This window comes from Canis lupus, chromosome 9 (assembly GCF_048164855.1).
Source record: "Canis lupus baileyi chromosome 9, mCanLup2.hap1, whole genome shotgun sequence".
Classification (NCBI taxonomy): domain Eukaryota; kingdom Metazoa; phylum Chordata; class Mammalia; order Carnivora; family Canidae; genus Canis; species Canis lupus.
In genome coordinates this window covers 20,150,844-20,295,022 of record NC_132846.1, presented here as the reverse complement: position 1 = coordinate 20,295,022, position 144,179 = coordinate 20,150,844, and the positions used below count along the sequence as shown (strand labels likewise).

General features: G+C 35.1%; 1 long non-coding RNA gene and 2 pseudogenes across 5 annotated transcripts; 1 reads left to right on the top strand and 2 right to left on the bottom strand.

Annotated features, from left to right (window-relative positions):
* Nucleotides 1-48,203: 48,203 nt before the first annotated feature.
* On the bottom strand, nucleotides 48,204-65,646 carry LOC140639879 (uncharacterized). Of its 5 annotated transcripts, none has more exons than XR_012036526.1 (5): nucleotides 65,520-65,646; nucleotides 53,941-54,844; nucleotides 53,382-53,471; nucleotides 51,823-51,871; nucleotides 48,204-49,233 (listed from the first exon to the last, which is right to left on the bottom strand). It is a non-coding gene; the product is annotated as an uncharacterized lncRNA (long non-coding RNA). The 5 variants fall into 5 exon arrangements; XR_012036525.1 differs by lacking the exon at nucleotides 65,520-65,646 and adding an exon at nucleotides 65,244-65,433; XR_012036527.1 differs by lacking the exon at nucleotides 65,520-65,646 and adding an exon at nucleotides 58,491-58,857.
* Nucleotides 59,731-71,521, top strand: LOC140640608 (elongin BC and Polycomb repressive complex 2-associated protein-like; annotated as a pseudogene).
* A 29,595-nt stretch (nucleotides 71,522-101,116) lies between these two features.
* On the bottom strand, nucleotides 101,117-102,039 carry LOC140639377 (large ribosomal subunit protein mL48 pseudogene; annotated as a pseudogene).
* Nucleotides 102,040-144,179: the final 42,140 nt, after the last annotated feature.

Below are 144,179 nucleotides of genomic sequence, written 5' to 3'. Positions count from 1 at the left end.
AAAAACAACAAAAATTTTTCTATAAGTATGAAGGAGAGAAATATTGAGTAAGAAAATAGTTATAATTACTACACACAGCAGCAAAGTCTAAGTGAAATAACTAAGAACTTTTCTTTTTCCCCATTTTTCACATTTCCATCAAGTCCTATATGACAAAAAACAAATTTTATGGTCACCTGCAGAGGCAGTTGATGTCCCATCCAAAGTTTGGTTCAGATATCAATGCTGATGACACTACATACTTGATGTGTACCCAGAACATATGAAAAGCTTGATTACTTAAGTAATTCAGCAGGTGTGAAATAGTTTGAGAGAGCAACAAAAAGGAGACTCACTTGGGTTGTTATTGTGGTTAGGGAATAAGGCCAAGTGGAGGGTTCCCACTGAGAGAGAAGGAGCTTATGTAGTTTGAATCATCCACTTCTACCAAAGGAGGGAGCACAGGCTTTCTCATCTGCTGGTAGAGATGTGAAGCACAAGGGGAAAGAGGGAAGGTTGAGGTTTAAGAGATGTCAGGGGTTCATAATAAAAAAAATGGAATCAGACTCCTTATGACAATAATAAAACCAACTTTAAGTATCTCCAAGCCTTCTCTTGAAAGGGTCTTTCTTACTTGCAATCTCTTCCAATGATATTGAGATACCTATCCTACCATTTCTATGAAGATTCAAAAGGTTCATCAATATATTTACTACCCTTCAGGGTAGAAGTGCTTTCGTAAATACATCGTTCTGTCTTTGTAACCCCATCGATAGCATTCACTGCTCAGCTAGGAAGCTTGGTGGGATTTTTATAATTAATCAGGAAAACAAAGTCAGGTTAGCACATTTAAGTTGGAAAAGACAAGTGAGTATGATGAAGTTCTGGAATATAGGTGAGGTCTGGAGCTGATGAACAAGAAAAAATTCTTGAGACATCTTGAGGAAGAGCCCCTGCCCCGGGCCTGTGAAGGGTGGCTGATTATATACCTGGGAGTTGGGAGGGGTTTGAGGATAGTGTACTCTCTAAGGAATTTTGGAAGCCAGGTTTCCAGGATCCTGAGGGGGCTAGCTATTGTTGGGGAAAGGACACTTATTACCATCTAATACAACCTGAGACCCTTCAGATGTATATCGGTGGGCCATGTGCTTGGGGATGATTGCCAACATGTATCTTGGGGGTTAGAGATAAAGAAAATTTCTAAAGGAATTTTTTATATGTTAAAGTAGATTTACAGGATCCTGGGGGTCAGGCTAAGATTGCCTTTTGCCCTTAGCAAAGTATGAACATTGAGGCAGTTGAATCCACAGAGGAATGTCCCTTTGCCTGTTTCAAGGACTTGTCAGTGTGCTGCCCCCGGGCTCATGCTTTCTCCTCAGCTAGTCCTCTGTTCCTCCATCAAGTACATGATCTATGCCACGTGGTTTGATTTCTGAGTAGGTTTATTTATTTATTTATTTATTTATTTATTTATTTATTTTATTTCTGAGTAGTTTGTTAGTTTTGTCTCTTGTCCCTCTGTCTGTGCTTCCTCATTTCTTGTTTGGATATGCTGAAAATGTTCTCATATTTATTTCCAACAGCATTTTTGAGATGTAATTTATGTACCACAAAACTCAACCTATTTTACCTTGTGTGTAAAACTCAATGCTTTTTATTAAATATATAGAGTTCTGCAAACATCACCACAAACCTATTTTGGTACATTTCTCTTACTGCATAGATAACTCTTGCTCATTAATAGTCAATCTCTGTCTACCCCTGCTCTAGGCATCCTTAATTTCCTTTCTGTCTTTACAGATTGGTCTTTTCTGGATATTTCACATAAAATGACCATAATATATGTAGTCTTTTGCCTTTGATTTCTTTTACTTAACCCATGCTGTAGCATGCAGTAGTATCTCATTCCTTTTGTATTTCTGAATCGTGTTCCATTGTATGGGTATGTTACAGTTAATTATCCGTTAACCAGTTGATGAACTTTTGCATTTGTGTCACTTTGGGGATGTTATAAAGAATTCTGCTATGAATACTCACATTTGTCTTTTGTGGACATGTATTTTCCTGGATAGTTACCTAGAAGTGGAATTACTAGTTCACAAGGTAAATTCTTGTTTAATTTTTTTAAACAGTGTGAAACCATTTTCCAAAATGGCTGCCATTTTACATTCCAATGATAAACGTAAACTAGTTTCAGTTTTTCTATGTCTTCCTCAGCTGTTGTTTGTCTTTTTGTTTATGGCTATTCTAGTGGAGACATAGAAGTATGTCATCGTGATTTTAATTTGCATTTCTATATTTGTCACATATGATGTTGAATTTCATTTCCCTTTGTTCTATTTAATTGGACACTTGAAATGTCATCTGGATTATGTCTTTGGCTAATACTTGTTTGTTTACTGTCACACAGACACACAAAGACACACACACACTGCTTGAAATGTAGTCCATTATTGATAAATTATTATGCCCAGTGGGTGTTTTGCTTCTCTAGTTCTATTACCTTCTTGTAACAACAGCCCCTGCTCTTTTCCTACAGTTTTATATTGCAAATTCTTCAGATCCATTAGTCTCCTATGGGGATATTTTGATACCAACTACAAAGCTATAGGATTTATTACTCATGGAAGTCAGATTGTTTTAATAAGCATTTCATTTTCTATTTAGATGTTGCTATGCTTTTAAAATATATCTTTTTTAATATTTGTAACATACATATTTATTTAGCATACAGGTGTTGTCGATTTAATAGCTGTTCTCAAGAGGAAAAATAATCTTCAGGGAATTTTACTTTTGATTAGAGTGACTTCAACAAGAAATTGTCTCCTGATAAGATTATAATTGCTTAAAATCAAGTAGAGAGACTCTAAAAATCTACTCTAGGAAACCACTTTGCAAGTTTTGGAATTATCTTAATCATATATATATATATATATATATATATATATATATATATACCTGGTACTGAATGCATCTATCACTCTTAAATGGACATTTTGTGAACTATTTCTTAACATACTGTATTGATCACCTGGGAACTCTGAAAAGGGACCATGATCAATGGGAAGAACAGTAATGGGTCTGACAGCTAATTGTGTGTGCCTGTGCCTGGGGGCATGCTCTTCTCTACTGGCAGATGATGATAGCCTGCTCATTATTTTTCCAAATTACAAATGAACTCCCTACTTTTTTCCTATTGTCTCTGAAACACCAAATAAAATGTCAATTGGACCCAATATTATCAAGTAATGAAATCCCTAGAGCAAAAGAACCCTAGTAAAGGAAGAAAACACCTAATTAAAATGAAAGAATGAAGCAAAATGCTTTTATTAGCCTCAGTAAGACAGAATATGTTGAATCCCCAATGCAGGTCTTGGATTTAAAATGTCTTTATGCCTAATATAAACAAAGGAGTCCATTTCTGAGGACTCCCAAATGTACCATTATGTTGCTAAATCAGAACATTTTTCAATGGCATTCCATTAACTTGCTTTGTTGAAAAAAGATTCTCACCAAAACCTCCTTTGCCAAATAAATATAGTAATGTTTTCTCTAAAATAAAGAAAACCTGGTAGGATTATATTTAAACTCTCCAATGGAGACAGAATCTCTATATGAAGCTCTATTACACAAAATAAAATGAAATACATACTTCCTTTGACACAATCTAAAAAAAAAATAAGTAATATTAATTTTGATGACATTTTGAGACTAGAAATTGAGTTTCTATAGAACTGAAATGCCCTGCTCATTATCACACTATAGTATATTATGCTAAGATTCTTTTCAATAATTTTTAAATTCAAATACCAGTCTCCTTCCATCTTGTTTGTTTTCCCCTTTGTACCAGTGACAATATCTCCCTTGGATTCATGTATGGAAGGAGAGGGGCATTGCCACCATCATAACTAGCTAGCTCTGCAGCCTAATAAGTGACTTCATGAATCCAAAAAGTCATCTCACTCTTCAGGAGCATTAAAGAGAAAAAGCCAAACTTATGTTATGACTGAACTTTTTAGAAGAGATTTCATATTTCTTAAGAAAATTATCACCTTTCACCAGGACAGTATCATAGAGGATCCTCAATTAAATCAAATTTCTTAGTGTTAAAAAAATGTTTAAAAACTTTATTCATCAGGTACATAAAATATAGGCAATTAAAAAAACACGACTTGGCAACATTATATGGAAAAGGTATTTTAATGCACCGTCTTTGGGAATATGAACATATACATTAATGTAGTACATAGCTAAAGAGGAAAAAGATTTTACTCAGAGGAAAAATGTTTTTTCTTCTACTCTCTGAATACTCCAAATGTACGGGGTTTTCACACCAAGCAATTCTGGGACACCAGTTGGGTATCCTACAATTTAACTCAATTCTGATATGCTATCTGCCTAGAGAGAAAGTTTGATATCCTAAGTTAAGGGCTTTGTCTCACAAGACTTCCCCCACTTCCAATGTCAGTTGCAAGTCCAGGTTATCATATAGACTTTTGACTGACCAACCATAAATCAGGGTTTCCCATGACTCCACTTGGGAGTTCAATCATTTGTTGGAATGGCTCACAGAACCCAGGAAAACAGTTTACTTAACAGATCACTGGTTTATTACAAAAGTTGTAACTCAGGAACAGACAGATAAAAGAGATGCTCAAGGCATAGTTTGGGGGGAGGGAAACAGTTTCCACGTCCTCCCTGAGTGTACCACTCCTCGAGCACCTCCATGTGTTCACCAACCTAGAAGCTCTCCAAATCTATTCAATTAGAATTTTCTATGGAGGTTTGGTTAACTAGGCATGATTAATTAAATTACTGGTCATTGGTGATTACTCAACCTCTAGCTGTATCCTCTCTCCAGGGATAGGGAGGTGAGGCTGAAAGTTCTAACCCTGAATCTTGCGGGTGGTTCCCCTGGCAACTGGGCCCCATCCTTAGGGATTTTCTAAAATCATGTTATTCACATAAACCCAAGTGTGGTTAAAAGAAGCTTGCTTGCTATGAATAAAAAAAAGACACTTTCACTTTTGTCACTGGAAAGAATTCAGGAACTATAGTGATTTGAAGACAAAAAAACCTCAAATATTATAACAGAAGATACTCCCATTACTCTTACTGCTTGGGAAATTACAAGGGTTTTTGGAGCTGCATAATAGGAAAAGGTAAAAAGACCAATTAAATATTTTTTATTATAAATCACAACATCACAGGACAACTGGGTGGCTCAGTGGTTGAGCATCTGCCTTTGGCTCAGGGCGTGACCCTGGAGTCCCCAAATCAAGTCCCATATCAGGCTCCTTGCGTGGAGCCTGCTTCTCCCTCTGGCTGTGTCTCTGCCTTTCTCTCTGTGTGTCTCTCATGAATAAATAAATAAATAAAATCTTTAAAAAAATTTTTAAAAATAAATCACAACATCACAGCAGCTTAGTACTGATGGGGGAACAGAAGACTAACTGAGGACAAAGCACGAGCCAGGGGTAACACTTTGACAAGTCCTTAAAACAGGCAAAGGGACATTCCTCTATGGACTCAACTGCCTTGATGTTCATACTTTGCTAAGGGCAAAAGGCAATCTTAGTCTGACTCCCAGGATCCTGTAAATCTACTTTAACATATAAAAAATTCCTTTAGAAATTTTCTTTATCTCTAACCTCCAAGATACATGTTGGCAATCATCCCGCAAGCACATGGCCCACCGATATACATCTGAAGGGTCTCAGGTTGTATTAGATGGTAATAAGTGTCCTTTCCCCAACAATAGCTAACCCTCTCAAGGTCCTGGAAACCTGGCCTCCAAAATTCCTTAGAGAGTACACTATCCTCAAACCCCTCCCAACTCCCAGGTATGTAATCAGCCACCCATCTCAGGCCCAGGGCAGCAGCTTTTCCTGCCCATGGGTCCTGACCCCATGCTTTAATAAAACCACCATTTTGCACCACAGATGTCTCAAGAATTCTTTCTTGTTCGTCAGCTGTGGACCTCACCCCACCAAACCTCACCTATATTCCAAAACTTCATCAGTACCATCACTTAAAATTAAGAATATTTCTATGTCCCAGAACTTCTCCTCAACTGTCTAACTTTGAGAAACTTCCAACTACACACAAGACATCCCAGATATTAATTGCATCATTTAGTATATAAAACAATTGGAATCTAAATGTCCACCAAAAATCAATGTCTAAATTAAGTATGGTGCATTTCTACAATTCAGTACAAAGGATGTATAAAGGAATGTTCAATCTGCATGTTTTAATGGATATTTTCTAGGAAAAAACAGTTGGTTAAAAACAGGTGAGCTCCTGAGCAGTATTAAAGATGCCATTTACCTGAAAAAATACAGAAAATCATACAAAATGTTGTCTATTAATTTTCACAATATTTTCAACTATTCATAAAAGTTCAAAAATTAGTCAAGAATGATACAAGAAAATAATTACCATCTCTGGTGAGAAAGAGAGGTGACTAGAGTCCAGAATGATGATTAGGGAGCAATTTTAATTTTATTAATAATATGCATATGTTATAAGGGAGAACATATTCATCTATTAGTTATATAATTAAAATTTAATAAAACTGGGTAGTTATTAAAATTTATTACTCATTAAAATTTATGAATAATTTCATTGGAAACTGTTAAGTAAATACCATGTCCTCCTATATTCATAGACTCATATTAAAGATTAGGGTCTATTTCCTGCAGTGAAAATAGTTTCAACAACAGATCCATTTTTGTCAAGTTTGCATACCACAGATTAATGCATAAGTTGTCACTAATTTACCTTGTGAGTTAACTTACCACCACTATAAAACATCTGTGTAGTACATCTGTGAAGAAACTGCATACTCAAATTGAACTCAATCACCAAAATGTTAGCATTAATATTTTTATAATAATATTAACAGCAATGTTGCACATACAATGTGGCCTCCTTTTATCAGCCCATAAGCTTACTTTATAATGAACTGTATTCCATTTTCTGTGGTTCACAGGGTTATTATGACTACAAAGAGTTCATGCTGCCATATCACTGTATTGAGAGGCCCTCCAAAAGTCACATGAACACCCCCACAGTTTTGATCCCAGATAGTCTCACACTTACATAAATTATTTTGATTAAGCTGCTATATAGGTTATCTTATCAACATTCAATTTTAATAGCCATTTTTAAATACACAGGGATGCTTTAAATGTGTCCTGGTCCATGACCAACAGATGAGTAGTAGCATTAAGATGTTTGAAAATGGACCCCAACTATAGTGAGGATCCAAAAAACAGAAGGTTGTGGTGGACGTGGAGGAAGGAAGGTGAAAGTAAGTAGGTGTGGGTCTGGAGATGGTGATAAACTTCATACATGTTCTGCTGCCAAGCTATTCTCTGAGCCTACAGCCATGAATATGCACATTAAAATCAGCATATGCATATTAAAAATGAATTTAATTTTTCTAAGAAAATAGGTGAATTTCTCTTTAAAGAAAAAATAGAATATTAAAACTTCTGTTTGATTCATTTTCTGTGTGCTTTAACAAGTTTGCAATATTCCACAGTCGAACGAAGTAGAAATATATTGATAAAAAGCCACTTTAAAATCAATCTTGTCACTTCAATGTGTAATATCTTGACATATCTATAAATATCATTGAAATATTACAGTAGCGGAGTAGCTCTTAGTCCTAAAAACACAAATCTGTAAAATAGCATACAAAAGTTTTAATTTTCTAGCCAGTATGATTATCTTTATGCTTGATTTTATTCATAATATAAGAAAATAAAATATGGGCTTGCGATTCTAGAAGATGTTTTGGTCCTTCAGAAACATAAAGTAGCCTGAGGAAGGAGAGAGCCAGATGCCATAACTATGAGATAAGGTAAGAAAGAGCTTTTGAGTTGTGCCCTTTCTTTTCTCTACATTGCCTGCATGGATCAGCGTTTTCTTCTTTGCTTTTCAAAAAGCAATGATATCGGCTAAAGGCAGTGAGGCAGTATTATGACTATAAAGAATCTGAGTGGTATGGGGAGGATCTGAAAGCGATCAGTATAGACAGGCTACCTGGCATCATTTTGCTGATTCTTCACTTCACCTTTTAAGCAATATAATTATATCAGAATGAGATAATATTTTGCAAAGAACAGTTTTAGGGTATGCATAAAGTGAGGTGCCCCCCGCAGGCACCTGAGTGGCTGAGTTAAGTGTCTGCCTTAGGTTCAGGTCAAGATCTCAGGGTTCTGGAATGGGCTCCACATCCGGCTCCCTTCTCAGCGGGGAGTCTGCTTCTCCCTCTCCCTCTGTGTGCTCTCCCTCACCACCACCACTTTTCTTATAAATAAATAAATAAATAAATAAATAAATAAATAAATAAATAAATAAAAAACAAATAAGAAAAAAAGTTAAATGCCCTACAGAGAGCCCGCAGTTAACATTGTAAGGTTGAGTCCTTATCTGACAAAACAGAAACTCCCTAACCTCAAGAAGGGCTCTTTTCAGTGAAGCATGCTCTTCTTAAAGATGCAACTGCTTGCATTCATTACAATGACTGTTACATAAAATCTTGAGATTCTTCGATAAAACAAAACCCGGAAACACATTGCTATGATAAATGCATTTAAGACAACCACAAAGAGAATATTAGGGTTTTGTTTTTGTTTGTTTCTTTCTGTTTTTTTTTTTTTCATTTCCTGAGTTGATGATACAGGAACAGAATATGACATCCTAGGCAAACATCAAGATACCTACAGTGCTAATATTTATAGCTGACAAATCTGAACATGATGTGAAAAACACTAGGGGGATGTTCTAATTGACAAAAATAACATATTTGTACTTAAATTAATGCTCAAAATAAATTAGTAGCTATCAGCTTTTTGCATAAATACAAAGAGATGAAATAAAATTTGCAGCCAAATAACATAGAATGCACATTTTTTTAGTATATGAATATGGTCATTTTGTGTGTTTGTTATTTTGAAATAAACACACAGTCTCCAGTTATTAAGTCAAATACTATTCTTAGTGTTGCTGAGGAAATATTTTGTAGGTGTAATTAAAATTTGTATCAGTTAACCTTAAGGGACATTTTCTAGATAATCTGGGTGGGTCTAATACAATTAGTTAAGGCGAGGGTTCCCTGAAGAAATTCTGCTTATGGACAACAGCTTCACTTTTGCTTTAGAGTTCTAGACTGCCTTTCCTGACAGCCTGCCCTATGGATTTTGAACTTGCTTAGCAGGACCCCATGATCATGTATTCTTACATTAACTCTCTCTTTCTCTCTCTCTCTCTCTCTCTCTCTCTCGAGGTTCTTTTTCTCTGGCTGAACACTGACCTGGTATACATAGATCATTCATAAAGATGAACTATTAAACTAGGCCACAATTCAAAGAATCTAGAGAAATGCTATTCTCTGACCCCAACACAGTAAAATTAGAAATATATAATAAAAGGTAGTTAAAAAAATCCTGTATAATTGTGAACTAAAATCTAAACTATGGGCAAAGACTAATAATGTGGTTAAACATATGAAAAAAAATGGATGAGGAAAACTAAAGCTAATAAAAATAAAATAAATAATAGATTTTAAAAATTAAGATATTTTTAAAGAATTAAATTCAACAACCTTAGAAGACTAGATTCATATCTAGATGTATGAGTAATTCTAGATGATAATAGCAGTCAAATTGTTTTAAAAGCCATTTCTACTAAACTTGCATGGAAAAAATATTACCTAACTTTGTAAGTTTTTCTAGATAATGTAAAAAAAAGAAAAATGGTTTTTTTAATCTAAAGAATTTTTAATGGCATATGTAATATTATTAGCAAAATCAGATAAGGACTTTTTTAGAAAAAAAATAGACTTTATTCTTCAGAGCAGTTTTAGGTTCACAGTAAAATTAAGTGGCAAGTACAGAGAGTTCCCATGTACTTCCTGCTGCCTTTAAACCCAATGCCCCCATTAACATTTGTTATAATTGATGAACATGCATTGACACATCATTATCACCCAAAGTCCATATGGACTTTAAAAAAACCACCGTATGGGTTTTGATAAATATATAATGACATGAATCCACTTTTCATACAGAAAAGTTTCACTGCATAATATCTAGGCAGGAAAGCAGAAAATACTAAGGAAGCATCAAACAGAGAGTATTAATGAGAGAAACAAGAAGAGAATAATAATTTTTACCCTACAAATTAAGAATAGCTGGAAGCTGCTACCATTTCTAGGGTTGGTGGAGTGAAAGTACGAAACATGTTGTGAAGTGATCATTGTGCTTCCAAGACTACTGTGGTTATATTTACAAGACACAGGTGTTAAGAAAGGACAAATACAAGCTACAAATATAGATGCTGTGGGAATTTGACCTGTCTACTTGTGACACTTAAATATTCCACTACCACTTGATAATAATATAGTTCTGCTCTATACAACATCCTGGCTAAGCAAATCAGAAAAAGCCCAATTTATGATGGGAAGCTCAGGTTACAATATTATTTGGTGTGGCAAGGAGAAGCCATCAGTTTTCCATTAAGGCCCACTAGCAAAGCAGAAGAGTTATTTGTAGATATTTATATGAATTTTCTCCCAAGCTCTAAATGTCATTGACCAGAGATAAACACACATTTTATGTAAAAAGTCAAATAGTAAAAATTTTAGACTTTAAGGGCCATGTGGTTTCTGTCACAACTACTCAACTCTACTGTTGTAATGCAAAACAAGACCTAGAAAATATGGAATCAAGTGTCTTCAAGGAAACTATGTACACACACAAGTGATGAGCTAGTTTTAGCCATCAGGTTGCAATTTTCCAAACACTACCATAGACACTTAAAGCACACTTAGATCTACTTTGGACATACAAACAGAAGGAAGCTTGCAGAGGGCTAAACTTGGCCTCTTAAAACTAAATTTTATTGGCTACTTGGTAAGGGACTCAGAAAAGCACATTCAAATATGTACATGTTTCTTTAAAAAAATACAAAGTTCCACCAGATATTGGAATTTTTCTTGATGATAGGCAGTACAGGGTTCATCTTGCAGACTACTTTATCTATGATAACTTCACCAAAGAGGATGGCCCTTGAATTTCTATTGAGATTTTTCACTCAAGATCTGTCATTCATATGACTTTATTAAGTTGTGTAGGATAGCTTCTACTTTCTGCTTACCAGGTCTAGTTAGTACTATGTTTTCTGAGAAACATCTGATTCTGTGGGATCTATCATCTATCTAATATTCTGTAGGATATTGACATAATAAGTGTCTTTGTTGACTAAATCTGGCAAAAACCAAGACAGATGAAATATCTTCAAGGTAACCCAGGAAGATACACTGCTGTGTATCTATTTCACATGAGAGTGAAATAAAATCCAGTCTAGCTTTTCTTGTCTATGATATGATGATTATCTTTAATGTGTCTACCTGACTGAGCCATAAGGTGCCCAGATACTTCGTTAAATATATCCCTGTGTTATCTATGAAGATGTATCTTGATGAGATTAACATTTGAGAATGAAACAGACTGCCTTCACCAATGTGGGTCCTGTTGGAAACCTACAATTTAGCCTGCCAGTTTCACTGAAGTTGATGGAAGAAATGGAATTCTTAGATCCAAGACAAAGGACTGTGTTAGTCACAGTACAGCAAGCACCATGAGTATCAGCATATTGTCAGTCTCTCTTACTTCAAAGTTCCACAAAGGCAGCTAAATGGTACCAGCTGGAGTCTTCCACATACAGTGGACTATGTTATAGGACAAGAACCCTGAACTTAGCAACTCAAGTCTTTTAGAATTAGAAAGCATTCTTGTCCTTTGCTTCAGCATGAGACAAGATCTTTATTATACTAGATGAAAAGAATGCATGCCCTTTGCTTTGGAGAAAGACACTATCTCTACATCCCAAAGCTCTTTGTAAGCAGTCACCCTTTTCTTCCTAGAGAATCACCACTCCACTAAAGGCAGTCGTGATTCTTTTCATAAGACACACAGAAACATGAGAAATCCATGAAGAATTGTCTTTCAGCAATATGTACCCCTCAGTCATAAACCATCTTGGCCTCAGGTTAATTTTTCTATATGTACTCCACCCTGGTGGCTACTCTGATTAATCTAACTAACAGAGACTGGCACCAGTTTGTTTCATTTAGCATTTAATTAAGGCTACTATTAACAGGACTCTAAGCAGCAAGAAGATACTAACCTGCAGTACTGAACTCAAACACATCCCCAGGTTCTGTCCCCAAAGCAACTGAAGAAAACCATATCGGGGTATTCCTCCTTTTACCATTTTAAATTGGTCTTTCCACTTGGTCCAATGCATTGGTTACATTAGCTATTGCACAAACAGTGCTTTTCCTGAAAGTTGGAAGTCTAGGTTAATTTTATCATCCATAGCAACCCTAGTGAGTAAAGCAGAGACTGATCTAAATGCTCTCTATAACTGAAATGGTTTCATTGATCATTTCAGCTTTTCTCACTGGATCATTTCCACTGTAAGATAATGAGTCTTTAAAGACAATTATCTTTATTATTATCTATTATTTATTATTTATACTTTTTACTTTTTATTATTTTTAAATTTTAATTCCAGTATAATTGACATACAGTTATATATTATTTTGAAGTGTATAATGATTCAATAATTCTACATGTTAGTGCTTATCATGATAAGTGTACTCTTTTTAAAATATTTTATTTATTTATTCATGAGAGACACAGAAAGAGGCAGAGACATAGGCAGAAGAAGAAGCAGGCTCCATGCAGGGAACCTGATGTGGGACTCGATCCCAGGACTCTGGGATCACTCCTTGAGCCAAAGGCAGATGCTCAACTGCTGAGCCACCAAGGCATCCCATGATAAGTGTACTCTTAATCCACTTCACCTATTTTACCCATTCTTCCATCACCTCCCCTCTGGTAGCCATCTGTTTGTCCTCTATATTTAAGAGTCTGTTTTTTTGTTGGTATCTTTTTCTTTATTTTTTCTGTCATAAATTCCACATATGATTCAATTCAATCATTGAAATCATATGGTACTTTCTTGACTGGCTTATTTCATTTAAGCATTATGCCATCTGGATCCATCCATTATGTTACAAATGGCAAGATTTCATTCTTCTTTATGGCTAATACTCCATTGTTCTAGTAAGCTCCCCTGAGTCAACAAGGGTATCTTCATTTTCAAGATATCTCTGAGGACATCTGAGGAATACATGATCTTTAGTGGAGTTTCCTTGTACACTTGAGTATCTTTTGTGATACTTTCATGGTAGAAGTCATGTTTTTGGCAGAGTAGCACATTAAAAATTAACACTTGGCTTTCACACAAGAGGCACAATTTCTAACATGCATATAGTACCCCTGGAAAAAATACTGTGTACAATTTTTGTCCTTCCCAAGTGATTTACATCAATTCAGGCTCACAGGTTGACAGTGCCGCCAGCATGGCACACCATCATCTAGGTGGCATTCATCTGCCTTATAAAATTACTGTACAATGGCTATGGGATTAAGTATGGGGAAAAAATCCAAAGGTGTTGAGAGATATTTGTCTCATTGGCTCCACATACACAGACAAATTTCATCTCCAGTGGAGATGGAAAGTGTATTTTCCCATTGTTATGACAATAGCTCTTCCTTGTCTGTAAAGTAGAGTAAGCAACAACCACAGAACTATTAGAGCAGCGTGTGTCAATTCTTCTCCAGTTGCTCAGCCTTTAAATATTCATTTATAAGTAGTATAATGAGGAGCCCTTGTTACCCCCACCACCAATATGACCGCTTGGTTGAGAATATACACTACTGGATCTCTCAGAATCTTTTCATATCACTGAATCTAGCACACAGGAACCTTCTCCTTTGTCTTCCATAAGGTCACGTCTCTCAAAGAATTCCATTCTGACTGACAAAATTGTCAGTAAGTATGAATGGTCTGAGAGTTTGCTCTAAGGGAGAGCTTACAAATTTATCTGCAGATAGAGCACATAATTTCTGAATCCAAAAGAACAGTCTTTATTTTTTTTCACTGTACAGTAAGTCATATAAGCATCAGCTTATTTGTGTCTGTTCAACTCGTCCCAATACCAGGGGATACTTAGACATATGACTGATTACATTCAGAACCCTGAGCTTAGGAAACTAGCATCCATTATAATTAGTAAGCATATCTGCATTTTGTTCCACATTGAAACATTATTTTATTACACTGGGCAATAAGAATGACTGCTCTTTGCTCCAGTTGAAGACACTGTCTTTATCTTTCAGAGCTATTTGGTATATAGACATGCTTGAAATTAGAGTACAGAACAAAGGAAGTTAGTGTCTCATTTTGTATGACATGCAGAAATGAGAGAGATCTATGAAGAATTTTCTCAGTAACAGGAATAAGACAACCATGCCTGATATCATCATACATATTTTAATGATTATAGTGAATTTAATTTAAAAAATACTGCTCAATGTTTAGATATTATTTGAAAATGAAATTATTATTTAAGTATAGAATCCAATATAATCACCCACAGCTTAAGGCTATAATGAGAGTCAGCTAAAATACTGGATCTAAAGTAAACACATGTTTTCCTCAATTCTGTGCAACTGAGATTAAAAGAAAAATATTACCAGACAAACAAAAACAAATTGCTAAGTGAAGCAGTCCATCCGGGGCCCTCAAAATTCCTATGCATATCTGATAAATGTGGCAAACTGCAAGCCTTTTCTCTATCCTGATACTGACTAGTTCCTGTAACTGTTCATATAGCTAAATAAATAAGTCAAGGTGAATACAGCATGAATATCACGTGACAGCTTGTTTCCAGTAAACGTTGACTGACTTGTTTGGTGGATTGCTATAAAAAATGCTAAGACCCCGGAATTGTTTTCCTTCTTTTTCAGATAGTTAAATGTTAGTGTATAAAAATGCAAACAATTTTTGTGTTGATTTTGTATCCTGCAACTTCACTGAATTTATTTATTAGATATAACAGGTTTTTTTTTTTTTTTTGTCAGTCTTCAGGATTTTCTTTATATGTCATGTCATATGCAAACAGAAACAATTTTACTTCTTCTTTTCTGATTTGTATCCTTTCTTTATCTTTCCTAATTTCTCTGGCTTAAACTGCCAGTATTACATCGAATAGGAATAGCACAAGTGTGTACCCTTGCCTTGTTCCTGATCTTTAAAAAAAAAAACATTCAATCTTTCACTGTTAAATATGATGTAAGCTATGGGCTTTTCATCTATTTTTTTTTTTTAAGATTTTATTTACTTATTCATGAGAGACAGAGAGAGAAAGAGAGAGAGAGAGAGAGAGAGACAGGTAGCAGGAAAAGCAGGCGCCATGCAGGGAGCCCGACGTGGGACTCAATCCCGAGTCTCCAGGATCACGCCCTGGGCTGAAGGTGGCGCTAAACCGCTGAGCCACCCAGGCTGCCCTTGTCTATGGTTTTTATTATGTCAAGGTACATCATGTCTATGCCTAATTTGTTGATGTTTTTTATCAGGAAAGGATTTAATTTTGTCAAATGCTTTTTCTGCATTTATCGAGTTCATCACATCATTTTTATTTTTCATTCTATTAAGGTAGAGTATTACATGCATTGATTTATTTGCGTATGTTAAATCATCTTTGCATGACAATGTAGGATCATGGTGTAGGATCTTTTTAATGAGCTTTTGGATTTGGTTTGCTAGAATCTTGAGGATTCTTGCATCATATTCATCAGGGTAATTTCCTTTAGCGCCCTTATCTTGCTTTGGTATAGGATTATTTCCTTTAGTGTCCTTATCTTGCTTTGGTATAAGATTATTCTGGCCTCATAAAATACTTTTGGAAGTATTCTCTTTCCTTTAGTTTTTTGGATGAATTTGAGAAAGACTGGTATGAGTTCTTTTTTATTTTTATTTTTTTAAAGATCTTATTTATTCATTCAGGAGAAACACAGAGAAAGAGGCAGAGACACAGGCAGGGGGAGAAGCAGGCTCCCTGGTGGGAGCACGATGCAGGACTCGATCTCAGGACCCCAGGATCATGACCTGAGCCAAAGGCAGATGCTCAACTACTGAGCCATTCAGGTGTCCCAGCATGAGTTCTTTTTTAAACATTTGGTAGAATTCACCAATGACACCATCTGGTCCTGGGCTTTTCTGTGTTGGGAGATTTTTGATTACTCATGCAATCTCCTTGCAGGCTATTGGTCTGTTCATGTTTTTATTTCTTCATGACTCAGTCTAAGTAAGTTGTATATTTCTAGGAACTTATCCATTTTTTCTAGGTTATAAGCTGTTGCAATTATACAGAGACTTAAAAAAAAAAATTATACAGAGACTTTGGCCCTGCTATGGTCAGGAGGTCAACAGGCTGTGCCCAAAAGTAGGTCAGAGCTATAGGTTATGGTTTGCTATTGGACAGACTGCTAGCTGTGCTCCTCCATTGGGCAAGACTGCAGGCCTGGCACCCTGGTGCTGTGAGGCTACCAGCTGTACCCCACATTTGGGCAGGGTCAGAAGCTATGCTTCATGGTCATTTGAGGTCACAGGCTTTCTGCCAGGCAAGGCTGCAGGCTGTGCTCAGCAAGTGGGTGGGTTGGGCTCAATTACTAGTTTGGGCTGTAGGCTGTGCTTTGTGGCCCTGCAGTACCATAGATTGGACTTTATGGTAGCCTGGGATCATTATCGAAGTTTCCAGGTTAGATGAGGCTGCATGCTATGCTCAACAGTTGGGTGAGGCAGCTGCCTTGGCTCTTTATCCAGACAAGACCAAGAAATCATCTAATCAGTCAAGATGGCCCATGGTTGAGGACCCAAACTGGACAGAACTGCCAACAGAGCTCCCAAGCCAGATGGGGCCCCAGTTTTGCTCTGCAGATGGGCAGAACCACTGGCTAGGATCTCCACTCAGGTTTCATCAGCAAAAGGAATGCAGTCTGCATAGATCCACATGCTCTTTATTGTGAGCCCTCCACTCTTCTCAGTCTCTAGCTGATTCCCCAGGTAAATTCCATGAGGCAATACCCAAGTGAGCCTCCCAAAAAAACATCCCTGAATGTTGGGCAATTTGCATGTCCACTTTAGGTTCTCATGTTCCCACTGGGGAAACTATAGGCCTGGGTACTCCCTTAGTGCAGTGCTTAACCAGCTTGGGGGAGGGACAAATGAAGTCAAAGTGAAACAATTCCTTTTACTATTTCAATGTTGGTGTTCTCCGTTTTTGTGCTCCAATGCGGCTCATCAGCTTCACCCCTAGGTTCTAAGATCTTCACAAAATTGTTTGGTCTCCAAATAATTGCAAGTTTCTTTTTCTCTGACAGGCACTGAAGTCAGGGGACACTTAATTTGCCATCTTGCTGATGTCTCTCCAACATTCTCTTGTCCTATTTATAATGTTTTACTTCATCTACTCTTGGTTATTCAGGTCTGCATTTTTCCCTTACACAGTAAGAAAGGAGGACAAAGAGTGAGATTGAGAGAGAGATTAAGAGTAAGAAGAAAAGAGAAAAAAAACAAAAACAAAAATTGTAGCAACTAAATAGTTTTGTATAAAATATAATTCTGTGTGATAAAGTGAACAGTGAACACCATCCTACAAATGTCATAATGGATATTGAAAAACTTTCATTTGAGATTCAAATCCAGGTATGTTTTAAAATTGCTGTACTAATTCAGGCAATTGGGTGCTCAACAATTAAGCATCAGACTTGATTTTGGCTCAGGTCATAATCTCAGGGTTATAAGATCAAGCCCTGAGTGGGGCTTTGCATTGAGCATGGAGCCTGCTTAAGATTCTCTCTCCCTCTCCCTCTGTTCCTCTCCCCACCCCCTGCCCTGCTCACACATGTGCACGAACGTCCTCTCTCTCTCTCTAAAAGTAAATAAATGCACAAAATTGCTTTACCAGTGGGCAAAAACAAAAGTGTGGTGATATGGTGTATTGGAAGAGCCACAGCAAAGCCTTCTAAGTTAAATATGCTGTGTTTTATAACATTGAGAGAACCTCAAGCTGACACAGAAGGCAACAATTAGTCTTTTGTGTTTTGCTGAAGTATTTCCTTATTTGATCTTGTATTGAAAAGTATAAATATTTCCCCTGGTAATAAAAATAAAGCAGACATGTAAAGAAGTCCTACAGAGGACAAGGCTGGAAGTTAGACATAAATGTGCCCTCTAAAATATAAACCTTACAAAAATAAAGTCTACTTCCAAATGTTTGAAGGAAACATTCTCAGCAAAGGACATCTAATATAACTTGCTAAAAGCTTTACAGATCTCAGTAGGTTTTCATGGGAAAAACACTTGAGTTGGTGGCAATAGTGTAAGATTTTGGAAGGTTCCAAGTTTGGGATTATCAAAAATCTCATATTCCCCAAAGACTTAAATACCAGTGAAAGTATGGCCTCTCATGGTTACAAGCACTGTTTCTGTAGGTGACAGTTTGTAGCATGCAGAGTCAGTTTTCCAGGTGATATGCTAAAACACACCATCCTACTGATTTGAAGGGCTGGTATCAATAATTTAAATAATCCTGAAGCTAGACAACAACAACAGAAATATTAGATATGATGTGAGGCATTTTCAAGAATTCATTATGCTTTTCTGTAACTCAATTAACATAGGAAATTGAAAATAATTACATTTTTCTTCATCAAGGATTTTAGGGATTTAGTTTCATTATCTAACAAGAGAAGAATGAAATATCTTTCCTTATTATTAAATCTAAAGATATGTATGACTCAGGTGACTCAATATTATTATGATTTTTTTTACTGTCTGACAATGTAATTATGCCTTTAGAGGTACTCGAGATGTATAAAACCATTTTACCAATTTTTAGTTAATGTTTGCTGAGTTCTTACCATGTACCATTTTCTAGCTAGGCACATTCTATTTATTACTTTATTGAATACTCATGAAAACATTCCCATTCTCATTTTATAGATTAGGGACCTAAAGCTATTTGCTATTGCACTGTCAATGTGCTGGACCTGAGCCATTGTTTGATTCCTAAACTATTGCTTATTAACTAGTGCACATATGGTTCAAGCAAATGGTCTCTGTTATCCTTTTAAAATAATTTAATCTATTTTATAATTTTCTATTTTTTTCTAACCTATTATAATGAAGAGTAATACCTGCATGTCTTTATGTACATATACATATATACACAAAGTCACATACGTATGTATGCATATATGTATGTGTGTATGTATACACATATATGCATATTCCTCTACAGTATAACAGGTTAGAAAAAAATAGAAAATTATAAAGGCAGATTAAATTACTTTATGAGAACAACAGAGTCCCTTTAGCATGAAACTGTGAATATATATGTGTGTGTTACTGCATGCACACATCACACAGAAACATACATATGCACAGTTGTATATAAAATCATTCATTCTGTTTAATGTTAGAAATATAAATAACAAAGCTTGTTGGTGAGACTCTTGGACTAAAGAAAGTTTATTTTTAGATTCTAAAATGTATAATTATAGGATGCACTTGAACAAGCAGAACAAAGGGCAACTGAGAAGTCTTTTTCATTTAGACCTTCACAACTGTGACTCCAGTGTGTTTTAGAAATCTATCCTTCTTAAAATAAGTAGGATGCAATTGACCAGAGTCTATGGATAATCTTCTAAAGTGAACTTTAGAAAAACATTGGGTCGTTGTACAAAGAAATGTTTCTTTTGGAAAAGATGTTCACCTTAATACTTTAATCTCAAAATATTATGGGTTAGATTATAGATTATAGTGGAATATTAGACATTTTCATTGTCATTTCCTAAATAAAGGTGTCAGCTATTTCCTAAATATAGGTTTTTAAAAATTATGATGAGGTTTTTTAATATACTTCAAAACTGTATATAAATAAATGAATAAATTTGAAAACATATTATAGATCGATTGACATTGCTGAAAAAGCATATTCTACTCTATAGAAGTTTCTTTAAAGAGATAAATTTCACTTTCTCACCTAGTTAGAAAGGGCATTCATCACTACTTGACACACAGATGCTGTGAAATAAATGTACTTCCAAAGAACTCAATACCTAGTTCAATTTCCTCTTGACAGTAGCTTTCAAGTTATTTTCCTGGTAACTTTTGTGGGTCGACAGATAGTGTTGTAGAACTGCTAATTGACAGACACATTCCCCGAGTGACAGATGGTAACACAGATCCAATTGTCAGAGTGCAATAATGCTAACTGTCGAAATGAAAAACAAACACATCAAGGATTCCTGTTTTATACACACATACACACGCATACACAGAACTACATATAAAGAGTTCATGTGATTGAAGCCAAATACCATCCTTAAGACTAAAAACTAAAGGACTTTGTAATAGGGGCTCCTAGGTGGTCTGACTCTTGATTTTTGGCTCAGGTCATGATCTCAGGGTCATGAGACAGAGCCCCACAATAGACTCCCTGAGTTGTGCTCATGGTGGCTCTCTCTCTCTTTCAAAATAAATAAATAAATAAATAAATAAATAAATAAATAAATAAATAAATAAAATTTTAAAAGAGGACCTTTGGAATATAAACAATATTCCAGAGAGTTCCCTAAAGGAAATGGCAACTTCTCATAACAGTATCCAAGTTGATTTTAGGGTAATAGAAACGGTTCTGACAACAATTTACAACAATAAAACTGATGCATGCTCTTCATATGTTTTGCTTTCCTCATTCATCATAATTCACTAAAGATGTCCCAGGATGGAAAACAAAAACTTCTGTGCATCATATCACTTCTAAATAAATACTTTATGCCTAAATTCAAACTGTATTTGAAGAGGAGAGAATGAGTATCAGTGGCAAGAAATCAAGGTATTAAAGTTGTATATAAAATCGGGTTACTTTAAACTTAAATTATTCTTAGAATTCAGAGAAGAAATTCCAACAGGTATGTTGTTCTTTTATTTTTAAGACTTTACTTAAAATTTCACATGCTTTAGTAAGTCAACAAAAGTTAGAACTTGTGAAGGAGATCAGAGTTATAAAGATCCATCAGAAGACAGAGGGAAAATGGTCTTTAAGATTTTACCTAGTCCCAGAAAACTTTCAAACAGTTCACCTATAAGTCATTTTATGGGCTGGATTATAGATTAGACTTGGCATGAATTTTATATAATGAATCCGAGAATAATATTCTTATGTCCAAATTCACATATCACTCTGCTAAAACTGTCAATCAGATCAATGAATTAACAATAACTCCTGAGGAGATTTATATTTTTGCCTTTCCTATTTTATAAGACTATTTCTTTAAGTGACAGTCACTTAAGCATGTCTCAGCTTCCATGTCCACAAATTCACATTCACAGCTTATAAAATTTGTTTCTGTGGACTTGGTGACGTTGCAGTCCTACTGATAACATCACTTTAAAAGCAAACTCATGTATATATCAGGTGGCTAATGTATTTCTAAGCATGGCTAAATCAAGAGGATTCAGGCTTCTCTTTTGGTAACTAAGAAGGAATCTTGAGAATTGTACTAAAAGCAACTGCCTCTGATTAAGATAGTGGGCAGAACAAGAAAAGATTCGCTTCTTCAAGCCACACTAAAATGACAGGAAAAGGTGTAAATACTTAAGTACAAAGAGAATAGGAATGTAATGATAGCTACAAATTTTGGAAATTGTAAAATAAATAACAGGTAGTAGCTGATTGAGTAAACCTAAGGAAGTCATATTTTAAATAGGATTGTAATATTTACCAAATGCAAATACATGGTACCCAGGGAAATTTGAATCTCAGAAAATCAATGAACATTTCTTTTAGAATAAAAGTATGTTCACATTTAACAGAGATTCCTGTATCTTATCTGGCAACTCTAAGTTTTCAGTGGAAAAAGCTGAAAAACAGCATGACTTAGAATAAAAAAAAAAAAATCTTAAAAACTTCAGGAATATTTGGCAACAGTTACCTCTGGAAATAAGGTTTTAAGGAGGTTCATAAAGTGATACATAGCTGAAAGTTTTTATAAAGCAATTACCCATTTAATACAGCCAAAAGAAGACTGGAAATTTATTCTCTGGAGAGAATAAAACAAAAGTATGTGATATTTAGAAAATTCAAAACTGGTTGAGATTTAATATTCTACTGAAAACTGGAAATTTGTGAAACAGGTTCTAAACTTTACTCTCAGAACACTAGTAGCAAGGTTTATTCCCTTGGAGTTGGAGATTGAAAGAAACTTCTTTATAAAATCTGACACTCAAGAAAGACAAATTGTAGATACTGATAGGGAATTCTCAAATGAAATAGCCTGTCCATATCTTCGTGCATTGAAGACAGAGATGATGGCTATGCCCACATGCACAGAGATTCCCATCAAAGTCTGGTGTTGCCTTCATTTCCAAGTTTACAGCTAAGAATAACCAGATATCTGAAGAAAGTGTCCAAGATGAAATACTGAATCAAAACAAATACATAAAAGACACTTGGAGGAATAAGAAACTGCAAGGTGAAGACAATTCCAAAATCTCAATGACTAAGAGCATATATTGCATCCATGAAAAAAAGTAGTGTTTTAGGAATAGCACAGCAGGAAAAAAAAAAAAAAAAGGAACTGGGGGGGGTGTTAAAAATAAAATTATGGAGCAGAAAATCATATTCCAGATTTGATATGCTTTAGAGTAAAGAAAACCTCAATTATAAATAGTAGACTTTTTCATGGTGGAGGAAAAAGTGGTTTTTTATTTTAAAATGTAAATAAAGCAATGGTAAGGAAAATGGCAAGGAACATATTCTGAACATTAAGGGATATTTAGTGTGACTTTCCTGAATGATACTGAATAGCATTTTGAAAACCTTTGGTATTTCAGTTTTTTTTCTTTTTTTTTTCTTTTTTTTTTTTATGATAGTCATCAGAGAGAGAGAGAGAGAGAGGCAGAGACATAGGCAGAGGGAGAAGCAGGCTCCATGCACTGGGAGCCCGATGTGGGATTCGATCCCGGGTCTCCAGGATCGCGCCCTGGGCCAAAGGCAGGCGCCAAACCGCTGCGCTACCCAGGGATCCCCAGTATTTCAGTTTTTAATGCAACTTGTGATACATATACATTTGGTAATTTGTGAAATAATATCCCCTAATATTCTACATATAAAGTGCTAAATATCAAAAAATAAAAAATAATAAAATTGTTGAATAATTCAGCAGGCATTTCTTAGGTAAATTTGAGGAAACATCAAAAATTAAAGCAAAAATAAAATAAATAAAAACTTAGAGAGAAGCAAAAGACAGCTGTAGGATTACTTCAAGAGGGAACAGTTTCTAAATAAGAGTTCTGAAAATGAAAATATAGCAGATAAAATCATTAGTATATAAAGAAAACTCTTTAATTGAAATTGTTTGAGTTTCCATAGAAAGAGACTGTTTGCAATGGTGAATGTAAATGGGTGGACATTAACATCAGAAGTCATCATAAAATACAGGGACAAATTAAAAACAATTTCCTTACAAACGATCAACCACAGAATGGGCTGGGACTTTTTAAGAGAAACACTGTTAATTAAAAATAATTAATTATTAATTAAAAGCAATGAAACCATGCCTTAAAAGTCTGAGGAGAAAAGGATTTTCCACCTAGAATTCTATATCAAACCTATTATGTAAATAAGAAAGAAGATAAGGGCATCTGGGTGGCTCAATGGTTGAGTGTCTGCCTTTAGCTCAGGACATGAGTCCCACATCAGGTTCCCCGTAGGAAGCATGCTTCTCCCTCAGATTATGTCTCTGCCTCTGTGTGTGTCTCTTGTGAATAAATAAATAAAATCTTTAAAAGAAAGAAGATTAAGAATTTGCAGACATGCAAGATTTCATTGGATTTTTGTCTTTTGCTCCTTGTCTCCGTTTTAGGAAACTACTAGAGTTGATGTTTCCCTAAGATGAGAGGACAAAATAAGAGAAAAACTTGGGACCCAAGAAGGAGGCAATCTAACCCACAAAAGAAGTGAAGGAAATCATTAGGGTGAGGGTTAAGGAGAATACCTAAATGACAGCTGTGCAGCAGACCTCTAGAGCAACATGTCCATGTTGAAGCAGGTCAGAAGCTACAGTAGACATAACTTCAAGAGGCTAAAATTGGTACATACATGCACTCATTGGTTTAAAAAATTCCAGAAAGATCATGCTTTGCACATGTCTTTCCATACCATTGAAAAGATTTTCAAAGACAATTTTATTTTTTCTCTTTTTTTCAAGTTATATTGAGGTATAATTGGTATAGAAGAAACTCAATATAATTAATGTATACAATTTGGTGAACTTGGACATACATATATACTTGCGATACCATGACCACAATCAAGGTAATAAACATATCCATTACCACCAAAAAATTGATGGAATGCATGATAAAGTTTAATATGTTGAGAAGAAATATACAATTAGGGCATGGTTGGAGAAGAATCAACTACCAAAATGGAGAAAACAAAACTACCAACAAAACAACAATAAAGAATTTATTAATCTAAGGGTAAATAAAAAGATTCAAAGGAACAAAAGGTAATCATAATATAATGTATTATTAACTGTAGATTACATTTATCTAGTATAACAATGAAATTACTTAGTATCAATTTACTTAGAAATATTTATATGCATGATATGCTGTATATATAAGGAATATGGGGAATGGGATATGTACACATGGAAAATGGTGGATGGCCAGAGGCAGAAAGTTAGCTAAATACTCATTTCCCAAGATGGACAGTCCACAGCTAGCAGCAAAGGCTAAAAACTTAAGAAATGCAGTAAAGGCATATTTTTTAAATATATGAGCATAAAAACTGAAATAAGCCACTTGAAGAATTTAGTTTATTGGGTTTCTAGGAATAGAGAAATGGTACCTGATGTTGAGGAAAAAGGTGAGCTAGAGAATACAGTGACCTCTAGAATACAGTTAATTCTGACATTCTGAGTAACTTTCCAACTAAGATGCCTCTTTCATCTATGACATCCCACGCTAAGTTAAGGTAAAGCCTTTACAAATGAGCTTCCTAAAAATAAATCTGTTGTGCCCAAGATTGCGAATCCGAGAAACCACCAAGGAGCCGACACCAATGCAAACACATGAGGGTTTATTTACAAGCTCAAGCTTGGGTCCAAGTATACCTGACACAGTGGAGCAGGGACTTGGACCCCGAGGTGGGTTGCAGCTTAGTTTTATGGGCTGGTCTAGGGGACTTCCAGAAGGGGTGGAGGAATTTCTCAAGTTCTGTTTACATTCTGATATGGGGCTTTCAAGGGCATTGAGCTCTGTTCTCATTCTGATATGGGACTTTCTGCCACTGGCGTTGAGCTCTGTTCTCATTCTAATATGGGGCTTTCTAGAACTTAAGCTGTAAGCTTTGTAGCTTTGGTTTTTTTTTTTTTTTTTTCCTGTAACTGAAGTAATGTAAATTTCAGCTCTTATTCACAGGGGCCTGGGATGGCTGTACTTGTGCTAACTTAAAGTGGAATAGCCTTAATTTTCTTGGCCTCCACAATCCACCCATAAAGGGTCACTTGATCTTTGACAAGGTGCCACAAAACAATGAGGAAAGGATAATCTCTTCAACAAATGATGCTGGGAAAACCAGCTATCCACATGCAAAAGAAAGAAATTGAACTCCATCTTACACAATATGCAAAAATCAACTCAATAGTGATTAAAGACTTGAAGTGTAAAACTGAAACTGTAAAACCCCTGGAATAAAACAGGGGAAAAACTTGGTATTGGCAATGAATTCATGGACATGACATCAAAAGCACAGATAACAAAAACAAAAATAAGCAAATGGAGTTTCATCAATCTAAAAGTTCTTTGCAGCAAAGAAAGCAATCAACAGAGCAAAAAAGTAATGTATGAAATGGGACAAAATGTTTGCAAATCCTATATCCAATAAAGTGTTAATTTCCAAAATATGTAAGGAACTCGTACAACTCATTAGCAAATAAAAACTAATAATTTCGATTTAAAAATGGTCTAAAGACTTGAATAGACATTTCTCCAAAAAAGATACACAAATGGCTCAATATCATTAATCATTAGGGAAATTACAAATCAAAACCACAATCAGATACCACTTCACATCTTTTAGAATGACTATTATCAAAACAAACAAACAAAAGTCCGGAAGAATTGGCAAAGATGTGGAGAAATTGGAATCCTTGTGTACACTATTGGTGGGAATCCAAAATGGTGCAGCTTTTTTCTATGGAAAGAAGTATGGAGATTTCTCAAAAAATTAAATATAGAACTACCATACGATCCAGCAATTCCCCTTCTGGGTATTTACTCAAAAGAATTGAAGTCAGGATTTCAAGAGATATTAACACTTCAATATTCATTGTAGTGTTATTCACAATAGCTGGGCTATAGAAACAACCTAAATGGCCATCAATGGATGAATGGATTTTTAAAAATAGGATATAAAAAAAATAAAAATAAAAAAAAATAAAAAATAAAAAAATAAAAATAGGATATAGACATATTCTGGAATATTACTGAAACATAAAAACAAAGGAAATTCTGTCATTTTGACAGCATGGATGAACTTGGAGGCCATTATGCTAAGTGAAATAAGCCAATCAAAAGGGAAAGATACTGCATGATTCTACTTACATCAAGTATAGAAGATAAACTCATAGAAAGGGAAAATACAATGGGAGTTTCTAGGGGCCTGAGGTGGGGAAGAAATGGGGAGTTACTAATTAACATGTATAAAATTTCAGTTATACAAGATAAATAAATTCTAGAGATCCTGATGTACAACTTTGTGCCTGATAGCCGTACTGTATTTTCCACTTAAAAATCTGTTGAGAGTATCTATCTAATGTTGTAGTCTTACCACAGTTCTGAAAAAAGGTGCGATTTTAGAATCATTTTCTCAGTACGTGGCTCATAAGTGCAAGTATTATACCAATGAGAAACCTGAGCTCTTCCTCTTTTGTGTAAGAGACCATTTTCTGAGGAATCACCCTCTTTTTGCACATGGTGTCAGAGGCTACACATTCTGGAAATAGTTGGACAGAGTCAGAGCAGGTTTGGGCTAGGGTTCCAACTGCATCCTTCAATTCAAAACCACTTGAGTAACAGTATATGATGACAGAATCAAGACCTTTTTACTCTATTCTGTGTGAGCGAAATTTGGATGAGGAATAATGTTACCTCAAGAAAGCACAACATCCTTTGCCACAGGGAATTAGATAGAATCTTCCACATATACCTAACTTCTGGATGTTAGGTAGTTCTACCTAACTGCAGCTCTGAGAGGAGAACAAATTTATAAGCAAGTAAAGACAGAACAGGAGCAAGTGTCTTTTACCTCTCAGACAATTGCGAAATGCCAGTTAAGGCTATTTCCTCAGTTTAATCTGAGAAATTAGTTCAAAACAGTTCCACATTTCAAGATAAAATCAATGAAAGAAGATCCCAAATGTAAAATATAATGGTCCTTTAAAATTATAAGTTAAAATTGTATACATACAATCGGGGGAAAATTTTACCCATTTTGTAATGACATTCAGATTTGCCTTAGATTTCTGTTTTCTTTTTAGCAATAAATGCCAGAAGTCAGCACGGTATCAAGTAATGGAGTTAGGGATGATAATGATTTACTATGGGTTCACTACGTGTCCAACACAGTTTATCCATAGCAAAGTCTTTATCGGTAAGAACTAGTGTTATCTTTCTTTAAAAAGTGAGGGAATTGAGGCACAAGGGAATTACAATTATTATCTAAGGCTGGATCACATGAAGTGGTTGACATAGGAATTATAGCTGGGACTTCAGGCTTTATAGCAAAACTGCTGTGCTGTGCTGTGTTCCTTCTTCTAAAATGCAGGATGAAATGATTTTAATATTTGCATAAGGAAAAGCAAAAAATAAGAAGTTTTAAAACATGCATAAATTCAGAAAAAAAATAATCTACTTATCTAAGTCAAAATGAAAACAAAGATTAGGATGTAAGAATAAGAAATGTGGGATATAAAATAATTGATTGGAATCATTTAAACTAGTCATGCAAAAATGCAATATTATATAAAAATCTATGAATTGAAGAGTAATACTCTGCATCTAAAACCCAGCTTATTTTAATGCAAATCAGAAAGTGTAGGAAGTGTGGTTCCATATTAAATAAAGTTAGCAAAAATTTTTGTCTTACAAAGAGGAAATTTCATAAAATTATATTAATCTCAAAATTTGGTAGAGAATTACATTCAAGGAAAGAGATATATTTCCAGAGAAAGGAGAATATTACTGAAAATTTCAGAAGAGCTTATCTAAAATGTAATATATTTTAAAATAGCAATATGCTATAAATTAGAGCAATATATTAATAAATGATATTAATTTTAGCATCTCAATCTATTAAACATATGAATTTCATGTCAATGGTCAAAAGATGAAAATTTCCATCTGGTTTGTTGCATTACTATTAGAATCTTTGCCAAAAATGGTTTGAGGCATATTTATCGCACAGAAAGGAACCATAAACATGGCAATGATAAATTACGTAACCAGAAGGAGAAAACAATAAAAGAAAATAATGTACAAACACTCTCATACTCTGATGTTTGTCATTAGTTTCTAGAGAATATCAGTAATCACTTTTTTTAGTAACTATCAACATTTTCTTTGTTAGTATATTGTGTGTTGTGCGGTAACCATTGTCTAATGGAAAGTCTGCATCATTTGGTCAGTTGTGATTAAAACTGAAAAAATGAATAAGTCATTTATTTCATTATAGAATGAAAATTATACAGAATTCATAAGTACTTTCTCAGTGTATTTAATCTCTTCTAAAAAATGGAAGAGATACAGATTATATTGCTACACATACTATTGTTATGCTTTCGAATTAACAAAGGCGATTTTTTTATTACTATTCCACGGTGTTTCTTGCTGTCACTTACATACGCGATCCAGGAAACAGCACAACATTTATTACCTTTTTCATGAAGGAAATGGAAGATATTCATTAGTTCTGGTTAAACAATCCAATTCTTTCTGTCAACGTGCCAAGACAAGGTCTCTTAGATTCATGGTAACAAATCCTATAAAAAAGGAAATCTGAAAGGTAATTAAGAAGGCCCAAGGAGCAATTGGATCTTATCTAAGAACCTCAAAAAGTGACATAGCACATAATACTAAGGAAATGGCAGAACTAATCAATTTGTCAGTCTTTCCCTTCTGTCTTGTGCTGCCTTTCATGTTGTGAGTGGAAGAACAACTGTGGAGAGTGCATTGTGTGCTCATCATTACGCCACTTTACATTATAATTCCCTTGAGATTGATTTACTTCCACCTGGGACATTCATTTTCTGTCTCAGACACCCATACTTATGTAAGTAGCTAAGAATGTACAACATGTCTATTTAAACTTTTAGTAATATGAGTGTTTAGCTTTGTCCTTTGAAATCTGCCCTCTACAGAACATAGCTTCTATTCCTACTTTAAGAAGCTAGCCAGAGTCTACATCTCTACTTTGTAGCTATTGTTTAATGCAAACTCTTTTAATGCATGAATATTGAATATTTTCAGTTACAGAAAGATAATTTAGACAATCAAATGCTTTGCCAAAAACATGTCATTTGTTTTTAATAGTCTCCTATTTGCATACCATCAAAATCATTTCACATTATAAAACACCAGCTTAATGTACTGAAACCCTGCATGGTAATATAAAAGGCCTTAAAGAAAGGAATAAAATATTGATCAGTTTATAATTTGTTTCTTGATCTACTTTTGTGAATACACCTGCCAGGAGACAGATGTAAAATGATTCTAGAAGAGTAATACAGAACAATAGAAACTAGTAATTGACTTTAATATATGGCAAAAGTATAAACTTAACTATGATTTCCATTTGAGTCAAAAGGTGCTATTATGAACTATGACATCTACAAAAATGTAATTATTCTAAAAGATTATGTATGTTTCAATGTGAAGAACTTTCCATTACTAAGGTGTTAAGGATTTCTACCCTTCTTGAAGCTTCCTTTCTTCAACTGTTGAGCTAATGAAACAAAATTTTATTCAGAGCCTGTCTGATACAGTATACTCAGGGTCAAGTAGTAGGAGACAACGCTGAACGGGAGACTCTTTTTCTTCATTGAAAAGGCTCTAAAGTCAGATCTGCACTTAGTTTTGGCAGTCAGTGGCTTCACCCAAAGAGTGGGATGTGTTATTTGTCCAAGTTGTGTGTTCTGAGTTCAGCAGTCTTCTACAGATTAAACTACCACACATTCTGTCTTCGTTTTCTACCACCAGTTCTTTCAGGTGCAAAGCCCTGCCTGGTGTTCCTTTTCTCTACACAAGGGAACTCTTCAGAACATAACTAGTTTTTCTGAACAGAAATGAGTGACTTAGATTAAATGACAAAGGCTTAAATATGTTTGCTTGTAAGATCTAATTATTTTTCTATGGTAATTTTACTGAAGTTCAATTTTTACTGAATGCTTTGTATGTATGAGGATCTAGTCTAGGTGCTAGTAGTTCAATGAAAAATAAGACATGCTGTCAGTGAGTTGATGCCACCTCTGGGTTATCTCAGAAAGAAACTAGTCTTCAAGGAAACAGCATGTCTAAAATTCAATGTAACAGTCAGGTAATAGACTCACATTTTGTCTTCATAAAATCATGTGTACTTCATTATTTCCAAGTAGAGTTTGGTCTATAAAATCTATAGCATATATACTTAAATATCAAATTTATTTTTCATGTCTGATATTTATTTGCTGACTTAGTGATGTTAACATAAAATGATGTTTTATTTTTATTTGCTCCTGATGGAACTCATGTGGCTCTTTTTAAAAATTCATTTGGGAATGATTCACACACAAACTTGATGAAGCAGCATATTCTTTGCCATGTTTGTCTTCTTAATTATAGAGGGAACTGTTCCGTATAACAATTCTGAATGGCTAGTATTAATGTGAGTATGGCTTTCCAAAGCAGTGTCTCCTGACAGGTTATCACTCATGTGGCTTGATTTGCATGATCAACAACCAAGTGGAATTGGAAGGCAAGCAAAGTATGGCTAATATATCATGAGCTTGATTTACAAAATTTCCACAGGCAAGTCTGTGTGCTGGACATCAAATTAGGAACATGGGTAAGATGTAATTTACAATTGCTTTTAGGCAATGTAGAGATAAAATGCTTAATTATTTATTAATGAAGCCCTAATTAATCTTCTGAAATGCTTTTGTGTGGATGAGAAACAAGGCTTTATCTTAAAAGGCAAAATATCAAGTAATTAGCAATATAAAAATTGAACTCTCTTGCAAATTCGCGTGAGCTTCTAATGTCCTCAGTCTCTACTACTAATGCGGATATCTAATGCATGAATTATATAATCTCCTTCAGTAACATAATTGATTTAGAATTTAGTAATAAGGATGCAGGTTGTATGACTTAATTACTTAAAAATAATTCTTAGGGGATGCCTGGGTGGCTCAGCAGTTGAGCGTCTGCCTTTGGCTCTGGGAGTGACCCCAGGTCCGGGGATCAAGTCCCACATCAGGATCTCTCCATGGAGCTTGCTTCTCTCTCTGCCTGTGTCTCTGCCTCTCTCTCTCTCTCTAATGAATAAATAAATCTTAAAAAAAATAATTATTAGTCCTCCATTTGCTTTATATATATATATTTACTTTACAAAATATTCATATAAAATATGAACCTATATATAAGTATACATGTAGCCGTAAATATATAAATTTTACATACATTTTAATTAAGGTTGGTCACATTATATTTTAATTAGATATGACACTGGATAAATTTCTGCTATCATTTCTATCTTAAATAATGGTATTCATCATGGAAAAATATCAGAATAAACAGATTGATATGTGATTATGGAGAAACAAAATTATCATTAATAAAAATTATATCACTTCCTTGATTTTCTTAAAATTTCCTTGATTTAATAAATAAATAGAATGCCAAATATTAAATTAGCAAATGTTCATTTAAGATCCATCTTTTCAATTACATTTCTATATATGAATAATGAAATAGCAGGAAGAGAAATTGAGAAAACAATCCCATTTACAATGGCACCAAAAAGAATAAAATATCTATAAATAAACTTAACCAAGGAGGTGGAAGATCTGTACTCTGAAAACTATAAAGCATTAATGAAAAAAATTGAAGATAATACAAATAAATGGGAATGAAGATAATACATTCCATAGTCATGGGCTGAAAGAGATAATATTGTCAAAATGGCCATACTACCCAAAGCAATCTACAGATTCAATGCAAGCCCTATCAAAACACCAACCAGGGATCCCTGGGTGGCGCAGCGGTTTGGCGCCTGCCTTTGGCCCAGGGCGCGATCCTGGAGATCCGGGATCGAATCCCACGTCAGGCTCCCGGTGCATGGAGCCTGCTTCTCCCTCTGCCTGTGTCTCTGCCTCTCTCTCTCTCTCACTCTGTGCCTATCATGAATAAATAAAAAAAAAAAAAATTAAAAAAAAAAAAACACCAACCACATTTTTCACAGAACTAGAACAAACAATCCTAAAATTTGTATGAAACAAGAAAAGACCCCATAATAATCTTGAAAAAGAAAAACAAAACTGGAGGTATCACAATCCCAGACTTTAAGTTATATTATAAAGCTGTAGAAATCAAAACGGTATAGCACTGGAACAGAAAATAGACACACAGATAGTCGGAACAGAATGGAGCGTTAAGAAAGAAACCTATATGTTTGGGATGCCTGGGTGGCTTAGCAGTTGAGCATCTGTCTTTGGCTCAGGGTGTGATCCCAGAGTCCTGGGATCAAGTCCCAAATCAGGCTCCCTGCATGGAAACTGCTTCTCCCTCTGCCTGTGTCTCTGCCTCTCTTTCTGTGTCACTCATGAATAAATAAATGAATATCTCTTTTTTTCAAAGAAACCTATATGATTATACAAATTAATCTACAACAAAGGAGGCAAGAATATACAGTAGGAAAAAGACACTCTCTTCAACAAATAGTGTGAGAAAATCTAAAGAATGAAATTGGAACTACTTTCTAACACCAAACCCAAAAACAAACTCAAAATGGATGAAAGACCTAAATTGAGACCTGAAACCATACACTTACTAGAAGAATAATATAGGGGTAATTTCTTTGACATAGAATCATTTTTCTAAATATGTCTCTTCTGGGAAGGGAAACGAGCAAAATTAAAATGTTGTAACTATGCAAAAATAAAAAGCTTTTGCACAGTGAAGGAAACTATCAATAAAACCAAAAAGAAGGGGAGGGGCAAGATGTCGGAAGAGTAGGGTCCCCAAGTCACCTGTCCCCACCAAATTACCTAGAAAACCTTCAAATCATCCTGAAAATCTATGAATTCAGCCTGAGAATTAAAGAGAGAACACCTGGAATGCTACAGTGAGAAGAGTTCGCGGTTCTATCAAGGTAGGAAGACGGGGAAAAAGAAGTAAAGAAACAAAGGCCTCCAAGGGGGAGGGGCCCCGCGAGGAGCCGGGCTGAGGCCGGGGCGAGTGTCCCCAGGACAGGAGAGCCCCGTCCCGGAGGAGCAGGAGCTGCACCGACCTTCCCGGGCGGAAAGGGGCTCGCGGGGAGGTGGAGCAGGACCCAGGAGGGTGGGGGTGCCCTCGGGCTCCCGGGGACACTAACAGGCACCTGCGCCCCGGGAGAGTGCGCCGAGCTCCCTAAGGGCTGCAGCGCGCACGGCGGGACCCGGGAGGGGGCGGCTGCGCGGAGGGGGCTGCGGGGCGGGAGCAGCTCGGGGGGCTCGGGGGCGGCTCCGCGGAGGGGGCTGCGGGGCGGGAGCAGCTCGGGGGGCTCGGGGGCGGCTCCGCGGAGGGGGCTGCGGGGCGGGAGCAGCTGGGGAGGGAGCTCCGGGGCGGCTCCGCGGAGGGGGTGCGGGGCGGGAGCCTGAATCCAACAGCACAGGCCCTGGAGCACAGGGCGCCGGGACACAGCCCAGGATCCGGCCTCCCCCGGGACAGGCAGAGGCCGGGAGGGCCCAGGACAGCGAGGACGCTCCTGCCCCAGCTGAGCAGATCAGCGGCCCCGCCCCGGAGCCTCCAGGCCCTGCAGTCGGAGAGCTCGGGATTCCTGCGGGGGCTGAATCCAGGTTTCCAGAGCTGGCCCCGCCACTGCGGTTGTTCCTCCTGGGGCCTCAGGGGTAAACAACCCCCACTGAGCCCTGCACCAGGCAGGGGGCAGAGCAGCTCCCCCAAGTGCTAACACCTGAAAATCAGCACAACAGGCCCCTCCCCCAGAAGACCAGCTAGACGGACAAGGTCCAGGGGAAGTCAAGGGACTTAAAGTACACAGAATCAGAAGATACTCCCCCGTGTTTGTTTGGTTGGTTGGTTGGTTTCTTTTGCTTTTTGATTTGTTTGCTTCCCCCACCCCTTTTTTTTCCATTCTTTCTTTTTCTTTCTCTTTTTCTTCTCCTTTGTTTTCTTCCTTTTTTCTTTTTTCTTTTTCTCTTTTCTTTCCTTCTTTCTCTCCTCTCTTTTTCTCCTTTTCCCAGTACAACTTGTTTTTGGCCACTCTGCACTGAGCAAAATGACTAGAAGGAAAACCTCACCTCAAAAGAAAGAATCAGAAACAGTCCTCTCTCCCACAGAGTTACAAAATCTGGATTACAATTCAATGTCAGAAAGCCAATTCAGAAGCACTATTATACAGCTACTGGTGGCTCTAGAAAAAAGCATAAAGGACTCAAGAGACTTCATGACTGCAGAATTTAGATCTAATCAGGCAAAAATTAAAAATCAATTGAATGAGATGCAATCCAAACTAGAAGTCCTAACGACGAGGGTTAACGAGGTGGAAGAACGAGTGAGTGACATAGAAGACAAGTTGATGGCAAAGAGGGAAACTGAGGAAAAAAGAGACAAACAATTAAAAGACCATGAAGATAGATTAAGGGAAATAAACGACAGCCTGAGGAAGAAAAACCTACGTTTAATTGGTGTTCCCGAGGGTGCCGAAAGGGACAGAGGGCCAGAATATGTATTTGAACAAATTCTAGCTGAAAACTTTCCTAATCTGGGAAGGGAAACAGGCATTCAGATCCAGGAAATAGAGAGATCCCCCCTAAAATCAATAAAAACCGTTCAACACCTCCACATTTAATAGTGAAGCTTGTAAATTTCACAGATAAAGAGAAGATCCTTAAAGCAGCAAGAGATAAAAAATCCCTGACTTTTATGGGGAGGAATATTAGGGTAACAGCAGACCTCTCCACAGAGACCTGGCAGGCCAGAAAGGGCTGGCAGGATATATTCAGGGTCCTAAATGAGAAGAACATGCAACCAAGAATACTTTATCCAGCAAGGCTCTCATTCAAAATGGAAGGAGAGATAAAGAGCTTCCAAGACAGGCAGGAACTGGAAGAATATGTGACCTCCAAACCAGCTCTGCAAAAATTTTAAGGGGGACTCTTAAAATTCCCCTTTAAGAAGAAGTCCAGTGGAACAATCCACAAAAACAAGGACTGAATAGATATCATGATGACACTAAACTCATATATTTCAATAGTAACTCTGAACGTGAACGGGCTTAATGACCCCATAAAAGGTGCAGGGTTTCAGACGGGATAAAAAATCAGGACCCATCTATTTGCTGTCTACAAGAGACTCATTTTACACAGAAGGACACCTACAAAAAAGGTTGGAGAAACATTTACCATTCAAATGATCCTCAAAAGAAAGCAGGGGTATCCATCCTCATATCAGATAAAATAAAATTTATCCCAAAGACTGTAGTGAGAGATGAAGAGGGACACTATATCATACTTAAAGGATCTATCCAACAAGAGGACTTAACAATCCTCAATATATATGCCCCGAATATGGGAGCTGCCAAATATATCAATAAATTAATAACAAAAGTTAAGACATACTTAGATAATAATACACTTATACTTGGTGACTTCAATGTAGTGCTTTCTACACTCGATAGGTCTTCTAAACACAACATCTCCAAAGAAACCAGAGCTTTAAATGATACACTGGGCCAGATGGATTTCACAGATATCTACAGAACTTTACATCCAAACTCAACTGAATACACATTCTTCTCAAGTGCACATGGAACTTTCTCCAGAATAGACGACATACTGGGTTACAAATCAGGTCTGAACCGATACCTCAAGATTGGGATCATCCTCTGCATATTCTCAGACCATAATGCCTTGAAATTAGAACTAAATCACAACAAGAAGTTTGGAAGGACTTCAAACACATGGAGGTTAAGGACCATCCTGATAAAAGATGAAAGGGTCAACCAGGAAATTAAGGAAGAATTAAAAAGATTCATGGAAACTAATGAGAATGAAGATACAACCGTTCAAAATCTTTGGGATGCAGCAAAAGCAGTCCTAAGGGGGAAATACATCGCAATACAAGCATCCATTCAAAAACGGGAAAGAACTCAAATACAAAAGCTAACCTTACACCTAAAGGAGCTAGAGAAAAAACAGCAAATAGATCCTACACCCAGCAGAAGAAGAGAGTTAATAAAGATTCGAGCAGAACTCAACGAAATCGAGACCAGAAGAACTGTGGAACAGATAACAAAACCAGGAGTTGGTTCTTTGAAAGAATTAATAAGATAGATAAACCACTAGCCAGCCTTATTAAAAAGAAGAGAGAGAAGACACATCAAATAAAATCATGAATGAGAAAGGAGAGATCACTACCAACACCAAGGAAATACAAACGATTTTAAAAACATTATGAAGAGCTATAAGCCAATAAATTAGGCAATCTAGAAGAAATGGACGCATTCCTGGAAAGCCACAAACTACCAAAACTGGAACAGGAAGAAATAGAAAACCTGAACAGGCCAATAACAAAGGAGGAAATTGAAGCAGTCATCAAAAGCCTCCCAAGATACAAAAGACCAGGGCCAGATGGCTTCCCAGGGGAATTTTATCAAACGTTTAAAGAAGAAACCATACCTATTCTACTAAAGCTGTTTAGAAAGATAGAAAGAAATGGAGTACTTCCAAATTCGTTCTAAGAGGCCAGCATCACCTTGATTCCAAAACCAGACAAAGACCCCACCAAAAAGGAGAATTATACACCAGTATCCCTGATGAACATGGATGCAAAAATTCTCAACAAGATACAAGCCAATAGGATCCAACAGTACATTAAGAAAATTAAAAAAAAAAAAAAAAAAAAAGAAAATTATTCACCATGACCAAGTAGGATTTATCCCCGGGACACAAGGCTGGTTCAACACACGTAAAACAATCAATGTGATTCATCATATCAGCAAGAGAAAAAACTAGAACCGTATGATCCTCTCATTGGATGCAGAGAAAGCATTTGACAAAATACAGCATCCATTCCTGATCAAAACTCTTCAGAGTGTAGGGATACAGGGAACATTTCTCAACATCTTAAAAACCATCTATGAAAAGCCCACAGCAAATATCATTCTCAATGGGAAGCACTGGGAGCCTTTCCCCTAAGATCAGGAACAAGACAGGGATGTCCACTCTCACCACTGCTATTCAACATACTACTGGAAGTCCTAGCCTCAGCAATCAGACAACAAGAAGACATTAAAGGCATTCAAATTGGCAAATAAGCAGTCAAACTCCCCCTCTTTGCCGATGACATGATACTCTACATAGAAAACCCAAAAGCCTCCACCCCAAGATTGCTAGAACTCATACAGCAATTCAGTAGCGTGGCAGGATACAAAATCAATGCCCAGAAGTCAGTGGCATTTCTATACAATAACAATGAGACTGAAGAAAGATAAATTAAGGAGTCAATCCCATTTACAATTGCATCCAAAAGCATAAGATACCTAGGAATAAACCTAACCAAAGATGTAAAGGATCTATACCCTAAAAACTATAGAACACTTCTGAAAGAAATTGAGAAAGACACGAAGAGATGGAAAAACATTCCACGCTCATGGATTGGCAGATTAATATTGTGAAAATGTCAATGTTACCCAGGGCAATATACATGTTTAATGCAATCCCTATCAAAATCCATGGACTTTCTACAGAGAGTTAGAACAAATTATTTTAAGATTTGTGTGGAATCAGAAAAGACCCTGAATAGCCAGGGGAATTTTAAAAAAGAAAACCATAGCTGGGGGCATCACAATGCAAGATTTCAGGTTGTACTACAAAGCTGTGGTCATCAAGACAGTGTGGTACTGGCACAAAAACAGACACATAGATCAGTGGAACAGAATAGAGAACCCAGAAGTGGACCCTGAACTTTATTATCAACTAATATTCGACAAAGGAGGAAAGACTATCCATTGGAAGAAAGACAGTCTCTTCAATAAATGGTGCTGGGAAAATTGGACATCCACATGCAGAAGAATGAAACTAGACCACTCTCTTTCACCACACACAAAGATAAACTCAAAATGGATGAAAGATCTAAACGTGAGACAAGATTCCATCAAGATCCTAGAGAAGAACACAGGCAACACCCTTTTTGAACTTGGCCACAGTAACTTCTTGCAAGATACATCCACGAAGGGAAAAGAAACAAACTCTAAAATGAACTATTGGGACTTCATCCAGATAAGAAGCTTTTGCACAGCAAAGGATACAGTCAACAAAACTAGAAGACAACCTACAGAATGGGAGAAGATATTTGCAAATGATGTATCAGATAAAGGGCTAGTTTCCAAGATCTATAAGAAATTTCTTAAACTCAACACCAAAGAAACAAACAATCCAATCATGAAATGGGCAAAAGACATGAACAGAAATCTCACAGAGGAAGACATAGACATGGCCAACACGCACATGAGAAAATGCTCCACATCACTGGCCATCAGGGAAATACAAATCAAAACCACAATGAGATACCACCTCACACCAGTGAGAATGGGGAAAATTAACAAGGCAGGAAACCACAAATGTTGGAGAGGATGCAAGGAAAAAGGGAACCCTCTTACACTGTGGGTGGAAATGTGAACTGTTGCCCACTCTGGAAAACTGTGTGGAGGTTCCTCAAAGAGTTAAAAATAGACCTGCCCTACGACCCAGCAATTGCACTATTGGGGATTTACCCCAAAGATACAGATGCTTGAAACGCCGGGACACCTGCACCCAGATGTTTATAGCAGCAATGGCCACGATAGCCAAACTGTGGAAGGAGCCTCGGTGTCCATAGAAAGATGAATGGATAAAGAAGATGTGGTTTATGTATACAATGGAATATTACTCAGCCATTAGAAATGACAAATACCCACCATTTGCTTCAACGTGGATGGAACTGGAGGGTATTATGCTGAGTGAAATGAGTCAATCGGAGAAGGACAAACATTATATGTTCTCATTCATTTGGGGAATATAAATAATAGTGAAAGGGAATAGAGGGGAAGGGAGAAGAAATGTGTGGGAAATATCAGAAAGGGAGACAGAACATAAAGACTCCAAACTCTGGGAGAGGAACTAGGGGTGGTGGAAGGGGAGGAGGGTGGGGGGTGGGGGTGAATGGGTGATGGGCACTGAGGGAGGCACTTGACAGGAAAAGCACTGGGTGTTATTCTGTATGTTGGCAAATTGAACAAAAATAAAAAAATAAATTCATTATTAAATAAATAAATAAATAAATAAATAAAGCTCCCCCCCCCCCCCCCAGCTAGCTATGTGACCTTAATCCTCAAATTTCTCATTTGGAAATTGGGAATAAAATACCTTGAAAAGCAAAAAATAAAATAAAAAATAAATAAAACCAAAAAGAAACCTATTGAATGGAAGAAGATGTTTGCAAATAGCTTATCTGATAGGAGTTAATATCCAAAATATATAAAGAAGTTATAAAAATCAGCACCAAAACAGCCAAATAATCCAATTAAAAATGGGCAGACACCGCAAATAGACATTATTCCAAAGATGACATTCAAATTGCCAGACACGTGAAAAGTTGTTAAACATCACTAGTCATCAGGGAAATGCAAAACAAAACCCCCATGAGATATCACTTTTATCGGTCCGATTAGCTAAAACAAAAACACAAGAAATAACAAGTGTTGGTGAGGATGTAGAGAAAAAGGAGCCTTCTATACTGTTGATGGGAATGCAAATTAGAGCAGCCACTATAGAAAACAGTACGGAGACTTGGCAAAAAAATAAAATTACCATATGATCCAGTAATTCCACAAGTTGGTATTTACCTAAAGAAAATGAAAACACTAATTCGTAAAGATATATGCACCCCCCTGTTAATTGCAGCATTATTTACAATAGCCAAAATATGGAAGCAATCCAAGTGTCCATTAATAGATTAATGGATAAAGATGTGATATATATAATGGAATATTATTCACCATAACAAAAAATGAAATCTTGCCATTTGCAACAGCATGGACAGACCTAGAGGGTCTGATTTCTCTTATGAAATAAATCACTCAGAGAAAAACAGATACCATATGACTTCACTCATATTAAGAATTAGATAAAGGGCATTAAGACTACACTTCTCATAATGAGAAATGTACAGAATGTTGAATCATTATACTGTGCACCTAAAACTAATATAACACTGAATGTGTATTATACTTGAAAAAAACATCTTTTCAAACTTTTCCTTTTATAAGATCAGATTAAATTTTATCAGAGAAAATGATGACAGAATTTTACAGATTGGGAAGCAACTTGAATAATCTTGCCCAAGATGACAAGCTGAACATGTGGCCGATTAAGATTTGCAATCATGATGCCAAGTTCTCTTCACTCAAGCAGATCATGTTCTGCTTCTCTAAGAACCTCATACTGGTCCTTCAGGCTTTCGAAGACCTTATCTTCTTTGTCTAAAAAGCCAAGTAGCTTAACCAGATAGTCTTTCAGATCCATTTCAAAATCTAAAAATGTCTAAAAAAAAAAAAAAAAAAAATCTAAAAATGTATCTTCATGTTTATTTCTAAAGAATGTGCTGCTTTTGATGTCTCCATTCTTAAGGTGCTCACTCTTTGAGGATGGGAAGAGATGACTCTTGAAAAAAAAATACAGTGAGATGCTATACTGTAATTTCAAATAAAGTTCAAAGGAAATATTGAATTAATCTACAATACCCAGAGAGAGACTTATGGAGCAGATGGATCTTGCTCGTGACCTTGAAGAAACAGGAGAGGGTGGATAGACGAGAGGAAAGAATTTCCAGAAAGAATTTCCTTGCAGTGCTGCTGGTGGGGACAGTGAAAGGTGAGGCAAGGTATCAAAGGAAGACAACAGGCTCTGCTGAGGATAAAGAGGTCAGTGTCATGGTACTTGACAATATGCACATCTACACTGTTTACATGTTACAGGATTAAAGTAACTCCCTTCCTACAATTTCTCTCTATAAGTTATTACAGGTAAGTGAAAGAAGAGCTGATCATTACAAAGTGGCATAGGTTGGGCTTTTATGCTCAGCGGTTATTTTCTCTCTTTTCTTACTGTCCCCATTTCTTTCCAAGAGTGGCAGCCTCTTCTCAAAATAACGAAGTAAAAAGTGAATTAAGCTGTTAGATCAACTGCCTTCTCACTCTTCAGGTCAATGAAGTAAGAAATTTGGTAGAAGAAAACAAAGAGGATTATTTCAGAGCAGCATCAGTTTGGTAGGGAGAGAATATGTGTATATGTGAGTACACAAAATGAAATTTTAAGGATGCCTGAGTGGCTCAGAGATTAAGCATCTGCCTTTGACTCAGGTCGTGATCCTGACATCCTGGGATCGAGTCCCACATCAGACTCCCTGCAGGGAGCCTGCTTTTCCCTCTGTCTATGTCTCTGCCTCTCTCTGTCACTTATGAATAAATAAAATCTTAAAAAAAAGAAAAGAAACTTTAAACAATGATCACAGTCTACTAAGTGCTTCAAACATGGTTGCATTTAATTCTCACAACACTCCATTATTGGTACCATACATATTCCTACTTTGCAATACAGGGAAATAAGTTATGGGGGGTGGGGATCAGCAGTTTTCTTATTATTCCACAATGAAAAGGATTGAGCCAAGAATAAAAACTAAGCAAATGTGTTTCCTAAAACTGTAATTCATTATCGTAGGTTCCTTCAAAGCGTAAAAAATACAAAGCCTGGTTTCCTCTTCAACTATTAGTGTTAATATTTTCTAAGGAAAAATCACATATACTAAAATGTATACATACCTTAACTGTACCACTCCATGAGTTACAACAAAGGTTTATAAATCCTTGCAACCAAAATTCCCATGAAGATATAGAACATTTCCACCATCCCAGTAAGTTCCCACATGCATGTGGAGCTTATTATTTATACCATTGTACGTTAGTATTTTCCAGTAATAAAAAATGGAATTGTCAGTATGTATAATTTTGTGGCTAGATTTTTTTAGTCAATAAAATGTTTTTAATATTTAACCATCGTGCTATGTGTAATGGTAGTTCATTCCACCTCTCCTTTTTTATTTTGCTGAGTGGTACAATATTCCATTGTTGGAATTCACCACAATTTGATGAAATTTCTTGATAATGTATGTTTATATTGCTACTAGTAATGGCTATTACTAATTAAGCTGTTACCTTTGTGTGAATCTTATGTAATATGCTATTTATTAAAAACATTTCATAGGGCAGCCCCGGTGGCGCAGCGGTTTAGCGCCGCCTGCAGCCTGGGGTGTGATCCTGGAGACCCGGGATGGAGTCCCACATCGGGCTTCCTGCATGGAGTCTGCTTCTCCCTCTGCCTGTGTCTCTGCCTCTCTCTTCACTCTCTCTGAATGAATGAATAAATAAATCTTAAAAAAAAAAAAATTTAGATAGGCACCTGAACCATGAAGACAGCTATTACCACAGATAACTTTTTTTTTAAAAAAAGAACATTTCATACATAAGAAATACATTTTATTTGTCTTTAAGAAATCTGTCTCAGATAAATTGTCAAATTTGAAATTGTGTAACTTAATGGCTGTGATGATTAATGCTGCTAATTTATTATTTTGTGCTTGCTTATAATAAAATATATAAATATAAAAGTATATAAATATATAATATAAAATTTATTTATAAAAATGTATAAGTATAAAAATATATACAAATATTTAAAACATAAAGTACCAGGTATTCTTTACCATTATGAGGACCTGATCACATTTTCTAATCTCATTGTATTTCAGATTCCTCACTCATAAAATGAGAAGAGTAGCACTTTTATATGTGGTGTTGGAGGATGAATGAGGCATAAAACACAGAAAAGGTCAAAGTAGGGCCTGTCATATAGTATGAGCAGAATAGATTTTAGTTATGCCAACAGTGGTAGCTCTTGATTCTGAAAAACAATACATAGCACTGCTTTCAGTGATGAATATATGTTTTTATGCCCATTGGGATGGATGAAATGCTAAAAAATTTCTCTAAAAATATTGCAACAATGTGTCAGAATTATATCTGAAAGTTGAAGTAAAAAAGATGGAAAAAATAAAAAAAGAACCCTGGTGGTGGGGGTTAGGGGAATGAGGAAGAAGGTAATATAATGAGGTAGTAAAATGCATGACTATCTAACTGTCTAAAGATGATTGAACTAGGTGATCAGTTGACCAGGAAATCCTAACTTCCCAGTAGGAGTTTTTGACTTCATTAAATTTTATCAGAATACCAATTATGTCCATAAAGGGCTGAGTTACATGATGCATTTTACATGATGCAAAAATGTTCTGAACCAAAGAGGTTTAGGGCATTTTTTTTTTTTTTTATGAGTTCCAGTAAAGAAACATCTGTTTAGTTGTGGTTTTGTGAGCAAATTATTAATTGGATTTGTTGCTTATTTGATTGCTTTTAAAATTCCATATAGATGTTGAAAATCAACCACAGGCTCATTTATACAATAAACAATTACCAATAATATCCTATACACATCAATATGATTTCTTTAAATAAATTTCCTACTTTAGGAAAAAAATTCCAAATGAAATTCCATTATGATTCAATTTCTATGGTGGATATTTCACTTAGTCATCACACCTGGAATTTTGTATTTTGTATGCTTGAATTTATTTGCCTTGTTTGTTTTCTCCCACTCTCCTCTCTCTGTGTAAGTACAAAAGCATTATTTAACACACTTAAAACTCCTGGTTTGGTTCTAACATAAGTGATGAGTATAAATGAAGGTGAGAGAATTGACTTTTGTCAGGAAAATTCCCAAAAATAAGAAAACAGAGGTATATTTTTGATTACTTCTATTTTCCCAGAAATAATAATGTTTTACCACCCTATTAACTTCTATGTTTAGAGGACAGAGATTAAGCATACAATGCTTCCTCTCAGGCTTTTCCCACACATCTATTCATGGGAGGTTGCATTACTAGAACTGGGAGTGAATTAAACCACAGAGTAAATACTGGACAAAAATTCTGGTTCTGGTGGGACATTTTAGGCACATATATGACCACATATGAAGGGTTGATCATATTCCATAGTAGCAGCTTGTCATATTCAATAAAATGGAATATATTCATAGTTGTGACATTATCCACAGACTTTTAAAAAATTATATCCAAATACAAAGGAAGACTAATTCCTGTTGAAGCTATAAACACAACAACATTTCATTGAAGAATAAATGAACCAGTAAAGGTACCTCAAATAATATTTGTACCATTTATGTGGGGAATAAAGTCATTATTTTTACACAATAATTTGAGGCCCTGTCTGAGTCACTACCTAGGAATATGTTTGTTTTCAAATGTGACATGGTTAAAAATAGTAAAATTTAACATCATGTCTTTTTTTATCAAGATAGTTATGATTTTTCTAAGCTTGATCAAAGGAGTAAGACAGTCCCCTGAATTCCAATCATCACCAGCATCATGCTTCAGTCTCCTGAAAAACATTTGCTTGTGTTAGCAATTTATCACTTTAAACCTTATTGTAGGATAATTTCCTTTCATATGATCTCACCCAGGGGAATCTGTGTATTTTCTTGATTCAAGGTTGGGATTATTCTGAGAAATTTAATCCTTGACTTCCTAAAGGTGGATCACCTGAGATCCAGGTATTACTTCCTAAGTGGATTCTGAAATGCCTGTTTCAACAATAAACTAATTTTAAAAAGGAATATTAAACAGCCAATAGATGAAGTACTTTAAGTTACTGACTGCTTAGCATGTTTTTTTGAGAGTGTTCATTCTAGGCTGCTTAGTATACCTCAAGAAAAGGAGGGTTAATTAAAATAAAGTAAATAGGGAACAAAGGGAAGTGGGCTTTATTAAGCACTAGAAAATAGAACATTAGAAATAGTGATAAGAATATTTATATATTTATAAATAAGCATAAGTCAAATTTCCCTCAGGTTTTCATCTAGGCCCATGTAATAAGTTTTGCTTTGTTGGTTAGGATGAGAAGAGCAATCCATTTCTCAAAGTCATAGGTTTCTAATCAAAATATTTCTAGACAACCTGGGTCTTTTAGATGTGTATATCATTGCGATGCCAGCTTACTCTGGAAGCATTTTCTCCAAAATTATCCTCTGCAATACCAACAATTGAGTGTATCTCATAAACTTCTTTCAGGAATTCAATCTTTGGCCTATAGAGAAGGAGATTTCATGTAAATGCTGAGACTGAATATCTCAGATTAATTTATGTCAGCATTTAAAAATCAAAATTTAAAAAAAAAATTTAGAGGAGATGAATCTCTTGGGAGTATAGTATATAAGTGCATCTGCTTATATATAAGAAGTTTATAACAGATGATGACTAGTGAGGAATAGAATGTGCTAAAAGTAGTTACAAAGATTTTTCTGTAATTTTCAGCAAAAGATATCTCAGATATTCTAGGGTGTGACCTGATATTTTCAGATGCAAAATCAATTTGACTTCACAAATTGATGTTATTTGCAAGCCTGCTACACATTTGTGTCACAGAAATATAGATAATCAAATAAATTCTGTTTTTGCATCATACCTGTTAAAATATATATTATATTGCATGTTACATTTGTGAGGGCATTTCTTTCAAGAGTAGAAAAGTGCTAAATCTAAATTCTCAAATTTCACATGTGTGATAATTAAAATATTTTTCCTTATTCTGAATTCTGGCTTTGTACCCACATTTTTAAAATTTATTTATTTATTTATTTATTTATTTATTTATTTATTTATTTATGTATGTATGTATGTTTGCCAGGCACAATAGAACACACATCATGATATAATCACTGGCTTTGTTGCAATTTCACGAGCTGGGGATTGATTCACCATACCTTGCTCCACTTTCCACAAATTAGCTATGGCTGTTTGAATTCTTGAATTAACTTAAAGAAAATAAACCTGCATCTTACACATAAAAGCTCCAGCTGGAAGTCATAGTAGCGAAGTCAACGGTTATCTCCTGCCAAACTCCAATAAGACCAACCTCAGGGGTATCCCTGGGTGGCTCCGTGGTTTGGCACCTGCCTTTGGCCCAGGGCATGACCCTGGAGTCCCAGGATTGAGTCCCACATTGGGCTCCCTGCATGGAGCCTGCTTCTCCCTCTGCCTATGTTTCTGTCTTTGTCTCTCTCATGAATAAATAAATAAAATCTTAGAAAGGACCAACCTCAGGATAAGAAAAACAAAAAGCATATACTTCCATGAGAATATGCCAAAGTAATCTTTTCGTTTTATTCTCTTCCAACATTATACAACCAGCATCAATTTACACTGGGCACTTTGCCTTGGCAAAGATATTTGCTTTGAAAGGATCCTTTTAGCTTCTTTCTGTGAGCTCCTGAATTTAGGTCATGCCATAAATTATTACTCAGTGGTCCAGGCTTTACTAGTTATTTGGAGACCAAATGTAGCAGTTGGGTCCCTAGGACATGTCTGGGATGGTACATCAACTATGAAAGTTGTAGTATAACATCCTAAGACCCAGAGAGGCTCTGTTTGAGACTACTTGGAAATGAAAAGTCTTAGAGAATAAAGTAGGGTTTGGCCCTTGATCTCTATAATATAAGCAGAGAGTCAAGGCTATTATACCAATTTCAATCACAGCCATTCTAAAAAGAATATGCAATGCTTACCACCCCATACCAGTTCCTTGAACTGCAAGGAACAGAAAGTCTGTGTTTAATGAATTGTTGCAATTTTATAATTAATTACTATTAATATGTGCAATTTACTTAGTATTTATTATATGCTAAACACTGTGCAAGGCTTTACAACTACATAATTTCTAACTAACTCTATTCTGATGGTTAATTTTATGTGTCAACTTAACTGGGCCATGGGTGTCCTCTGATATTTGGTCAAACATTATTCTGGATATTAGTGTGAAATGTCTGGATGAAATTAACATTTAAACTGATAGACTGACTAAAGTGGATTTCCATCCATAAAGTGTGGACCTCAGGTGAAGGCCTGAATAAAGCAAAAAGGTTGACTTTCCCTCGAGTTTAGACGGAATTCCTCATGCCTGACTGCCCTTTTAGGTAGGGCATCTTTTTTTTTTTTTTTTTTTTTACCTTCAGACTCAAACTGAAACATCAGTTCCTTTTTAGTCTCAAGACTACCAGGCTTCAGACTGGAACTATACCATCTACTCTCTTGGGTCTCCAGTGTGCCAACCGCAGATCTTTGGACTTGACAGCCTCCATAATTACATAAGCCAATTCCTTATAATAAATGTCTTTATATATGTGTCTATATACATATCCTATTGGTTCTGCTTCTCTGGACACCCCTGACTAGTACATTCACAAATCTCTAAACTCTCCCTAGTACTCTCACAAACCTCTAAATTTTTATTTAGAGATTAAATAACAAAAATTTTGTTTGTTATTGTTGTTAATTGTTATTGTTGTTGTTATGCTGATTTTTTCTTTAAAGAAATTTTTTGGTATTGTTTGTTTTCCACAATCAAAAATACTGTGAATCTTAAATTACTTGCCCAAGTGCACAGTTACAAAGAAACTTTGTTGAACTATACAAACATAGGCAATTATTGCACAATATAATCTCAAAGGAAATTTTCTAGGACATTTCATTTGCATTAAATTCCTTAGTTTTTCATGTTATTACAGATTTTTAAAAATTACTGTGGACTCCATCTTAAATAAGGCTCTAATTTAGCTAATATTTTTTCAGAAACTCATCATTAAAATATAGGTTGGATTCTCATATTTCTTGCTGATTATGAAGTTTTTAGATTGCCTGTATGTCACATAAACATATTAATGAATAATATAAAATTAAATTGACATATTTTAATTCAGTGTGAGATATATATACATATACATATACATGTATTTTGTATTTTGAGAGTTGAAAAAAAGATGGAAATGAAATTCATGAATGCATTTGTATAACTATAGTTTAATTAATCTGCAAAGTCAAGTAGCAAAAGGACTTCTTGTCATGCACAAGAACATTTGTAAGACTAGAGAATAATGCCATGAGGGAATATCAACTCTGTGCCTGAAGGAAAGAAAAATGTTATGCTCATTTCCTAGGCATATAAATGTAAGTCAATATTGTGAATTTATTCATCTTTTTTCTATTCACATTCAGTATGAAAAAATTTTCTGAAATACAAATGTCATGTTTAAACATTTCATGTTTTCAGAGACACTGTCAAAGTGACACAGATAGATACCACAAAGTTGGTATCATTTTGTTTGCTTAGTAACCAGTGACAGAAAAGTTGGATCTGTGGTTAAGTTAAAAATAATAATAAAACAGCGCTCGCTTTCCATACTGTGAAATATGCATCTTAAATTAAAATTCCCCAAATCTCAATATAGCTACTGAATATAATTATTTCACTAATATGTTACTCTATTGTTACCAACATATCTCTGGATAACAAACATATCCAACACCTCTAAGAATCCCCTTGCTGTTCTTCCTTTGTGTGTGTGTGTCAGGACACCATATTGCTAACTATAGGAACTCCTGCAACTGAATAGCAAAACAAAACAAAACAAAACAAAAAAGAATCTGATTAAAAAGTGGGCAACAGATCAACATTTTTGAATAGACATTTCCCTAAGAAGAGCTACAAAGATGCAACAGGTACATGAGAAGGTGTTCAACATCTCTAACCAGAGAAATGTAAATCAAAACCACTATGAAGTAGATGCACTTATACAGTAGGAATTTGGAGCTCAATTAAGCTCATGGTTTTTCAACATTATGCACATGGCAAAGCACTGGGATCTAAGACTCAAGAGAGCAAAGGGAAAAGGTGAGGAAATGGTGTTTTTTGAGCTCATTAAAGCTGTAGCTGCAACTGCAACAGAGTCGTGGTGGTTGGTCTTCATTTGATATCCAAGTATAAGGAATAAACAATTTCTAGAATGAAAGTGCAACATGAGATTAATTTCCTTCTGTTTCAGCTATATCAACTCTATCAAAATAAATTAAGCTTGAATATTTATTCATCTTCATAATTGTTTTTGAGATTAACTATTTTATTTGTAATGCCCTTCTATGAGAATACTGAATCCATTTTAAAATTATAAACATATAGAGAGAATAAATCATTGAGACTTGATACTCAGAGCCTCCTTTGAGTAATAACTTGCAATTTCAATTTTACACAGTAAATCTTTATAATCTTGAAGTAGTGTTCTTTACTTAATCTAACAACATGCAAAATCATTCATTCATTTGCTCAGATTAAGTCACATAATGCACACAGGCTAAAGAAAAAAAAAAGAGAGAGAGAGGTCTCAATTAAAAATGTAAATGTATCTTCCTTTCCTACCACTCAGATTAGACTATCATCAGTGGCCTATCATTGCTTACATAATAGTCATAGAGGTTGCTGTTTTCTTACCTGATTTCTAGGTCTTACAAATGTATTGCATGTGACAATTTTACTTATAAATAAATGGAAATAGCACAGCAACAAAGTCACTGAAAAAAACATGTCAAGATCACAAACAAATATCTTTTATTTCTATTTTAGCATATAAGAAAACATTGTGGGATCCCTGGGTGGCGCAGGGGTTTGGCACCTGCCTTTGGCCCAGGGCGCGATCCCAGAGACCCGGGATCGAATCCCACGTCGGGCTCTCGGTGCATGGAGCCTGCTTCTCCCTCTGCCTGTGTCTCTGCCTCTCTCTCTCTCTCTCTGTGTGTGACTATCATAAATAATTAAAGAAAAAAAAATTAAAAAAAAAAAGAAAACATTGTAAAACTCATAGTTGGAAAGCTTTTCTATGGATAGTCTTTTAAGAGAAAAAAAGGGGGATCTCTGGGTGGCGCAGCGGTTTGGCGCCTGCCTTTGGCCCAGGGCACGATCCTGGAGACCCAGGATCGAATCCCACGTCAGGCTCCCGGTGCATGGAGCCTGCTTCTCCCTCTGCCTGTGTCTCTGCCTCTCTCTCTCTCTCACTGTGTGCCTATCATAAAAAAAAAAAAAAAAAATTAGAGAAAAAAAGGAGAGAAAATATGTCCAAACTACTTTGCAGAAAATTAGATGGTAAGCACATGCCTCTGTCAAGTTAATGAGCTGTCATCCTAAGGGACAGCCTTAGGAGATCATTCAACAGAAAAATTTAGGGGTACTAGCAATATCTATTGAAAGATATTAACAGAAGAGTTTATATAAGCCTTAGTTATCACTCTTTTAATAAGAGTTTTTATCAAACTGTGAGTAGAAAAACCAGTTTGTCTTTATCTTTTCCCAAAAGTACACTGTTATGTGACATCTGGCATTATTCTACTCCAAGTTCAGCTATTGTTCTTTATATTGCTTATATTGTTGGTTAATATACAATCATCTTAATGAATTAATTAAATAGGGAGAAAAAGTGAATATTTTTAAATATCTCCCCAAGACCAAAGTGAGTATTACTCCAAAGTTATTAATCACCCAAATAGGACAAGTGTTGTTGAGCATAAATGAAAAAAACAAATCTTTATCCTACTATGTTGATCTGCCAAGACAAGTTCCAACAGATATTCTGAGATTGAGCAAAAAAAATCTGAATAAATTACTTAATTTAAGTATCTGTATGGTATATCCAACAATGGAACTACATGTATTGAACTATGTTTGATATTTTGTACTTAAATTGTTGTGCCCAAGATTGCGAATCAGAGAAACCACCAAGGAGCCAACACTGATGCAAACATATGAGGGTTTAGTTACAAGCTCGAGCTTGGGTCCAAGTATACCCGACACAGCAGAGCAGGGACTTGGACCCCGAGGTGGGTTTCAGCTTAGTTTTATGGGCTGGTCTAGGGGACCTCCAGAAGGGGTGGAGGAATTTCTCAAGTTCTGTTTACATTCTGATATGGGGCTTTCAAGGGCATTGAGCTCTGTTCTCATTCTGATATGGGGCTTCCTGCCCCTGGCTTGGGCTCTGTTCTCATTTTAATATGGGGCTTTCTAGTACTTAAGCTGTAAGCTGTCCTCCCCCCCACACCCACCCCCGCGTGCCCCCCCCCCCCCCAACTGAAGTAATGTAGATTTCAGCTCTTATTCACAGGGGCCTGGGATGGCTGTACTTGTGGTAACGCTGAACTTAAAGTGGAATGGCCTTAATTTTCTTCAGCCTCCACAAAATTACCATTGTTACTACAATAGTAACAATGAGTGGAGTTCATGGACTCTCCTCAAATTGTAATAGTCAAGGTAAAAATGCATTATGTGTAACTCAGTAGTTAGGAGCATAGCTTATGCCTTCAGCTTTTCTGCAAAATTACTGCTTATGTTTGTTTAAGTAATATACAAATGGATCAATCTAAATTTTGGTATACTTATTAGTAATATCAGACTAATATTAACTGCCACCCGGAGATTTTTATAATAGAAAATTACATAAAGCTTTTAATTATCATGAATGTAAATAGAATTCCAAAGTCTGTTGTCTTAGCACATTGTCCTAAGGGTTTGCATGATCCATCAGCCTTATTTTGAAATATTTTTACCTGTTTCAAAATATTAACTTGCCAAGCACACTGAGAAGCCTCCTTCAGTCTTTAAATAGATCAGAAAAAATTGCAAATAAGTTATGTAAATGTATAGATCAGTTATGAATTATAAAATAAAGTCTAAGATTTAGGTTTCTATGTTGTCAGGAAGACTGAAGAGACATGGAAACTAATTAATTTTTACTCAGTTCTTTTTCTCAGCCTTGTTCTTTGTATATTTTTAGCCTTTGTTTTCTAATTTCTGTTTTATAGTAGCTTTGAAAATAATCACCAAGATTTTATGTGACATTTTCTCCTGCTCTCTTTTTAAAGACAAAACCAAGAGGTCACAATGAAAGTTTTACAAAACATAAAGTAATTATCTGTTGTCATATGGAGAGAGACTGATTATCATTAACCTCAAGGATTCATTTGCTAGAGGAAAGAAAACTGGTAATATTGTATTTTTCACATGGGGGAATAGAAAACATCATAATGAATTCTAGAATCAGAAAGGTCTACCTTAGGGGGGCTCCTGGCTGGCTCAGTAGACTCCGGATCTTGGGGTTGTGAGTTTGAGCCTCACACTGGGGGTACAGATTGCTTAAAAGAAGAAGAAGAAGAAAGAAGAAGAAGAAGAAGAAGAAGAAGAAGAAGAAGAAGAAGAAGAAGAAGAAATAAAAAGAAAAGGAAGCCCTGCCTTAGAATCTGTGTGCTACAAGTGGCTAAATGTGTGAGTTTGGAGTGGTTAGTTAATATCTCTGTGCCTCAATTTCTTTTCCCATGAAACAAACAAGTATAAACATTTCACTTATAGTGCATTTTCAATGATTAAGTGAAGGGATGCTAGTAAAATGCTTATGATGTGGGGAAACAAAGAAGGAAATGTAGAAAAAATTAAATTTCCTTATAACCTGCAGCCCATTGAGAAATATTTGAGGCAAGCAGTCCTCCAGGAAGTCCCAACTGTCTTAATGTAATGCCTTGCTAGAGGGAAAAAGAAGCTTAGCTTAATAATAGCCAGGCTTCCTGGATCCTTTGAGTCTTCTTTAGCACATGAAAATCCTTTAGGAAATCTTCCCTGTCCTTACCACCCCAAATCAGTTTCTCCTCACAATCTTAGGACAGCTCTTTCTGCCCATTGGTCTTGTCTCTGTGCTTTAATAAAAACACCTTTTTTGCACCGATAACGTCTCATGAATTCTTTCTTGGCCGTCTGCTCTGAGCCCTAACATTTCCATATCACTTAAAACATTCACTAAACTTTTAAGCAAAGTTAAGTAATTGTGACATGTTAGCTAGCTACAGTTAATCACTTTGCCTCGTCTCCAGCTCTTAATATAATCATTCAGATTCTGTTTAGATTATTTAAACCCAATTATAACTATCAAGAAGTTGAATTCTTCTCGCTGTAGGATAGTTGATTGGTTCAGGCAGCAAAAAAGGGTGTATTTTCCATAAATCAGAACTCTTGTTTTCAAATTAAGCAATTTTTAGAGATGTCACCCAGGAAAGTGACACCTGAATTGTGACCATGCATGGGGCGGTGGCATCAGGGAGATACTGTCAATACTTACGATATTAAAAGAAAAGATGATAAGGACAAAGGTCCTCGATGACCAGCACCTCTAGCAACTTCACTGATAGCAAAGGAGACAGCAAGATCACTGAGAGCAAAGGAGACAGCAAGACAGCAAAGGAGATTGCCAGTGAAAAGGTAACGCATATATTAAAGAAATCTATAAATACAGAAAGATATTAAAAACAAATGTAAGAAATAAGAGTGTAACTACAGACCCCTTCCTTCACTTTCAAGCATACAGTACCCATTATCTCATAGTAAAAGTGAAAACAAATAACTTTTCTTCTTTTTCATTAATCTCTTTATGTCTTTCCTCAAAAGGAGAAATATAAACATCAGTCAAGGAAAAGGACACTAATTGCCTCAATATAAAGTGGTTAGGAAAATAAGACATGTATAAAGAAATTAACAAATGTGTTTTTCAATATAATATTAACTCTCTTAATCTCATCGTATTTCTTCCTTACATTTGCTTTACTATTTGTGTATCTGTCTCATTTTGCAATCAATTTTCATCTTTCCTTTTTCTTGTTCTCCCTTTTTTTCTTTCTTACTTTTTTTTGTTTTCTTTTCTTCTTTCTTTCCTTCTTTTTTCTTTCTTCCTTCCTTCCTTGGTTCTGTCATTTCTTAGTAATGGAAAAGCCTGCATATAATTAACAAGCTAAAATACTTGCTAATTAAAAAAAATTATCAAAGAAATATAGGTGCACTGCTCGACTAAATCACAATAATGACTGTCTTGAAATTTTTTTGTCAGTGATTTAATCTCCATTTTTACTGTAGTCATCTGACACAGTTCAATCTAGTTAAATAAACCCCCTTACTAAATTTGTTAATGAAAGCCAACTTAACTGGGTGAATAGAACTTCTTTCTTGTAGGGATCTAATTATTACTCTACCATTAACTAGTTTGGCTACTTTTGACAAGTTAACTTTATCTAAATCAGTCATCCTTATTAGAGATAATAAATGTCTGAAAGGTTAGTGAAAGCTTGAAGACAATGGTGCATGTGATGTGTCTTACACATACTGGTTATTCACTAAAATATAATAGTTATCAATAGCATCAAAGCCTGAACATAATTTCACAATTTTTCTTTTCTAACATATAGCTGTTCATATGACATTGACTAATAGTAATACTTTTAGCCTTGTCCCTCATTTAATGCTTTCTCAAGTCTCAATTACTTTTAACCATTTTTACAAATTACATTTGTAATTCAAATCTTGCCAACTGTTGGATAACAAGATAATAAGATAATGCTGACTTAGCTGTTGTTGATGGTGGTGGTGGAGTATTTGTGTGTGTGTGTGTGTGTGTGTGTGTGTGTATGTGTGTGTTTTAGGGTATGATAGGCTTTAATATTTGGGCAGCAGCACACATAATGGTTAAGAGTCAGATGGCCCTCCAGGCTCGGATTATATCTGTGTGGCTTTGGCCAAATTAGATGACCACATCTGCAAAAGAGGAAAATAAAATTATTTCAGAGGGTTAAATGGAGAGTAAATAAAATAATATTTGTAAATATTGTGTACTTTCTTTAACGAAGTAAAGACTTAACAAATGTTTGTCATTGCTATTCACCCTTCTAAGTTTCAATAGTTATATAGCACTCTAATTAAAATGATTGATTTTTGTTAGTGGCTCTCACAAATTCTTCTGTCAATAACAATTATAATGATAATTGCTAACCTTTCTGTAGCCAACAACAAGCATAACAAATCTAAATTTAAAATGTAAAGGGATGCCTGGGTGGTTCAGTGGTTGAGGTTCTGCCTTTGGCTCAGGTCCTGATCCTGGGGTCCTGGGATCAAGTCCCTCATTTGGCTCCCTGAAGGGAGCCTGCTTCTCCCTCTGCCTCCCTTTGCCTATCTCTGCCTCTGTGTGTGTGTGTCTCTTATTAATAAATAAAATATTTTTAAAAACTTTAAAAATAAAATAAAATGTAAAATGAGTAAGTAATGCAGTTTCTCTAAACACTAAATTTTTTTGAGACATGTAGCAACGAGAGTAATTTTTGTTCTGGCAGGATGCTGAATAGTTTAAATTCTTGATTATTAAGGAAATGGTTGCAAGAAGTTAATATAATTATCCTGGGCCCTGAGGTTGAGATCAATCATATTTCAAGGCAAGTTCCTCACTATCTTTGATCCTACCTTGGTTAGGGCAGTTAAGAAATGTGTACAATTTTAGAAGACAAGTTTCTTGTCAGCATATTTCTTTTCGGGGGCTCTGCAATTCAAATGGAATCCAAATTGAGAGAATTACCACCTATACTGAAATATTGAATACTTTTGCAGTTTCCAAAGTAGAGCGTGTTATCAGATGATATTTTATATAGAATTCATGATAAATTACTTAGCTTCCAATATAAATACTGACTTTGAAGTGATAGCTGGGAGCTTTTGCCAAAGATCAGTGGAACCCAGGACACTATAAAGTACAGAGTACTTGCTATACAATATCTCATGTAGGGCAGCCCCGGTGGCTCAGCGGTTTAGCCACCTTCAGCCTAGGGTGTGATCTGGAGACCGGGGATCGAGTCCCACATCAGGCTCCCTGTATGGAGCCTGCTGCTCCCTCTGCCTGTGTCTTTGCCTCTCTCTCCGTCTCTCATGAATAAATAAATAAAATCTTAAAAACAAAAACAATATCTCATGTAAATCAATGATGCAATAAATAGATTTTGTAAAAGGCAATCTTAGGTATATGTGTTGTTCAAAGTCAATTAAAGGTAAGATCAGAGGCTGACTGACACTAATAAGCATATAAAATTAAATATCCTTAATATGTAGTGTTTTTCATTCAAAGAAACATAGAAAATCTATATGAGGGTAAATTCAGAATCATATATTTACATTTAATTGGCTGGGAGTGGAAGATGTAAGCCGGGGTGGCTGTTACTCAAAAAGAACCTCCATAGTTTTATTTCAAAATGGACACTGAGATTTTAATTAATATTACCACTCACACTAAAGAGGCACATGATTCATACATCTGATATTAGTGGAATCCTTTTATAAAAATGGACTATGACTTGGTCAAATATTGGCTTATATTAATCATGTATACCTAAGAACCTCATAAAAAGGAAATGGTTCACACAACTGGAATCAAATCAAGAAATTCATGAAGTTAGAACTATCTAACTATAAAACATTGTTAATAGGCTTCCAAAGTTATTCTTGAAGGAACTGATAAATTATGAATGAAGCCAATGTTATTCATTTGGATGCAGTTATTGAACAATTTCATTTAAAAACACAATGTTCTTTTGCTAAAAGGGAAAAAACTCTTGAACATTAAAAATGTAGGTTCACATCTCAGTATTATATAACAAAAATGATATAAAATTAAAACCAAGAGACCGTTCTGCCAAAAATGTATGATCTGACCTTGCCTCTTTCGTATTAATGCACTACAATTTCCACAATATAGATTTAACATATTGCATTTAATCACACCTAAGTTCCCTTCCTACTTTAGCATTTTGCATTTCAAAACTAATATACATGTAAAAAATGGTATACATGTTATTAGAAATCACAAGTCTAATAATAATATAGCTTACAAAATTTAGCAGGGTATACATTGTAAAGTATGACACTCTTTTTGACCAAATGTTTGTTAGTCAGGCTCCTCTAAGCCATTTTCTCAAGTAGGCTTCCACCTTTGAACTTCTAAGTCAGTCTTTGCATTTTCAAGAATATTGTTAAGCTGGTTTAGAAAGAACCCTTCCACCTTTGATATCTGAAAGGTGGTGATATTTGAAAATCCTGGCCTTACTTCAGCAAGAAACTTGTTAGGTCTATTTAGCCAGAATTCTCCATTTCCCCAGATGCTTCCTCTTAGCAATTTTCCATCTACTGACCTCTCACCCCACTTTTGGCTGTGAATCTCCACTTGTTCTTGCTGTATTCTGAGTTGAACCCAATCCCTTCCTGCTACTGCAAAATCCCATTCCAGTGGATCCTTCTTGAATAAAGTCTTTTTTACCACCATTAAGAGTATGAGAATATTTTTTTTTCTTCAGCAAGTATTGGACTCCTACTCATAGCTTTTATCCCAATGTCAAGCAGATGTTGTTTTATTTTTTTTTTTTTGAGATTTTATTTATTTATTCATGAGATACACACACAGAGAAAGAGAGAGAGAGAGAGGCAGAGAGAGCAGCAGGCTCCATGCAGGGAGCCCGACGTGGGACTCGATCCTGGGTCTCCAGGATCACACCCTGGGCTGTAGGCTGCGCTAAACTGCTGAGCCACCAGGGCTGCCCCAGATGTTGTTTTAGATATCTGTTTAGTCACTTAAATGACCTGAGTCATACTTTCCTACCACTGACATTTTAAATATAGTAGTTATGTTTAGATACAAATTATAAGATTGCACTTAATTAATCATAAGGTCGATCCCATTGGAATCAGAGAGACCTGCCATTTTCTAGAGTTTCCAGAAGGTCTGATGACAAGGTTTTATTACTTTTTAAGTCTTTGAAGAAAGAGCTTTGTTAAAAACAAAAGAAAGCAACAGCACACGCATGCAAAAAACAAAAACAAAAAAACAGTTCGTTTATTAATATTCTGGCAGATTTTTGTTTTCCTTTCCTAAGACTAATTTCAGTTTCTCTCTTCAAAGATTTGTGAACAAAATCACTTTATACATGCTTTTGTAATTAAATCTTTGTATGATCTCCTGTTAATGACCTATATTGGTGAGGAGGAGGAGTCAACCTGTTACAATAAACATCTCATGTGAAGGGGAAGTGAATGGTTACACTAAACTGCTTTACGAACAGACTGAAAACTCTCCCAAGATACAAAAGGGATGATATTTAAGTTGTCAACGTTGAGGTTTCAACCTTACTGAATAGTGTGGAGGCCGAGAAAATTAAGGCCATTCCACCTTAAGCTCAGCATTAGCACAAGTACAGCCATCCCAGGCCCATATGAATAAGAGCTGAACTTGACCTTACTTCAGTTACAGGAAAAAAACAGCTTAAAGCCCTTGAAAGCCCCATATTAGAATGAGAACAGAGCTTAAGAAATTCCTCCACCCCTTCTGGAAATCCCCTAGACCAGGCCATAAAACTCAGCTGGAACCCACCTCGGGGGCTAAGTCCCTGCTCTGTTGTGTCCGGTATGCTTGGACCCAAGCTCAAGCTTGCTAATAAACCCTCCTGTACTTGCATCGGTGTGGTCTCCTTGGTGGTTTCTCGGATTCGCAATCTTGAACACAACAAGTAGTGCTTACAAACTGGAGTTATTGCTTACAGTAGAAATTCGTAGTTCAATTTCAGAGACTATTATATCAATGCTAGCAGGGTTTGGTATTTTCCCCTTACATTCAGAGAGGGTCTATGTTGAACCTGTTGGGCTGGCGAGCCTGGGACCTCAAAACGGCCAACCCCAGGCCAGCAACCTCCCAATAAGGCCGCCTTGCCGCCCTACCCTAACTTAGCACACAGAGACCCGTAAACCTTGCCCTAAGTGGAATGCCGCCCTACCCCTATTTTCCCACCAACACCACCTTGCTGCCCTACCTTAGCACACAAAGACCTGGTAACTCTTGCCCTAATTGGAATGCTGCCCTGTCCCCACCTTCCTGCCAAACACTCTTTAGACACCCCCCCCCGCCCCCCGTGGTTTGCCTGGCACGACTTCCCCGCTCTCTCCCTCCCCTGTGGGCCACGGAACCTCACCCGAGAGCACGTCCCATTAAAAGCCTGTTTAGACCAACTTTTGCCTGGCCTCTCTATTCCATTTCACTACCAATGGATTAAACCTGGCAGAACCAACACTTCCTAATGCTGCATATTTTACAGAATTTCTTCAAGAAAGTAGAAAGAAAAATCTCCAGATTCTATCATTGTCTTAGGTTTCTTACAGGTGCAAAATCTACACTAAGGTCTTACAAAGATTTAGTGTATTTGAAGATGCAGGAGCAGAGGAAAAGGCAATCAGAGTGTGTATTACGGAGATTACTACACGGGGCAACTCAGTTCTGCCAGGATCTCCTGATATGCGTCCAGATGCTTGTCATTGTTCTCTACATAAAGGATATGAATTGGAAGTATTTTATCACCCCCACTCCATGAGTCTACAACTCCTTCCCAAACTTTGCAGGCTTCCCCCATGGTATGAAATCCTCATGCTTCTGAGCTGCATCTAGGTGCAGCCTGACTAACTCTGAGGGAGAAATTCACAGGCAGAAAGTCCCAAGGGGGCAAAGTAAGAATAATTGAAGTGATATATTGCCAATTCAAACTCAGTCAAATTTCATGTGAAATGACCCTCCGTGGTCTCAACTAAAATCAGAAGTGCGATCAAAAGGATGAATGGGAGCAATGGATATGTCAGATTCAAGTAAGAAGTGGAGGAACAGTAAGCATGTGAACACTGTACAGCCGAAGAAAGGTGTAGGCTGGAAGGTTGGAATCTGGACTAAAAACATAATGTCAAATTTAAGCAGTCAAAATTTGTAAAAATATTTTTACATTTCTTCTAAATTTGTCCATTTTATGTAAAATTTCAAGTTTTCTGTGGTAATGTTATTCAATATACCTTCATCTTACCTTTTCATATCTGAAGACTCTACAGTGATATCATTATTTTAATACCTACTATCATATGTATTAATTAAAATGACCTAGTTGTATTTGTGCCTTCTTGTTTCATATCAGTCAGCCTCTGTAGAATAAATGTTGACTTTGCTGATCTCAATTATATATCGGCTTTTATCTTCTTATTTCTTCTTCTTTGCACATATTGTTCTTTTTCTATCTTCTGAAGATGAATGCTTAGGTCATTGATTTTCATAATTTACCTTTTATAATAAATGTTTTTGTAGTTATACGTCATCCTTTATAATCTTAACAATGCTCTAAAGTTTGCTATGTACTAGTTACTGCCTTTAAGTTAGGTAAATCATAATGTCCATTGTGATTTTGTCTTTACACTACAAGCTATATAGAAGTAAATTTATTAATTTTAAATATGGTATTTGTTAATTATCTTCATATTGTTCATATATAGTCTTAACCTTATTAAGTTAGGTGGCAGTCAGATGACCTACATTTTGTGACTATAGCCTTTTGAAGTGTGTTCAAGTTTGCTTTATGGCCCAGCATGCATTTGCAATTTGGGGAACTGTCAATTTTGCTCATTTCTGATTCACTTTCAAGTTTTCCATTTCCTTACTTAACACTTTTTCAAATTTTCTATCATTTTCTAAAAGTTTTCATCAAATCTCTCACTACATTTTTGTACTTGCCTTTTCTGCTCATAAACATGGTTTTTGTGGATTATATCTGATTATGTTATTATGTATATTCACACTTAGAAATTTTCCACCATCTTGGGTAACTAAACATTTTATCCTAATAAGATGATTCATTGTACTACTAACGATTTTGGCTTTAAAGACTAACTTGCCTGGTATTATCATAGCTGCACCAGCTTTTATTTGGTTACAGCTGGCATGACATCTTTGTCCATCTTTCTCTCTTTTAAACTGGCTGAATACTTTTGGTTTAGAACAACATAGAGAGTTACTTATTTTTCTAAATGTCAGCTTTAGAAAGTTTATATGTAAAGAAATTTCTGATATATTTCTTTTTTTTTTAGATTTTATTTATTTATTTATTTATTTATTTATTTATTTATTTATTTATTTATTTATGATAGTCACACAGAGAGAGAGAGAGAGGCAGAGACATAGGCAGAGGGAGAAGCAGGCTCCATGTACCGGGAGCCCGACGTGGGATTTGATCCCGGGTCTCCAGGATCGCGCCCTGGGCCAAAGGCAGGCGCCAAACTGCTGCGCCACCCAGGGATCCCTTCTGATATATTTCTGTTTAAACCTATCATCTTACAATAACTTTTCTGTTTTCCCCAGTCTGTTCATTTTTCCTCTTATTCTAATTGATTTTTAAAAAATAGCCACCTGGGTGGCTCGGTGGTTGAGCATTTGCCTTCAGCTCAGGTCTTGATCCTGGGGTCCTGGGATCGAGTTCCACACCAGGGAGCCTGCTTCTCCCTCTGCCTATGTCTCTGCCTCTCTCTGTGGGTCTCTCATGAATAAATAAATAAAATCTTTAAAAAAATAGTTTGTCTTTTTTGTCACTATTTGCTTGGCTTCTAAACAGAGCTTACTATATATTTAGTGATTAACATAGAGTTTTCAACATACAAACTTGATTTACCATGATACCAAGTTACATTACTGTTCACTTTTTGGACAGTATAAGGTCCTCAGTACAAGTTACTCTTGACTCATTCACAGACATTTAAAAAATAGATACTAACAAAGCACCACAAACTGAGTAGCCTAAATATCAACAATTTATCATTTCACAGTCTGAGGTCAAGGTGTTGGCAAGGTTTTGCTCCTTCTGAGGGCTGTGAGGGAGAATGTATTCTTGCCTCTCCCCTAGCTTCCGGGGCTTTGCCGGCCATATTTCCTGCACCTTGGCTTCTGCTGCATCACTTTAGTCTTTGCCTTCATCTTCACCCAGTATTCGGTTTCTATTGGATTAGGGGGCCCTCCAGTATAACCTCATCTTAACTAATTTGCATCTGCAACAACTCTATTTCCAAATATGGGTCACGTTTTGAGGCAGTGGGGTTTAGGGCTTCAGTTTACAGATCTGGGGGGAACACAATTCAATTTTATGTGTGAATGTATACCAAAACACTGTACCATTAATATTGTGGAGGCCGAGAAAATCAAGGCCATTCCACTTTAAGTTGAGCGTTAGCACAAGTACAGCCATCCCAGGCCCCTGTGCACAAGAGCTGACATTTACATTACTTCAGTTACAGGAAGAAAACAGCTTACAGTTTAACCTCCTAGAAAGCCCCATATTAGAATAAGAACAGAGCCCAAGCCAAGGGCAGGAAGCCCCTATTAGAATGAGAACAGAGCTCAAAGCCCTTGAAAGCTCCATATCAAAATGTAAACAGAACTTGAGAAATTCCTCCCCCCCCTTCTGGAGGTCCCCTAGACCAGCCCTTAAGACTAAGCTGACCCCCACCTCGGGGTCCAAGTCCCTGCTCCGCAGTGTCTGGCACACTTGGACCCAAGCTCGAGCTGGTAAATAAACCCTCAAGTGTTTGCATGGATGTCGGCTCCTTGGTGGTTTCTCGGATTCGCAATCTTGGGCACAACAGTGGTTAGTTCATTGTTGCTGGGGCAGAGAGGGAAGTTCCTTACTTATAGGCAGAAAATAAAATTCCTACCTGAAAAGTGTCCTCCCTTGTAAAAGAATTATCTTTCTTCTTCCTGCCAGTTAAGTAGGCTGCAAGGAATGGTATGTCTGTGAGAACCTCCTTCAGCGCTTCTAACCCCATTTTAAATGAGGTTTCCTTTATTTTCACAGGTACTTTGTCAGATATGTGACTTGCAAAAGTTTTTTTTCCTAGTCTGTATCTTGTCTTTTTAACATCTTGAGTGAAACTTTCATAGAGTAAAAGTTTTTAAGTCTGATTTTTACATATTTTTACTTTTATGGATTGCGTTTTGGAGTTGAGTCTAACTCAGCATGCATACCTTGCCCTCCTTGGGTCCTGAACATTTTCCATTTTTTTTTTTTCTCTAACTGTCTTGTAGTATTTTTTGTGTGTATATTATTTGTAGTATTGTATTTTAAATAAATTATAGTATATTATTTATGGGATTGTATTTCTTTTAAGATTTCATTTATTTATTCATGAGAGACACACACAGACAGAGGCAGAGACACAGGCAGAGGGAGAAGCAGGCTCCATGCAGGAAGCCTGACATGGGACTCGATCCGGGGTCTCCAGGATCACGCCCTGGGCTGAAGGCAGCGCTAACCTACTGAGCCACCCGGGCTGTCCAGGTATTGTATTTTGTATAGTATTGTGTTATGTGTTAATTTTTGTACAGGGTGTGACATTTAGATCAAGATTTTGGAGAAGGGAACAGAAGCCTACGGGAGTCCTACTGCTGCAACACAACTTGTTGCAGTCTATCCTTCCACCATTAAACTGGTTTTGCTCCTTTTCAAGTTCATTTGGAGGTATTTGTGTGGATTTAGTTCTGGTTTCCATTTTCTGTTCCATGGATCAGTGTGTTTATATTGCCAATGGCAACCCACAACTAGTTACATAGTAAAACTTAATTCTAGCTATAGTGATCCATCTACCTTCTTTCTCTTTTTAAAAATTGTTTTATCTATTACATTTCCTTTTTAAAAAAATTTTTTTTTTAATTTATTACATTTCCTTTGCTTTTCCACATAAAATTTAAACTAATCATGCCTATCTCCATAATGAATCTGTCAGGGATTTTGATAGTTTTAAGCTTACATATTTACATTTAAAAAAGAAAGAAGAAAAACAAACAAACAAACAAAAGAAACAAAAAAAGAAAGAAGGCGAGCGGGCGGAAGGCGCCCTCCGCGGCCGCCGGCCGCTTTGCTTCCCCAGCCTGTGCGCCCTGGTCTAGCCGAGAGGGGCTCCCGCCGGGGCTGCGCAGGGAGCGCGGGCGGGAAGGGCGGCCGACGGCGCCGGGACTCGCAGGGACTCAGGAGTCCGGCGCCGGGAGGGCCGCGTGCCGGGGTCGAGGAGGGAGCCAGGGGGTGCGGCCCGGGGGTGCGGCCCGGGGCGCCCGGGAGCAGAGACCTCCCCGTCGAGCGGGGGCGATGTTCCCCTCGCCCGTGGGCTCCTGGGGCCGCCGGGACCAGGGCCCCGCAGTGGGCACCCCCCGGCGGTTCCAGCGAAACTCTGTGCCCCGCTCCCCGCCTCGCAGTGCCGGCGTCCCCGCGAGGGTCGCCCTGCTCCGCGACACCCCGGAAGCCGCGTCGGGGGGCCCAGCTCTCCCCGCCGTGCCCGCATGCCCTTGCCACACCTCGGGCGTCCTTTCTGGACCTGGGGCCTGGGGAGCTGGCGCCGCGGGGCCGCGTGCTGCTGGGCCCTCGCGCCCCCCCGCCCCGGGCCCCGTGCACCCGGCCTGGATGCACCTCGCGGGACCCGCCGGGCGCTCCAACGACCCGGACTCCCCGGCCGGTCAGGATGCCGGGGCCGCGGCGAGGAGGAAGGGGGCGGAGGCGCTTTCCCGCACCTGGGCCCTCGCCCCGGCGAACCTCCCGGCCGCTGCCCGGCGCCCCGGCGCCCTCGGGGATCTCGGAGCAGCTCCGCCTCCGCTCCGCCTCCGCCAGCCTCGGGTCTCGACTCCCAGCCCCGGCCCCGCCGCCAGCCCCCATCAGGAGGAGCCCGGTTCCCCGCCTCCGCCGCCACCTGCGGGCCTCGCCCCCGAGCCCGAGCCGCCCGCGCCGGCCCGACGGCCGCAGTCGATGGAAACGCCCGCCCCGCAGGCCGCCCCGGAGCCCCGGCCGCGCCCGGAGATCTGCGCCAGGAACCCGCCGCTCGTCTGATCCGCGGGTCGAAGCTTCGGTGTTACGCGAACGGCTTCGCCCTCGACGCTCCGAGTTTGCTCCCGAGCGGCCGCCCGCGGAAGGGCCCGTCCGGGGAACCGCCAAGAAACGCCAACGGCCCCGCCCCTCGCAGCGCACAGCCCCGCCGCCCCGCACCGACGCTCGCCACCTCCAGCACCGTCAGCCTCCTCGACCCCTTCCCCTGCCCCCGGCCCTGGTGGCGGGGAGGACGGAGACTGAGGGCCGGCATCCTCGCTTCGCCCGCAGGGAGACGCTAAGCCCCGCCTGCCCACCCGCTGTGCAGGGGGCAGATAGGGGGTCCTGCTGTCCCTGAGCCCCCAGGCCTCAAATTCTGGAGGATCCACCTGGAGGAACTTGGAGCCCGAGACCTCTTCTGCCAACGGGGAAAATTGGGGGCCACGGCCAAGCTTTAGGCCCCAGGATAGGGCCTCGTTTCTCACATTTTGCCTGTCCCTTTACGTTTTATGGGCTGCGGCCAGAGGGACCTCAAGTGACAGTGATCTTCAAGCACCTAAGTGTTTGGGGTGACACCCCCTCCCCCTCATCCTTTGGAGACGAACCAAGGGCTGCAGTCACGAGAAGGCTTAACGGAAAAAGGCATAGATTCCAATCCCTCCCCTCTTCCATCCCGGATCTCTGGGGGCAGGGCCTTCACCCCAGGGGGAGTAAAGGAGGCTACCGCTCAAAGACAAGGAAAAAAAAAGAGGGAGAGAGACCTTGGTGATGGACAAACTGGTCGTTTCTGTGGGCGAGCCAGGGGTGGAGGGGGCCGTCGTGGGGGTGGGGAGGTGATTGGCAGCTCCCTGGGGGCATCGCCCACCCCCACCATCCAGGCCTTTAACCGTTCCCCCCCCCCTTCCCCTGCACTCCGAGCCCCGCCAGAGCCTTCATGGGGGAGCGGACAGCCTGAGCTAGGGGCAGATCACTCCCTCCCTCTTTTCCCGAGCCCTCTCCCTTGACCAAGGCAGGTGACCCCTAACTGGCGATGTCTTCAGTCTCAGCCACAAGCCTTTCCCCTTTTGTCCCCTTTTTGAAGTTTCTCCCCTTTAATTTTTCCTGTTTGCTTTCAGTTTAAAAGGTTCTATGGGTAAAAGAAGTTCTCCCCCTGGATCCATCAGCCCCCTCCCCCAGTTTGCTTCTCTGGTTTGTAGGGGATGGGCTGGGGGACCGCCTCCCCTCCAAAGGTGCAGACCTTGTGCCTGGGGAAAGGGCCTGGGACGGTCCCAGGGAAAGTAATAGAAGGTGGAAGAGTCAATAAAATCAGATCAAACAAGTTGCCTTTCGAGGTCCTCTCCACCGATTTATGCATGAGAGGGGGTGGAGGTAGAGGGCGGGCCTGGGTCCAGTCTTTGGACACCCAAACCTCAGCCCCCTCAAAGGCTAGAGGTGAGGCCAGCTACTCCTTACAGAAGGGGTGAATTGAGGAGTTCTTGCCCTAACCTCCAGGGTCCCACGGGGCCTGAAGGAGCAGAGTTTGAGTTTGAATGGGAGCTGGGCTAGTTGCCTGCAGCTTCCTTCCCTAACTCCAGGCATTTCGGGAGTTGTCAGGGACCTGATGGATCCGATGGGGGCAGGGCTAGGGGATTAGTTTTGAGGTCAGAGGTGCTGTTTTCCAGGGGGGGAGGGGAGTAGTAGGCCTGGACCCCGCTGGGCTGCTGCTGGGAGGACCCCCTAGAGTTTGAGAGTTTTTTTTTTTTTTTAAGCTCTTAAAAAAAAGGTTTATCGTATATCATGAGAAATTGAGCAGTTGTATACTTTCACAAATGATTAATTTGGTGATTCATTGACATTCATTCACGTCAGTTATTTCCATCATTGTAGTCTGTCTCTTGTCACAGGCTTGTTCTTGGTCAGCTTCTTCTAATGACACCACTGATGGTTCAACTTCTCCGCTACAGCAGATGTTAAGTATTTTTATCAACATTCCAGGGCGGGTGTCCCCTCGTTGTCTACACGGTTCTTGTGCTGTTTCCACAGTAGGTCCTTCTTATGACACCACTGATGGTTCAACTTCTCCACTACAGCAGATGTTAAGTATTTTTATCAACATTCCAGGGCGGGTGTCCCCTCGTTGCCTACAAGGTTCTTGTTGTGCTGTTTCCACAGTAGGTCCTTCTTATGACACCACTGATGGTTCAACTTCTCTGCTACAGCAGATGTTAAGTATTTTTATCAGCATTCCAGGGCGGGTGTCCCCTCGTTGTCTACACGGTTCTGGTTCTGGTGTTTCCACAGTAGGTCCTTCTTATGACACCACTGATGGTTCAACTTCTCTGCTACAGCAGATGTTAAGTATTTTCATCAACATTCCAGGGCCGGTGTCCCCACGTTGTCTACACGGTTCTCGTTCTGGGGTTTCCACAGTAGGTCCTTCTGATATCTCCTCTGATGGGTGAACTTTTCTGCTACTCCAGATGTTAAATTTTTTCACCCGCTTTCCATGGTAGGTATCCCCAGGTTGATTACACAGTTCTCCTTCTGGCATTTCCACAGTGGTCCTTCTAATGACACCATTAATGGTTCAACTTCTCTGCTACAGCAGATGTTAAGTATTTTTATCAACATTCCAGGGCGGGTGTCCCCTCGTTGTCTACAAGGTTCTTGTGCTGTTTCCACAGTAGGTCCTTCTAATGACACCATTAATGGTTCAACTTCTCTGCTACAGCAGATGTTAAGTATTTTTATCAACATTCCAGGGCGGGTGTCCCCTCGTTGCCTATAAGGTTCTTGTTGTGCTGTTTCCACAGTAGGTCCTTCTTATGACACCACTGATGGTTCAACTTCTCTGCTACAGCAGATGTTAAGTACTTTTATCAGCATTCCAGGGCGGGTGTCCCCTCGTTGTCTACAAGGTTCTGGTTCTGGTGTTTCCACAGTAGGTCCTTCTTATGACACCACTGATGGTTCAACTTCTCCGCTACAGCAGATGTTAAGTATTTTCATCAACATTCCAGGGCTGGTGTCCCCACGTTGTCTACACGGTTCTCGTTCTGGGGTTTCCACAGTAGGTCCTTCTGATATCTCCTCTGATGGGTGAACTTTTCTGCTACTCCAGATGTTAAATTTTTTCACCCGCTTTCCATGGTAGGTATCCCCAGGTTGATTACACAGTTCTCCTTCTGGCATTTCCACAGTGGTCCTTCTAATGACACCATTAATGGTTCAACTTCTCTGCTACAGCAGATGTTAAGTATTTTTATCAACATTCCAGGGCCGGTGTCCCCACATTGTCTACACGGTTCTCGTTCTGGGGTCTCCACAGTAGGTCCTTCAGACATCTCCTCTGATGGGTGAACTTTTCTGCTACTCCCTCCAGATGTTAAATTTTTTCACCCGCTTTCCATGGTAGGTGTCCCCAGGTTGATTACACGGTTCTCCTTCTGGTGTTTCTACAATAGGTCCTTTTAATGACACCATTGATGGTTCAACTTCTCCACTATAGCAGATGTTAAGTATTTTCTTTTTTTACCTTTACATATTTTGTTATATTTACATCTAAGTATTTCATTTTTAGAACAATTGTAAATGATATAACATTTTAGTTTTAATAATCACATGTTCACGACTCATAAGTAGAAATACAATAGATTTTTTTATGTGTTTATTTTGCCTCTTTTGACCATGTTAAACTCAGTTCTAAGGTTGTGATTATTTTTTTCTTTTTTTCTTAGATTTGTTGAGAGAAGAAATTCTTGTCTTGTGTCCAATCTCAAGGGCAAAAACACTTTTTTTTTTTTTTTTTTTTGTGAACCTTGATGTATGGGTTTCAGTATGTGCCCATTATCAAAATCAGATTTCCCCCCCTCCAAGTTTACCGGGACTTTATACCATGAATGAGTGTTGAATTTTGTCAAATTATTTTTCTGAAGATAATTAGATGATCATGTAATTTTTCTTCTTTAGCCTGTTCATATGATGGATCACACTGATTGATTTTTGAATAATTAAACAACAGAGTATCCCTAGAATAAGCTCCATTTAGTCATGGTCTATAATTATTTTTATATATTGCTGAGTTTTATTTGTTAGTTTTTTATAAATTTTTTTTCATCTATATTCATGAAGAATATTGGTCTATAGTTTCCTTTATGTGTAATATCTCATATTTTGGTATCAGGGTCAGGATGGCCTCAAAAAAGATGAATTTCTTTTCTTTCGTACTTTCTGGGAGAGATTTTTTTTTTTGGTTATTTATTTAATTTATTTATTCATGAGAGACACAGAGAGAGAGAGAGCGAGCGCGTGCGGCAGAGACATAGGCAGAGGGAGAACCAGGCTCCATGCAGGGAGCCCGATGTGGAACTCGAACCTGGGATCCTGGGATCACGACCTGCCAAAGCAGATGCTCAACCACTGAGCCACCCAGGCGTCTGTGGAAGAGATTCTTTAGATTCAATATTTATTCTTTATAAATTTGGCATAATTCTTAAAAGATAATAGGCCTGGAGCTTTCTTTCTGGGAATTTTTTAATATGTAAGTTCAATTTCTTTAATGGTTATATGGCATTAAAGTTATTATTTCATATTAGGTGAGTCGTGCAGACTATGCTTTTCAAGGTATTGATCTATTTTATCAAAAACTCAACTTCCTGTATATAATATTGTTCCTGGTCATCCCTTATTATCTTTTTGATGTCTACACGGTTTTTAGTGATATTCCATATTTCATTCCTGATATGGTAATTCGTGTCGTTTTTTTTTTCTTTGTCAATCTTTGAAATTTGTCAATTTTATTGATCTTTTCAAGAAAACCAGTTTTTTGTTTCATTGATTCTCTTTGTTGCTTTTCATTAGTCTTTTTCATTGATTTCTGCACTTTATGATTGCCATCTTACTGCTTGCTTTGAGCTTACTTTGCTCTATAATTATCTTAAATAAACGCTTTACATATATTTAGAAACATCTTTGCCTTCCAATGTTCAACTTCAAATGAAAAAATAAGAAAAGAAGAAAATTACATTGTATTTTCCCACATCCACATATTTGCTATTTCCACATTCTTAATTCCTTTCTGATGTCCCAAGTTTCGTTCTTTTATTGTGAATTTTTTTTTAGAGAACTGCCTTTAAGACGTTCATTTAGGGTAGATGTGCTGGCAACAAATTCTCTCAGTTTTCCATTATCTGTGTATGTCTATTTTTTCTCCCCGTCATTCCTAAATATTAATTTCAGTAGATTTAGAATTCGGGGATAGAATTTTTTTCATTCAGTAATTAAAAAATATTTTACTTATTTCTGACATCAATGTTGGGGCTTTGGTGCATATTCCCCAAACTGCTTCTGCATCCAGAGCCTAGCAAAACAAGGACAGAGAAAGTAAAAAATGTAATGGAACTTTACCCATTCTTTTGGAAACACATTTCATTAAAGGAAGATGAAGTATCTTCTCCCTTAGAATTTTGGCTCCTTCAGGCTTCTATTGCTGTCAACTGTGGCTGCCATGATGGGTGAAGGACTAGGGCAAAGGAGAAGAGAGGAAAGAAAACGAAAGAGAAAACAATATATACCCTCTCTGATTATCAGGGGCTCCCTTTCATAGTCCTTGAGCCAGACCTAGAGGCTTTCATGTGGACTTCCTTTGTCTGATTGGGCTTATCTGGTGCATGTGTTCAAGCCAGGATTTCTCAGAGGATAGAAAAGATGTGCTCTGTGTATTACATATAGAAACATGCACAATAAATGAACAGTAAGAAATATGGAAATGATACCAATGTTAGGAATTTAGTTAACTTTGTGAATGAGAAAGAGGAAAAGAATAGCATGTGGACTTTTGTCTATGTCTGATTTTATTTCTAAAATGAGAAAAAAAATCAGCTGATGGTAATATAATGTATGTTTAGTTATAATAATGAATTGATAGTCATATGTAATATTTTCTGCTATTGTCTCTATGTTTAAAATGTGTCACAATTAAAAACTAAAATATTAAAAATATATGGAAAATATTTTAATTAGTACTACAGTTAGGAGCAGAATCATTTTGCAAACAATATACTGTTAACTGCAGTAACAAGTGTGCAGAGACATAAAAGCAATATGGACAAGAGATTAAAAGTAACTCTAATAGTTTTTTATGATATTTGTCATATTATGTAATGGTAGACTTTGGCATAAAAGACATGATTTGTAACACAAAAGTGGCAACAACGTAAATCTTCAAATACAACTGATAATATTTGGAGCACATACATTTGAGCTGAATTTAGCTAGCTGGTGCACTAGATAAGAGAAGCAACAAGAATTAATACATTTCCAACTTAAGTGCATGTGGGTTTATTAAAAGCAAGGATACAATTGCCATTAGCATTTCAACACATTTGAGTACAATGGATGAATTAGGAATTACTATTCTCAGAAGACTCAAAAAAGTCCAGTCACTTGGTAAATTGAAGGGATGATCTTAATTTTGTAAAGTGACAATGTTATTAAAAATTTCAATAAAATACATGTCAAGGGAAAAAAATTACAAAATACACTCTAGGATATTATTTGCCAGTTATTTTCATTGGTTTAATTTTACCCTATGCTAACTTTACACATTCAAACTGAAAAAGAGATTTAATCATTCCCATTATCATGACATTTTTCAATCTTATTTTATTGAGGCATGCAACTTCTTAAGGGCTGACTTACCTGGCATGCACTGAATCATCTAAATAAAGTATTGTCTATTGTTCCTTTTAAAGAAGCAGAAAAGTAAGAAAAACAAAACCATTTACCATTTATTTATCTAAACTATGTTATCGTAAGTTCTCTACTATTATTCTCATTTTTCATAGCATTTATCTAATGGAGTCATTGATCATAACTAATAGACAATAAAAGTGTGGAATAAATCAATAATAAATCATAAATACTTGGAAATTGTTAGTATTATTCTCATTTTAAACTAATTTATATAAACTGGTAATCATATATATTTATATATTCTTTAGTTTAAAATAATTGAGGCTTTTTCAAGATACATTCTATGAGATACCTTCTTCATTTCCCAAAAAGGGACATTTGGAAAGTGGGTTTATGCCCTGGATTTTTTTTTTTTTTCCTATTTTAGCTCTGAAAAATCTAGCAGAGATTAAAGGTTATCTGCATATTGAAAACCATGTAATTGAAGTAATAATATCTCTTGACTTTAAGAGAAGAATATAGCTACTAGAATAAAAGTGACAGTCAGAGCCTTGATAAGGTCTTATAACCCAACCTTTGAAATTTACTATAGGCAGGGAGTATGTGTTTTATTTCCCTCTAGTGGCTAAGCAAATGAATTAATATGCAGAAACAAGTCAGTTGTGAATTGTGCTTTGATGCACTTGCTTAAAAGCAATTTATAATATCCAAATGTCTCATGTAGAGTACATACAGAATTGTACTGTAAAATTTGCAAACAGGAAATGAATATGTGCTCATTATTAAATAAGCATGCTGAACCAGTAAATGAATCACTAGAAAATCTGCAATCAATACCAAATTATCTTTTCTATATTCTGAAAGTCAGTGTTCATGAGGCAGAAACAAGGAGATAAAGTGATGCTTTTCCTTTTTCAAACTAATACAAGAAAGTTATAGAACAAACATTAAGAAAAGAAAAATTCAAATGTCATTTTATTTGCTTTTGAGAGAACTGATTTATAGTAGAAAATTAATATTTACTTTGCTAACAATCATTTTTGGTATGGCCAACTCTAAAATTTGCATCACCTGAATAGATGGTCCCAGGCAGAAAAGTTATTTCTTAAAAAAAGCTATACTGTTTTTAAAAGACAGATCATATGTTAAATATTTAGATGAAGTATTTAATTTAATTCCCATCGTTGTAAGTCATGTACTTTCACCATTTTACAGATGGTACCTGGAGAAGACTGATAAAAGTTTTCTAGGGTGACAAGAAATTGTAGGGCAAGGATTTAAACACAGATAGTCTGGCTCCAGAATTTATATTCTATTAAGAAGGCATCAAAGCATGTTATCTGGCAGAAGAATCTAGGACAGTTTTAAATATTTACCAGGCACAATGGATACTTGAAAAATCTAGAGTTATTTTTAGGATACAGTTCTGACAGTGTTACTGAATTAAGGTTTCACAGTACATTGTTTTATTCAACTGTATAATAACATAATGAGATACAAAAAAGAAAGAAGATAAATGTTTAGTGATTTTTATCATAAGGGAAACATTCAACATATATTTTCTCAGCACTTTTGTGATTCAGGGACAGACATAATTTGTAAAAAAAAAATATATTTTACGCTATTGCTGTATACTTTATTGTTTAAAGCATTTTGGAGAAACATGACACAAAATGCTGAAATTGAAGAGAAAATTGAGAGTCATTTTGGTGATAAAATCACCTTAAAATTTTTAATTAGTATAGAAAATCAGAACGGCTAAATATTCCAAATTTTTAAAAGTGACCACAAAACAACTTGTCAAATCCACTGGTGAAAACATATACTGAATGGGTAAACTATGAATCAATTTAGTTTCATCATCTCCAGGACAAGATTTGCCATCACTAAAAGATATATTTAATTTCTTAGAAATTAATGGTAAGAAATATTTTTTTTCCATAATAGTTTTAAAAATATAGTAATTTTCTGTGGTCTTTTTGTATCTTTGGAGAAAGTTTTAGAAGAGAGATTTCCAAAAATATTTTAAGCAATTGAAATTCTACTGGATAAGGATATATCCTATGTGAAGAACAACAAATAATGGTCGATTAATCGACTTCATATAATTTGCAATTTCAAAAAAACCCCACAGAAATATGGTTTCTACCATTTTATAATAATTTCTTTGCACACTGGAAACCATTCATGATCTTAGAAATTCCATAAAACTAAATTCAACAGAAGATAGATTTGTTTTGGTTGCCAATCACTAATGTTTAGTTGCTGAAATGAAAGCAGTAAAAGGCAAAACTAAAGCAAACCAAGTAAAAGGGTTTCACCTAATCACGTTTCATCTCATTCATTTAGAAAAATGATTGCATTATTCCTATTGACATGCATGTCATCGTACATTATCCTATTGTGATTGGAAGATGAGAGAAATGTTGAAGACAATTATCTTATGCTTTCTTTCTAATCATTGCTTATATTCACAACTTGCTTCATGATTAATACTGAGGCAAACAGAAATGATAAGCTATACTTAGGAAAATAGGGTTTGTGAGGAAAAAGACTGTATACATAATAGGGATTGCTTTGTTATCAATGTTAATTCTTAATAATTTTATTTATTAATATGATCTTACCTTCAAGGACCATACATATTGAAGACCACAGGAGACTAGAGTTCAGGTGCCTCATTTACTTGGCTCAGCTGAAGATACCTTAGGACAATTTAGCTGTCAACTAATAGTAATGGTGAATTTTTGTACTGAGATTTATAATGTCACTACATATTGGAAGATTTGTAAACTAACTTACTGGGTAATTTTTTTTTTCACTTCATAATATTCACAATATTTATTGAATCTTTCTATGGATATGAATAATAATCACAATGTTTTTATCTGGAAACCAATCAGAAAGTGCCACTGATGTAATAATACAAATAGATGAACACTTTCATACAGAATTCACAGTTTCCTCATTTGTTTTCAAAGAAAAGTCCAAGTAATTCCTAAGAGAGAGATGATATTGTGTTGTACCCAAATGATATGTCATAACTCTTTAAAACAAAACAAAACAAAAAAACTTATAAAAATATTATAACTTAAATATGGTTCAGGATAGGGCAATTTGAAATGAAAATGTATAGAGTTAAAAAAAAGCCAGAGGGAAAGAGTAATAAAAAGTCAGTGTTAATTTTGGTTATACTGTAGTTTGATAAAGAATTTTACAATTTTTTAAAGTAATTAAATCATATTATTTATTCAGCATGATAAGAATTAGCATACTTGCATGAAGACATGTCTCAGATTTATGTAAAGTGCTAACTGTAAGCCAGCAACTATAAACATTAAACTAAGCAGTTGAACAACTGAAACCTTGGAACTTACCTTATCGAAGTGGAACTGAAGCATGTGAAAGTGCTCAAATGATCTATGTGTGAAAACATGAATTTTTGATATTTTTCACAGAGGGCTAAATATTTATTTTGTTCAAAATACGGTGTGTAGGTCACAGAATAACTGAGTATCAAAGTCTGGATTTTCCAAAGATGGCCACTACTGCAGTTCTAGAATTTTACCACCACCGTATCAACAGAAGTTGACCATATCTGTTTCCCTTAAAACTGGGCAGTTTTCTGGCCACTTCAACCAATAGGGTGCAGCAGAAATGATGCCATTTTACTTCTGAAACAATGTCAAAAAGATACCAATTTACTGTGATAGTCACTCTTGTAACCAACCACCCTACTGTGAGGAACCCCAAAAGACCTGTAGGGAGACCTTAGTTAACAGCATAAGCACAGGACCAAGCATTCTGGCCAAAGGAGGCAGCACTTGGCAGCCAAAGTCATGATCCAAGAGAAAAGCAGGTTCTGCAGCTCCCAGGTGAGGCACTTCAACTGATGTTTTGTGAAACAGAGATGAGCAATTTTCATAAACTCATGTTAAAAGAGTAAATAAATTTTGAGAACTAACTTGCTAAGTAGTTTTCTTTTTCTTTTTTTTTTTTTTTAAGGAGTATATTCATGGCTAGTTTGATGAAACTTGTAAGTGGCCTTGTTAATATTGGTTGTCTCTTATTTTCAGTGTAAAAATTTTCCATTTGGGTTTCCTAAGAATTAGGCCAATGTGTGATAGTTGTTTCCTGTTTTGTTCTACCTCCCCCATCCCTACTAAAATTTTGGTAAGCTTCAATGAGATGGTTAAGCTCCTTTAATTTCTTAACTTATTAAAATTTACCTTACATAAAAATGAAAACTAGTGATTTCAGGGAAAAGATTAATAATATGATTGGTTGCAGGAATGAACCATTTCTTTTGGGTCATCCTCATTCTCTCTTTATTCTAAATTTTCCAGATATTCAGAAGCTATAGCCCTTAGTTTGGCTGTCACAGTTTAGTTGGATGTTTCCTTACACTCTGGTATTTGATCTGTTGAAAAGTACAAATAAATATTGGAAACTAATTTCACTCAAACTCTCTCCCTATCTTTGTCTATCTGTGTGTCTCTTTCTCTTTATCTGTTTAATCAACACCCTTAGCAAACCCAAAGGTAACCTTAAGACTTGTCTAGATAAACAGACAAAGCTAGTTTGAAGAGAAGGTAATGTTTTACCTTCATCTAGTACTAGCTATCTTTTTAATATGTTAAAGAGAAATAATGTGACAGGTACCTTGTATAGTACTTAATATACTTATGCCATTTAATGTAAAACATATGCATCAATCCCAAGTGTCAGAATAATATTACCAGTAACTATAAATATGTACAAAATCATTAAATTCAAGAGACCTTCTTATCCAACTTTCCAAGATACTCCTGCATGTGTTGCTTCTGGGACTAGATGTTAAAATATCAAAACGTTGTAACAAGAGTCTGTAAAGGACTATGCGGCTCACTTGAACAAACTTAGTGTGTTCATACAGTATTTTTATCATCATAAAGCATCTGGGAGGGCCTTTGATAATATGAGTCTAACCAGACTCCACTGAGTCTCACTCATCTCTACTCATGCTTTTCTTGATAGGATTTAAAATGGTAACTTGAGCTGCCAATGAACCAGAAATTACACTACAATTAAAAAACTAAGAATATGTGATTATAGTAATAGTAAGCTTGATAAATAATGGAACTGGATTTAACACGCAGGTGAAGAATATAAATGATTTTCATTTATTCTCTCATATGGGTATATTTGGCTCACTTTTGATTATTAGTTCTACCTTAATAGATAAAAATTAAATTAAATCTGGAGTGTATTCACTTATGTAACCAATAGTTTTTAAGCATCTGATATGTTTCAGGTACTCAGATAATGTGAAGTTGCAATTAATTTAAAAATGTATAAATAAAAAAATGTATAAATAAATACATGAAATAAATGATCTCTATGTTCATGTAGCTTACATCCCAGTCGAGGGTGAGAATACTGATAATATATAAAGTAAAAGTTGTACATTGTATGTTGGATGGTGGAATATGTCACTTTTTGTTTCTGTATTCTTCTGTTTCCGTTTTTCTCTTCCTTTCTTTTTGCATTTATTTAATTTTTTAAAGAATTATTTTGAAATTTATAAGTCCCTTTGCAGTTATTTTTTGTGATCACCCTAGTGGTTGTTCAGCATTAATAATGTATTTAAACATTAGATATTTTGCAACACTATACATCTTTTAACCCCTTTCATCTTTTACCCTTTAGTCATCATACTGTACCATCACATTTTTCCCTCTTTAGGTATTAAGAGTGCTAGCCTTTTAAATATCCTGGAAGTCACTTCAGCAAGAGTGGGAAGGGCAAAAAAAGTGGTGAGGTACCACAGCAAGGGCCACCTTTCTCTTTGTACCACTGATATCAAAAACAACAGTCAGTGATCAGATCACAGACCCCCGATTCTTGTTGGACATCAAATATCCACCCGCATTTCCATAAACTACATGGAAGATGCTCCTAAAATATATGTTCTAAATACTTGTCATAGGGCTGTGGATATGAGAGGCAGAGCTGCTAGTGTGCTAAGAGCTGAAATTGACAGAAATTAACTGCAATCTATCCTACAAGTCTTCTCCTGTCAAATTGTAAGCTTTCAATAGACTTTCAAAGTTCCAAAATAGACATATCAGATAGAATCTGGTTGTTGCCTAGGTGGTGAGAGAGATTTTTGGTGCTTGCTACTCTGCCATCAGCTGGAATCCTCTCAATGTTGTGGTTTTGCATGGCAGCTCTCAATATTCTTCCTTTACTTTTGTCTTTTAGCAGTTTGGATATAATGTGCTTAAACATATTTCCCTCTGTTCGATATACTGCTGTGAAGAATGTCAATTTATTCTTGATTTTATTTATTTATTTATTTATTTATTTATTTATTTATTTATTTATTTATGAGAGACAGAGACAGGGAAGGGGGATGAGCAGAGGGAGAGGGAGAGAGAGAATCTCCCATAGACTATCTGCTGAGTGCGAAGTCTGATTTGGGGAGCTCCATCTCACAACCCTGAATTCCTGACCTGAGTCAAAACCAAGAGCCAGATGACTAACCAACTGAGCTCCCAGGCACCCCAAGTGTTGATATTTTAATTTAATCAAGTCATTGACATGGTTATGTTCACTGTAAATCTGTTTTACCTCGATGGTAATGGTAGAAGGGCAATTAATTAATCCTTTCCACTCCTTGCTTCGAGTTACCCTGCACATGACTGGTTTGGAGTTAAACAGAGAATTGGATAAAACAAATATACAGAATTTGGGACCACTAGAGTTTAGGTTTTGTTTTTGTTTTTGTTTTTGTTTTCCTGCCTCTCTCTCAGTACCTGCTCTCATTCTTCATGGGCCATAGTTGTCCAAAACTTTGCAACTTTGCTTCCACTTTCCTCAGGCCAGAAAGATGATGGACTTACTCTCTTGAATCTTTATTCACCATGTGTCACACTTGTAGACTCTTCCTGAAACATCTGGCCATCCCATGCCAGCTCTTTCCCACAACACTGAACTGCCCTCCAAAATTTGTCTACTTTGTTCTGTTTCCAAATCCTTTCTATAGTATTTGTTTGTGTGTTCTGGGTTTATGGTCATTATTTATGAGAGACTTATTCTTAAAATCTTACAAAGCCATCCTAGAAATAGAAACTGTAGTTAACTTTTAACAGCCTTTTTCTTTTAAGAGGGAGTAAAATGGGAAAGCCCTGTAATAATTGTGGACATTTTCATGTTGCTATAGTGCTACTGAACCATTAACTATACTCTGAAAATTATTTTGCTCACAGGAGAAAAAACATCTCTCAACAAGATATAATTCCACAACTTGTTCTTTTGAATTCTTTAATGAGGAAGTTATCTACTGCTTCTAAGAGAAAGTGGCTTTAGATATTTAGAATAATTATTCAGACATTCATATAGAACCATTTTTAGGCTTTTAGCTAATTCTGGAAAGCAAATCAATGTGTGTACATGGTCTTGGTGACACTATATGAAAAGGATTCACGAAATTGATTTAACTTTCTCTTTGCCTACTTTGGAAATCATAGTCATTTTAATGATTACTAGCAACGCTAATTAAAAAAAATACTGTATTATAAAATCATTCCTCAATTTCTTCCCAAAAGTGAGGAAAATATGTATTCCATGGTCTACAACCAATTATTCCACATGTCAACAAAACTCAGTAAACATTATTACAACAGTATCTTCAACTGTGAATTCTTAGTCCTACTTGCTTAGTAGCTATTGCATCTGTTCAGTAAGAAGCCTGTTTCAAAATAAAGCTGTTGTGGATTTTGCAAGATGAAAATGTGCAAAGCAAATGAAATTTATTGCCCTGCTTAATGTATTTTTAATACTCTGTTACTAATTCCAGTGCTCCGACTAGATAAAAAAATTATATATATATATTTGTAGCAAATTTCCAAGGACCACGGCCTGGGGGTGGAGTTGGTGGAAAGAAAAAGCTGACTAGTGAAAAGTCTAATGAAAGGAAATGATCAAATTATACCTCAAACTACTGGAGAGTTTCCATAATTGAGCTGCCACTATGATTCAGAGAAATCCTGCCATTTTCATGGCACAAAATTCTGTTTGTTAACATTTAACCATTTATTAGAGCCCTCTCAGCCTCTAGAAGGGATGGCTGTAAAACAGTATTACAGAGATTTTTCTTTAGTAAAAAAGGACAGCAGTGAACAAGAAGCTTTTGTAAGGCAGAGATTGAATAGAATCCTTGGAGGATCACATCAACCTTATCATTGAAGTTAATAAATTGTTTTAAATAACTCACAGCTTTTGTGCATAAATATTGTATGCTGTTTAAAACCACATGCAAGATGCTTTTCATAGTATCATGGTTGTTTTCATTATGCATCATAGAGTGGAACATATCAGTAAGGAAATTACCACTCTCTTGTTTTAAAAGTGCAAACAGTCCTGGTTTTTGACATTTTTGACGTAACTATCATAATTCTGATAGAAAGTAATGTCTTCATATCAAACTGATACCTTTGTTGAGCAGATGTAAATGTTTTCAAAAAATCCATAACATAGATTGACTATTTAAATAATGAATTGAAGTCATATGAAATGAAAGACACACAAAATATTAACTGGGCAGTGTCTTATAATGCATGACCCATATAAATTGCAATTTTCAAATTTTGCCTCAGAATATATTCAATATTTTTTTGGATGATTTGTTCTATAAGTAAATATGTCATGCTTAATTGAAAATCATTCACATTTTTAAAAAGATCTAATTTATTAGTCACTTAGTTGTAATTTTTTAACAGAGATCCCATAATTGAAATAAGAATTTATTTTACCATATCACCATCTAAAAATGGTTTTCCATTTCTGGGAGGGAAACCAAGTCATTTTATAGCTGGTCAAATTACGAGCTCAGATCCTGTTAAAAATAATTTAAATTTTTTGTTAATTCTGACACTAGTTCACTATTTGTCAATTATTTTTTGACTTCTGAGAGGAAATTTCTTATCAGATTCATTGTTAGCTGAAGAAATTCTTGATGTTATTTACATTATTATCTCCAAAAGAGTTTACACAACAAAAAATTTTTGTCAATAGCAAATTGACATTTAATGAAATATGTGACACACCATTTTCCAATATTTATTTTCCTTCAAAGTTCTGGTCTTCCCACTAGCTTCTGCATTTCTGCTCATTTCAGCATCAGTAGTATGCTTTCATTATGAATTTACAAATGTGTTTTATACCTTACGTTTTAAAACAGAAAAATGATTTAAATATATTATAATTAAAATAATGATTATCTCTAAATATGATTTCATGGGTAAAATTGTAATTCGTGTTGTCTGAATAAGATATTCAAATTGTGACATGACAGTTTTATCAGAGTATAGGAACTGTCATTTATACTAAATCGATCTATTGACACAACATAGATAAGTGGTCTGTTGCTATATATTACTGGAATCAAGATATATATTTGACAGACATACTATAATACTGCAGTAATAACTTGTGCAATGCAACTGTTAAAGTGAAATATAGTCCTACCAGAACAATAATATTGAGGGCTTTTTTTTAATAATATTGAGTTTAATAGAAAAATTATTGTATACTGCTTCAGCTTTTAAATTTAAACTTAAATTTATTAAAATAAACTGTAAAAATCAGTTGCTTAGTTGCACTAGCCACATTTAAGTGCTCAACATTCACATATGGCTACTGGTAGAAATGTCTTGGAGAGTGCAGCTCTAATCTTAAGAGAGCCCTATAAGTATTATGAGCTGTTTCTTTCTTTTTTTATTTTTATTTTTATTTATTTATGATAGTCACACAGAGAGAGAGAGAGAGGCAGAGACATAGGCAGAGGGAGAAGCAGGCCCCATGCACTGGGAGCACGATGTGGGATTCCATCCCAGGTCTCCAGGATCGCACCCTGGGCCAAAGGCAGGCGCCAAACTGCTGCACCACCCAGGGATCCCTTATGAGCTGTTTCTTACTGAACATAGGAAAATATATTTTCTCTCAAGACATTTGAATTAACTTGTTTTTATTGTGGCAAATATATATAACATTCAGTATTAAAAAGCGAATGGCAAAATTCACTGTTTTGATCATTTTAAAATTTACTATATACTGGGTTGAGTATGTTCTCATTTTTTAATGTTAGAAAAGTAACTGACATCTTTCTTGACAAAGAGTTTAGAGAATAAAGTATTATGCATCTGTTCTGTTTCCCTTTTTAGATGCTGAGTATTCAGTAACCATTTGCACACCTAACACTTAATGAAAAATGTATTAACCAAAAATAATACCAACAAAAAATTGTCTTTAAGCATACTTTGATCTATCAGTACATTGCTCAGGTCAGAAAAAAATATTTTCTTCATACTTCAGAGGGTAAAATACAATGTAAATATAATTTTGAAACTCCTTGATATTTAAGGGTTTGTTTGTTTCTTAGGTGAGTGAGTTGGAGGGTTGATGAATGACATTCTCACAACCTGCTGCTTGTTCTATTCTTGACTTGGTATCACTGGGAGTTGTCTGCGTGCTCCCTATGGGTGGAAAACGTGTTCATGCTTTTCAAAAAAATCAATTACCTCTTTTTTTATTATTTGTTTGCATTCTCTTATTTATGGCAGCAGCTAGAATTTTGTTTAGAAGTTTACAATAAAATAGCTTTTAACTATCCTATCAAATAATCATTGAGAACTTCTATAATTATGTCTTGTGGCTTTGGGAATGTAGTCTTTTTGCTTTGACCTGACACTGGACTCAGACCATTTTAAAGTTCATGCAGCACTATTTGTTTTATTTATAATCTATTGCCTTGGCAAAATAGATTTCCTACCAATTGGAGTCAAGCCTGGAGATATAGTAAACCATAAAAGATTTTCCAGAATAGAAGTGTCAACTGTACTGATCAACAAGATATATAAGCAAACCTACAGGGGATGATTAAATTAAATTGTATTGAAATCCACTTGGGAAGAGAAACTATAGTTATGTACTATCTCCTCAGTTCTTGTCAGCTGTGGGAAAGCCAAATCTTGATAGCATTTTCCAGAAATTGCATTTTAGAAACAAAGATGTTTTACTTATTGGACAATAAAACATTCCATAGAGCAGCAGATGACTGATAGAATATGTAATCAACAAATGCTACTGAGAAGCAAGGGAAACTGATCTGTTTCAAACAGACTGTCTCCATCTATTTTCTTCTGCAGAAAAAAAAAAAGAGTAACACTGGGATTGATAATTCAGTCATATTGCCATAAACTTATCAATTAAAAATCATACCTAATTATCATTCCATTATTTATTCATTATTATTCTGTAAATCAGAGGTTTGGGTTAGCTGAGGTTAGTTCGGTGCTCAGGATCTCAAAAGGCCAAATTCATGGTTTCTGCCCAGGCTACCATCTCATCAGGGGAGGAATTTGATACCAAACTCATTCAGTTTATCAGGAGAATCCAATTCCTTGCAGCTGTAGGTCTTATTTTCAGCAAAGGACTGCTCTTTACTCCTGCAGACTCATCACATTACTTCCCCTTGTACTAATTCACTATAATCTCTTTCAAAGGGTAAAAGCAGAGATAATATATACTTTCTAACTCATTCTATGAAGCCATTACCCTATATCAAACCAGACAAAGTCACTATAAGAAAACTGCAGACCTATATATCTCTCATGAAAATAAACGAAAAATCCTCAATAAAATACTAGCAAATCTGTTAGAAGGTGGAGGCGGGGTGAACACCTGGGTGGTTAAGTGGTTGGGTGTCTGCCTTTGGCCCAGGGCATGGTCCTGGAGTCCTGGGATCGAGTCCCAAATCAGGCTCCCATGGGGGGCCTGCTTATCCCTCTGCCTGTGTCTCTGCCTCTCTCTCTGTGTCTCTCATGAATAAATAAATAAAATCTTAAAAAAAAAAAGAAAAAAAAGAAGGTAGAGGTGGGTCAGTAAAGTATCCTCCAGACTGAGAAGTCACATTGAGATCAAATATGAAGCAAGCCACTCCAGTCCATTTACACAGAATTTTATTTCAGGTTAACTTACTGATGGAGGGATTGGACAATCCTAGCTCTATGCAGCTATACTCTACCCCTACTTTCTGCCAAGTCCAAACGTTAATCCCCAGTGGGGAGCATGGTGTTGAGGTCACATGGTAGTTATCTAAAGTGACACCATCTGTATACCAGTCACCTCTACTATTATCTAAATTGTGTCTGCCACTTTAGGGAAGATCAGAAAAAGCCTTCCCTTCCCACACTCCAGTTGGAGCATACAGTAACTTCTGTGAATTCTGGAACACATTGCCCAGAAGGAGATCATTGTGTAGGCATGAACAAGATGGAGGGCCAAAGATGGAGTCAGTGCTGTCAGCACTTCTATACAAATTTAACCCAAAAAATCATGAACAGAATTCTATACCATGGCCAAGTGGGATTTCTCTCTAGTATGCAGGCTGGTTCAACATTCAAAATCAGTTAATGAAACCAATCTCATTAACAGACTAAAAATAAATCACATGATTATATCAGTAGATGCAGAAAAAGCCTCTGACAAAAATCCAACATTCATGATAAAAACTCTCTGTAAAAGGTCACAACACCTGGGTGGCTCAGTCATTAAGCATCTGCCTTCAGCTCAAGTCATGATCCCAGGGTCCTTGGATTGGCCCCACACCAGGCTCCCTGCTCAACGGGAAGCCTGCTTTTCCCTCTCCCTGTATTCCTCCACCGGCTTTTGCTCTCTCTCTCAAATAAAGAAATACAATCTTAAAAAAAAAAAAAAAACCTCAGTAAAATGGGATAGAGGATATTTTCATCACCTTGCTAAAAATTATCTACAAAGCCAACAGCTAACATCATACTTAGTGGTGAAAAATTCAAAGCTTTCCTGCTAAGATCAGGTACAGGCAAAAATGTTGTCTCACCACTCCTTTTCAACACTGTACTGGAAGTTCTTGCTAATGCAATAAGGCAAGAAAAGGAAATAAAATGTATACGGAATGGGAAACAAGACATAAAATTGTCTTTTTTGCAGATGACATAATCATATACATAAAAAATCTGAAAGAAGAAAGAAAAAAAACCCTCCTGGAAATAGTAAGAATTTAGATGACCTTGGGTATGGTGATGCCTTTTTAGATATAACACCATAGAAATGATCCATGAAATAATTAATTGATAAGCTGGACTTAATGTCATTAAAATTAAAAATTTTTGCTCTGCAAAATGCAATATAAAAAAAGGATGAGAAGACAAGCCATGGACTGTGATAAAATATTTGAAAAAGACACATTTGATAAAGAACTGTTATCCAAAATATACAAAGAACTCCTAAATCTCAAGAATAAGAAAACAAACAAACTGTATTTAAAAATGTTCCAAAGACCTTCACAGACAGTTCACCAAAGAAGATATACAGGTGGCAAATAAGCATTGCAAATATGCTCCACATCACTTGTCATCAGGAAAATTAAAATTAAACTAATAATAGAATACCACTACATAACTATTAGAACCAAATCCAAAACACTAACACCAAATGCTAGAAAGAATCTGGAGCAACAGAAACTCATTCAGATTGCTGGTGGAAATAGAAAACCATACAGTCACTTTGGAAGACAGGTTAGCACTTTCTTTGAAAACTAAATATACTTAACATATAGACCACCAGTCACACTACTTGATATTTATCCAAAGGAGTTGAAAGTGTATGTTCACACAAAGACCTGCACACAGATAGTTATATAAGCTTTATTCATAACTGCCCAAGTTGGAAGCAACCAAGTATGCTTCAGTAAGTAAATAGATAAATAAAATGTAGTATATCCAGAAAATGGATTATTCAGTGTTAAAAAAAAATGAGCCATGAAAAGATATGGAAGAGCCTTAAGTGCATGTTATTAAATGTTAGATGACAATCTGAAAAGATTACATATTATATGATTCCAACTGTTTGACATTCTCCAAAGGTAAAACTATACCAATAAAAGATCAGTTGTTGGGGATCCCTGGGTGGCTCAGAGGTTTAGCGCCTGCCTTCAGCCCAGGGCATGATCCTGGAGACCCGAGATTGAGTCCCACATCAGGCTCCTGGTATGGAGCCTGCTTCTCCCTCTGCCTGTTTCTCTGCCTCTCTCTCTCTCTTTCTCTGTCTTTCATGAATGAATGAATAAACAAACAACAAACAAAAGATCAGTTGTTGCAGGGGTGTTGGGGAGAAAGATAAGTAGGCAGGACACAGAAGATTTTTAGTTCATCCAAAATACTTTCTATGATATTACAATGATGGAAATATGTCATTATTCATTTGACCAAACATATAGGATGTACAACACAAAAGAGTGAACCAACCATTAGGTAGAGCATGAACTTTGGGTGATTATGATGTCATTGTAAGTTCTTCCTCAGTAAATAATGTACCACTCTGGTGGGGGATGTTGATAATGAAGGAGAGTGTGTATGTGTGCAAGAGGTATATGGGAAACCTCTGTAATTTCCTCTCAATTTTGTTATAAACTAAAACTACTCTAAAAAATTAGGTATCTTGAAAATTAATTTATTTAATAGCTATATTGGTATTTAAATCATCTTTTCATATTGAGTGGGTTGTAATTTTTTGCATCTTATAAGAAAATAGTTAATTTGATCTACGTTGACAAATTCATGTGTGCAGGGTTGTAGATAGTATTTGTGTGTGTGTGTGTATGTGTGTGTATATCAGCAGTATTACTTTCTACAACAAAGTGCTGTTTCACATTTCTTTCAGTCATATAAAATGTTTATGAATCACCACTACTTTCTCCTTCTACATATTTCTTTGATGGTTTTATATTTCAATCTTCTATATTTTTGCTTGGAGTCATTGTATGATGAGCATTGCACTTACAAAATCTGTGATATACACTCTAAATTCTTGCATATTCAGTAATATCTTCCACACTAACAATAAAAAGATATCTTGGTTGGGTGTAGGATTTCTGTGTTCCACTCATCAAATTTCTATACCTAATGAGTGTAGATAATATCTAATGTCTTGTAGCCTCAAGTGTTTCAAAGCATCTGATAGTAATATTCTAATATCTTCTTAGTTCTTATTAACTTATTCTTTCCATTATTGGCAACATGATGTTTTTTGGCATTGTTTTTTTCCAGGAACTCTACAAAACTTCCAAACTTAGACATGAATCTTTCTTCAGATAAAAATATTTCTTCTATTAACTAATTACTTTTCTCATGTACTACATTTTCATTTTTAAATTCTTATTTACATATTGGGTCTCCTGTGTTTTTCAAATAAGCTCCTAGGATTTTCCTTCATATATTCCTTCTCTATTTTTTCTCTTATTTCAGCAAAAATCTTCCATTTGATATTCTAATCTACTACTTCAGATCATTAACTACAATATAGTATTTAATGTCAGATCCTTAAAGGTAACATTAATGTATTCATTAAGTTGTTTTCCTGAGAAAGCATATCATCATCACCTCCCTACAGCAGCTCTATTTTATGAATTTTACGTTTTGTTTTTTTTTTTTCCTGTCTGATATTCCTCAGAGGGCCCTGTGAGAAGGCAGTTGTTTGTTTGTTTAATTATCCATGTGTTCACTGAGAATGAGGTCTTTATGCTAGATCATTCTAGGTGTCTTCAGTCCTACAAATGGAGAGAGGAAATCACTCTCAGGTAAGCCAACTGCATAGCATAAAAAGTCCTCTAGTGTTTCCCTGAAATCTCTGATAGTAATTTTATGCTTCTATAATCATTGTGCTCTGAAATAGGGACAACAAGAATGACTTACCAAATCAGCAATTCTTGTCATGTGTGGTTTCAAGAAGAGAGACTGTTAAAGCAAAAAAGCTATTGAAATGGAGGAGAGACCATAAGAACATAATCTGAACTCAACTCCACTGAAAAAGTGGTGAGAGAGGTTTTAAGAGTTGGGGTGTGGGATACTAGGCCTTGTGTTTGTTCATTGGTTTTACTCAAAGGAAAAGTAAATTTACTTATTTCCTTATGACAGAAGGTAGTTTTACAGCTCAGAGCTAGGCGTCCACCTAAGTTAGGGTTTTATCTTCCCACAGAGACCAGGAGTTATGGATCTGATTTTCCTTGATGATTACATTTCAGAGATTACTCCTGAGTCCTTGAGAAAGTCAATCATAGATTGTAACACTAACAAGAAGCTTTTAAAAAGATTTACATATTAGGGGGGATCCCTGGGTGGCTCAGTGGTTTAGCGCCTGCCTTTGGCCCAGGGTGTGATCCTGGAGACCTGGGGTCGAGTCTCACATCAGGCTTCCTGCATGGAGCCTGCTTCTCCCTCTGCCTATGTCTCTGCTTCTTTCTCTCTGTGTCTCTTATGAATGAATAAATACATAAAATCTTTTAAAAATAATAAATGAAAATAAAATATTTACATATTAAAATGGCAGAGAAAGAATTTACAAATTTTCTAAACTAAATGTTCTAAGAAAGCAGACAGGAGGGGACTCTGTGGTTAGTCCCTCTGGATTCTGTAAGACCTGGGTAAGAAAAATGTAAGACCTAGCAGCAAGAAGCAGCCTGTCTAAGGTTTGGTCAAGCTGAGGGGAATGTTAAGGCTGCCTTTGTCAGAACTAATTTCCCATCTAATTTCAAATAGTATTAAGAAGGGGCTAATGTTTGGAATTAGTAATGGAAGAGGTGAAAGACAGACTCAGAGTGCTGTATGCTAAAAATCCTGAGTATTAATTCAGCAACCAGCCTTATGATCATGATTATTATTATGTTAAGGAATCCAAATGAAACCTTTAGATACAGAACACTAACTGTATTGGTGCTAAATGTAGAAGTTTCTTGAAATAAGAGAAACATTTATATTTCTAGGGGCCATAGATCTACATTTAATAGCAAAATAATCTTACATGGTAAATCCTTTTTTAAAAATTATCTTTTCTGAAGACTTTATTTATTTGAGAGAGAGAGTGGGCAAGAAAGAGAGCATGAGCAGTGGGAGGGGCAGAGAGAAGGGAGAAGCAACCAACCGACCGAGCAGGGAGCCTGACACGGGACTCGGTTACAGGACCCCGGGATCATGACCTGAGCTGAAAACAGACACTTAACTGATTAAGCCATCCAGGCATCCCTACATGATAAATTTTATACTAATCCAGGATAATTTCCCATAAAACATCATTATAGTCAACTTAAAGTATTTTTTTTAACAATGTATGGTATTCACTTATATGTTTAGATGATAGAATTCTTACTTCCATGACTGTTTTAACATTTTGATTTCAAAACAGTGGCTTATCTAAGGACATGGTTCCCTCCTGCTATTCCCTAATAGAATATATATGCTTGCTAATATTCTGTTCTTTATTCTAAGTGACTATTAAGCACATAATTTTAATATATAACCCAAGAAATGGCATTCTTAGATCTATAGTATGCTGTGTAATGATTAAATTATGAAAATGTAACAAGACAGGAATCTTGTTACATGAAAAATGCTGACTCACTCAAAAATGCTAATGTCCAATTGTTAAGAACTTCCTCTGAGAATAACTTTCATGAAAAATTAACTGTTCTAACAAGATTTGACATAAATGAAATACACAAACGAATGAATAATTTATAGGTACACTATTGAATGCCAGAAAATTCCTGGATAGATTTGCTTATTCTGAATTGACAAGATATATTCCTAAAGGAAAATTAAACTTTAGTCCCCAGCAAAGTGCCTGATATCTCATCTGTTTAATTGGAATTTTGGATAAAAACAGATAAAGACACATGAATGAACAGGCTTTCTGAAAATAAAATAGCTTTAAAAATGTTTAATAGGTTTAACTTTTATGAGGAAATCTTCAGCAGTTCCACTAAGGAAGGAAATATGTACCCATCTGGCACTTTGCTCATTTAAAATCTACACAGACAGTGAGACACCTCAGTGGTGTCTTAGGCCCTTAGGCCCAGGGTGTGATTCTGGAGTTCTGGGATCAAGTCCCACATTGGGCTCCCCGCATGGAGTCTACTTATGTCTCTGCCTCTCTCTCTGTGTCTCTCATGAATAAATAAAAAAATAAATTATTAAAAAAAAAATCTACACAGAGAGAATAGACAGACAATAGATATTGGTAAATAAAACATTCTATTCTGAAATCTTCTTAAGAGTTAATTTGCTCATTAAAGAACTTTTAGAAAATGTAGAAAGGAAAAGATAAATGAAGACAATGTAACATATTAGTGAACTTGATAAAAATCAAAATGAAGAAAGGAGAGGGGATGAATGTGAGTTGTAGGTTTATAGGCATGTGAGGTCTTATTTAATGTAGCTTTTTACCTCTAAGACTGAAAATATGTGTTATGTGTTTCTTTTCTTTTTTTCTAAAGACTTTATTTATTTATTCATGAGAGACACAGAGAGAGAGAGAGAGAGAGAGGCAGAGGCACAGGCAGAGGGAGAAGCAGGCTCCATGCATGGAGCCCCATGTGGGACTTGATCACTGTCTCAGGATCAGGCCCTCGGCTAAAGGTGGTGCTAAACCGCTGAGCCACCCGGGCTGCCCTGTTATGTGTTTCTTAATGCAGACCAATCAACTCTCTTTGTGAAGAGAAATTTTTTAAATTGATATAAAGACAGAAGTTTATAGTTGAAGACAACTTTCTATTTCCCATGGATATCTGTAATGGGAAAGCATTGTAGCCATTATATAGGAACAGAAGTTGTGGCAGCACCCTCTCACAAAACATAGTGGTAAAGAAGACAATCCTATTAAGAATGATTTGTCAGGATCCCTGGGTGGCTCAGTGGTTGAGCATCTGCCTTAGGCCCAGGGCGTGATCCCAGGGCGTGATCCCGGAGTCCTGGAATCGAGTCTCACATCAGGTTCCCTGCATGGAGCCTGCTTCTTCCTCTGCCTGTGTCTCTGCCTCTCTCTTTCTCTGTGTTCTCATGAATAAATGAATAAAGTCTTAACAACAACAACAAAAAAAGTGATTTGTCAGTCATTGGGAACTTTTATATACATTATAACACACAATTTCTAGTATTTTCCTTATCCTTATATTTAAAGAAAGTTCTACTTAAATGAACTTTGATTTTTTTTTCAAAATACATTCTTGGGAGTTAAAATATTTTATGTATAAGATGGTCATTGGAGACAGCAAAACTTCTAATTTCAAAATTGCTAGGGACTACACATTAATTAATAGCATTACATATTTATGAACCAATTACAATATTTACACAGGCCAAGCAGATCCCTGTTCATTTAATTATAATTTGGTTACTCTTTTGAATAAACTTTGCAGCAGTGGCAAAGCCCAATAGACTATATTTGCATTTTACAAATGAATTACAAGTTATGAAACAGAAAATTATTTTTTTGTGACTTTAGGGTCATAATTAAAATCCCATGTGCCTGAGGACAGGACTAAGTGGACTATTTCACTGATTATTATGTACATGGGTAAAATAGACTATTTTACAAGTTATGCTTTATGTTTTTATTATTAAGCTATGACATAATTATGTTGTTATCACATTGCTTATTTGGATACAATTTAAATATCTAGTGAATAAAAAAGTATTAAGTCACTTGAGACTTGATAATTTGAATATTTATTTATACCATGATCTTCAAATATTTGCCTTTTCTAAAAATTTATAAGGAATTAATAATCCATTAAGGTCAAGAAGTTATTGGAAAAGCAAATATAGGATATGATCACATAATAATTTAAATATATCATTTTGTAGTCTGCAGACTCAAATAAAACAATTTATTAAGGTTTTATAAGAAAGTTGATTAGAGGGACACCTAGGTGGCTCAGTGGTTGAACCTCTGCCTTCGACTCAGGTTGTGATCCTGGGGTCCTGGGATTGAGTCCCACATCAAGGTCCCTGGAGGGAGCCTGCTTCTCCCTCTGCCTATGTCTGCCTCTCTGTGTCTCTCATGAATAAATAAATAATTTTTGTCTAAAAAGAAAATTCTGATTAGAGAAAGTCTTGGGATATAGTTATTTCAACCTATTTGACTTTGTCTAATTTAGTCCTGCAATATTTTTTTTTTTTTTTACTGTTTAGTGCCTTCTCTTTAATGTTAGCGTGCTATATCTTTTCTCTATCCCTTTGCTTTTAATCTGTCTCTGTATATTTAAAGTGGAGTTCTTATCTACAATAGATCATAAACTTGAAAATGGTACCTTTCCTCTCCCCCTGCCAGAAGCAGTAGGATTATTTTGGGGTCTTCATTGTGACAATCTGTTGGGTTTTCTGTGAGTGAACTCACGGAATGTGCTGGGGACTCCTAAATCTGCATTCCTCCAGGAATTTCTCACTGTCAAGATGGCCACAGTGAACATCCAGCTATTTGTCATTATCATGTAAGTGTTCTTACCAGATTATAGCTCCAGCAACTTTTGCTCCAGGTAAACTGATTTTGGCTGTTACTCTGTGTATGTGTCTGTGTCTCCAGATTTCAAAGTAACAGTTTGCCCTGTGTTCTCAATTTTTGGATGCGTCCAAGAAAAGTCATTACTTATATTGACAGGAATGAATGTTTCCAAGTTCTTAACATATCAGAGCTGAAACCAGGACTCTTAAATATATTTAAGAGTAATTAAAAGTACATTTTAAAGAACATTGGCTGATATTGGAAATGCAAATGATCTATTCAAGCCCTGAAAGAGATAAGAATTTTGTTTTCTGAACAAAGAAAACTTAGCATCAATCAACAGAAAGAGTAATTTAACCTGTCAAATGTAGTGATTAAATATTTGTGACTCAAAATGTGAATAGTGCATTATAAATAATAAAGAACAGAAATATATATATGTATATGTGAGTATATTTAAATTCATAGTAACTTTATTTTCCTTTTATAAACATAATGCAGGACCATGTAAAGAAACTTTCCAAGCAAACCCCAAAAGTATATGACTTATAATAAGAAATATATATTTGGTCTTCCTCCAGCTTTGAAATTTCCAGTGTCTTTTGTTGGTCTGTATGCTCCCATTCTTTTCCTATACATTTGTGGACATATGCATATACATATACACATTTATAAATCATTGTGTTGTGTAATTTTTGTATAAATTGTATGATATTATACTTAGTGCACCAAAGTATACTTTTCAAATTTAACAATAGTTCTTTAGGTTATTGCCACATTAGTTCAAATGAATCCTTTCTTTATGTTAGGCCTCTGAGTAGCATTTTATACTACACATCTTTAATGTTTAACCATATCTTTATTGATGAGTGTTAAGATTTTTTTGAGCAATTTTTCTAATTGAAGAATTTTCTATTTTTCCACTGCATAATTAGTCTGCTATTCAATTAAAAAAAAAAGTCCTACTTTGTTAATAGTGACACTAGTCATAGAAATTCCCCAGCACAGGATTTTTTTTAAAGATTTTATTTATTCATGAGAGATACAGAGAGATAGAGATAGAGATAGAGAGAGAGAGCCAGAGACACAGGCAGAAGGAGATGCAGGCTCCATGCAGGGAGCCCGATGTGGGACTCGATCCCCAGTCTCCAATATCACACCCTAGGCTGAAGGCAGCGCTAAACTGCCGAGCCACCTAGGCTGCGCGGGGATTTTCAAATATATATTGAAATGAAGCACATGGCTAATGCTAACTTGAAGGGTCTTCATATTAATCACCCTAAAATCAAACAAAAAAAAAATGTCATCAGAACATTCCAGCATCATGGAAGGAGGAAGGACAAGTTAAGTCCAGGTCTGCAGAGGAGTTACTTGATTTTTCAGGAGTCCATCATGATGAAAGGGTGTAGTAGGATTATATCACATGACCAGTTAGCATATAAAGGCAGACTTCATAAAAAAAAAAAAAAAAAGAAAGAAAGAAAAGAAAAAAAAAAGAAAAGAAAAAAATCTAAGTTGCTTTCTTATGAACTTTATAGTTTTGAAGGTATGGGTAATAAAATCCCACAGATCAAGAATTATCTTGGAACACAATGAGTTCAAAGAAGAAGAGCTAAAATCAGATGGAATCAGGTGTAGCAGCATCAATACTTAATCAAATACAAATACAGTAAAAGATAATCCTTCAGTTTTAGCAGGTCAACATGGGCTTAAATTTTTTTTTTCTGATATTGAATCATTTACTAAATATTTCCTTTGATAAATTTGACCAAAAGTCTAGTGCAGTTATTCTACAAAATCCTGGTATATAATGACATCATATTGGAGATGCAATTTCAATAAGGAAAAGCTCCACATATTTAGAAGTGATTAACTACTAACATATTCTAAAAATAATAACCATACATTTGTCATTAAATAATAGTAATAATAATAATAATTGGGGATATATTGGGGATGTATCAAAGGACACGTGAAAGTATTATATAGAAAAATTACATTATATATAATAATGTATATATTTACTTATATAATTTAATTTAATTATATAGAACAACTATTATATATAAAAATACATTTTTAGTGTTAACAATTATATTTTATAGCTAAAGTCTAGCAAAAAAGAGTTATGTGCAAGTGTTTGCAATTCAGTTATTTCTGAACATAATAATCCCTTTATTTCCTTTTATTATCATGAATTTTTACATTGATTAAAGTAACACCTTAGTTATCCAAAAGCAAATTCCCTACTGTGTAAGGGAACATACTCTAGGGCTAATACGTATCTAGGCCTGTCATCTTAGAGGTTTTTTTTTTTTTTTTTCATCTTAGAGTTTTAAAAGTAAAGAAACACATTGCAATTTTTTTTAAACATTTTTTTGTCTATTCATTTAATAGAGACTGAGCAAGAGTATGGGCAAGAGGGAGGGTCAGAGGCAGAGGGAGAAGCAGACTCCTTGCTGAGCAGGGAGCCCAATGCAGGGCTCGAACCTAAGACCCCAAGATCATGACCTGAGCCGAAGGCAGATGCTTAACTGACTAAGCCGCCAGGCACTCCACACATCATAATTCTTATATCATGTTATTATTTCTTACTGAGACTAATTTACTGCAGCTAAACTTGCAGGTGTTTTCTTAGAAGTTTCTAGGTCATGTAGTATGATATTGATTGGATTTTTTTAAATTGAAGTGTAATTCACATACTAGTATGATTTTCTATTACAAAACATTAGGCAACTCTATCATAAACTTTTTAACTTAAAGCTGGGAAAAAAAAAAACTGCAGCTTTAATTTAATTCACCATATACTGTTTAGGAAATAATTTAAATTGTTAAAAATATTTTGTAATGATACATCCAGACCTTTTTTTTTTATTTTATTTTTTATTTATGATAGTCACAGAGAGAGAGAGAGAGAGAGAGAGGCAGAGACATAGGCAGAGGGAGAAGCAGGCTCCATGCACCGGGAGCCCGATGTGGGACTCGATCCCGGTCTCCAGGATCACGCCCTGGGCCAAAGGCAGGCGCCAAACCGCTGCGCCACCCAAGGATCCCCATCCAGACCTTTCTTAATAGTATCAGCACATAGGCACACAGTATACTTAATAGCAAGCCATAATGACACAGTAATTAAAATCTATCCTGGGATAGGTATAGGACATTATCATAAATGTGCTATTGTCAAATATATCCCATAGAGATTAAATTCATTGTCATATAAATACTTCTTTCAGCATCCACTGTTCAAGGAGGTTTTTAATAACATCACAGCCTTTTCACTATTTATGATACTGTTATGGTTTATAAATTGATTACCCTTACCAATGTCTTATCTTCTTTTAATTTAACTGTGGTTGTTTCTTTGTTGTATATTAATTGTATAACTCTTTTTTTTTTAATTGTATAACTCTTTACAGTTTTTCCTCTTCCCTAAAGAAACAGAATAAAAATGACCAAGTTTAAAGCATAACCTCTTTTTCCATTGAATCTTTTTTTGTTATGAAAATGTCTTAAATTATCCCAATTTACTGTTTTAAGTTGATCTATCTCTTCTTTCCACACCCTTATGTATTTTTTCATACAAAATTAATATATCTTAAATAAGAAGACATTTATTCTAACTAAACATAGCAGAGTAATAATACATTTATATAATTGAAATGTAACTTAAATAATAAACTAGGAGCACTTAGAAATCATTTAATATTATAATTTTTTAAACAATGATTAGTTTGGTCACTATATCCTTTGTGAGATGGTAAAATTCCAAAGTATAAAATTCATTAGTCTTTTATAAGAAAATGGAAGGCCCTCATATAAAATTTGTCTCTGTGTCTGTGGGACTAGGAGTTAATAAATGAACTACCTTCATAGGATGACTCTTACATAGTTTTAATTTTTTAAATTTACATGTATTGATTTCTCATCTGTATTTTTATAGTATACCTATTTTGGTATTACTCTTCAGAGTTAGTAATTTAAGATAGTAACAACCAATATGCGAGACAAGAGTCACCATTCAGAATTATGTTTACTCCCTTCAGTTGAATCAGGAATGGCCTTCCTTTCTTTCTTCAGCTACATCAGATATAGTTCTTTAAAACTAATAAGTAAATTGAGTGATTTAGAACTAAGGGCTTAGAGTTATTAACTGCAATTGGACCAATCAGTAAATATTTAGCAATTTAAAAAATTTAAAACTCCATATCAAGGACATAAAGTTATTCCCTACCTATTTGATGGAATATTGTGAGTCTCCAAAGAAAAAAAAATTATAATCCATGTTTGAATGTTTTGTAAACTATAACTTTCTAAAAGCTAATAAATATTTTGAAAACTATGAATTTCTATAAATATCTGTAATGTTTTTACTTCTCATATCAGAAGATATTTATATACTTTTGCCATTAAAGTTTCCAATTTGATTCCTTGGAATTATTTCAAGCATTTATTTTGGATATTTTTACTTTCATGCCTTTCTGCTCATCACTGTTCATCTTTGAGGAGATCCATGCTCACCTTTCAGCCACCTTTATGCTATCACCATATTTCCAGAACCACCTATCCCAGCAAATGAAATAGGAAAACCCTGAGATTACTTTCAGTTTCTCTTGTCAAATTTTCTTTCACTTGGAGCTCTTCTCTAGCCAGTCTGGTGCTCTTCATCATATCTTACGATGTCAATATTAGATCACAACTTAATATGTTTCTATATCAGAAAATATTTATAGTTTTCAAATATTGGTAAAGACAAAAAATATTAATACAAGGGATTAATATCTAATGGTAAACCTGTGTCAATTAATGTAGGACCAAATATTTAGATAGGGTGATCTGCTCAGATACCTTTAAAATTATAACACTTGAGTGAATATCTACTCTGAATTATTATGACACATCATTTCAGTCACCCATGAGGTTAGTTCAAGAGATCCTTGGAGGCAGAAGGCTTATAGGTACATGTCCTAAATTGTCTATTATTCTGATAGAACTGGCCCTTTAAGCATCAGAACTTTATCATAAATTTATAAGCTGATATTATACACAACCAACCTCTCAATGGTACTCATTTTTAGCATCTGAAAACATATAATTTCTTATAATATATAAAGCTCAGAGAATAGATCCAGTAGCATACAGTGGCTCATTAAAAATGATAAATAGTGGGAGATTTCATTCAATGTTCTGATTTCATTTCTAAACTCCTCTTTTACATCTTAATGTTCATTTTATTTTACCTTTCTGCATAATTTGACTCATTTTTTTAGTGTCAGTTCTATATCTGGAACCATTAAGGTTGCTGATAATGCAAAGGAAATGGGACAGACAAAATGCAAGCTCTAATGCAGATTGCAATTTACTGGAAGAGAAACATATACTAAAATATTCAAACAACTGATGAAGATAATTTCAGGTAGAAATAAGTTTTAAGAAGAAAATAAAAGGTGGTAATGAAGTGTCTGAGGGGGCATATTACTTGTAGGAAATCCTCTCTGTAGGAATTCATTCCTGAAGAAAAAAAGATGTTTGAACTGAGACATCAACCACAGAAAGATGTCTGAAGCAGAATATGCCAAAAGCAAAGGCCCCAATCAGAACTATAGATAGAATGTTGAAGACACATAATGGCTAGAGTGATTGGACCACTGTGAGCAAGATAGACAGTGATAAGACCTGACAATGGACAATTAGATAGGCATTAGGGTTTGTAGTGCTCTGAGAGCTAGCAGAGTTTAGATTTTACTCCAGATTCAATGTCAAGACATGGAAGAATTTAGGAAATATATAAAAAAGTATGATGATCATTTTTAAAAGATCACTTTGGATGTTTTGTGAAAAATAAATTTAAGAGGACAAAATGGAAACAGAGGTGCAGTAGTTCATACAGGAGAGAACTATAGTCCTACTATGATTTTGCTTGTCCCGTAGTGTTACTAGAAGAGATGGAGAGAAGAGGATGTTTATAACTCAATACTAGGTTAGGTGTGGGTGATGAGGGAAATGGAGGAATGAAAAGTCATTCTGTTTTTGGCTTGAACCTGTGGAAGGATGGTGGTACCATTACTGAAAGGAGGAAGATATAAGGAAGAATATGAGTACTGTTTTATCTACTTTTCTCTCATTACTCAAATCTCATCTTAAGTGAACTTATACATTTATTTTTTTCACAGTTCAATTTAATTAACTGTGTATTAATTGGGATATCGTACACAAGGTGCTATCTTGATAAGGAATTGCCCCTTCCTGGCCTCCAGAATTATAGTCGAGCACCCATACATAAAAGTCTACAATCATCAGCAGTTTAACATATTTATAAAGTGCCATATGAAAAGTTATTTGCTAACTCTTCTAGCATTTCACTCTTCTAGCAACTTCTAATAATAAAGAAGTGCCAAATGATTCTTCCTTTCACAATTTCTCCCTCAGCCTCATTTAACATTTCTCCTTGTCTCTACTACCACTCACACCTCACATGCCTTTTTGATTGAAGGTAAATTTAATTTGAAGCTATACGGAATTATAATGTAAGTCATAAATTAAAGGTATGTATATTTTCTAGTAACCACATTAAAAAGGTAAAATATATATATAGATCATAATAATAACATTTAATTCAGCTCAATATATAAAATACCATTTCAACATAAAAATATAAGATATTCTTACTTTGTCCTTTTGTCTATACTAGATCTTTTTTTTTTTTTTTTTTTTTTTGTTTTTTTTTATGATAGTCACACACAGAGAGAGAGAGAGACAGAGACATAGGCAGAGGGAGAAGCAGGCTCCATGCACCGGGAGCCCAACGTGGGATTCGATCCCAGGTCTCCAGGATCGCGCCCTGGGCCAAAGGCAGGCGCTAAACCACTGCACCACCCAGGGATCCCTCTATACTAGATCTTTGAACTCAAATCTGTATTTCACACTTGTAGTACATCTCAATTTAATTAACCTCTTTTAAAGTGCTCAATAGCCCCATGTGGAAGAAGCTATTACCGTATTGAATGGTATACCTCTAGAATTTTGGAACCATAAAAAGTTAATAAAGAATAGTAGTAGTTCATATAGAAGATAATCTTTAGGCATCACTACTATTTGACTATCTCGGGATAATAATTTCCATGATAGTACAAATTAAGTGAAAATCTCAAGGAAATAACATGTAGAATGCCAATGACTGTTAAGATAATACATATCAGTTTGAAAGACAAATTATAAGAATAGATCAGTTTATGACAGAAAATGGAGATATAGCAGTGAGTCTAAGAGAAGAGTAACCGAACAATACTAGAAAGGGGTTAAAATTAAATATCACAATGTGCTTTTAGGACATATAGACACCACCAAGAGAATAAATAGGTAAAGCTTAGTATAAGGAATCAAGGCCAGGGCTGCCAAAATGACAAAAAAAAAAAATTGAATGAGATGGACTAAGCTTCAAGTTTGTTGTGACCTTTGTGGGAAAGCAGAACAGTGCTGGGGACTGATAAGGATATTGCAAAAATAAATAGTCAGCATAGTACTGTAGATAACATAGATTTCTGAATCAAATCACATGTCATTTGTTATCATCAGTTTTCACACCTGAAAGGGAACTCAGAGATTACTCCTTCCCTAAAAATTCCTTGTTGGAATTAAGGAATACGATATTAACTATTTATAATAGTCCCTAGGACTTATCAGGTCCCCCTCCCCAAACAGTAGATGAGCTGTGCACAAAAAGGAAATACCCAGTGAGTATTATTACAAATCATTAAATGAGCTCATTTTGTGAGCTGATAATTTTGATATAATCACTTTGTCATCTAAAATGCACAATGGATAGGTTGTGTCATTTTACGACATAAGGAAAGAGAACACATTTTGCTCGGGGGTCAATGACTGCTAGGGATATGAGTTATGATCAATATTATCAACTCTAAGCAACCCACCCAACACATTCTTATGTAGCATCTGATGCCACATGTTTGATAATACAAACATACATTTTCACTGACCGCTTATTTGCATATAAAATAATAAGTGATACTAAATCCCTGGTTTACAGCCCTTGTCCTAATAAGAATAAAATTTTCATTATAAAAAAGATCTGAGGGTGGGACGCCTGGGTGGCTCAGCAGTTGAGTGTCTGCCTTCAGCCCAGGGCGTGATCCTGGAGTCCTGGGATCAAATCCCACATCGGGCTCCCTGCATGGAGCCTGCTTCTCCCTCTGCCTGTGTCTCTGCCTCTCTCTGTGTGTGTCTCTCATGAATAAATAAATAAATTTAAAAAAAAAAGATCTGGGGATTATTGGAGGCTCTTTGCCTTTGGCTTTGATTTTAGAAAAGTGCACCCATCTGGGAAATAAGCACTTACTAGCCAATAGGGAAAGTGCAGAAGTAAACTATATTCATCAATTATACAATGTATTCTATGTGAAATATCCTTGTTCTGGAAAATGAAAGGGGTGATTTAGGGGACAGAGCATCTCAGCTCTTTCCCTTACCCCCAATGCCCCACATTTACCCAGCTCTCAGCCTATTTACAGATAATCAAAGAAAAATTACTCTCCTAATTTTGTTCTTCTTGAAGATGCCACATTTCCATAGAACCTGACATTATTTTGTTGCCATTTCCTTAGTAAAAAATGGCAATTTATTAAACGGTGGCTAGTTTAATGCACCTTGCCAACGTGAGTCAGTTGTTCCCTCTTTGCTAGAAGAATCAGATGGATTTTTAAAAATTGCACTGAAGTTGACTTTCATTCTTATTCAGTTAAGCTGTTTTCTATATGAAGACCTTGAGTTATTTGTTCAAAATAAAAATCCAATTGTCAGAACATGTTGGGAACATTGAATCTGGGGGAGAATGAAACATGATGTTTTCATCATTCCTCATTGATTTCTTCCCTCCGGTTAGATGATCACTTCAATGTAAGTTTCCACATTATTTTTTAAAAAGCCTTTTTAAGATAGCATATTGGGATTCTATACAAAAATAACAAATGTCTAAATTGTTAGACATTATGATTAAGATTATGCTTAATCTTGCTGTTCTATAAGATGCATGACTTAATAACATATAAAAATTGCTGGTTTAAAAGTAGCACAATTGTGGAAAATAATATACTTTGAGGAAGCAAAGGCTGGATATCAGTCTAACATGCTGTGTAGGAAAACAATATTGTTTTTGGTTTTGGAGAAGAGCCATTTTGTATAAAGAAAAGTGAAAATAAGAGAAATCTGTGAAATTTACTTATAGGATAACATTCAACAAACTTAGTTCAATAGAATCTGCACAGTTTTTTTTTAAAGACTCTCCTTTGTATATACTGAAATTTTCATCAAAGTCTCATTTTTTTTTTCAGCTACAGATTTTTATTAGATGAAGGATGTCTTAGGTTAGCTCAAAGGAAAGTGGTGACAATCGGCAAGCACTCCTCCATACAAGAAAGGAAGCATTCTTGGCTAATGGGGATGGGTAGTTATGATATCTAAAGGTCAGTGTCTTCTGCTTAACTTTCACCACCCAGGAAGATCTTCCCCTTGGCACTCAACATCACCAGTCCTGACATGAAAGGGTCTGCAATGAGCTAGTTCACTTGGCCAACAGTTCTTCCAGTTCTGGCCGAGCTTTGAATCTTCCCTTGAAGTCTTCTTCAGTGTGTTCCTTCACTGACAATCTGACTTCTTCAGGGAGATTGCTTTGGATTATTTCCAAGAAAATCTCTGCAAATGTAGCACTCAAACCACTGATCTGAACCACTCGTTCATGAGTGGTAAGAACTGAGTCCAGGAGCATTTTGTTACGTTGGTCCTGCAGCCACAACACTTCCATGGTTTTGGTGAGCATTGCATAACTTTCCTCAACTTTAATGGATAGATAGTTGCAGAGGTGGTGAACATACTGGACTCTCTGCCAGGGCCATGTCGTATGCAGTCAGGTGAATGTTTAAAACTCCATATTCATAATCTGACCCCAAATTAATGGGTCTCACTTCTACTTTTCCCTTCTTCTTCTTGGGCTCCTGTGCCTTAACTAGGTGCTTGTATCTTCCAATGCCATGGGTAGGCTTTGACTTGTAGTGCTGACTGGTATTTAGCAGAATGCCACCTGCAGAACAGATGGGATTTTCTCCTGAAGTCCTGAGCCTATATATAAAATGTGTCAGGTGGTGATACCTTAAGAGAAAAAAGCCTTGCTTAAAAATGGTATCGGTCTTCAGACACAGCATCTTTCTCAGAGCTCCGTTCATCCTTTGCTGCTGCGGCTGGGAACTGTTTTTTTCCAAAGCCTCATTTTTGTGTTATGTTTGTAAGTGGTCATTTTCAATAGCTTGAATAGTTCTCTCTTTATTCATTAAAATGAATAAAGCTGATTTTGATAAGAAAAAAACCTTGAGGGGGATCCCTGGGTGGCTCAGCGGTTTAGCGCCTGCCTTTGGCCCAAGGCGTGATCCTGGAGTCCAGGGATGGAGTTCGGGCTCCTGGCATGGAGCCTGCTTCTCCCTCTGCCTGTGTCTCTGCCTGTCTCTCTCTGTGTCTATCATGAATAAATAAATAAAATCTTAAAAAAAAAAAAAAAGAAAAAACCTTGAGTTTAGACTTCATTCATATATTCACATAATATTTAGAATCAACTACTGGATAAATTATTGCCTTCTGTATAACAAACTACTTCAAAGTTAGTAGCTTAAATCAGCCCTTTTACTGCTTATGGTTCTGTGTGTGGGTCAGGAACCATGCAGACCTTCTCAGAGTTGGTTTGTCTCTTCCTGTGGTGTTAAGCCAGCTCAGCTGGACTGTAGGATCCAATTTGGCTTTACTCATATATGTCGTTATTGCTAAGGGGGGACTAAAAAGTCTGAAAACTGTCTAGTCCTCTTTGTAGTCTCACATTTTTCAAGGTCTGTCCATGTCTTCACACTGTAGTGGGGTGGGGAGTCAAAGTTTTTTACATGACGACTCAGGTTCCAAGGGACCTAAGACACTTTATTACTTAAAGTAAGTCACAAGGATAGCAAAGCACATCAGAGAAAACGTAATAGATCCATCTCTCAATAGGAGGTGCAGCATGTGGATATAGAAAAGGAAGGAATTATTGGTAGCAATCTTTGTAAACAATTTGTCACAACTACCAAATCCTATACTGTATTCTGCATAAACTGTTCATTTTTTTTGTCCCTATGGTTATGCCTCCATGTTAACTTGATCTATAACTTATCTCCCAAGGCCCATTGCAAATATCTCTCACACATCAAATTTTACATATGGGTCTGACACATATCTTAGAAGATTGATCCTCACCTTGAAAAGAGTAAAATTATATCTCTTTCTTTTTAACATTTTTGTTTACATTTTATATAATTCTTTTGGCAACCCTGAAAACAAATGAAGCACTAAGTCCAGTGGTCAGTAAATCATAATCGCACCTGAGTTAGGAACATCATTTGACATAGTATATTATCTGCTGTTTCTTGAAACCCCTTTTCACTTGGCTTCAGAGTTAATACACTCTGATTTTATTGCTACCTCACTGGTCTCCAGCTCTTTATTGTCCTTGATGGATTTATCTTTTTTTTTTTTTTTTTTTTTTTAGTAAAAAGTGTGAGGCTTGAATATACAACCCTGAGATTAAGACCTGAACTGAGATCAAGAGTCAGACAATTAACTGACTGAGACACCCAGGTGCTCCTCTCCTCTTCTTGATGGCAAATTTTTATAAAGTCCCAGAGCTCAGTGCTGTGACCTCTTTTCTTCATATTCATAATTTCCTTCCTCTCATCTATACTAATGGCTTCAATGTCATCTATAATTATCAATCCAAATTTATACTTCTCTACCTTTTAGAAGTATATATCCAACTAGCTAGTTAATATTCCTACTTGAATGTCTAATGAACACCCAACATTTCTAAAATCAATATCTTTATTTTTAAATTCTACTTCCATCTGCTGCTCTACCAGTTTCCTCATGGGATTAAATGGTACCACTTGCTTAACCTAAAAATCTTATAATCATCTTTAAATCCTTTCTTTTTGTCTCATCCCTCATCTCAACAATCAAGAATTGTCCTTTAGATTTACTTTCAAAATGTATACTGACATTGTATCACCGTATTCACTCCTAATGATCTTCTCTAAACCACCATCATCTCCCAATTAGACCACTATGGGGTCATCTCAGCTCTCCTTCCTGTTTCTACTCTTTAAAGAAAAAAAATCATTGGAGTATACATGATATATAATGTTACATTAATAGTATTTCTATACACTAATATTGCAGAAAGAGAAATTAAGAAAACAATTTCATTTACAGTTGCACCAAAAAGAATAAAATAACTAGGAATAAAATGAAGAAGGTAAATCCATAATCGTGAAAACTATAAAACACTGATGAAATTGAAGGTGATGCCAACAAATTGAAAGATATACCATGCTCATGGATTAAAATAATTAACATCTCTAAAATGCTCATAGGTATTCAATGAAATCTCCATAAAAGCACCAACAGCACTTTTCACAGAACTAGAACAAATAATACAAAAATTTTTAGGGAACCACAAAAGACCCTGGGTAGCTAGAGCAATCCTTAGAAAGAACAATAAAGCTGTAGGTATCACAATTCCAGATTTCAAGATATACTACAAAGCTGTGGTAATCAAAACAGTATGGTACTGGCACAAAAACAGACACATAGATCAATGGAAATGAATAAAGTCCAAAAATAAATCCCATTTTCATTATTATTCCCCTATAACCTTTCTTCACAATCAGTTGGAATAATCTTTTAAAATTTGTCATTTTTTTCTCAACTCAAAATCCTATGAAAACATTTTATTACACTGAGAATATTATCCAAATTTTCTTAACATGGATACATTGTTCCAATGTGCTCTCAGTTCTCACTATTATAAATCTAAGCATTTTCTGTGTCCAGAAAATATGTCCAGCATGTTCTCAACCCCAGGCCTTTGAGCCTGCTAATTATTCTCTCTGGAATAATCTTTTAGATATTTGTTAGAGCTTGCTCTCTCACCACCCACAGGTGTTGGCTCAAACTGTATCACAGAATGTTCTTTCATGAATATCCTACCTCAAAGGGCAAGTCATTCTTATTACTCTTTTTCACATCACCTAGTTTTATTTTCTTTTCATAATTTTTAAGAAATAAATATCATAGTTTATATGTGCTAAATTTTTAGGGAGATAAGCTCAAAACCCAGGAGTCAGGGGAGATTCCTGGGATGAGAGATTTTAATTTAGTGATTAATTTCTAAGTCTCCAACATTAAAAATTCATTTCAGAACTAAGCCATTCTATTCAAAGTATATGTAACAAAAGTCTCATTAACCACAGCCTTCCTCTCCTCTGTATTTTTAATTTAGGGGTTATGAGACAAAATCTCTGAAATAGGTGTCAGAATACTAATGCAACATCATTCATTAGCAATGCAACATGGAGTAAAATTTCTAAACTTCTCCAGATGTCAGTTTATGGACATTTAAAATGGGGATGGGGCGACTAGATGGCTCAGTCAGTTAAGCATCTGCCCTTGGCTTAGGTCACGATCTTGGGGTCCTGGGATCCAGCCCAGAATTGAATTCCCTGCTCAGTGGGGAGTCTGCTTCTCCTTCTCTCTATACCCCTGCCCCATCTCCCACTTGTGTGTTCTCTCTCAAATAAATAAATAAAATCTTAAAACAAAAATAAAATAGGGCACACTTGGGTAGCTCAGTTGGTTGAACTATGCCTTCTGTTGGGGTCATGATATTGGGGTCCTGGGACTGAGCCCCACATCGGCCTCCCTGCTCAGTGAGGAGCATGCTTTTCCCTCTCCCTCTGCCCTTCCCCACTACTTGTGCTTTCTCTCCTGTACTCTCTCTGTCATATAAATACAATCTTTTCAAAAAGTAAAATAAAATAGGGATAAAAAAGCAACTGTTTTGCACTTTATTTTTTAAGATTTTATTTATTTATTTAACAAAGATTGGGCACCAGCAAAGGGAGTGGCAGAGGAAGAGGGAGAAGCAGGCTCCCTGCTGAACAGGGAGACCAATGTGGGGCTTGATCCCAGGATCCTGGGATCATGATCCCAGCTGAAGGCAGATGCTTAACTAACTGAGCCACCCAAGTGCCCCATTTTTTTAATGGAGCTGTTGTGAAGAAAGGGTAATGTTTAATGTTTTGAGCACAGTGCAAATGTTTTATTAGCACCTATTGACTACAAATCTATTTTATTCACTGCATTGGAATATTGTGTGTGTATATATATATATATATATATATATATATATATATATATATACACACACACTCTCACTTCCTACCCTAGCTGAGGTTAATGTATGTGTATATATATATATATATGATCTAGGGTCTCTTTCTTTGGTTTTAATAATAATAGGTGTTTGTGAGGATACTTGGGATAAAAGAGTGACTCTTTGTTTCTCTCTTAGCTTAGTTCCTTTTAAAAATATATTCTTTATTTCTGTCTTCTTTTGGGGGAATATTAAAACTCAATGCCAAAGAAAGCAAATGAAAATGTTTAAAGTAACACAACTGAAATTTTAACACATCAGCGTTCAGTATATCAATTAATAACTGCTACAACTGTACTACATGAAGATGTTTAAGAATAGATTAACAGATGTGTTGAGTATCAGCAAACAAATTGGTAGGATAATTAATTTAGACCCCTACTTCTGCTTTCCAACACCAGTCTCCTCTAGAAACATTTTTTTTTTTCTTTTTAGGTTAGAGTACAATCACAGCAAGCCATAATTGTCACTTACATTCACCTCATTCATGTGGCTTGTTGTTTAAACTTGAAATATATTTCTACTGACACAGCAACAATAGAACTATCAATGGATGAAAACCATTTAAATGTTCCAAAACTCTTCTGAGTTTTGGGCCTTTCACTTCCCATAAAAAGGAAATAAGTTGGTTGGCATTAAGCATCATTTTTAAAAATAATTATGCATTTCAAAAGCTTCTTTGGAGATTGAACAATGAAATGTTATTGAAAGGTAAGAAAATTATATTTTTGAATTTACAAAAATGTGTATTCTCTTAATAGAAGATATAAAATACACTGCATGGTGGCATCTAATAGTTTAGATTGATGGAATTTACATTAGTTTTTAAAGAAGTTCAATTTAAAATTCACTTTTTTCATTATCTTATCACTTTAACCAGACATCTGCAATTTTTCAAACATTTCAATTCAAATAGTAAGATTTTTTTTTTCAGGGAAATCATCTATCACAAAAAAACAAAAACCAAAAGCTCTGGCAGGTGACCCACGGTAACTTAATAAATGTGCCAACTGTATTCTTTCTGATAAACTTCAATCCACTGAATAGACTGCAAAGTTTTCAGGGCTATAAGTTTGCTTTTAAAAGAACCCTTGGCCAAAGTTCTTCAACTAAGAGTGAGTCTAATTACCTCTTGTAGATGTTCATCAGTAATAACAGGATTCAGGTGTTTTCAGGAATTCAGCTTTTATTCCATTGAAGTAGCTAAAATGTTACTTTCACTTCCTACCCTAGCTGAGGTTAATGTATGCTTGAGTTTAGTGAGTATTTGGCATGCATATTTGGTCAATTTACCTCAGTTCATTTATTTTTGAGTTTATCTAAAAAATGTGATGGTGGATATTTTGTTCAGAAAGGCAAAAATAATATGCTAAGAAAAAACTGAGTAGTTTTTTGTAGTGTACATTAAATCATTATGTAGTGTAATTAAATCATTATGACCATGCTCAAATCTAATTTTTCATTAGAAAAATTAGGGAATAAATTGGATGAGATTCTTAGAGTAAACTATGAATGGAAAATTATTGTATATTTGGTGCTTTTTCAATTACCATAGATCTAATTTGATTATTTATGTCCATTATTAAGTTTACATTAGTAACTCATATTTAGAGGAAAATAAGAACTGATTAAAATATTTTAGACCTAAGGTACATTCTAGGTGCAAGAAAATACTATATTTTGTACACACATCATTTTGTTTTCTCAGGGTAAAATATATGTTTTACTGTTTATAATCATGTATAGCAGTAATTGCAATCTTGTCAAATTGATAATGAAAAACAGAACACTAAGATTTCCTAAAAAGTACAAAGTGTATCTGGTGAAAAATTTTTTTAATTTATTTTTTATTGGTGTTAATTTTACCAACATACAGAATAACCCCCAGTGCCCGTCACCCATTCACCCCCATCCCCCGCCCTCCTCCCCTTCCACCACCCCTAGTTCGTTTCCCAGAGTTAGCAGTCTTTATGTTCTGTCTCCCTTTCTGATATTTCCCACAAATTTCTTCTCCCTTCCCTTCTATTCCCTTTCACTATTATTTATATTCCCCAAATGAATGAGAACATATAATGTTTGTCCTTCTCCGACTGACTTACTTCACTCAGCATAATACCCTCCAGTTCCATCCACGTTGAAGCAAATGGTGGGTATTTGTCGTTTCTAATGGCTGAGTAATATTCCATTGTATACATAGACCACATCTTCTTTATCCACTCATCTTTCGATGGACACCGAGGCTCCTTCCACAGTTTGGCTATTGTTCTGGTGAAATTTTAACATAAACTAATATACATTTGTGAAGGATAGAGCTGATTTATAGCTGAACTGAAAAAGCTCTAACTTCATCACTGGGGAGGCCTGGATGTTTGGTTTTGGCCGCTCCTGGCCATGATAAGTGCTATAGAATTTATGATGTGCTTTTCAAAATCTTAAATTCCTCTGGCAATGGAATTTTATTAACGGTTTCTATCTGCATAATAGTTTAGATGGCTTGATGTGCCTATGTGACTAGAAGGACATAAAGCCCCTGCTGGGAAATTCTGAAGAGATATTGAGGATGGCCACAAGATTCATTCTCTATTCATCTTGACATTCACTGGAGACTTTATATGTTCTAGAAATGGCTTCTTGTCTCACCCCTTTGCCCTGACCCCTGCACCAAACTCAGTAATTCTCTATCTCCCACTTCCATACCTCTGCTTACTGTCAAAATTTACTTAAAAACTCAAAATTATAGTCTCTTCAGCTATTAAGAGGCAATGAAGTGAGGGAGAAAAGTTATTACCATCAAGTTTCATGTATTATGATTATAATATAAACAGTCTGATGATGCAACTGAAGAAAAAGAACAATGGAAATAATTTCTTCAATAAAAGCAAGATTATTATAAAATATACCAAGTAATTTTTGTAAGTATATCCAAAGCTACATTATTAAGAAAAATTCTAGGAGAAAAACATGGATATTTATGATAATTCTTTTTTTGTATGATAATTCTTAATAGCAAAAAAGAAATTTTTTTAAACAGGAAGTAAAATTAGAAGCTTTTATTTAATATATTCATGTTATTGAGCAAAGTAGGAAAATGCTATGTGTACCATGTAACAAATTTAGTAAGCAGATTATTAAATCTAGTTTAAAACATGCTTTTGCTCCATCATGTCTGCCAGAAGCAATATTTCCATGCTGAATATTTTGTACTGAAACATTCTTTTAGCCTTAGGGAGCTCATTTATTGTGATTCATACTGTACTTTTTTTTTTAGCAAGTACATTATATAGTTCTTGTACCTTTATAAATAACAAACAAGTGGAATATTTAAATAAAAAATATAGTAAAAATTATTACTCGTTTTCAAAATTTGTCAAATACATTAATATACCATATTGAAGACTGAAATAGTTTCTTATATTTGGCATTATTGTCTATATTTCTAGTTGTTTCCTTAGGAATTTGTTTGGAAGTTCGGGCTAAAATTGACGAATTTACTCACTGGATGCTGATTGCAGTTCAGGCAGAGGAAAGAATTCTCCTTTTGTTGCATCCTGACCACGGAGTATGATGTAGCAAAGGCCACCTCTGGGACAGTAGTCTCAATTCAGCCTGTGGGACATTTAGAAAATGAGTCTATTTTTTGTTACACTCATACAGGCAGAGAATTACAAGCCAGAATGAATTGTTCTCCTCATTCCTTTTTTTTCCCCAATAACATGCGTATTTCTCAGTTCAGCACTTTGATTATGAAAATTATTTAACCATCCCTTTAAGTACAATCATAGTAATCTATTTTTAGTCTGGAAAGACTTTGTTTAAATGAAAGGTGCACTATCCCTTTTGATTCTATTTTAAAATTCTCTAGTTAAAGAACTCCAAATTTGTTCCAATAACAGTGAAATTTAAGTGTGAAATTGAACAAGCTGGTCTCATAAAGGACGGGGTGTGGCTTTGATCCTTAGCCTGCCTCACACCGGTTCAGAGAGCTGCAGACCCAGGGCTGAAAGCAGACAAACCACACCAGAACCATCCTCTGTCATTAATTTGTCTCAAAGTGGGAAGGTTTGAGGGCTGGGGGGAGGTGGGGAGGGTGATGTGGGGATGGTCTGTGTTTTCAAGAGTGGGGGAATGATGTTTAAACACAAAAATATTTTTTTTTTCATTTCCAGAAAAAAAAATAGTAAATCTATTCTAGTAAATAGAATAGTAAATCTCAGTTCTCTACCCCATCCAACCACATCAGTGCCATCAGGATATGGAGTTGTAGGAATGAATGCGCTTCCAGAATCGATCCATAAGAAGTTCATGTTTAATTCAGCTTTGTTATTTTGTGTATTTGATTTTCTGCTTAATCTTTATAATCAAATTTTACTAGTCTGTCATGTTCTAGTAAATTTACTATTCCTAGGATTGCTTAATCTTTTCTTTGTCTTGGCTTCCTTTGGCAAGTTTTTGTTTGTTTTAATTTCGCTTGTTTGTTCAGTGTTTTTTTTTTTTTTTTCTTTTAGCTACGGAATCCATGTTCCTTCTTTCTTCCTTATAAGGTACTTTGCTGCAGTTCTATTCAACCCTCTTTAAATGTCTCTTTCTGAAATGAGCCATGTTTATTACCTAAGGCATATGTCTTTATTTTTAATTAGATGACATACTCACATATTGCCCCCATCTATTTGTCATTTCAAATGCCACAAGAAAAAGGTTAGGAAAACTAAGTAATTGTCTCTGAATGCCAGTTTTGCTTTCTAGAATCATATTTGTCTACGTGCTTGGAATTGGGTTCATAGATAGCCTCTTCAGATACAGCTTTTGGTTCAAGAATCTTTGACTTCATCTGTGAAAGAAATAATGGCAGTTTTTCTCAAAGACGTATTTTGGTCTGTCAGTAAACAGTAGATTATCAGAAGATCACTCTTGCCTCTAGCTATCACACAGAGCTGCACAGCTTGTTACAATAGATAAATTCGTGTTCTCACAGATCATTAGGCACATTTTGAAAAGGAACTCTGGAGCCTGCCATTTCACATACTGTAAACAAAGTACTAGATTGTGAATTAAAATGTAAGCAATCATTTCACAAGCATTGTTTATTGTTTCTCGAAATTTTTTCCCCTAATATGCCCATATATAAAGCAGCGGCAGGCTTTAATATTCCCAATAGGATATTCTTCTGACTACTTTTTCTCTAAAGATATTTTGGTAGCAAACGACTTCAGAACTTGATTTTATTAAATTTTCTTGCCTGAACAGAGATCATTTAAGAGCAGGGACTGATATACTCATTACTATAAGTCTCTTACATATCTTACTCAAAAGAATTTAAATGTGCCCAATGGTCATATTTCAATAAATATCTTACATATTTTATATCTTTATATTATTTGTCTCACAGAGAATCACTGTGTTGTGTGCATGCCCACTCTTGTCCATGAATCATTACTTGTACCCTGATGTTTTAGTAAGTTCTATTATTTTCATGGTATCATTAAATAAATGTTCATTATTCTTGGTATTTATAAATCAATGACATGTTTTGAATGCTAAAGAAAGTCACATTTCAATAGATCAAAGCACATATTTTCAAGGAATATAAAATTATTTTTAATTATATAAGTGCTTTTAATAATAGACCAGTTTAAAGAGAAATGAAAATTAAAAAGACAGTTTGAAAATGCCACAAATTACTATTAAAAAGACATGTGACTTCTTATTCCTGATGAGGCATGTTTCAAAATATCATAATTTCCTGTTTATTCGTGTATTTCAGTTATTATTTTCTAAACTCCTTAAGTTAAAAAAAAATCTTTATTTGTAAATCAAACACTTGCTAGAAATAACACAGTGCCCAGACTATTAGAAGTGTAAGTAGTTCAAAAAAATTAGGAAATAGACTCTACCATCAATACCAGTGTAACAAAGGTGAATTTTTAAAAGCTAGTTTCTGATGATATACAATGTTATAAATGAAAGGGCTTAATTCCTTATAGTGATGGGAATTAGAGTGGTTTTCAGTCATAAACCATTTGATTACTACAAAGAGAGTTAATCTAGGATGGCTAAGGAAATACACTGGTAAGGTTTTAAACAATTATTTATGTTGATATATTGGTAACTGGGTACTCTGGGACTAGACATTTGTATTTCTGACTCATTAATATGGACGAAGGTGATACTTTGCAGATTCCAGATACATTATCCTGTGACTCTAAGGATTGGACCTGATATCTATCTTTGGAGAAATCTCTTATGTTTGGAAGTAGTTATGTGGACACCATTATTCTCTTCCTACATCATAACATGCTTTATGCTGCTATCAGGATTATATTCCAAAAATAAAAATCTGTTCTCAGACAAATATATGAAGACTCCCATAACTTCAAATCAAGCTAACTTTTATCCCTTAATATAATATGCAAGTCTCTGGAATATGTGATTTAACTCTCTCTCTCCAGTTACCATAGCTCAAACTTGATGAACCTCTTATCTCCCAAACAGATTACACAATTTTGTACCTCAAAGCTACTGCTTTTACCATTGCCTGGGGTTCTACCCTATACCACATTTGGCAATTTTATTTTCTGTCCTTGAAGACCCAGATCAAAACGTACCTACCTCAGCAAACTCTCAAATAATTGCATGATCTAAATTATGGGACTCCCTTATTTTGGTCCTCTAGCATTTTCCTCATTTCTCCTATACAATAGGATGTTATGAGAGTGTCTGCACTGAATTTTGACACACACAAGACAAAGACTTTATATTCCAAAATCGGGGATGCCTGGGTGGCTCAGCGGTTGAGCATCTGCCTTTGGCCCAGGGCGTGATCCTGGGGTGACTGATCAAGTCTTACATAGGGCTCCCCATAGGAGCCTACTTCTCCCTCTGCCTATGTCTCTGCTTCTCTCTCTGTGTCTCTCATAAATAAATAAATAAAATAAAATAAGCTCCAAAATCAGTACCTACATTGACTAATGAGATTTTTAATAAATAAATAAATAAATAAATAATACCAATAAAGGTTGTATTTTTATCTTCACTTTTATTAAATATTTATAAATAATAAGACAAAGTGTTATAAAATCCATTCACTCTGCATATACTATTTAATGAGAACTAGCAAAAACCATCTTTCATTAAAAACACAAATGACAATATGAATTACTTTTGTCCTGTTATACTTTATATGAGTAATAAAATAAGCATGTATACATTAATTAAAATATTAAAGTGATATATTTAATTTTCAGATGAAAAAATATGTTTCTCTTACAGAATCTATCAAATATATACATACTGTCCTCCTGTTCAACCTTCGGTATCATATAAATTAACTAGAATTTGCACAATTTTAAAGAGTAATGCTGTCAAGAGTATATTCTGTGCAATGAAAGCTTCATTAGTATAATAACCTCAGTCTATGTATGTAACCTATAGACAACCTTCAAGAATTTTAAAGTTTACTTGTTATATTTTGTCCTACATTAATCTCTAGTGTCTCATTTCACTCATTCCAGTCTTTCTCTATTAATTTTCTAACTATTTTATTTATTTATTTGAGAGAGAACACATGAGCATTATTCTCATATGGGGCAGAGGGAGAAGCAGACTCCCTGCTGAGCAGGGAACCTAATTCAATGTGGGGCTGGATCCCAGGACCCTGAGATCATGACCTGAGCAGAAGGTAGATGCTTAACTGACTGATCCACCCAGATGCCCCAGTCTTTTTCTATTATTTATCAACAAATACTTTTGAAAGTATTTTTAGGGATCCCTGGGTGGCACAGCGGTTTAGCCCCTGCCTTTGGCCCAGGGCGCGATCCTGGAGACCCGGGATTGAATCCCACTTCGAGCTCCCGGTGCATGGAGCCTGCTTCTCCCTTTGCCTGTGTCTCTGCCTCTCTCTCTCTCTCTCTGTGTGACTATCATAAATAAATAAATAAATAAATAATTTTTAAAAAGAAAGTATTTTTACTTTAGTTCTTATTTATGTAACCAATCAAAAACTGACCACAGAACCACAGCATTTTTTGTCAAGTGTAAAAAAGCACACATACCAAACACACATACACCTGTACATGGACACACACCTACAAAATAGGAGTATCATCTCCTTTGCTTTAAGTACTATACTATTAAGGTATATCTATTTCATTTTGGTGAGGCAAACCCCACCATACTAATAAATACTTGAAAGTATTATTTATGTGTTTGCTAGCTTTTGTCACCTTCAACATTATAAGACATATCATCTTGGTCCTACATTAATGTTTTTTACAGATACATTCATTTAACTATTTTCAAGGACTTTTACCTTAATAAAGACAGAGGAAAATAAAAATATCTGGAAAAATGATGTTAACTGAAGATATTTCTATATGTATCATAAGGAGGGATTTTCTGGCTAATATCCCCGGGAAAATGGAAGTTGAGAGAGGTGAAGATGGGCATTTGCAACTGCTCTTTCTCAGGGAATGTTTGAGGATTTGGAAGAGATATCTATGAGCCAAAGTAGCATTTCTAATCTCTGTAATGGGAAAAAGGCTAGTGGCAGGACTATATGCTGGGCTTGGATCTATAGTAGGGAGAATGACAGGAGCACCAGGAAGTCCACAGCATCAAAATCCAGAATCACAGCACCTCTTTATTTTTTATTATTATTATTATTTTTTAAAGATTTCATTTATTTATTCATGATAGACAGAGAGAGAGAGAGAGAGAGACAGGCAGAGACACAGGCAGAGGGAAAAGCAGGCTCCATGCCGGGAGCCCAATGCAGGACTCGATCCCGGGACTCCAGGATTGTGCCCTGGGCCAAAGGCAGGTGCTAAACCGCTGAGCCACCCAGGGATCCCCCCACAGCACCTCTTTAGAGTGAGGTTTGATGAGAAGAAAAGTAATCTCACCTGTACTCCATTCCCCACCTTGCCCTATATGACCCTATACGACTGCCCAGGCTCTCACAAGCAGGCTAAGGAGAGCTGAGAAACATATAACAATGTAATACCACTGAATTTCAGCAAAAATCATGAGGAATACAAAAAGATAAGAAAATAGTGTAAAGGGACAAAGCAACAATCAGATTCACATGTTTCACAGAACTATCAGAATTAAAATTTATTATCAGTGATATGCTAAAGTTTCTAGTGTAAAAAAAGGTATAAAAAAAGAAATGTAGGAGCATCAATAACAAGATTTTATATAATATTTCCATATCTTCTTCATAGTCATTATTTTCTCAATCAGTATTACTTCAAACTTGTTAAACCCACTAACTAAAGATATGGTAATATGTCATAATTGATGAACATATATCTTAGACCAAAAAAAGAATAATGAACTTAGATTTTATTTGAATTTATGAAAGCCTTAATATTGTGATTTTCAAAAGAAGAAAATATTGACGCCATATACTAATCATAAAGCACATGTTGAAAATATTTAAGATAATGAGTATTTTACAAATAATTCATATGTAACATTGCTTCTTTCCTAGAAATATTTTAATGCCTTCTTCTGGTATATTTTTGTAAATTTCATTTTGAAATATTTTGAATTTACAGAAGACTTACCAATGCTAGGAATTCCCATAAAGCTTTCAGTCGGCTTCTCTTAATCTTAAAATCTTACATAACCAAAACAAAACAAAACAAAAAACCTACATAACCATGGTATATTCCTCAAAACATACGTTAACTTTAATACAATACTAACTAAACTACAGACTTTGATTTTATTTTCCAATGAACATTCCTTTTCTGTTCCAGGACACAACCATGGGTAACAGGTTGCACTTAATCATATCTCTTAGATCTTTTCTAATCTCTGACAGTTCTTATTCACCACGACTAACATTTTTACAGAAGATATATCTTTTGCAGAACGTCCCTCCATTTTGGTTTGTCTAATGTTTTCTTACAATTAATAAATGTATTTTTAAAGATAAATTTGTAAACTTCCTTTGTAAACTTTCTTACTAACTTATCCATTGATGTTTTCCTTTCATATAAATGTTCTATATTCAGAGCCTCCACGTTTGTGCAGACCAAAGAATAATATTAGGGTACTTCATATGAACTGTAGTGCTGTATTTACTTATTCACATAGTCCCCAGAAAGCAAAAATAGTTTATTGTTGAAGTGTGATTTACTTTAATCACTAATCAATCTGAAGACAATTGTCACTGATGTATATGTTTTAACAAACTACTTATCTCTATAGCAACATTTTAAATAGTAACTTTCTATTAGGATACCACGTGACTGTATCCTGCAACTGCCTCTTCTCTGAACATCACTACCCAAATCAAAAGAGATAGGAATGCAATCCCCAAAACTGTCAAACAGATAATTCCATGGTAAAATGCATTAAGGAAAAATGATTATGCAACTTTCCATCTTTGGGGCAATATACATTAAAATATTAAATAGATTATAAAATAAACTTCAATAAAGTCTTCCTATGCTTCCTCCTTTACTAATGGGAATTTGCTTAATAAATTTAATATGCCAGTTTTAGCATTAAAATTCTGTAAGAATATAGCATTATAAAAGCTGTCTACTCCTTTCAACTCTAATATTCTATTATTAGATAAAATTTTGTAAATTGTTAATTAACAACTTGATCTAAAAAGTGGTAAAAATAATTTACATTCATTATTATGCCTACAGATGTGAGAAATATAATACATTTTACAAAATTTTAAATACCATGTATATTGGCTTTCGTAAGCAAAATTTTGCAAATTTCTTTTCATTTATTTTCCTAAGGCATGGAGACTCAACTAAAAATGAGATTTTTCCTGGAGTACATGTGAAATAGGGTACCACAATAGAAATTAGTAAAAACAGCAATTATCTCTACTCACTACCTATTTGAACATTTTATTTTCAATTATTCAGGTATTACTGACACCTTCTCTACATACAAATATTCTGAAATTTATATTTAGTCAGTCATTTGTACATGCTCTTTTCAATGTAAAACTTAACTCCTTAGTCACTGATACAATATTGGATTTTATAATGTGCTTTTAAAAATAATATGGTATTATCATTTTGACAATTGAAAGTTATTTTTATTTTTTAAAGGTTTTATTTATTTATTCATGAGAGGCACAGAGAGAGAGAGAGAGAGAGAGAAGGGCAGAGACACAGACAGAGAGAGAAGCAGGCTTCCTCCAAGGAGCCTGATGTGGGATTCAATCCCGGATCCTGGGATCACACCCTAAGCAGAAGGCAGACGCTCAATCACTGAGACACCGAGGCATCCCAAAAATTATTTTTAGATTCAGAGTCCTGTTCAAATCAGAAAGGCCCCGAAATAGACGTTCTTTATCAGGTGATAAAAAAAAAAAAAAAAAAAAAAAGAACGAAGAAAAAAAAGAAAAGAAAAGAAAAGAAGAAAAGAAAAGAAAAGAAAAGAAAAGAAAAGAAAAGAAAAGAAAAGAAAGAAAAGAAAACACGAACTAGGGGTGGTAGAAGGGGAGGAGGGCGGGGGGTGGGAGTGATTGGGTGACGGCACTGGGGGTTATTCTGTATGTTAGTAAATTGAACACCAATAAAAAAAATAAATTAGAAAAAAAATGTTAATGAAAAAAAAAGAAAAGAAAAGAAAGAAAAAAGAAAAGAAAAGAAAAAAGAAAAAGAAAAAGAAAAAGAAAAAGAAAGAAAAAGAAAACAGTTCATATTCTTGTATGCTCAGGAAAACCTGTGAAGTAGGGCAATTTATTTTTAACTTCCTCTTTCCTCTCTTACTGTATTCTTCTTAATTATACCACTCTTTCCTGGATCTAGTGTCCATATGTTTCGGTTTCAGAAACTGTATTTGTCCAATTTCAATAATTATCATCCAAAATCACTCCTTCTTGGCCACACACTAAACCTTGGAAACTATGACCCATCTTGGGTGCTTTTCCCAGTTGCTCAATTTAACATTCAGACCATATTCAATATAGTCAACAATTGCGTGTTACCCACTCAACTTTAACAGAAAAAAAAAATCAGGTTTAATTCAATAAAGAATTCACACATCTTCTTAGTGGGGAAGATATTGGATTCAAATACATTTTCAGGTGATTCTTAAAACTATGCTGAAATGCGGGCAATCAGATTTGATATTGAGACAAAAGAACTTGCAATGTATATTTTTAGCAGAAGTGCTTTAAAAATTATTCATTTCTTATATAATTTTATGTTTAATTTGTATACTAAACTAAAAATGAAATTTTTCCCTGTACTAATGTACCACTCAGCATTTTTCCACTATGACTTTAATTCTATTGCCTTTTCCTATTTGTTATGCAGTCATTTAATTTCATTCACCTCATTCCATGTAGCAGTTTCTATTTTATAGATCTTAAAAATTGTATCAGTTAAAGAAACAAATTCTGATAGTACAATGCTTTACTTCATAACTTCTTCTGTTCATACTATGGATTTACTAATATGTTAGAATTCTTATAGTGGAATTACCTAATTAAGGATGAAATTTATTTCACTTATTTTTTCCCTTGGTGAGAAATGCAAATTTATATTTTAGAAACCTGTTATTTGGCTGGAAAGACTAAAACAGTGAAAATAAAAATACTCTAGTAGTCTGGAAACGAAAATCATAATATAGTAAATTAAAATAAATATTTTATAAATAAAAGCATACAAAAGTCCATTAGAAAGATAGAAAATGAAAAATAGCTTAAAATTCCCTGAACAATTTTATGTCTAAAGGAAGAAAAATTTTGAAGTTCTTTAGATTTCAATTAAAAGATGGCTTTTGGGGGCAGCCCGGGTGGCTCAGTGGTTTAGCACCACCTTCAGCCCAGGGCCTGATCCTGGAGACCTGGGATCAAGTCCAACGTCAGGCTCCCTGCATGGAGCCTGCTTCTCCCTCTGCCTGTGTCTCTGTCTCGTGTGTGTGTGTGTGTGTCTCATGAATAAATAAAATCTTTAAAAAATGGCTTTTGGAAAAGAAAAGTTATTGAATGTATTCTCTTAAAAACTGCAAACCAGGGAAGCCTGGGTGGGTCAGTGGTTAAGCATCTGCCTTCAGCTTAGGGCATGATCCTGGAGTCCCGGGATTGAGTCCCCCATTGGGCTCCCCTGCAGGGAGCCTGCTTCTCCCTCTGCCTATGTCTGCCACTCTCTCTCTCTCTCTGTCTCTCATGAATAAATAAATAAAATCTTAAAAAAACAAGCCTGCAAACCAGATGGCCCTAGAGGGTATTATCCTAAGTGAAATAAGTCACACAGAGAAAGATGTATGTATGTAATTTTACTTAAACGTAAAATAAAAAAAATGAGTAAACAAATAAACAGCAGAATTAGACTTATAAATACAGGCAACAAACTGATGTTTGCCAGAGGCTAGAGATGAGGGGGAATGGGCAAAATGAGCAAAAGGATGTTGGGAGATACAAGTTTCCAGTTATGGAATAAATAAGTCATGGAATAAAAGGTCCAGCACAGGGAATTTAGTCAATGGTATTGAAATAGTGTTGTATGGTGACAAATGGTAGCTACACTTGTGGTAAATAGAGTATTATATACACTTGTCGAATTACTACTATGCTGTATACCTGAAATTAATGTAGCATCATGTATCAACTAGGCTAAACAAAAAACTGCAAATCATAATAGAAGATCTGTGTGTATATTTTTTCTTAGTTTTTATTAAAGTACACTACATATAGAAATAATAATTACATTTTAAAATTATGAGCCAGTTGATTGGTAAAATAATTTTGTTTATGAGCAATTAGTACTTTTGCAAAGGATATAGGTCATTCTGAGATTGGAAGTTCTTCAAACATCTAAAGGTAAAGATGTGTGAATCCAGTATAACTCTTCTCAAATGTTAAGCTTAGTACTCTATCTTTATATTCCTGTATGTGTTTATTGAATATTGAAACAGGAAATACTTTCTATTTGGCAATTGCTAATTTGTCATATTAGTCAAGTAAAATTAAGCCTGCAAAATATGTTAAAGAGGACGCTATATACAAAGAAAAACACAACAGGGTTCTCCCCCCCTTTTCTTATTTTTTTTTTTTTAAGATTTTATTTATTTATTGAGACACAGAGAGAGAGAGACAGAGACACAGGCAGAGGGAGAAGCAGGCTCCACGCAGGGAGCCCGACGTGGGACTCATCTAGGGTCTCCAGGATCACACCCGGGCTGCAGGCAGCGCTAAACCGCTGCGCCACCCGGGGCTGCCCTCTTATTTTTTTTCTTTTTTAAATATTGACTCAGACTATTTTGGGTAGAGAAAAAAATTAAATTAAGGACTTAAGTAAATATGGTAGAAATATAGACAAAAAACTTTTTCATGAGTGAAGTAGACATGTCCATCATCTGAGGTATAAATATAGATTAGATTATTTTAATAGTATTAAATTATATACACAATAATAACATATGAATAATAATATACCAGGAATGTTCTAATCCTAATGACCACCTTTGTTTATAGCCACAAAGATGATTATCAAAAGAATCTTATTATATATCTTTTAATTTATTACACATTTTAATAACTGTAATAAATACTCATGTTCCAAATGCAACTTTGCAGAAGGCAGTAGGTAGAAAGAAATTTCTTATATCCTTTACTTTCTGTTCTTCTATGATCTTGCCTTTTTTTTACATTAGAATAAATAAGTAAATAAATACTATCTTCAAAACAGTTGTTTTTACTTGCTATTTTCAATCTATTCTCACTTTCTTTTGAACTAACTTCAGTCAAGTTTACATCCAATAAAACTATTTTTTTTCATTCCTCCTAAGATATTTACCTGCATTCATAGATCTTGAAATTATTCATAACCATACTGGTTTCCATTTTTTCTCCTGCACTGAACACAACTCCTTAATCTAAATGAGACCTTAAACCCTTCGGAGCCTATGACGTATTACTTACTGGACACCACTTACCTCACATTCTCATTCTCCTTCAATCCATATTAGATAACATGATCAAATATTAAAATTACTCTCTTTAATGTATTTTCAACTTTCTTTCATTTCTCCATGACTTACCTTTAGCTGGCTGAAAAAAATTATAAATCTTGTTAAATTAAATCCCCCCCAAATTATATACTGCATCTGTATATCTGGAAGAAGGCTTAAATAAAACACAAAATCATGATGATGGATCTCACTTTCAAATTATGACTGCGAACATAAAGTGCACCTGTAATGCCACCTAGCCATCATATTATGACTCACCTAGTCCATATATTCTTTCATGGTCTTGATGTCTCTTTCAGTGTTACCCAACCTTTCTATGTTCATAGTACCCTTAGGGTCTTGTTAATTTTTACATGCCTCCCGTAGATCAAAAGAAATACCGAACAGTTCTGTTTCTGAAGTAATTAAATCAGGCAATATAACAAAGATTTATATCAAAATGACAGCCAGCATTTGAAAAAAATGTACATATAAATTGACAGAAAACATTGTTCTTTTAATTTTAAATGACCACAATTACTCACTAAGGAGATTTGTGCACCTTGTTGATTATGGCATAATTCCTCAAACCTTGAAATGATATTGGATAGCACCACCTTTACTTCTTGTTCCACACTGATTTTCACACATTATTTGCTTTTACCCAGAGCAAAGAGCAAAAAGACGGTTTTGCAAAGGACTGACACCATCTAAAAAAATGCAACGTAATCTAATAATTGAATTGTGAACTACTTCAATCCAGTAGTTTGGATAATACCCATTAGAAATCAAGCGTCACTGCAGTACTCTCATAAGTTAAAAAAAAAATACATACACTTTTCTTGTGAATTCATAGTAGTGCCTGGGTGTTCTTCCATGCAAAATGTTAGGACTGTGTCTTTCTCTCTTTACTTCTAAGAATTCTTTCTCTATCCTCATGTAGTTAGTATCTTTGATGCTTAGTTCACTAAGAAAAAAAAATATAGAAGAAAACTGTCACAAGCTCCTACAAGATCTACCACTCCATCTCCCAAATTTGTGCTAACACGCATTGCTTTATTTTCTTATTATGATGGCTGAAACCCCTTTACTAAGAAAGTTCATAGTAAAATCCAAACTGCCATTTATGTCTAGATCTTATCCAAGCACTTCTGCTAGCTCATACAGCAAAACTTTCCCTAATTTACTGAGTAGTTCATATTGGCAGACAAATATGCTATTATTTCTCTCACTGATTAAAAAATTAAACCTTTTAAAATTTTCATCCATGTCGTTCTTTTCTTTAGAATAAAACTGCTCCTCAAAACAGTTGTACCTGTTTCTCTTCAAGTCTTCTATTCCTGCTCTTTCTTGAACTTACTCCAAGCAGAGTTCATTCCTATCTCTCTACTGGAGTCTTGATTGTCAGGGACTTCCTCCTGACTAAATGCAATGATCAGTTCTCTGACTTCATCACACTGGGCCTACTATGAATGCTCAACATAATTTATTATTTCCTCTCTTTTTTGGTAAATATTTTTATTTATTTATTTGACAGGAAGCATGAGAGAGAGTGAGAGAGAGAGAGAGAGCTTAAGGACAGTCATCACGGGGAAGGGCAAAGGGAGAGGGAAAGCAGGCTCCCCACTAAGCAGGGAGCCAATGCAGGGCTTCATCCCAGGACCCTGAGATTGTGACCTGAGCCAAAGGCATATGTACAACAAGTGAGCCATCCAGGTGCCCCTATTATTTCCTCCTTGATACACTTTCTCTTCTTGATATCCTAAATTCTTTCTTTACTTCCAACTTAGTCTCGTTAGTCTACTTTGCTCATTCACCAGCATTTACCTGATCTTTGAATTCTGGAGTGATCCATGGATCATTCCCTGTATTGCTTTATGTTTTCCTAATTATAGTCATTTACTTAGGTTGTCATCCAATTCTATGGCTTTGAGTACCATCTCCTCATTAATATCTTTCACTCGAATATGACTGGTTCACCTTTGTCCTAACCTCCAGATTTATATTTCCAAGCTCTTACTTAATTGGGTGGCAAATGCAGCTTCTTATTTGCTTTCCTTCAAACATAGTTATATCATAATTTTCCCTTTAACAGTTACCATCAGCCTCATTTTCCCAAGTTTTCAGAGCCATTTTTTTCTCTCTCTAGTATTATGTCCATTTCATAAACAAATCTTGCTATTCCTATGTTCAAAATATATTCTTAATCCAATCAGTTCCCACCACCTCCACTGCTAACTTCTTGCTTTGAAACACTACTTTCACTAAAGCAGGGGCTTACATCTCACTTCCATGCATCTTCCTTTACTCACCCTTTCAGTTCTCAACATAGCACTCACAGCATTCCAGGTAGAACTAAATCAGAATATGTCACAGCTGTTTGCTCAATACTTTCAAATGGCTTCCCTTCTAATTATAAGTTAAATGTAGCATATGGAATTCATTTTTCATGTTTGACTGCTCACATTTCAATTTCTACCCTCCTTCTCACCTACTTGTTCCACATCTGGGAAAGCCTATGAGAAAGCTGGCATGCTTTCTCCCTGCCACAACTAGGAAGTTTAAACCATGCAAGCCCCACATTTGTTCATAGGAACACCCTTGCCTCAGCGCTGTCCCTTAACCACACCCAAGCTGCCCATTTTCAAACCCCCTTGGAAGCATGTCCTGCTCTTTCCAAAAAGTTATACTATGTGAGTAATGAATCTGTACTTCACTGGTATATGTGTGTCTCAACATCAGTTCAACATCTGAAACAAATTTAAGGTAGCGTATATCCCACTTATATAGCATAAACAACAACATCTGGTCAGGAATTAATTTACTGATCCCATTTCCTAATAGCCTACACTTCACTCCAATTCACTGGAATCTTTGCTTTCTATATATTACCCTAAGTAAAGTTGTTTCAACCAAATCTTGCACATATTCACTCTGGTTAGAATATTCTTCCCCCACTTATCCACACAGCTCATTACTTCATACTTAAAATCACAGGCTGTCCATAAGAAACCTTTGTATTCTATGGCACTTATTAACATTTAATGTAATTAACACTCTGCTTATTTAGTTTATTTATTATTGGGAACTCCTTTGTGGGCAGACATTTTCATATATCTTGTTCATTGCTGTATTTATAGCTCTTAGAATTGTGTCTTGTATGTATAATAGGTGATCAATACTGGTTGAATGAATAGATTCATAGATGTGAATTGGTGGTAGTAAGGCTATAGTCATTTTAAACTTAAAATGAACACATCTTATATAGATAATTTCCATAAAAATAAAGATGAAATATCAAAAACGTCATGGGAATAACTTTAACCTCTCTAGTCATCAAAAATAAACAATGAAAATATGTTTATTTTTTCAGTTTGGTTATGAAGAAAGATTAGAGGTAACAAAAATACTAAAGTCCATTAAAATTCTATAAAATAAATGCTCTTGTCCCTTATGGGTGGAAGAGAAATGTTAACATGGTTCTTCTGGAAAGCAATTTTAAATTTTCCTGAATTAAAAAAAAATAAATTCAATTTCAAATGTTACTTATTAAGCAGTAAGCCAAAATTATGAACATAAATACCAAATGAGTTCACTCATATGCAGAATTTAAAAAACAAAACAAACAAACAAAAAAAGACAAACAAAACAGACTCTAAGAGCCAGAAAACAAACTGGTGGTTCTAAGAGAGGAGCTGAGTGGGAGGAGGAGTGAAATAGATAAAGAGGATCAAGAGTGCTCTTATCTTGACAAGTACTGAGAATAAAATTATTGAATTATTACATTGTATATCTGAAACTATAATAGGTAATTATCAACTAAAAAACTGTTGTAGTAATAAAAATTTCCTACATACTATTTAGTAGTACTGATGGTAAAGTTGTTGTTTCAAATACAGAAAAGTAAAACACACAACTAGGGTCATATTATTGATCAATTTTGAAGTGAAGATTCAAAGATTTGTTTTGAGAAAAACAGAAAATAATAATTCATAGATATGGACAGTGTTTATTATAAGAAAGAAGAATAATTTCTTGAATTATCAAAATTAAAAGTAATAATGTGCTTTCTTTTTAATTAAAATTTACATTATGTTCTTTTATTTATTTAAGTAACTATTTTGAGCAAAAAAAAAAAGATATATTAAAATCAGGAAAAATGGCATATCTTCCTAACAATAATAAAAGAACATACTAAGTATTCACCATGCCAGGCACAGTCCTAAAAATCTTTAATGAGTTATTTAGCTGTATTCTCAGAGTGCCTGAAAAATTATTAAAACTTCTACTTTGTCATTTTTATTATGCTCTTCCTCAGTGTCAACAATACTACTATCAAAATCATTCATGTACACTACAAAAAAAATTATGAATATATTTCAAGAAACCAAAAAGCCATTAATAAAACACTGAAAATTAAAAATTAAGTATCAGATACACCCAAATGTTTGGAATAGAAAAATATTTTGATTTGTGATAATGTTGCTCAAACTCATAATGTTATTTTAATTGGGTTGGTACTTTTTAATTCATTCATTTCAGAAAATAAAGTAAAATATTTTAAACAGTCAATAAGAGATAATTTAAAAATTAATTTTATAAAATAACAAAATTATTTAGGCATACTCATTGAGGCCAAGATATTAGAAAATAATATAAATCTGTGATATTTCAGTGTCTAAAAAATAAAAACATATTTATATTTGATGTTTAAGGCAAGACTCTTTTTAGAACAAATATTTCACTCAATTTCTTTTTTAAAAATCTATCTACTTCTGTGATTAAGCCCTGATTTTTGTTTCCCTGGAAGTTTACGAATGTTCCTGAGCCATTGCTAAGATTTTTCTGTATTGAAGCATATTATTTCCTCTTATTGATATTCCCATTGATATTTATTCCTCTTGAAATCGATAATACACTAACGATTTTGCTGTAAAAATATACATCTATATTTGATCTTTTCTAAAGACACTAGTAGAGAGATACAAAATATTTGTCTCTAAGTAAATATTGCTAAAATAATGTGTCATGCCAATTGCTCCTGTATTTAGCTTTCACATTTCAATGAGATTTATTATAGAAACTAGAAAGTTTGGAACAAAGCCCTAAAATATCAAGCTTTTCCAGAAGCCATTTCTTGTTGTATCACTGCCAAATTTCAAGTTGAATGGGCTTTTACTAATAATAGTATCCTGACAACCAATATCTTATTACTCAGAGTTGCCATCCTTACTATTTCTCTAGGACAAATGTTTATCATTGAAAGTCATTAAAGATATTTCAATATTGAAAAGAAATCTACTGCAGACACAGAATAGTCTAAAAATAGACTTGAGTATAATCAAAAATCATTGTGAAAATGTTTTGTTTGTAAAAGCAAATAAAGGTGTTTTTAAAAGAAGAATAGTAATTTGACTGTCTTTTATAAACAACAAACATAATTGTATGTCATTCTTATTTGTTGAAGGACATAATTACATGTATATAATGCATTTAAATTATAGTATAAAGTGTACAGAGCTATACTCATCATCTCTATCAAATGTTTGAAAATTACAATTAAATTTTCGGTATTTTAATTCACTATCAAAAAAAATGACTACATGCTAACTACTGAGAAATAAACATTAAGTAATATACACCTTTCCTAAAGACATTACAAAAAATGTTGGTGTCAGACATGTTCATATAAACTGCCCTATAAGATGAGTTTCAGAATAGAAGTATAGGAAAGGAAATAACATTAAATTAAATCTTGAAAAAAAATTAAATCTTGAACATGAATCAAAATGATGCTCAAAAATAAGTTTTATTTTAAATCATCTGGAGCTTTTAAAAAATATTTTATTTATTTATTTGAGAGAGATTGAGTACATAAGTAGGGGCAGGTAGGGGCAAAGGGAGATGGAGAAGCAAACTCCTCACTAAGCAGGGAGCCCGATGTAGGGCTTGATCTCAGGATCCTGAGGATCATGACCTGAGCCAAAGGCAGACACTTAACTGGCTGAGCTACACAGGTGCCCCTTGTAGAGCTTTTATTTATTCAATTTTTTTAACCATAAGCTCTATGTCCAATATAGGGCTCAAACCCACAATCCTGAGATCAAGAGTCACATGCTCTACTGGCTGAGCCAACCAGGTTGTTCCCAATTTTTAAGTGAAATAACATGTTCTTATGTTGCATTTTTAACTTAACATTTTAATGTAGGCATGTATGATAGTAAATAAAATTATAACATATTTTTATAATTTTGCGTGCATATGTGTAGTTTTATAAAAATAGAATTATTTCATAATACTATCCTATTATTGTCTTTTTTTTTTCACTTTACTCATTTTACTTGGGTTTTCTGGAATTCCACCCACAGAGTGGAACCATTTCTACCATATTATTCACTTCAACGATCTACCATATTTACCTTTCTATTTATTTTCATGCTGAAATAATACTATAAATTATGTTTATAAATGTGTTGTTTGCTCATTGCTTGATTCAAATCAGATTTTCTTTTAGTATTATAAGATAATAAAAAAGTTTTTAAAGAAAAAAAAAGAAAGGAAATTGTGCTTTTCTTTTCATAATGTGGAGTCTCTATAAGTCAGCTGACAATTCAAGGGCAGCAATTTCCAATCCTCTTGCTTCTAAATGTAGCTATGATTCTTACCAATAAAATGTAAGTGGAAGCGATATTTGTCACACAAGCCAAACTTATATGAAATAAAACTTCATAAAAATACAGGACTTTTAGGTTCTGTAACGCCAGAGTTAGAAGACTGAAAAGCTTAGATTCTTGAATGGCCATGCAAAGGAAAATTTCTCATTTATCAGAAAGGCATGTATTATTATGTTGTTGCATAATTATAAATTAAACACATATTTTAAGCCACCAAAATTTGAATTTTATTTATTACAGAGACAAGAATTCTCCTAACATAGGCAGAAAGTATATTTACACACATACACACATGCACACACAATTGTGACCCCAGATGGGAGAAAGAAGGAATATGGGAAGGATGTAGCATTGAAGGAAACCTAGCCAACACTTACTGAAAATTGAAGGAAAGATACCTTCTAATGTATAGCAAAAAAAGGGATATACAAAAAAGAAACCCATTCTGTATGTAACTACTCTCAAGATATTTTGTAACCCCTAAGCTTCACATATAAGAGGCAACACTCACACTAACAAAGCAGAGAACAGTTGTTAAAAGGCTAAAGAATGCTAAAAATAAATGTTGGCAATGTCACAGGATATAGATACAAAAATTGGAATCAGGGCCACACAGATAAAGGGACATATATACACTCCAGACCATTTTTTGAGACTATTAAAAGTTTTTATCTAGAAAAAAATAATAAAATAGAAATAAATCACTCTCAAGATGATCTGCCTTTACTCTATCTACATGCAAGAAGAAAAATTTAACTTCTCTGTAAAACGGTAGCATCCTCCCAGAGACCTAACTTTTGTAAACACAATATCTGACATGTAATAAAAATGATAGGACATAATTAAATACAAATCCCAATACTGAAATTCAAGAGCTAAAAGGGACAAAAGAAAGATATCCATAGATGATACAGATTTTGAAATTATCAAACATTAAATAACTATAAACTAGGTATACTAAATAACTATAATATTTAAAGAAAATACATAAAAATATAAAAAATTTCACAAGAAATTAGAAAATCTATTAAAATCAATATCATAATTTTTACTGAAATGTTATTAACATCTGAAACTATTCAGTAAATGCATTTGAAAGGAAATTATGAATAGTAGAAATGAAATTATTGAATTTGAGTATATGCTAACATAATACAGACACATTGAAACAGGTTTACAAAAGGAAAGGATGAAACAGTGTTATCATTGTACAGACGATGATGAAATGATTTAACATACATGTAGTTGTAATCCCAAAGGGGAAGGAGAAAGAATATAAATTGAAGAAGAAAGAAATGAAGGAAATCTGAGATTTTTTTTTAATTTGAAAGAATAGAAATAAATTATGGATTTTAGATTTCTGCACTATGGGATGGACAAAAACTCAAAAAAAAAAATACACCCAAAATATAGCAAAATTGCTGAAAATTAAAGGCAAAGGGACTATCTTAAAACCAGCCAGAGCTTAAAAAAATAACACTCATACTTTATATCTAAGCATATAGAATTCAGAACACTATGAATACATATATATAAAGTGTGGAAGAGGAGTGTCAATTTAAAATTATATATGTAGAGAAAGTATTTTTCAGAGGTAAAGAAGAGAGAAAAGACAATGACAAAATATAAATACTGAGAAAATCCATTGTAACAAGAACCAAATCAAAAAATATCTCATAAGGAGATTTTTTTTGACTGAATAGAAATAGAGTAATTCTAGAATAAGTGAACAGCACAAGTATGCAAGTAATTAAATATAAAATAATATTGATTGTTTAAAACAATTCTTGTGATATTTAAAATGCATGAATAATATCATGGACAATTTAAAATATATTAAAATAAATTACATGACAATTCATCTTATAATTAATGCATACTATAAACATATGTGTTGTACTTGCTATAGAAAATAATAAACATATGAATTACAAATATATACAAAAGAGAAACACTAAAGATTAACAAGTGCCATTTAATTATAAAGAAGATTATAATGGAATTCAAGGAAAAAGGAGAGAAAATATAAATAAATCAAAAAGGGACAATTTAAAGTAAAATATACCTATAATTTTCTTTTCTTTTTTTCTTTTTTTATTTTTTTTATTTTTTTTAATTTATTTTTTATTGGTGTTCAATTTACTAACATACAGAATAACCCCCAGTGCCCGTCACCCATTCACTCCCACCCCCCGCCCTCCTCCCCTTCTACCACCCCTAGTTCGTTTCCCAGAGTTAGCAGTCTTTACGTTCTGTCTCCCTTTCTGATATTTCCCACACATTTCTTCTCCCTTCCCTTATATTCCCTTTCACTATTATTTATATTCCCCAAATGAATGAGAACATATAATGTTTGTCCTTCTCCGACTGACTTACTTCACTCAGCATAACACCCTCCAGTTCCATCCACGTTGAAGCAAATGGTGGGTATTTGTCATTTCTAATAGCTGAGGAATATTCCATTGTATACATAAAAACACTTCTTCTTTATCCATTCATCTTTCGTTGGACACCGAGGCTCCTTCCACAGTTTGGCTATCGTGGCCATTGCTGCTATAAACATCGGGGTGCAGGTGTCCCGGCGTTTCATTGCATTTGTATCTTTGGGGTAAATCTCCAACAGTGGAATTGCTGGGTCGTAGGGCAGGTCTATGTCTTCCTCTGTGAGATTTCTCTTCATGTCATTTGCCCATTTCATGATTGGATTGTTTGTTTCTTTGGTGTTGAGTTTAATAAGTTCTTTATAGATCTTGGAAACTAGCCCTTTATCTGATAGGTCATTTGCAAATATCTTCTCCCATTCTGTAGGTTGTCTTTTAGTTTTGTTGACTGTATCCTTTGCTGTGCAAAAGCTTCTTATCTGGATGAAGTCCCAATAGTTCATTTTTGCTTTCGTTTCTTTTGCCTTCGTGGATGTATCTTGCAAGAAGTTACTGTGGCCGAGTTTAAAAAGGGTGTTGCCTGTGTTCTTCTCTAGGATTTTGATGGAATCTTGTCTCACATTTAGATCTTTCATCCATTTTGAGTTTATCTTTGTGTATGGTGAAAGAGAGTGGTCTAGTTTCATTCTTCTGCATGTGGATGTCCAATTTTCCCAGCACCATTTATTGAAGAGAGTGTCTTTCTTCCAGTGGATAGTCTTTCCTCCTTTATCGAATATTAGTTGACCATAAAGTTGAGGGTCCACTTCTGGATTCTCTATTCTGTTCCACTGATCTATGTGTCTGTTTTTGTGCCAGTACCACACTGTCTTGATGACCACAGCTTTGTAGTACAACCTGAAATCTGGCATTGTGATGCCCTCAGCTATGGTTTTCTTTTTTAAAATTCCCCTGGCTATTCGGGGTCTTTTCTGATTCCACACAAATCTTAAAATATTTTTTTCTAACTCCCTGTAGAAAGTCCATGGTATTTTGATAGGGATTGCATTAAACTTGGACACTGGATTTTAAATATTAAACTGATTAATAATAAAACCATAATATCAAAATGCACATACTATTACCTTGGAAGTCTACTTTTATATATATCCAGAGAAATGTCATACTGTAGCATGTCAGCACAGTTACTTATAATCCTAATCTGGAAACAATTAAGTGTCTCAATCATAATAGAGTTGTACAACAAACAAGTTGTAGCCTATTGGTAAAATGGAATAGTACAAGACAATAAAAACAGTGAATATCACACTATATACAAAATATGGATGAATCTTAAAAATATATATTGTTGAACAGAAAAGCCAGACACAAAATAATGCATAATAAATGATTCCATTTATACAAATATCAAGATTAAGTAAAATTAATCCAAGATCAAAGTGTTTAAAGTCACAAAATTTTTTTTTTTTTTTTTTTTTTTTAAGTCCTGGAAAAGGCAGAAGGGAAGTTTCTGAGGCATGAAACATACTCTACATCTTAATCTGGGTTTTGCTAATGTGGGTATGTTTACATTTTAAAATGTCATCAGACTTTATACTTATAATTGATACACTTTATGCTTCAATAAGATGTATATTTTTTATATTTCAATTAAAATGTAAAATGAATAAGTAGCTATTGCAATTTACCTTTCCACCAGCAAAAACTGTAGAATACTTTCTAAAAATATTGAGTCTTTTTCCTACATAAAGTATTCTAAAATGACAGTTTTCTCTCAGCACATTAATGTAATAATTCTATTGTCTTCTGTCTTCTATAATTTCTGTTGAGAAGCGAGATGCAATCAAATTGCCTTTCCCCTAATTTCAAATTGAATTTATTTTACATTTCTCTCATACTTTTTAATAAAAGTAGTAGGGGCACCTGGATGGCTCATTTGGTTGAGCTTCTGCCTTTGTCTCAGGTCGTGATCCTAGGGTCCTAGAGCTCAGCATCAGGCTCCCTACTCAGCAGGCAGAGCTTGCCTCTCTCTCTCTCTCCCTCTTTCTGCATGCCACTCCCCCCTGCTTGTACTCTCTCTCTCTCTGTCAAATAAATAAATCTTTAAAAACAAACAAAAACAAAAGTAGTAGTACTGGCATAACAAAACCCTTTTTCTTAATCTCTTAAAATAAATCAATAATGTATTGTTGCCCTAAATGATGTATTCAACTCTGACAACCTATGAATTTCTAGAGGAATAATTTCGTATGCTGCTGTAAAATGTCATCGACTCTAACTATAATATACAACAGATGTTTAATAGCTACAATAATATTTAGCTCTTAAACAAAACATCTCATCTTCAAAGTATCATGCAAACATTGAATAATTAAACTTTATAGTTTCCTAGTGCTGTAGATAACATTCATGATAATGGCTGTTTAATATAAAACAGATACATCCTTCTTCTGGTGAGTAGACTTAGAGAGAGAAAAAGCTAACCATTATCAGAAACTACTTGGTATATGTAAGCAAAAAATATCTGTGTGTATATGTGTGAATTTGGCTTTTGTTTTGGAAATCAGCATTTTTAAAATATATATATTTTATTAAGTTCAGAAATCAGCATTTTAAAAATACAAAATTTGAAAGGAAATTAAAAACTATGCTTCTTTTACTTGAACAAATTTAGAATAGGTTTTCTCAAAATATTGTTTGAGTGGGATATCTATGTTATATTTACCAGGTATATTTGATAAAAATAAAGATTCCCTAGACAAATTAATTATATTACTGCAAAATCAGAATCCCTAGAAGTAGCTTGAGGGAATTTAAATTGAAAACATCACTCTGTGATTTATGTGTAAAGTAAAATTTAAAATAACTGTTTTAGTGTCTATTTATAACTAATATTTATTAAATTCCATCTTAAATGATTCAAGAGAAATGATCTTAAGTATACATGCCATGACATAAACACATCGGTTGAGCTGGATATTACAAGGGATTATTTTTCTATAAGATGTTGAGAAATGTATTGAATAGGGTTTCATCAGTTTCTACCCAATTATATGTAGTGCTGTTCAAACTCCCCTTTTCTATCTTTACAGCTAATAATAGAATGATGTTTTTCTAGACATCTCCTTGTTTTGATCTCATTTGCTTCTTTTACCCAAGAATCTTGACACTTATAAATAAGTTGTTTGAAAATCCCTGCAGTTTTTTTCCCCCTGAACTTGTCTATGAAGGCTTTATAATGGTTCAAAACATTTTAAATAAGTGGATTTATTTTGACATAGACTTCTCTGAGCACCTGCAAAATCATAGCCTTAATTGGGATACAGCTGTTGCTGATTGCTATGAAGAGAGAGTTTCTGTGTTGACTGATTGGCTATTTTTATTTAATAGTACACATTGAGCTTTCTCTCCTTTTTTTCTTTCAAGTTACAGTTTTCTTAGGAAATGGATAAATGATTAAAGACCTAAAATGGAGTGTCACTTTGCCAACTATCAACAGTAGATTTACTGCTTTCAGTGAATAAACATTGCCAGACACCTGTGTAGAGCTTCTTCTTTTTTGAAGAATATTGATCTGAAGAACCAATTTGCTCAATGGTTCAGCAGTCACAGAAGTAAATGTTTTAAACTGATGAGGCATATGAAGTAGTAAAAATGTCAAGGCAGCAGGAATAATTAGGTTTGCTTTTAAAAAGTGTGGAAGAAATGGGAATGGTTCTAATGAGTGTTAAATAAATTTGTACACTGATTCCTTTTCTAGTAAGGTCAGTGAGATTCTTGAAATTCTCTGTGACTTCAGTTTATTAACTGACATTTAAAGCAAACATTTTAAAATTCTTATGTGATATTTACGTTTGTACCTATACGGAAAATTTAATGATATAATGATGATTAGTACTTTTACCATTGCTTCTTAAATAAATTTTTAATGACCCTAATGATCTGTCTCTCAAACAACAGATGGGGATTCAAATTATTCTTCCTTAACACACTTAACTATGTAAAAATATCTGTTACAGACACACTAAGCTCTAAAAAAAAAAAAACAGGTGTCAGGACTAAATATCTCTAATATCTGCAAGCATTTTATTTATTATTATTATTTTTTTTAATTTATTTTTTATTGGTGTTCAATTTACTAACATACAGAATAACCCCCAGTGCCCGTCACCCATTCACTCCCATCCCCCCGCCCCCCCCCCGCCCTCCTCCCCTTCTACCACCCCTAGTTCGTTTCCCAGAGTTAGCAGTCTTTACGTTCTGTCTCCCTTTCTGATATTTCCCACACATTTCTTCTCCCTTCCCTTATATTCCCTTTCACTATTATTTATATTCCCCAAATGAATGAGAACATATAATGTTTGTCCTTCTCCGACTGACTTACTTCACTCAGCATAATACCCTCCAGTTCCATCCACGTTGAAGCAAATGGTGGGTATTTGTCATTTCTAATAGCTGAGTAATATTCCATTGTATACATAAACCACATCTTCTTTATCCATTCATCTTTCGATGGACACCGAGGCTCCTTCCACAGTTTGGCTATCGTGGCCATTGCTGCTATAAACATCGGGGTGCAGGTGTCCCGGAGTTTCATTCTGCAAGCATTTTATCACATGATTTCAAGTCCCTTCGTTATCGTCCATACTCTTAGACATTCAACAGTTTGTGATTTTTCCTTAGAGTATATTACTAAGAAATTAATATAATCCTTCAGAAAATATTATTTGGAGTCTATACTTCAAGTGATATGGTCTAAGAAATTGAACTATTTTTAGAAGCTTAGGGTGAGTTAAGAATTTACCAATCTAAATAATCAAAAACTCTACTTTGTTGTATAAAATGTATTTAACTATAATCTACTCTATCCAATAAACATCAACTTCTATAACATGAAAACATTTCATTTTATTCAGATCATATTTAGCTTATTAGTTTTCTCCTTAAAAACTAGCTGAGGGAATCCCTGGGTGGCTCAGCAGCCTAGCGCTTGCCTTTGGTTCAGGGCGTGATCCTGGAGTCCTGGGACTGATTCCCACATCAGGCTCCCTGCATGGAGCCTGCTTCTCCCTCTGCCTGTGTCTCTGCCTCTCTCTCTCTCTCAGTCTGTGTCTCTCATGAATAAATAAATAAAATATTTTAAAAAATAAAAAATAAAACTAGCTGAGATAAATTTCTGTAGGACATGGGGGATTTAATTGGAAGTCAGATGATTCAAAAGCATGGCACATTTTGATGTACAGACAGCCCCTGACTTATGATAGATTTATGATCTTTCTAATTTATGATGGTGCAAAAGCAATACACATTCAGCAGAAACTGTACTTTGAATTTTGATCCTTTCTCAGGCTAGCAATATGCAGTACCATATTCTCTCAATAGTGTGGGCAGTGACAACAAGCTGCAACTCCCAGTCAACCACTTGTTTAGGAAGGTAAAGAACCGATACCCATACAACCATTATGTTTTTCACTGTCAGCATGGTATTCAATAAATTACATGAGATATTTAAAACTTTATTATATAATAGACATAATGTATTTGCCAATGCATTTTGCCTAACTGTAGGCTAATGTAAATGTTCTGAGCATGCTTAAGGTAGGTTAGGCTAAGCTACGGTGTTCAATAGGTTAGATGTATTAAATGCACATTCCACTTAAGATATTTTCAACATACAACAAGTTTATTGGGATGTGACCCCATTGTGAATTGAGGAAAATATGTATCAAGGAAAAAGCAAATACATTTTCCCAGTGGCAGGCCTAAAGAAAAGAATGAAAACGATTGTGGAAATATGGCTTCACATTTAATTTTATCAAGTTTCTCCATCCATTCATAAAACCAACAAGAAATCTATTCTTCAGGGAGGGGACACACACACACACACACATACACACACACACAAGCAGAGACTAGAGAGAAACAATGCAAATGGTTTTCCAGTTTCTTCCTGAGCTACAGATACATCCTTGTCCTTAAAGTATCTCCAGTCTCAAATAATTATATAGAACTCTACTTTTCCCTTTGCCTCCCTGTCTATCATCCTTCTTATGATCCTTTGTTTTTGAATACTAAATTTTGGTTAATACTCCTAATACTACAGTTTAGCTTATAATTTATTGTTACTCATTTACATATATAAATATGAATATATATGAAATAGAGTGCAATTAACAATGATTTACTTACAGTTTGCTACTAAGATAATTAGGATTAACTAAGATAAATAAATGAGTTTGGGTTTTGTCCTTATGGTAAGGGAAAGCAAAAGCTTAAGTTGAAGTGGGGAGTTACATAATATAATATTTTATATATGTAACAACATATCCTATAGAGAATGCATTGGCAGAAGGTATTATTGGAGGAGGAAGACTAGAAACTGTAGCAGTAAGCACCAGAGATAATGATGGCGTGAATCAGAATGGCAGCAGTGGAGATGAAAAGAAGTGAAATGATTAGAGAAATATGAGGAAGTCTAACTCTGCAAGAATTCATAGAAGGGTAGCAATTCAAGGATGACTCCCAGAGAGATCTGACTTGGGAAATCATGTTGTAGTTTGAAACACACAGTTGAATATATGATATTGTGCCCAGAGGAAAGCTCTAGAATAGAGTACATCAATTTGGGCACTGTCATTAAGGGATGTTACACAAAGCCATATGACTAGGTAAGAGCTTCTAAATAGAGCTCCTAAGATTTAGATGTCCAAGAAAAGAAACTGGGCTAGTGTTGGAGATCAAGATGGAGGACAAACGGGAGATTGTTGCATCATGAAAATCAACAAAAGAGTTTGTTTAAAGAAGTGAGACTTGTTGATGAAACTTCCAAGAGATTAAATAAAATATGTTTATAGAGCAATAAAAATTATTCACTCATACGATTAAATACAGTTTTGTGTACACAATACTATGAAATACTGGGAACTATCTCAATTTATAGTCTTAAAAACTATTTGTTGCTTTACTTTCTGCCCTATTTCTTTCCATATTGTTGATCAGGTAAAAGAAAAGAAAGATGGACACACGTGTGTGCCGAAATGACAAACAATTGACAATATAAGAGATATGAGAAGATCTATTAAAGAGATAGGATATTAGTCTGTTTTTGATCACTACAGTGTTCAGAATCTGGATAGTACTTGAAATTTTAATATTGACATTTAATATTGAAATATGAACTATGGAGATTAGATCAGAATTAACTTTTAATTACAAAATACTGATATCTGACTTATGCTTTCTTTTTTTTAAGATTTTATTTATTTATTCATAGAGACACACAGAGAGAATGGCAGAGACACAGGCAGAAGGAGAAGCAGGCTCCATGCAGGGAGCCTGATGCGGGACTCGATTCCGGGTCTCTGAGATCACACCATGGACCAAAGGCGATGCTAAACCACTGAGCCACCCGGGCTGCCCTAACTTATACTTCCTTTTTTTTTGTTGTTGTTGTTTTTTTTTTAACTTATACTTTCTTAAATAAATTTGTTACTTTACTGTTTGCCTCAGTAAATGGCCTAAAGGAAAGAATATGTTTATACTTTTGATGTATGGAAAACAATATAGTATCATTTTTTTTACATCAAATGGCTTATCACTTTTACATGAAAAACTACATCATAAAAATTTATTTAAATGTCTAAATATTTACACTTTTAAGTATAAAATCATGAAAAAATATTTGATTCCAGATAGTTTCAAATGGATCGTACTGTGGTAGAAAAAAAAAATCAGTAGCTAAAAGAAATGAGGAAAATATTTCAGGCATAAGTTTTACAATAAATTCAATGAAGCTAAAATAATATGTAACTCATTGTCAAAATTAGAACTAAATGTTGATTTACAGCATGTTGATCTGGGTCACAGAATAGAATGTTTTCCGATTGTGATGCAATTATCATGTCAACTTATTCTTTCTACAGAGTAAATATGGTATAGGTTGGATATGGCATTAACATTAGAAATTATCATTATTACTATTTTTAAGGAGATTGAGAATGTATGATCATAATTTATACTTATAAACTGTAAGCATAAATACTTATAATTGACATGATAATTTATACTTATAAATTATAATCATAGAAAAACTATGAGATAATTATTATAAAATAATGTAGTTACCCAGTATACTTAATTGAAGATAACTTTTTTATTCAAACAATAGCAACAAATTATATTTGTGTGTGTGTATATGCTATCATACAATTGCAATAAAAGGATTTGACATATTTTCATTAAACATTTATTTTGGAAGTTGACAAATGTGCTAAAATTAGTAGAAGATATAATTTAATTATTTTTGTCATTATAGCAATTTTTAATCTAGGTAAATTCTTGATTTCTTCTATATAGTCATATGATAATTTTCTCCTTTTCAAATAAGTCTCTTATTAAACAAAATAAAGTGCTGTGACCCCACATTATTATGTTTTACCTATTCTTCCTGTTTGAATAACCTCTGCATTTTGAGTTGTGAAGTTGTATTGACAAAATGTATCTCCAATGTATTTTAAAAAATAAAATTTTTATCAAACTATCAAAACTAGAAATAAAATGGAACATCTTCAGCCTGACGAAAGTCATATAGGGAAAACCCATAACTAACATTCTACTCAGGGTAAAAGATTATTTCCTAAGGTAAAGAACAAGGGGGAATTTTGGGATATACACACTTTGAATTTATTCAGTTTATTGTAAGGGGATTGTTCTTCCTTTAAGTTCTTATATAGATAACGAAATATTTTCGTAATAAAAACCTTTAAAGAATGATCTTTAAGATTTATGATAGTTTATATTTTACATTAAAAGTTTTATTTTTATGTTTAATATTAAGCACCATTTTTTCTCATTTTTACATTTTAAAAATGTTTATACAGCAAAAACAAAATGAAAGATTCTCTCATATCAAATCCAAACTCAAAGAAATAAGGTAGTATATGTGCTTACAAATATCCTTCTTCATAAAATAAGAACATACAGATCTACTCCTCCATTGTACATACACACAAACCCACACACACATTAATCCCTTTCCTCCGTGTGTGTATATGTATATATGTGTGTTTTTTCAGCATTTTGTTTCTATATAATTGCTTCTCCTTTCCTTTGGGAGAATTTATCTCCCTCACCACACTGACATCAGTCTTCTCCATGTGACTTATTTCGGACTGAAGAAATAAGGGCAAAATTAATATATACCTCTTCTCTGCAGAAGCATGTAGAGACATCACCTGATTGCTGTCTCTCTCCTTTTCTCCTCTCATGGCTCATGTGAGCAATAATATCTCAGTTAAGAATCATTCAATCATTCTAGATCTTGGAGGAAAAGTATATGAAGCGGAGCTTCAGTGAACATGTTTTTTGTGCCAAAATGTATTTCTTATAAGCCAAAGATATGTATTTTGTTGTTATCAAACCAAATCAAGTGACAATTTATTTATATATATGTGCATGCCTAGGTATATGTTTCTGTATGTATGTGATTATATGTGTACGATCCTCTGTTCATATGCATATGCTGTCAGACATGCATACACATGTATGGTATGTACACATAAGAAGTTTACTTATGTATACATTTGTACATGACATACACATATATGTATACACAATCATATAGATATAATTTCATTTTATGCAGGTAGAATAATTAAATAAAATTTTCCTTATCAAAAGGCATATATACTTCCTCTAACATTTTGTTATTTCAACAATACTGCAATAAATATCTTTAATGCATTTATTTGCATTTCTATTAAACAAAATATAGGAGGGAGAATTGTTAGGGATAAGATATGTACATAATATATGTGTATACATGGGGATCCCTGGGTGGCTCAGTGGTTTAGCACCTGCCTTGGGCCCAGGGCGTGATCCTGGAGTCCCGGGATTGAGTCCCACATCTGGCTCCCTGCATGGAGCTTGCTTCTCCCTCTGCCTGTGTCTCTGCCTCTCTCTCTCTGCCTCTCTCATGAATGAATGAATGAATAAATAAATAAATAAATAAATAAATAAATAAATAAATCTTAAAATATATATATATATATATATATATATATATATATATATATATACACACACAAGACTAACATTATGGCAGATAATCTTAGCCTGTATTTTAGGGATGATGTGTCCACATGTTTGCAAAGTGAATTTTGTGCTGCAATAAGCAATTCTATATAAAAAGTAGCTCATAGATGATTAAAAAATGTAGGTAAATGATACCAATAAAAGGCAGAAATTGGGTTGTTTCATATGTAATTTTACTACCCCCTGCTATGTTATGCTACCAGGTACTGACAGCTGGACCCAAAATGTGCTAACACAGCTGAATATAGAAAGCAGAAAAAACTGTATACTGAATACATGTGTATTCCTTTTGGTATTACTTATTCGCTCTTTTAATAACCTTTCATTGTTTTTACATTTTTCTATGTGTTCCCTTTAATTAGTAGTCTCAGTGTTTTCTTACACCCACTTATGTTAAGCTATCTTCACCTTCTTTTCCAAGGTAAAGCCTTAAATTACTATATATATAATTCAATTGTCAATTTTGTTACTCTTGGAATTGTTTCAATTTAGAGTTGGTCAAAGAGGGACCTATATGAGTTTCTGGAGAAAGAAGTAAACCAGTGATCATTACCTTTTGAATTGCTGTGGATAGATAGAGGGTCAGGAAGATGCAGAGATAACTGGTAAATTCCAGATCAACTTCACTGTCTTCCACTCTGTGTTTAGTTTTTCTCAACTGCTGTATTGCTGTGACCCAAATTCTTGTATGGAATGCTTTTATATTGATCCACAGAATGCAATTCTGGATCCAGTTCAGGTACCAATTCAATATTAGTCAAGTTTTAATTATTGACACAGAACATTAAGAATGGGAATCTAGAGTTGGTTCTCAAATCTGGTTAGATTTAATCAAATAATTTAATTACCTTAGAGTTACAGTATCCATGATCCTAAAAGACCAGGTAAGGAAAACAAAAGCAAAAATAAACAATTGAGATTATATTAAACTAAAAAAATGTTTGCACAGTGAAGGAAATCATTTACAAAATGAAAAAGCAACCCACTGAATGGAAGAAAATATTTTCAAATGATATATCTGATAAAGAGTTAATTATCCAACATATATAAAGAACTCATTACAACCCCATACACAAAACTCCAAATCATATGATTAAAAAGTGGGCAAATGACCTGAATAGACATTTTTCCAAAGAAAACATGCAGATGGTCAACAGACATATGAAAAAATGTTCAACAGCTCTGATCATCACGGATATGCAAATCCAAATCACAATGGGTTATCACTTCACACCAGTCAGAATGGCTAGTATCAGAAAGGCTAGAAATAATAAGAATTGGCAAGGGGAAAAGGAAACTCTTGTACACTGCTGGTGGGAATGTAAATTGGTGCAGCTATAATGGAAACAGTATGGACTGTCCTGAAAAAAAAAAAAAAAAAAAAAAAAAAAACAACTAAAACTAGAATTACTGTATAAGCCAATAATTCTAATTCTGGGTATTTACCCAAAGAAAACAAAAATACTGTTTTGAAAAAAATATATGCACCTGTATGTTTGCTGCAGCATTATTTACAATAACCAAGATATGAGGGCAGCCCCGGTGGCGCAGCAGTTTAGCGCCGCCTGCAGCCTGGAGTGTGATCCTGGAGACTCGGGATCCAGTCCCACATTGGGCTTCCTGCATGGAGCCTGCTTCTCCCTCCGCCTGTGTCTCTGCCTCTCTCTTCGCTCTCTCTGAATGAATGAATAAATAAATCTTAAAAAAAATAACCAAGATATGAAACCAACCTAAGTGTCTATCAATAGAAGAATACAGAAAGAAGATGCGGTAGATATATACAATGGAATATTACTCAACTATAAAAAAGAAGGAAATAATCTTGTCATTTGTAACATGGATGGACCTGGAGGATAGGAGGCTAATCAAAGTAAGTCAGACAAAGAAAAATACCATGTTATTTCACTTGTATGTGGAATCTAAAACACCAAACAAATGAACAAATAAACAAACAATAAAAACAAAATAGAAACAGATTTATAATGGGTAAAATAGGTTTCTGATTCTACTAGACAAAGGGGATTAAGCAGTACAAACTTCCAGTTATAAAATGAATAAGTCACAGAGATAAAAAGCATACAGAGCATAGCCAGTAATATTGTAATAACTATGTATAGTGACAGATGGTAACTATACTTTATATGGTGAGGCTTTTGTAACATTTACAGTTGCCAAATCAATCACTGTATTGTGCACTTGAAACCAATATAATGTTATATGTCAATTATACTTCAATTTTAAAAAAAGGACCAGGAACATGCTTACATAAGCCTGTATTTCTCTTTACCAGGGACTCCTAAGCCCTGCTTAAAATTTATCTGTAAATATTAATCATACAATTATTGTTTAAAGTCATCTATAAAAGCATGTTGCTGGGGTAAGGAGGACACTAGTAATGTCTGGTATGAAATGGCAAAAGTGTTGTAAATTAATGATAATAAAAGGTCTATAGAAACCAAGATTTTCACATGATAAAACAACTAAAAGCTGTCAAAGACTTTAACCATATTTATGAATACAATGGAATTGGTTGGTGTTTCAAATTTTACTCGAGAACTTAAGCTCAGGCTAAATTCTCAGTCTGATTTGAGGTTAACCACATGCAAATTTCTAGTCCTTAACTGATGCTAGTGGAGATTAAAGAATGAAACCAACTGCTTAGATATTCTGTCAACTATCATGAGATCATTTGATAAGAAAAGTGAAATGATTCCTTAAATAAAATCTCACTCTAACTTTTTAAAATTATATTACTGTGGAAAATACTGTAATTTTGGAAATAGATGGTGTACCTCTGTGGAATCTCTCTGTGGAATCTGGATATAATAAAATGCTTTCTCATACACTTTTAGTTGAACTGAGTGTTCATTTAATGTATTAATTTTTTAAAGATATTTTTCCAATAGCTTAAAGAAATTGCTAAGGACAACTAATATATAACTATTACAATGAAGAAGAGAAAATGCTTCTTATTTTTAATTTAGAGTTACTAACATGTACCTTATCAAATTTATCAGTGAATAGAAAAGATTAATAATAGTAATAGACTTTGATGGAATCTCATTGTACTAAGTGATGTGTAAACTGCCATTTTCAAGCTGTTAGGTTAATACACCAATTTGAATCTTTTAATAACATCTGTATTACAATGGCAAAAATTATTGTTTCAAAAACTCAGTCTCTTCATGAATGTGCTTTATGAATCTGTCATTGTACATCTTTTTCAGCTTTTAAAGTTTTCTTCCTCACTTTAAAAAAATTTTTGACATGTTGATATGCTTTAAAATCAGCCTAAGGGAAAACAGCTAATGGTTATTTAAAAATTGTTCTATGCTAATTTAAAATGTCCTAACTTGTGCTATGGAAAACTGTATGCAAATTAGGATCATTTTACATTTTGATTCAGAAAGAATATTTACTGTATCAATCTAAATTCAGAATACCTATATATATAGCTCTATTCAAAGTGTTTTATCAGGATTAACAGTATAGATTGCTGCTGAATCAAAATGTAAAAATGACCCTAATTTGCTTGAGCAAATTAATCCATGTCTTTGTATGTGGAATGCAGCTATTGAGCTGGAAAATAATTTTTTTCTGGATATGTATTAGTAAAAATCACCAGAAGCAATTTGCTTTCAGTTAATAAGACCAGCAATATACCTTCCTTTCTATATATAAACTCTCTAACTTATAGGGATCTTGATCACTTTTCTGTTTCATGACCATGTTACCGGCCCATATGACATATTGTTGGTCCATTATATCGATGATGTGCTGACTGTAACTAGTGAGCAAGAAGTAGTGATAATGCCAAATATTGGTGAGACATTTGCATGTCAGAGAGTTGGAAAAAAATCTGACAAAACTTCAGAAGTCTCTAAAATCAGTGAAATTTATAGGAGTCCAGTGGTGTCACACATATAGATCCCTTTTAAGGTAAAAGACAAGTTATTGTATCTGGCCTCTTTCATAGCCAAAAATGAGGTACAACATAGAGTAGCACTATTTAGATTA